Source organism: Bufo gargarizans, chromosome 4 (assembly GCF_014858855.1).
Source record: "Bufo gargarizans isolate SCDJY-AF-19 chromosome 4, ASM1485885v1, whole genome shotgun sequence".
Classification (NCBI taxonomy): domain Eukaryota; kingdom Metazoa; phylum Chordata; class Amphibia; order Anura; family Bufonidae; genus Bufo; species Bufo gargarizans.
In genome coordinates this window covers 382,259,615-382,403,793 of record NC_058083.1, presented here as the reverse complement: position 1 = coordinate 382,403,793, position 144,179 = coordinate 382,259,615, and positions in this window count along the sequence as shown.

Here is a 144,179-nt window from a genome sequence, read left to right as displayed (position 1 = left end):
TTCAAGACGTCTTGTAGTTGGGTGGAATACTTTAGGAACAGGTTTACAACCAGTTTAAAGACATGAGCTAAGCAGGCCGCATGGTTCAGCCCTCCCTGACTCAGCACTGACACAATTCTTCCTGTTATCGGTGACCATGGTTCCTATCTTTAGTTAGTGAGGAAACAGCCAGAATATGATTTCTTAGTAGATGATGCCGAGCAGTTCCTCCACGGTGTGACCCTGTTCGCCCAGGCTGCCCAGGTGCAGAACAGTGTGACACCTCCCTGTTCTTTATAGTTGCTGGAAGACAACTTTGAACTGGGCCTACAGTAGATACTGAGAACAAGGTGGAGGATGAGGAGGCAGAGGAGGACATTGGCACCCGCAATCACAGCATGAGAACGCAGAGGCAGCATTACCATCCTCTGGCCAAGTTGCTGGTGGGCCATAAAGGACATATATTGTCCTTGACCATAGTTACAGATCCACACATTGGCGCTGCCGTGAACTGTACCAGACACCAACAGGCTCAAGGACTGGCCCGCCTTCTGCTGTACGTACGTATGCAGAGCTGATACAGCTTTTTTAGAGAAGTAGTGATGACTTGGGACTCTGCACCTTGGCTCGGCATAAGCCATCAGTTCTCTGAAATGTGCAGATTCAACCACATGGAAAGGGAGGGATTGTAGTACGAGCAACTTGACTAGGAGCAGGTTCAGCTTCTGCACTGTTGGATGAGTGCACACATACTGTTGTCTCTGGCGAAATGCGCAACGAGGAGTAGTTGGAGGAGGAGGATTATCAGGACCAGTAGACGATGGGAAGGAAACACAGCTCCCTCCTGCTGAGGTGGTGGTGCCCTAATGGCTTGAGAAGGGTTTGGGGCCACTGGGAGATGCGTTAGGCTTTACCACTACATTAGCACCACGGTTTTCTCAGGCAACTTTATGGTGATGCTCCATGTGTTAACGCAGGGCCGTGGTGCCAACATAGGCACCCTGGCTGTTCTTTACCTTCTGCCCATAGATCCTGAATACAGCCACGCTGACGTCCTCAAGCAACTTGATGAAAAATTCCCACACCAGTGAGTATGGCATTTTAACCCCACAACTTTGGGCTGACTTCCTGCCACTGGCTCTATAAAGCCTTGCACCGCTTGTTGTTTATTGGTTAAACTGAATGGAGTGGCTCACTAATGCTGGTGGGTGGCACGGTGCTGCAAACTAAAAATTAAGGACGCCCTACCTTAATGTAATGAGAATTGTGAAAAATAGTGAAGCGAGCACTCGCTCTATGGCAATACTCAGATTTATTAATTTAAAATGCCTATTAATTGCACTTAAAATTACAATAAAACACAATAGTTAAAACTCTAAATAAAATAAAACTATAATAAGGTCGACCTTAATATGACACTGAAAATTCACATTTGTTGCATAGGGGGCTCAGTTAAGCATGTTGTTTATGTACAGGTAGGCTCCTGAGTGGCAGACGGAATCTTGCTTATCAGCACTCTGCCACCCTGCTGCTGTCTCATGGGGGATGAGGATGATAAAGTCCCATCTTCACCCAGCTCCCATGTGCGATCAGCTACTTCATCATCCACTGCCATCTGCTCGTCACTTATGTCACCCGGAACTGTCTCATGGGTGCGTCCCTGACTGCTCTCAACACCTGCTCCCACGCGACTATAATCTTCACTACTTGCACGCCTACACGAGGAAGCAGCGGATCTCTCCTCCAAATCTGGACTGGGCAGTAGCTGCTGACTGTCCTCAGTAATATATTCCTCACTGAAAAACAGAGCAGGGCCGGTGGGATACATCACTTGCCTGGCAGAAGGAGCAGCAACACAAAAGGCAGGTTCATGTGAGGTCAGAGAGCTTGTTCCTGGGCCATCCCAATTAAGTGTGGTGTAAAGGAACCCACTGACTCCTGGCTGTGGGTGTCTGATGTCAGTTGAGATGATGTTGAAGACAGAGTCAACCATTCCAGGACAGCGGGATTGGTTGTCAAAACACAAACGCTAGATGACACTGGCAGCTCTTGCCTGTTGCTGTGGCTGTTGCCCCGAACCTTCTTCTGCTGTTACTTCTGGTGGCTCCAGCAAAATTTTTGTCACTGGCAGTTCCTATGGAGGGCTCTGGCACCTCTTTGTTGGACATACTGTACGGTAACAGTAACTGAATATGTAAAGTACGTTATTTAATGTCAATATGCACACCCCACTAACATTTATATTACACAGGATGCTCACCCCAAAATGAGACTCAAGGACTAATTGAATTGCTTATCTATGAAATCAGGTGGACACCACGCTAACCGTTAATTTACAAAGGTTATTCATCCCAGTATAATAATTGAAGCATAATGGAATTGCTTAACTATGATATCAGGTATGATAACGGTTATATTACACTGTTTAGTCACCCCAATATAAGAATCAAGGCCTAATGGAATTGTTTATCTATGGAATCAGATGGACACCAATCTAACGGTTATATTGCACAGTTTATTCACCACAATATGAGGATCAAGGCTTAACGGAGTTGCTTATCTGTGAAATCAGGTGGGCACCACACTAATGGTTATGTTGCACTGTTTATTCACCCCAAAATTAATCATTTTCTAATTGATTTGCTTATCTATGAAATCAGGTGGACACCAATCTAACGGATATATTACACTGTTTATTCATCCCAAAATAAGAATCAAGGCCTAATGGAATTGCTTATCTATGAAATCAGGTGGACACCACCATAACAGTTATGTTGCACTGTTTATTCACCCCAAAATTAATAATTTCCTAATTGATTTGCTTATCTATGAAATCAGGTGGACACCAATCTAACGGATATATTACACTGTTTATTCATCCCATTTTGAGAATCAAATCAATCATAGAACTCCTTATCTATTGCACAAGGTGGGCACCACAATAATGGTTTGATTACACAGCTTATTCACCCAAATTTGAGAATAAAGGCATAATAGAATTGATAATCATTTAAATAAGGTGGGCACCCAAATAACAGTTATATTACACAGCTTTTTCACCCCAATTTGAGAATAAAGGCATGATAGAATTGCTTAACTATTAAACAAGGTTGGTATGAGAATAACAGATTACACCGTTTATTCGCCCCAATTTGAGAATAAAGTTGTAACAGAATTGCTTATCTATTAAACAAGGTGGACACCAAAATAGCTAGATTACACAGCTTATTCACCCAAATTTGAGAATAAAGGAGTAATAGAATTGCATATCTATTAAGCAAAGTGGGCACCCAAATAACAGTTAGATTACACTGTTTATTCTCCTCAGTTTGAGTATAAAGGTGTTAGAGAATTGCTTATCTATTAACCAAGATGGGCTCCAGCCAATTAGATAGCTTTATGTCCTACACAGGGTATTGATGCTAACTGCAATTCTCCTAAGAATCCCTTCAGCTTACAGAGCCTGCACTCTGCTGCAGTCTCCCTATGCTCTCCCTACAGTGTCTGAAAACTCTCCCTACAATCTCCCTACACTGTCCCTTCAATGTCCGTATCCCAGATTATACTATTAAAAGGTCTGTAAAACACTTTCCCTAGCACTTGTCACATCTGTTGCTATCAGTTCACTGGAAAATGGCGGAGAGCGGGCAGGATGAGGCTTTTCATAGGGCTGTAACATCACAGGGGCTGGCTATCTGCTGATTGGCTAGCTTGATCCCTTATTCTGACTTTTCGTTTTCACTATGTAACATGTGCAGCGGCCATTTTAGAAAAAATCTGATTCATTAACACGAAGCACAAGGAAATTTGGATTTGTGACGAATAGGGATGAGCGAACCCGAACTGACACAGACCCGAACCCGAGCATTTTCGTAAAAGTCCGGGTTCAGGTTCAGTGTTCAGCGTTTTCTTGGAGCTTTTTTAAAGGCTGCAAAGCAGTCAATCAACAAGCGTTATACTACTTGCCCCAAGAGGCCATCACAGCCATGCCTACTATTGGCATGGCTGTGATTGGCCAGTGCAGCATGTGACCCAGCCTCTAATTAAGCTGGAGTCATGTAGTGTCGCACGTCACTCTGCTCTGATCAGTGTAGGGATAGGATGCAGCTGCTGCTGTTAGGGCCAGATTAGGCAGTGATTTAGTCTTCAAAAACAATTACTGAAGTGATCGATGTACAGCTGTGTATCATACAACCTCTGCTATTTAATTGCTTACTGTTTTTAGGCTGCCCAGAGCGTTTTTCTGTCACTTTTTTCTGGGGTGATCGGTGGCCATTTTGTGTCTTGTGGTGCGCCAGCACATGCTGCCACCAAGTACATTTAACCATTAATAGTGGTTTTTTTTTTGCTATATCCTACATCAGGGGCTTGGCTGTGCTTGCTATTTTATTGAGGGGTGAAATACAATTGCCAAAATAGCAGTACCCTAAATCTGGTGTTTCAGCTGTGGCTAGCCAATTGTAATACTGTCTGCTGTCTGGCAAATGATATTTTTTTTTCTATTGAAATACAATTCCCAAATTAGCAATTCCCTAAATCAGTGGTTTGTGCTGTAGCAGGCCAAGTTTAAATCTATCCCTAAAAAGGTATATTACATTGAAGGTGCTGATAAGGTCATCCTCAATAACTTCACACGCTACTGTGCATTTCCAAGTTTAATTCTGTCCGTAAAAGGGATACCTGTCATCCAGGGCCTATATACTAGGTCTACAATTTATATTCAGCTAAATCTGTTGTTACTGTTGTGCCTGTATTAGTATAATACGGTACCTAAATAGATAGCCAGATAAAAAAAGGCCTGAATTTGAATTCAATACATTGGGCCAAATAATTTTTTTCTTATTGTGGTGAACGGTAACAATGAGGAAAACATCTAGTAAGGGACGCGGACATTGTCGTGGTGGTGTTAGTGGACCCTCTGGTGCTGGGAGAGGACGTGGCTGTTCTGCCACAGCCACACGTCCTAGTGTACCAACTACCTCAGGTCCCAGTAGACGCCAGAATTTACAGCGATATTTGGTGGGGCCCAATGCCGTTCTAAGGATGGTAAGGCCTGAGCAGGTACAGGCATTAGTCAATTGGGCGGCCGACAGTGGATCCAGCACGTTCACATTATCTCCCACCCAGTCTTCTGCAGAAAGCGCACAGATGGCGCCTGAAAACCAAGCACATCAGTCTGTCACATCACCCCCATGCATATCAGGGAAACTGTCTGAGCCTCAACTTATGCAGCAGTCTCTTATGCTGTTTGAAGACTCTGCTGGCAGGGTTTCCCAAGGGCATCCACCTAGCCCTTCCCCAGCGGTGGAAGACATAGAATGCCCTGACGCACAACCACTTATGTTTCCTGATGATGAGGACATGGGAATACTACCTCAGCACGTCTCTGATGATGAAACACAGGTGCCAACTGCTGCGTCTTTCTGCAGTGTGCAGACTGAACAGGAGGTCAGGGAGGAAGACTGGGTGGAAGACGATGCAGGGGCCGATAAAGTCCTAGACCCCACATGGAATGAAGGTCATGCCACTGACTTTCAGAGTTCGGAGGAAGAGGCAGTGGTGAGACCGAGCCAACAGCGTAGCAAAAGAGGGAACAGTGGGCAAAAACATAACACCCGGCGCCAAGAGAGTCCACCTGCTACTGGCCACCGCTATCTGGGACCGAGCACCCCAAAGGCAGCTTCAAGGAGTTCCCTAGCGTGGCAGTTCTTCAAACAATGTGCTGACGACAAGACCCCAGTGGTTTGCACGCTGTGCCATTAGAGCCTGAAGCGAGGCAATAACGTTCTGAACCTTAGCACAACCTGCATGACCAGGCACCTGCATGCAAAGCATGAACTGCAGTGGAGTAAACACCTTAAAAAAAAGGAACTCACTCAGGCTCCCCCTGCTACCTCTTCTGCTGCCGCCTCGGCCTCTTCCTCCGCCTCTGGAGGAACGTTGGTAACTGCCGCCCAGCAAACAGAGGATGTACCACCAACACCACCACCTCCATCACCAAGCATCTCCACCATGTCACACGGGAGCGTTCAGCTCTCCATCTCACAAACATTTGAGATAAAGCGTAAATTCCCACCTAGCCACGCTCGATCCCTGGCCCTGAATGCCAGCATTTCTAAACTACTGGCCTATGAAATGCTGTCATTCAGGCTGGTGGACACAGACAGCTTCAAACAGCTCATGTCGCTTGCTGTCCCACAGTATGTTGTTCCCAGCCGGCACTACTTCTCCAAGAGAGCCGTGCCTTCCCTGCACAACCAAGTATCCGATAAAATCAAGTTTGCACTGCGCAATGCCATCCGTGGCAAGGTCCACCTAACCACAGATACGTGGACCAGTAAGCACAGCCAGGGACGCTATATCTCCCTAACTGCACACTGGGTAAATGTAGTGGCGGCTGGGCACCAGGCGGAGAGCTGTTTGGCGCACGTGCTTCCGCCGCCAAGGATCGCAGGGCAACATTCTTTGCCTCCTCCTCCTACTCGGCTTCCTCCTCCTCTTCTTCCACCTGCTCATCCAGTCAGCCACACACCTTCACCACCAACTTCAACACAGCCAGGGATAAACATCAGCAGTCCATTCTGAAACTCATATGTTTGGGGGACAGGCCCCACACCACGCAGGAGTTGTGGCGGGGTATTGAACAACAGACCGACGAGTGGTTGCTGCCGGTGAGCCACAAGCCCGGCCTGGTGGTGTGCGATAATGGGCGAAATCTCGTTGCAGCTCTGGGACTAGCCGGTTTGACGCACATCCCTTGCCTGGCGCATGTGCTGAATTTGGTGGTGCAGAAGTTCATTCACAACTACCCTGACATGTCAGAGCTGCTGCATAAAGTGCAGGCCGTCTGTGCACGCTTCCGGTGTTCACATCCTGCCACTGCTCGCCTGTCTGCGCTACAGCGTAACTTCGGCCTTCCCGCTCACCGCCTCATATGCGACGTGCCCAACAGGTGGAACTCCACCTTGCACATGCTGGACAGACTGTGCGAGCAGCAGCAGGCCATAGTGGAGTTTCAGCTGCAGCACGCATGGGTCAGTCGCACTGTGGAACAGCACCACTTCACCACCAATGACTGGGCCTCCATGCGAGACCTGTGTGCCCTGTTGCGCTGTTTCGAGTACTTCACCAACATGGCCATTGGCGATGACGCTGTTATCAGCGTTACAATACCACTTCTATGTCTCCTTGAGAAAACACCTAGGGCGATGATGGAAGAGGAGGTGGCCCAGGAAGAGGAGGTGGCCCAGGAAGAGGAGGAAGAGGGGTCATTTTTAGCACTTTCAGGCCAGTCTCTTAGAAGTGACTCAGAGGGAGGTTTTTTGCAACAGCAGAGGCCAGGTACAAATGTGGCCAGACAGGGCCCACTACTGGAGGACGAGGAGGACGAAGATGAGGATGAAGTGGAGGAGGATGAGGATGAAGCATGTTCACAGCGGGGTGTCACCAAACGCAGCTCGGGCCCATCACTGGTGCGTGGCTGGGGGGAAACGGAGGACGATGACAATACGCCTCCCACAGAGGACAGCTTGTCCTTACCTCTGGGCAGCCTGGCACACATGAGCGACTACATGCTGCAGTGCCTGCGCAATGACAGCAGAGTTGTCCACATTTTAACGTGCTCTCTGCTGGATCCCCGGTTCAAAGACAATGTGCTCACCTTACTTCCTGCACTGGAGCGTAATAGGAAGATGCGCGAGTACAAGCGCACGTTGGTAGACGCGCTAATGAGAGCATTCCCAAATGTCACAGGGGAACAAGTGGAAGCCCAAGGCCAAGGCAGAGGAGGAGCAAGAGGTCGCCAATGCACCTGTGTCACGGCCAGCTCCTCTGAGGGCAGGGTTAGCATGGCAGAGGTGTGGAAAAGTTTTGTCACCACGCCACAGCTAACTGCACCACCACCTGATATGGAACGTGCTAGCAGGAGGCAGCATTTCACTAACATGGTGGAACAGTACATGTGCACACCCCTCCACGTACTGACTGATGGTTCGGCCCCATTCAACTTCTGGGTCTCCATATTGTCCACATGGCCAGAGCTAGCCTTTTATGCCTTGGAGGTGGTGGCCTGCCCGGCGGCCAGCGTTTTGTCTGAACGTGTATTCAGCACGGCAGGGGGCGTCATTACAGACAAACGCAGCCGCCTGTCTACAGCCAATGTGGACAAGCTGACGTTCATAAAAATGAACCAGGCATGGATCCCACAGGACCTGTCCATCCCTTGTGCAGATTAGACATTTATAACTACCTCCCCTTAACAATATATTCTTGTACTTCAGGGAACTTCATTCAATCCTCTTTTTTTCATTTTACCATTATATTGCGGGGCAACCCAAAATTAAATGAACCTCTCCTCTGTCTGGGTGCCGGGGCCTAAATATCTGACAATGGCCTGTTCCAGTGGTGGGTGACATGAAGCCTGATTCTCTGCTATGACATGAAGCCTGATTCTCTGCTATGGGACCTCTCTCCTCTGTCTGGGTGCCGGGGCCTAAATATCTGATAATGGCCTGTTCCAGTGGTGGGTGACGTGAAGCCTGATTCTCTGCTATGACATGAAGCCTAATTCTCTGCTATGACATGAAGCCTAATTCTCTGCTATGGGACCTCTCTCCTCTGTCTGGGTGCCGAGTAGAGTTGTTGCGATACCAATTTTTTGATTCGGTTTCGATACCATGAAAAAGTATTGCGATACTCGATACCATTCGATACCACGCAAAAAAAATAAACAAAAAAAGCCACGTGCATTCCTCATTTTTAAAAATGGCGAATCGCGCAGTTTTTATTTTATTTTTTCTGTTCCGGCATTCACCACCTAGATTTTTTAAATATATTTTAATAGTTTGGACTTTTCTGACGTGGCGATGTAATATGTTTATTATTTATATATTTTATATGTGAAATTGGGAAAAGGGGGTGATTTATACTTCATATTTTAGTGTTTTTTGTTTGTTTTTTTTTACACTTTTTATTTAATAACTATTTCCCCCTTAGGGGCTAGAACCTGGGATCTTTCATCCCTTTTCCTATTCAGCCTGATAGATCTCTATCAGGGTGAATAGGACTCCACACTGTCCCTGCTGCTCTGTGCTTTGTGCACACAGCATCAGGGATGCTACCATGGCAACCAGGGCTTCGTCCTGGCTGCCATGGTAACCGATCGGAGCCCCAGGCTTACACAGCTGGGGCTCCGATCAGAAGCTGCCACTGCACCACCAATGAGGGGGGGGGGGGGAGAGGTCCCTGTGGCCACTGCCACCAATGATTTTAATACTGGGGGGTTGAGAGGGGCCGGCGCACTGTGCCACCAATGATTTTAATGGGATGGGTGGGTTGAGGGGGGGGGGGGGCAATGATAACTACCTCTTTATACAGGAGGTGGGTACTGGCAGATCAGCGGCAGTTAACTGCTGCTGATCGCAGCTCCCTGTCAGGGGCAGGGTGCCGGCAATGCGATTCTGCTGCCGGCACCCGCCTCCTGTATGTGTTAAAGACTGACTACTGTATATGAGTCCAGACTTTCACTATCAGGCCACACAGAGCGGCGCCCAGCAATGTCTCAGCACTCACCATTAGTCCTGGGCGCCGCTCCGTTCGCCCGCAGTGCCCCATTACTGTCTCCTGTCCTGCTCCACATGCTGCTGATTACTATCGGAGCGATGGGAGGAGACATCAGATTCACTAGTGGGCGTTCCTTCTCCCTGGCTGTAGCGCTGTCCAATCGCAGCGCAGGGAGAAGGAACGCCCACTAGTGAAGCTGATGTCTCCTCCCATCGCTCCGATAGTAATCAGCAGCATGTGGAGCAGGAGAGGAGACAGTAATGGGGCACTGCAGGCGAACGGAGCGGCGCCCAGGACTAATGGTGAGTGCTGGGGCATCGCTGGGCGCCGCTCTGTGTGGAAATAATCCTATCATTGGTGGCGCAGTGCGCCCGCCCCTCCTCCGCCCCTCTCTTCTCATTGCCGCCCCTCCTCCGCCCCTCGCTTCTCATTGCCGCCCCTCCTCCGCCTCTCGCTTCTCATTGCCGCCCCTCCTCCGCCCCTCGCTTCTCATTGCCGCCCCTCCTCCGCCTCTCGCTTCTCATTGCCGCCCCTCCTCCGCCCCTCGCTTCTCATTGGTGGCAGCGGCAGCAGCACAGGGGGAGGGAGGACAGCTTCCTTCTCCCCGTGCTGCTGAGAGAGAACATGAGCGCGCCGATAGCAGCGCGCTCATGTTCAGAGATACTAGACTGCGCAGAAGCGCAGCCCAGTATCGAAAAAACGGAAATCCCGGTATCGTATCGATACCGGGACAAAAGTATCGATTGGGTATCGAAATTTCGATACCCGCAACAACCCTAGTGCCGAGGCCTAAATATCTGACAGTGGCCTGTTCCAGTGGTGGGTGACATGAAGCCTGTTTCTCTGCAATAGGACCTCTCTCCTCTGTCTGGGTGCCGGGGCCTAAATATCTGACAATGGCCTGTTTCAGTGGTGGGTGACGTGAAGTCTGATTCTCTACTATGACATGAAGCCTGATTCTCTGTAATGGGACCTCTCTCCTCTGTCTGGGTGCCGGGGCCTAAATATCTGACAGTGGCCTGTTCCAGTGGTGGGTGACATGAAGCCTGATTCTCTGCAATGAGACCTCTCTCCTCTGTCTGGGTGCCGGGGCCTATATATCTGACAGTTGCCTGTTCCAGTGGTGGGTGACATGAAGCCTGATTCTCTGCTATGTGACCTCTCTCCAATTGATATTGGTTAATTTTTATTTATTTTATTTTTATTTTTATTCATTTCCCTATCCACATTTGTTCGCAGGGTATTTACCTACATGTTGCTGCCCTTTTTCAGCCCTCTAGCCCTTTCCTGGGCTGTTTTACAGCCCTTTTAGTGCCGAAAAGTTCGGGTCCCCATTGACTTCAACATTTCCGGGAAGTTCGGCCGAACTTCTCGAACCCAAACATCCAGGTGTTCACTCAACTCTAGTGACTAATCAAATTTTTCCTGAAATTTGGATCGAATTTCACTTTGTTAACTTCGATTTGCTCAACACTAGTAATGTTGTTCAGCTTCAGTCAAACTGATGTTGAAAACCTGTATATGAAATTATGTTCATTGATGGAACTTCTTACCTTACAGGCTATAAGCTATAGTTTCTGATTTTATAGTCTGTGTGGGATAAGTTATCCTTTCACACTAATACTTGAGAGAAATTAAGTACATCTTTAAAATATGTGAGCAGGGATATATGAACTGTTATAATGACTTCAATTCTGTAAGTTCTGTATTTGTCTCTTGTACTTCTCGCTATTCCACCAGTCATGAGAGCTCCACATCAGCATACAAACATTCCTAAAATGTCAAGTAACAGGGAAGAATATCTCTGATAATAAGAAAGTGGAAACTGTAAGGCACTTCTACTTCTGCTATGAATGATGCATGAATGATCCACAGAATGTCTGGAAGTTGTTTACTACATTGGGAATTACAATTGTTTATACATGATCGAGGCAAACATGAAGACTGGAAGTGTAAGTTCTCTAGAAGGCAATTTGCAGTACCCCAGACCTCAGGGTATCTGCAATATTTTATAAGGTTTTGTTGTTATGTATTTTAATATTTTGTCCATGTATTCAAGAAAAAGAAGAATGGTTGCAATGGTTGGCAGGAACAGGGCTAACCAGTCTATTCCTCCACTCGCCATAGGTCTGGGCTGATCCTGCTTTCTGCCAGGAGGTGGAGAAAGCTTCTACTCCTAGGAACCAGATCTAATTCTCCTGTGAGACCAACACTTCAGAGGGACCTAACAGAATCAAGAATACTGCCTCCAGAAAGCATCAGTGTGAAAAGACAGCATAGTGATCAGCAAAATGACAGCATTACAGGTACTGCTGTAAGGTGAGGGACTACGGCTAAGACACCATCAACTAGCTAACAACTAGGCCAGACAGACATTAAGCCTAGATCACAGTGGACACCTATATCCACAAGTGCATGCAGGTACCATTAAATTGCCATCCAATCAGCCACCACATCTCCTCATCTGGTGCCAGAAGCTGCGCTTTGTACTTCATACTGCTGGATGTGCCACAAGTTATATTTTGCACTATGTAAAGGGAGATTGTTATACATTTACTTCTGTTCTGATTCTTCAAACTACCTTTGCACTGCACTGATCCCCAGAGAGCAACGGCTGTGACAGAGCACCTCATCAGGACCACTACCACTCCCATCCTCTGCACCGACTCCTCAGGGGCTTGCTGCAATACTAGGCTTCTCTGACGTCTAACAACCCAAAACTATACACTATCTGTATCAAAATGACTGTTAGGGAAAGGGGGGGCAACTTTTAAATGTGTTTTGGTGCCTCTATGAGCTACACTAATGCAAAATAAAAAAAAAGAATACCCGCAAAACAATGGAGATGAGCTGAGACTGACAAAGTGTAGACTGCTAGTGGTGCCTGATAAATGATCACACTACACCCTTTATTTTGGGTTCGGCAACAGGATATACTGTATGTTGAGGCAGGGCCACATTAATGTTGTACTGGGTGGTATCTCTCCTTGCTGAGATGCACACTGCCGTGATTAGGGATGAGTGAATCGACTTCGGAATAAACATCGATTAGCATAAAACTTAATTTGAATACTGTACGGAGCGAGCGCTACATACAGTATTAGAATGTATTGGCTCCTATCCTCTGAAGTTATTACTTCGCGAAGTCTCGCGAGACTTCGGGTAATAACTTCATAAATTGATTTCTACTGTAAAAAAACATTTCCCGAACTCGGGTTCAGTTCCAAGGTACCATCAAGTTATAACTTCTGCTCATAGGAGCCAAGTCATTCTAATACTGTATGGAGCGCTTGCTCCATACAGTATGCAAACAAAGTTTTTAGCGAATCTACTTCGGATGTTTCATCTGAAGTCGATTCACTCATCCCTAGCCGTGATATTTCATTCCAAGATCTTTCAATTTAGACTCATAGTTCAGCCAAGATGGTTTTTGACTCATTTAGGGAACATAGTGTTCCAAGATAAAGCTCACCCCCACACTATCCAAGCTGCACAATGTAATCTTCAGGGTAAACAGAAGCTCACCTTGCAAGCTTGAATACCAGATCTCTCCTCCAACAAAAACATCTGGAAATGGGTGGAGTGACGGATCTCCCATGCACAGCAATCAACAAACAGCTTCAACCAAATTGAGAGAGCAGGAATGATGTCCACGTCCTAAATGTTCCTAACAAATGAGCTGCATTGGGACTTGAGTTTAAAACACCTGTATAATATATTTTGTCCTCACTCTTGTTAAGATTACATTGTGAATGTGTCCTAGGGCAAAATCTGTGTCATTCATAAGGTTGACGTTTTCTTTTTTGACAGATGGGCTCTTGGGCCTGGATGCAACTGCAAACTCTGCATCCCCCTATATCTATGCCCCTGCTCTGGTTTCTTCCTATTTTCAAAAGCATACTGATAAGACAGCTGGCTTAGTATGTTTTCGACTATAGTATATTGTATGTGTCTGAAATAGGAAATTTTGATTTTGAGCCCCACAGGAAATTGTGATGAATGCAAGTGAGTAGCATCTGTGCACTGCACTGCAAAATATGTTCGCAAGTAGAGGTGAGCGAATCGAAGCTGATGAAGTGGAATTCGTTCCGAATTTCAGGAAAAATTTGATTTGCACCGAATGCGAATTTCCTCACACTTCGTCATAACTAAACACATTTTTCCTAAAATGGCTGTTACACGTGTGAGGACATAGAGAAAGGAACTGTGTGAAGGCAGGATCATCCATAATGCCATGCATGCAGCCAATCATCAGCCAGCCAACCCTGTGATGTCACAGCCCTATAAATAGCGGCAGCCATCTTAGATTCTGCCATTTACCAGTGTACTTAGTGCAGGGAGAGACGTCAGCAGGCGCATTCTTATTAGGGTGTAAGTGCTGTTTGATACAAGGCATTAACAGGGGTTCAGGGACGTAGCTATAAGGGAAGCAGGGGAAGCGGCTGCTTTGGGGCCCTGACCCAGAAGGGGGTAATCCAGGAGGAGGAGGACTAAGATTTTTTCAGGGCCCCCTCAACAGTATTACACAATGAAATTATATACAGTGGCAGTATAGACGGATGGAACAGCTGCCGGCCCTGGTCTGAGAGCGCGATCTTTACTAGCCACAGAAATGAAAGGAAAGGGTTGCAAAAAAATTACTGGGGGAGGGGGGTCCCATTTAAAAATTTCCTGTGGGGCCCAGTCATTTCTAGCTACGCCACTGCAGGGGTTATTACAGGAAATATTTTAACGTTTTATTTTCCCTAGTGTGGTGCAGTTACAGACGTGGACAAAATTGTTGGTACCCTTTGGTCAATGAAAGAAAAAGTCACAATGGTCACAGAAATAACTTTAATCTGACAAAAGTAATAATAAATTAAAATTCTATAAATGTTAACCAATGAAAGTCAGACATTGTTTTTCAACCATGCTTCAACAGAATTATGTAAAAAAATAAACTCATGAAACAGGCATGGACAAAAATGATGGTACCCCTAACTTAATATTTTGTTGCGCAACCTTTTGAGGCAATCACTGCAATCAAACGCTTCCTGTAACTGTCAATGAGACATCTGCACCTCTCAGCAGGTATTTTGGCCCACTCCTCATGAGCAAACTGCTCCAGTTGTGTCCGGTTTGAAGGGTGCCTTTTCCAGACTGCATGTTTCAGCTCCTTCCAAAGATGCTCAATAGGATTGAGGTCAGGGCTCATAGAAGGCCACTTTAGAATAGTCCAATTTTTTCCTCTTAGCCATTCTTGGGTGTTTTTAGCGGTGTGTTTTGGGTCATTGTCCTGTTGCAAGACCCATGACCTGCGACTGAGACCAAGCTTTCTGACACTGGCTAGTACATTTCTCTCTAGAATTCCTTGATAGTCTTGAGATTTCATTGTACCCTGCACAGATTCAAGACACCCTGTGCCAGACGCAGCAAAGCAGCCCCAGAACATAACAGAGCCTCCTCCATGTTTCACAGTAGGGACAGTGTTCTTTTCTTGATATGCTTCATTTTTTCGTCTGTGAACATACAGCTGATGTGCCTTGGCAAAAACTTCGATTTTTGTCTCATCTGTCCACAGGACATTCTCCCAGAAGCTTTGTGGCTTGTCAACATGTAGTTTGGCATATTCCAGTCTTGCTTTTTTATGATTCGTTTTCAACAATGGTGTCCTCCTTGGTCGTCTCCCATGTAGTCCACTTTGGCTCAAACAACGACGGATGGTGCGATCTGACACTGATGTTCCTTGAGCATGAAGTTCACCTTGAATCTCTTTAGAAGTCTTTCTAGGCTCTTTTGTTACCATTCGGATTATCCGTCTCTTAGATTTGTCATCAATTTTCCTCCTGCGGCCACGTCCAGGGAGGTTGGCTACAGTCCCATGGATCTTAAACTTATGAATAATATGTGCAACTGTACTCACAGGAACATCTAGTTGCTTGGAGATGGTCTTATAGCCTTTACCTTTAACATGCTTGTCTATAATTTTCTTTCTGATCTCTTGAGACAGCTCTTTCCTTTGCTTCCTCTGGTCCATGTCGAGTGTGGTACACACCATATCACCAAACAACACAGTGATTACCTGGAGCCATATATATAGGCCCAATGGCTGATTACAAGGTTGTAGACACCTGTGATGCTAATTAGTGGACACACCTTGAATTAACATGTCCCTTTGGTCACATTATGTTCTGTGTTTTCTAGGGGTACCATCATTTTTGTCCATGCCTGTTTCATGAGTTTATTTTTTTACATAATTCTGTTGAAGCATGGTTGAAAAACAATGTCTGACTTTCATTGGTTAACATTTATAGAATTTTAATTTATTATTACTTTTGTCAGATTAAAGTTATTTCTGTGACCATTGTGACTTTTTCTTTCATTGACCAAAGGGTACCAACAATTTTGTCCACGTCTGTATATGTTCTAAAGCATTTTTGGGCTTGTATTTGTGGGGAAAAAAGGGCTTATTAGCCGTTGTGTGGTGAAGTGCTAAAATTACAGCCCTTTTTGTTGTGTATTAATGGCAAAAGTAAAATATATTTGCCGCTCAGCGGTGCAGTTATCTGTTTAAACCCTTTGGCTACCGGAGTTTTTTTTCATTTTTGCGTTTTCATTTTTCTTCCCTATTTTCAAGAGCCATAACTTTTTTATATTTCCGGTCACATATCTGTATGAGGGCTTATTTTTTGTGGGACAAGTTGTACCTTCTAATGCCACCATTAACCCCATCCCGACCGCAATCTGTATATATACATGATAGCTGCACATACCCCGTGCAGCTACCACGTATATATACGTTCTGGCAGCTCTTTAATCCAAGCGCTGCAGAGTGCTTGGATTAAAGCTTCTGCCCCTGCCCTGTATGCTGTCATGGACAGCATACAGTGCAGTAATTCCGGCAAGGGACCAATCAGAGTGGTCCCTTGCCGGCAATCGATCCGATTGGTTAGTCTGTGCTGACTAACCAATTGGATCGCGGCAGTGAAAAAATGCCGGTTTCAGGCTCTGATCTGCGCTCTGCAGATCAGAGCCTGAAATCAGTGTCCTCGCAGCCCCCCCATCTGTGCAGCGCACCCCCCCCACACCCCGATCTGTGCGTGCAGACACTTACCCTGCCCCGATCTGTGCATGCCCTTCTGTGCCCCCTCCGTCTGTTCCCAGTGCTGCGGCGCTGTCACGGCTGTAAGTGAGCAACAAGAGCCTACACAGTGAATAGCAACTGACCGGACCCAAACTAGGGAGGATAAAGGGTGACCCCTGTCAGACCCTAAAAGCTCTCCCTAAGCTGCTAAGCACATGTCCGGATCCGGGTGGTGGATCGAGACATGCCCGCGTACCTAAGGCTGATGACCACTGAAACCCCTACAATAGTGGAAGGGGCACGGCCACCGGTGCCCTGCTCAGTATATGGACGGAACCGGGGTCGCCTCGGATCCAGTCAGCAAAGAAACAGAAACACACAATGTCTGAACACTTAACTGAAGGAGCTGCAGCTGCAGTGAAAACAGATCCAAAGTCAGCAGACAATATCCGAAGTACTTGCTTCAGCAGAACACAGATCCAGTAAAAGGATATCACACAGGTGAAGATACTCATCACAGGGGGCGGAGAAACAGGGCAGAGGGAACTCCTCCAAGCTCTAGTAGTAACATCATCACAGGGGTGGAGAAACAGAGCTGTGAGAACGTCTCAAAGCTCTGGTAGTGACAGTACCCCCCCCCCCCCTCTAAGGGTGGACTCCGGACACCCAGGACCCACCTTCTCAGGATGAGCCCTATGAAATGCCCTGATGAGGCGAGTGGCTTTAATGTCCGACACTGGAACCCACATCCTCTCCTCAGGACCATAACCCTTCCAATGAACGAGGTACTGAAGAGAACCGCGGACAATGCGAGAGTCCACAATTCTGGAAACCTCAAACTCCAGATTGCCATCAACCAAAATCGGACGAGGAGGCAAAGAGGAGGGTACCGTGGGCTGGACATATGGTTTTAAAAGAGCCCTATGAAATACATTATGTATCTTCCAAACCCGAGGAAGATCAAAACGGAAGGCAACAGGATTGACGACTGACAAGATTTTATAAGGCCCAATAAACTTGGGACCCAATTTCCAGGAGGGAACCTTCAGTTTAATATTTCTTGTAGACAACCACACCAGATCACCCACATTCAGGTCCGGACCAGGCACACGTCTCTTATCAGCCACACGCTTATATCTCTCACTCATCTTTCTAAGATTACTCTGAATCTTTTGCCAAATGGTAGACAAAGACAAGGAAAATCTCTCCTCCTCAGGCAAACCAGAGGGAGCCCCTCCCGAGAATGTCCCAAACTGCGGCTGGAACCCATATGCACCAAAGAATGGTGACTTATCAGAAGATTCCTGACGACGGTTGTTCAGAGCAAACTCGGCAAGAGGGAGAAAAGAACACCAATCCTCCTGGTTCTCTGCCACAAAACAGCGCAAATATGTCTCCAGATTCTGGTTGACGCGTTTAGTCTGACCATTCGACTGCGGGTGAAAAGCAGAAGAGAAGGACAGCCGAACCCCCAGACGAGAACAGAAAGCCTTCCAGAATCTGGACACAAACTGCGTGCCTCTATCGGAAACAATATCAGAGGGAATGCCATGCAATTTAACAATATGGTCGACAAACGCTTGCGCCAACGTTTTAGCACTGGGTAAACCAGGGAAGGGTACGAAATGAGCCATCTTGCTAAAACGGTCCACCACCACCAGGATCACCGACTTCCCTGAGGAACGAGGAAGATCCGTGATAAAGTCCATGGAGAGGTGTGTCCAAGGACGGGAAGGTATGGGTAACGGGAGAAGGGGACCTGAAGGCCGTGAACGAGGGACCTTAGCGCGAGCGCACGTCTCACAAGCAGCCACAAAACCCTCCACCGACTTACAAAGAGCCGGCCACCAAAATCTCTGAGCAATGAGATCTACCGTGGCTCTACTCCCGGAGTGACCAGCAAGAACAGTATCATGATGCTCCTTGAAGAGTTTGTGACGTAACTCAGGAGGCACAAACAACTTCCCAGGAGGACAACGAGCAGGTACCTCAGTCTGGGCAGCCTGGACCTCGGCCTCCAAATCAGAATACAGAGCAGAAACAACCACTCCCTCCGCCAAAATGGGACCCGGGTCCTCGGAGTTTCCTCCTCCCGGAAAACAGCGAGAGAGAGCATCAGCCTTCAAATTTTTGATCCCAGGGCGGAATGTAACAACAAAATTGAATCTGGAGAAGAACAGAGACCATCTGGCCTGTCTCGGATTCATACGCCTGGCTGACTCCAAGTACGCCAGATTCTTATGGTCGGTAAAAACGGTGATAGGGTGCTTGGCCCCCTCCAACCAATGGCGCCATTCCTCGAAAGCCAACTTGATGGCCAACAACTCCCTATCTCCCACATCATAGTTTCTCTCTGCCGGGGAGAGTTTTTTAGAGATAAAGGCACAGGGTCGCCACTTGGCAGGAGAAGGGCCCTGGGACAAAACCGCACCCACACCCACCTCGGAAGCATCCACCTCAACAATAAAAGGTAAGGAAACATTGGGATGCACCTAGACGGGAGCAGACGCAAAACTCTCTTTAATCTTAGAAAAAGCTGCAAGCGCCTCCTCCGACCAAGAGGAAAAATCCGCCCCCTTTTTTGTCATGTCAGTGAGGGGTTTGACAACAGAGGAATAATTCAAAATGAACTTTCTGTAATAGTTTGCAAAACCCAGAAAGCGCATCAATGCCTTCTGATTCTCAGGAAGCTCCCACTCCAGCACAGCACGGACCTTCTCCGGATCCATGCGAAAACCAGAAGCAGAGAGGAGAAAACCCAGAAATTGAATCTCCGATACCATAAAAATATATTTCATCAGCTTGGCGTACAATTTATTCTCCTGCAGAATCCGCAGAACCTGAAAAAGATGATCCCGATGGGTCTGAACATCAGGGGAAAAAATCAAAATATCATCAAGATACACCAATACAAATTTCCCCATCAAATGGTAGAAAATACTGTTAACAAAATGCTGAAAGACGGCCGGAGCATTCATCAGGCCGAAAGGCATAACGAGATTCTCAAAATGCCCGTTAGGCGTATTAAAGGCCGTTTTCCATTCATCCCCCTCTCTGACCCTGACCAGGTTGTACGTGCCCCTCAAATCCAATTTGGAAAAAACCTTGGCCCCAACAATTTGGTTGAAGAGGTCCGGGATCAGAGGAAGGGGATAGGGATCGCGAATCGTGATACGGTTCAGCTCCCTAAAATCTAGGGAAGGTCTCAGAGAGCCATCTTTCTTTTTAACAAAAAAAAAATCAGCGGCAACAGGTGATTTTGAGGGACGAATATGCCCCTTTTCGAGACTCTCAGAGATATAGGTTCGCATTGCGATTCTTTCCGGTTGTGAGAGATTGTAGAGGCGTGCTTTTGGCAACTTGGCGCCGGGAATGAGGTTAATGGGACAGTCAAACTCCCGGTGAGGAGGTAGCTCCTGAACACCGCTCTTGGAAAACACGTCCGAGAAATCTGAGAGAAATGATGGCACTGTTTTAGTAGACACCTCTGCAAAAATTGCTGTGAGACAATTCTCTCTACAAAACTCACTCCAGTCATTTATTTGCCTTGCTTGCCAATCAATAGTGGGGTTATGTCTAGTGAGCCAGGGTAACCCCAAAACTAGAGGAGAAGGCAATCCGTTAAGGATAAAACAAGATATATCCTCCACATGAGTGTCACCTACCGCTAACCGGATATTGTGAACAATGCCCTTCAGGGATCTCTGTGAGAGTGGAGCAGAGTCAATAGCAAAAACAGGTATATCCTTTTCTAATGTGCAAACCTGAAAACCATGCATGGCTACAAATTGAGTATCAATAAGATTGACGGCCGCTCCACTATCGACAAAAATTTCACAAGAAATTACTTTGATCCCTAGCGCTACCCTGGCAGAAAGGAGAAAACGGGAACTGCAGGTCAGAGGAAAAGCATCAATTCCTACATCAACTTTGCCCAAAGTAGATGGGGGGCGGAGGACGTGTGCATCTGAGCTCCTCAACATAGACCCGGTCTTTTAGCCTATATCTAAGCTACCCGACGAGATTATGGGAAAAATCGGCAGAGATAGAAGAGGGGAGGTGGACAGCACCCCGAAATTGAAGAGTTCGCAAAGCGACATGAATAAATACCTCAGCAAGAGGGTTTCTTCTCAGCCGGAGCGGGGGAAGGCGGCGCGAAACACGCCATCAGTGGAGACGCGGGAAGATGATTCTGATGGAGACTCCTCAGAAACTGGCTCTGAGCTCCAAGGTGAGAGAGACGCACTCCCGATCACTAGAGCCTTCCTAGAGCAGTCACTAGCACAATCATTAGATAAAGCTCTAACGCCAGTCCTGAAAGAGCTGTCAGACATTAAAACAGAGGTCCTGCATATGGGCCACAGGGTAGAAGCCCTGGAGGACTCGCACTCCCTCATGTCGCAGCACAGTGCTGGATTACAAAGCCAACTTGCCTCGGTCTGCAAGCAGGTGAATAATGCATTCCTGTATTTAGAAGACCAGGAGAACAGAGGCCGGCGAAAGAATATTCGCCTGAGAGGCATACCAGAGTCAGTCTCCGCTGAAGAGCTAACGCCTACAGTGCGACATTTGTTTGAAATGCTCATTGGCAAAGAGAGGGCGGACGCCATTGTTATAGAACGGGCGCATAGGGCCCTGAGACCTAAGCCGCCAGCCACAGATCCGCCGAGGGATGTAGTCTGTGCTTTATTGAACTATCTAGACACTGCGGCTTTGCTCAAGGCTGCAAGAGAAGCGGGGGATCTTTTATTAGAAGAAAATAAAATCCTGCTGTTCCAGGACTTAGCGGCTAGTACGCTAGCTAAAAGAAGAGCCTTTCGCCCGCTCACAAACGCACTGAGGGAGAGAAAACTCCCGATGAAATGGCTATTTCCTTTCAGTTTAACAACCACTATTGAAGGCCGTCAACTCACAGTACGTGCACCAGAAGATTTGCCTAAGATGTGGGACGCGCTGCGGATGGAGCCTCTGGAGATCCCATCATGGCTGCCGACATCGTTCCCGCCAGACCTCCCTCAGCTTCCCCAGAATCTGCACTGGCAAGCAGCTGGTAAAAGCCGATCGCCGAAGAAGAGGATCACATGAGGAGTGAGACTTTGATTCCATAAGAGTAGTTTACTATGCTAATGTTCTCACTTTTAGCATTTCCATATCAGGTGGATATGCTTCTTTATTGAGGTAGTAGAGTTACCTACCCCCGTTGGGGATTTGTGCTAACCTATATATTTTTTCCCTTGTACTTATGTGCAGTTTCAAAATTTTTTGAAAAAAGGGTTTTGCTTTATAACCTGTTTGACCGGGTGGGGAGATGAGTCCGGATGGCTTCTTCACACATGCTTCCCCCCACTGGCCTTGAATGTACAACCAGAATGTGCGTTATTGCGTCTAGGGACGCCATTGGGCCCTGTAGCCCATTTGTTTTGTTCATAGTTATTTTCCTTTGTTTTTATATGTATCCTGTCTTACCTGACCCCTATGATATCGCAAGTCACTTAGGAGATAGTATGCTTGACTATGGCTGAAGTTAAGGTATACTCCCTCAATGTTAATGGCGCTAACATCCCTCAAAAGAGGAGCCAGTTGTATCATACTTTAAAGAAGGAACAGGCTGATATAGCCTTTATACAAGAAACTCATTTCAGACATATGCATGTCCCTAATGTGGTTAGCAGGCACTTTCCCCTGTGGTTTCATGCGTCCCACTCATCTGCCTCCAGGGGAGTATCGATTGGCATTGGGAAAAATATCCCATTTAAAGTGTCAGCGAAAATTGCGGATCCAGAGGGCAGGTACCTCTTGGTTAAAGGTAAAATTCTTAATTTAACCATTACTATGGCGAATCTGTACGATCCCAATACTAATCAAATTAGGTGGATTTTGAAGACGCTTGAGACTTTGAAGCCCTTTGCTGAGGGATTGCTGATCATAGGAGGGGATTTGAATATGATTTTTGACACTTTGAAAGACACCACGTCTAGGTCCAGGACCTCGTCGGTTAAAAAGCTCAGCAAACTTCACCTTGCACTGTCGGATCTAGGTGTATCAGATGTTTGGAGGCTGTTGCATCCAGTGGATAAAGATTATACATTTCATTCCAGAGTACATGATTCGTACCAGAGATTGGATTATATATTCTTATCTAACCATGCGCTTCCAATTGTTACAGATGCCAAAATAGGTAACGTGGTAATTTCTGATCATGCCCCTGTTAGCGTGAGGGTGAAGTTTGCTGACCTCCCTCGTAGATCCTGGACCTGGCGATTGAACACCACACTAATAGATGATGTACAGAATGCACAGTTAATTTCGCAAAAGCTAAAAGATTATTTTTCGAATAATGACTCAGGTCAGGTTTCAAGATCCATCCTGTGGGAGGCCCACAAAGAGGTAATAAGGGGCGAGCTCATTAGTCTAGGTACTAGAATAAAGAGACAGAGACTAAAATAGTTGAACTCTTTGTTGCTGCAAATATCAACACTTGAAAGCCTTCATAAAAAATCGCAGTCAGATGAAGTGTATGCTTCCCTTACCCCCCTACGTAAGAAAGTGAAAGATCTTCTTAATATTAGATCAGCCAAAAATTTACAAGCCCTTCGTTTTAAACATTACCTACATGGTAATAAAAGCACTAAATTGATGTCTGCTCTTCTAAAACACCAGAGAGATAAGTCCTTCATCCAAGCGATTAAATCGTTGAATGGAAGCAGATTTACAACTACACCCGCCATTGCTGAGGAGTTCCGTAAGTTCTATGAATCCCTGTATAACCTAGGGGACGGGGGCGCAGGTCTTGACGTGGCCTCACAGATTAAAATTTTTTCCTTAAATCCATTAAAATCCCTGCCATCTCAGAGGCAGATGGTTTAGATTTGCTTAGACCCTTTACAGCAGAGGAGGTGAAGCGAGTTTTGGACACCATACCACTGGGGAAAAGCCCTGGCCCCGATGGGTTTCCCATTGCGTACTACAAAAAGTTCAGACATATACTCGTCCCTTACTTTGTTGGCCTATGTAATTCTCTGCTCCAAGGAGAGACTCTTCCCCCTCAGGCTCAGGCAGCACATATTACAGTAATCCATAAGGAAGGGAAGGACCAGGAAGCCTGTGGAAGTTACAGACCAATCTCCCTGCTCAACACTGATTTAAAGTGGTGGGCTAAATTGCTTAGTGCGAGGATATCTAAGTTGTTGCCTGGGCTTGTGGGGGAAGAGCAAGTGGGTTTTGTACCGGGAAGGGAGGGGAGGCATAATGTTAGTAGAGTGGTTCACAGTGTCTGCTACGCTAAGCGGAATGGGACCCCGCTGGTACTGCTGGGAACCGACACAGAGAAGGCGTTCGACAGAGTCAGTTGGCTATACATGCGCAACGCATTGGAAGCATTCAATTTTCCTGACCAGTTCATCAATGCCATATTTTCACTTTACTCGTCCCCATCAGCGCGAATTATGGTAAATGGAACTCTGTCGGACGCCTTCTCGATATGCAATGGCACGCGACAGGGATGCCCATTATCCCCTACACTTTGTATTCTTACCCTGGAGACTTTACTCCTTAAATTTAGACAAAGCCCAGTTATCCGGGGATTGCAGTTAGGCACATTTACTCATAGAATGGCAGCGTTTGCTGATGACTTGCTTCTCATACTAACCGACCCACTAAATGCTATGCCTGAAGTCCTAAGTATCTTCCAACAGTTTGGGACGCTGTCCAATTTTAAGATTAACCTAGATAAATCAGAAGCACTAGGGGTATCTCTCTCAAACACACAACAAGATAGGCTTAAAGGTATGACACCCTTTAAGTGGCCCTCGACCTCTATTAAATATCTAGGTGTCAATATATCAAGGGACCCGGGACTGCTGTTCAGGATAAACTTCCCTCCTCTGCTGAAAAAGATTGAAGCCTTCCTAACCAAAAACTCTTTGCCATTCTTGTCCTGGCTAGGTAGGAAGAATGTAGTTACGGCCTATGTACTACCCCAACTATTATATACCCTTAGATCTCTGCCTCTGCACTTACCAGCCAATTTTATAGCCAAGCTTAGATTGGCGATTGGGAGATATATCTGGGCAAACAAAAAGGCTAGACTCCCCTTCGAACTACTTACTAGAAGGAAGAAACAAGGAGGTATATCACTACTAGGAATAGAACAGTATATTCAGGCCATTCACTTGGAGAGGTGGGTTGCCTTGACGAGACCTGGGCCCTTGTCCATGCATATAGATATGGAACTCACTCTTTTAGATCATTCAGCGGACTATATGCTGTGGTTCCCCTTTAAAAAAACAGATAAAAATGCAATATTTAGTGTTATCACACAAGGTACTGTCATAGCTTGTAATAAGACAAAAGCACTTAATATGGGAAAGGGGAAGCTGTCACCTCTAACGCCACTCAGAATGTTGCCTCAGATCTTGAGCTCATCTCATGTTGAGACCAGCCCCATTTGGAAGTCGCTACCGGGAGTAGTAGTAGGGGATTTAGTGAAAACTACTGTCCAGCAAGGATACTATACCTCCCTTAGTGAAAGTAACAGTATAAAGTGGGATTTCCTTCAAGGGCAAGACTTCGAGAACACATGTGCCAAATTCAAAAAGTCTAAGTTTGTTCCTCTGGAGGAACCTACCTTGCTAGAAGCATACATATTGCTCCCCAAATTTCCCCCGAAATGCATTTCACTTATTTATAAACAATTGATGAGGGATAGAAGGAATAGCTCTCCTTCTTATGTGGAAGCTTGGGAGAAAGAGTTGGATTGTGTGCTGGAGGATTCGGATAGGAGATATGTTCTAACGCACTCACATGGTTTCTCTAAGTGCATCTTAACCCAAGAAAACTCCCTGAAAATACTCACTAGATGGTACAGAACACCCGAGTGGTTATATCAAGTGGGTTTGGGACAAGATAATCTCTGTTGGAGGTGTGGGGAAGGTAGGGGAACGCTGTCACATATTTGGTGGTTTTGACCAAGGCTGAAGAAATTCTGGGATGGTGTCGAAAAAGCGATTAACCAGATTTGTTGTGTGAACCTGAAGCTCTCACCGAAGTTGGTCCTACTATGGCTGCCCACGAAGGACTTCAGACCGGGCAAAATGTGTCTACCCACATACATGATAGCAGCAGCCAAATTGTTAATACCTGTAAAATGGAGAGATAAAGAGCCACCGTCCTTAGAGATGTGGCATGAAAAAATGGCAGACATATGCAGAATGGAGGAATTAGTGGGGTGGACATACCATACTAGAGAGAGATATTTACGAGTATGGGAACCATGGTTAAAATATGTGATGAGGAGGGAAGAAGACAATTTCGATGATTCTAGAAAAATTTGAGTGAACCAGCCATTTCGGAGACACACCTTAGGGTGTTGAATAGAGGTGATTTTGGGGAGGCCGGGGAAGACAAGACCCTCATTTGTTTTTGTATGTTGTTGTTATTTTTCTTTTCTCCCCTTATGTCTGTTTTTCTCCAAGCACTTAAATATACATCTAGTGAATGGCAAATATGTTTTGCGTGATTGCAATGGACCACCTGCCTGTATTGTTGGGTTAATACCCTGGAAGCCCAAAATGACTTAGAATATGATAATGTGGTTATTTGTAATCTGTCATCTGATTTGTGATGTTTATACATGATCTGCATTTACTATGTGCAAGTTATATATTTCTTGAGAAATAATAAAAAACAGATTTGACCAACTTTGCCCAAAGTAGCAGATGAAGCAGAGTTTGATGATTTACCTTTTGAGGTTTTTCTCTTATTATAACTCTTAGTACAGTTCAAGAATTTCCTAGACGGACAAACATTTGCCAAATGACCTATGCCCCCACAACAAAAACACGCCATTCTCCGAGGACTAAATCCTCTTTTATCAGGAACAAGTTGACCTAGCTGCATGGGCTCCTCCACAGAGGGAACCGAGAGAGGATGAGGCCCCTGCACACTAAATGAGTCCGCACCACTGCCCCTAGACTGAAAATGACTGGACAGAGAGGTCTCGTTTCTTTCTCTTAGACGCCTGTCAAGGCGTACGGCCAATGACATGGCAGACTCTAAGGACGTTGGTCTCTCATGGAAAGCAAATGCATCTTTCAATCTCTCTGAGAGACCATGAGAGAACGGACTCCGGAGTGCAGCATCATTCCAACCTGAATCAGCTGCCCATCTCCGAAATTCAGAATAATAAATCTCCGCAGACAGTTTGTTCTGGCATAAACAACGTAAGTTAGATTCGGCCAGAGCAACACGATCCGGGTCATAATATATCTGCCCCAGGGCCACAAAAAATCTTTCCACGGATCGAAGGGAGGGATCCCCCGATGGCAACGAAAAAGCCCAAGTCTGAGCATTACCCCTGAGCAGGCAGATGACAATCCTCACCCTCTGTTCCTCATTACCAGAGGAATGGGGACACAAGCAAAAATGGAGTTTGCATGCCTCTCTGAAACAAACAAAATTCTCACTGCCCCGGAGAACGTCTCTGGAAGTGAGACCTTTGGCTCGCAACAGACTCCATAGGCCGGAGCAGAGCCAAATGCTTGAAGCTGAGTCATAGATTGACGGAGATCCGCTACCTCCAAAGAAAGACCCTGCATGCGGTAAACCAGGTCAGAAAGCGGATCCATGTCAGCAAAGAAACAGAAACACACAATGTCTGAACACTTAACTGAAGGAGCTGCAGCTGCAGTGAAAACAGATCCAAAGTCAGCAGACAATATCCGAAGTACTTGCTTCAGCAGAACACAGATCTAGTGAAAGGATATCACACAGGTGAAGATACTCAAGCGAGAGATACAGCTCAAATGAAAAGTATAATCCGCACCTCTACAAAGGAGGAGGAGAGATTTAAAGGCAGCGAAATCAAACACAGGAGGGACAGCTGGGAGGAAGGAAACAGAAAGTAAAGACCTCATCACAGGGGCGGAGAAACAGGGCAGAGGGAACTCCTCCAAGCTCTAGTAGTGACATCATCACAGGGGTGGAGAAACAGAGCTGTGAGAACGTCTCAAAGCTCTGGTAGTGACAGGCGCTGCCCCCTCCTTGAATCCGCCCCCCTCCCTCCCCCCCCCCCCTTCCAGCGCTGCCCCCCCGCTCGGTCTGCCCCCCTGCTGTTTGATGGCGGCGGCTCCATTCCTGAGCCGCCGCCATCATCAGAGTGTAAGTTCTGGAAACCCCATAGATGCCGCGGCAGCGGCATCCTTGGGGTTAATAGAGGGAGGGGGCTCCCTCTCTCCACCATCGGGGCTGCTGCCCTGCGATGGCAGCCTTGATGGTTGCCCTGGCAACCGGACGCTTTGCAAAAGCGTCCGCTGTTGCCACCTACAGGGCATCTGAATGTATTACACTTTGCAATGCAATAGCATTGCAAAGTATAGTACAGCCATCAGCCCCACTAGATCTTCATGATCCAAGAGGGACTTGATAAAAAAAAATGTGAAAAAAATAAAAAGTAAAAATCAATAAATAAAAATGTAAAATTAAAAAAAATTGCCTTTTCCTATAAAAAATAAAAATTAAAAAAGTACACATATTAGGTATCACCGCGTCCGTAACGACCGTCTCTATAAAGATATCACATGATAGACCCCGTCCGATAAACACCATAAAAAAATAAAATAAAAACTGTGTTAAAAAAGCCATTTTTGTCACCTTACATCACAAAAAGTGCAACAGCAAGTGATCAAAAAGGCGTATGACCCCCAAAATAATACCAATCAAACCGTCACCTCGTGCCGCAAAAAATGATACCCTATTTAAGACAATCGCCCAAAAAATATAAAAGCTATGGCTCTCAGACTATAGAGACACTAAAACATCATTTTTTTGGTTTCAGAAATGCTATTATTGTGTAAAACTTAAATAAATAAGAAAAAGTATACATATTAGGTATTGCCACGTCCGTAACGATCTTCTCTATAAAACTATCATATGACCTAACTCCTCAGATGAACGCTGTAAAAATAAATAAATGAAAACTGTTCCAAAACAGCCAATTTTTGGGCCACCTTGCCCCATAAAGTGTAATAATGAATGATCAAAAAATCCTATGTACCCGAAAATGGTACCAATATAAACCTCAACACTTTCTGCAAAAAACGAGCCCCTGCACAAGATGATCGGCAGAAAAATAAAAAACATATGGCGTTTAGAATACCAATCCAGCACAATCTGCCTTCCAAAAACCCTATGGCATTCCTTTCCTTCTGCGCCCTGCCGTGTGCCCGTACAGCAGTTTACGACCACATGTGGGGTGTTTATGTAAACCGCGGAATCAGGGTAATAAATATTGAGTTTTGTTTGGCTGTTAACCCTCAATGTGTTAAAGAAAAACATTTTTGAAAATGGAAAATCTGCCAAAAATTTGAAATTTAGAAATGTCATCTCCATTTTCCTTTAATTCTTGTGGAACGCCTAAAGGGTTAACAAAGTTTTTAAAATCAGTTTTGAGTAACTTGAGGGGTGTAGTTTCTATAATGGGGTCATTTATGGGGGGTTTCCACTATGTAAGCCCCACAAAGTGACTTCAGACCTGAACTGGTCCTTAAAAAGTGGGTTTTGGAAATTTTCTTAAAAATTGTAAGAATTGCTTCTAAACTTCTAAGCCTTCTAACGTCCTAAAAAAATAAAATGACATTTCCAAAATGATGCCAACATAAAGTAGACATATGGGGAATGTTAAGTAATAAATATTTTATTAGGTATGACTTTCTGTTTTAGAAGCAGAGAAATTGAAATTTGGAAAATTGTGAATTTTTCAAAATTTTTGGTAAATTTGGGATTTTTTCATAAATAAAGGTGAAATATATTGACTCAAATATATGACTATCATGAAGTACAATGTGTCACGAGAAAACAATCTCAGAATGGCATGGATAAGTAAAAGTGTTCTAAAGCTATTACCACATAAAGTGATGCATGTCAGATTTGTAAATTTTGACCTGGACACTGGGGCATCAATGACCTTTGGTCATGAAAGGGTTAATTATGGCAAAAAAATGCAGTGGAAAGCGGGGAAAAAATCCAAATAGGGTGGATTTGGAAAAAAAAAACACGATCTCTCCACCATTTTACAGGTTTTATTCCAAATGCGTTTTGTTTATGGCAAAGCTGACACATGCCCTTCATTCTCTCAGTAAGTACAATTACAATGATACCCCATATGTATAGATTGTTTATGTCTAAATAGTGTAAAATTTAATTAAAACTTTGAGAATTTTTTTTTTTTACATCACTATATTCTGACCCCCATAACTTTTGTATACTTATGTCTACTGAGCTGTTTACTTTTCATTTATACCATTTTGGAGTATGCGTGAATTTTTAATCGCATTTTATTGCATTTTTTGGGGTAAGATAAGAAATGAAAAAATGGCAAATTGGCCATTTTGACCCTTTTTTCCATTACGCTATTCACCGTATTGGAATTTATTTTTATATTTTAATAGTATGGGCATTTTCGGTTATGGTGATACCCATAAATTTTATATTTATTGTTATTTAGGTATTTATTTTTTAATTATACGGAAAGGGGGATTTAAACATTTATATATGTTTTATTTTTTATATATATATTTTTAATTTCGATTTTTTTATCATTATGTGCCTCATGTATGAGCTTATTACATTTCATTTTTAATTTTTGTCTATCAGAAATTTTTTATTAGCTTATTTTGCTTACTTTCGCTAATTTCTTATCCTGGCCTGCCATCTGCTGGCCAAAATAAGAATTGCAGCTTGAATACTGTTAGCCTCATCAGTAAGGCTTACAGTATTCAGCGCAACTACCTATGCCCAGATTGAACACACGGGGCATCGGTAGAATTTTGTGCATTTAGGTGCCCTGATCTCATTTGATCACGGCATCTAAAGCATTTAATTACCGCGATCGGCATTGTTGCCAGCAGAGATCTGCAGGCTATGACTGGACAGAGAGGTCTCGTTTCTTTCTCTTAGACGCCTGTCAAGGCGTACGGCCAATGACATGGCAGACTCTAAGGACGTTGGTCTCTCATGGAAAGCAAATGCATCTTTCAATCTCTCTGAGAGACCATGAGAGAACGGACTCCGGAGTGCAGCATCATTCCAACCTGAATCAGCTGCCCATCTCCGAAATTCAGAATAATAAAGCTCCGCAGACAGTTTGTTCTGGCATAAACAACGTAAGTTAGATTCGGCCAGAGCAACACGATCCGGGTCATAATATATCTGCCCCAGGGCCACAAAAAATCTTTCCACGGATCGAAGGGAGGGATCCCCCGATGGCAACGAAAAAGCCCAAGTCTGAGCATTACCCCTGAGCAGGCAGATGACAATCCTCACCCTCTGTTCCTCATTACCAGAGGAATGGGGACACAAGCAAAAATGGAGTTTGCATGCCTCTCTGAAACAAACAAAATTCTCACTGCCCCGGAGAACGTCTCTGGAAGTGAGACCTTTGGCTCGCAACAGACTCCATAGGCCGGAGCAGAGCCAAATGCTTGAAGCTGAGTCATAGATTGACGGAGATCCGCTACCTCCAAAGAAAGACCCTGCATGCGGTAAACCAGGTCAGAAAGCGGATCCATGTCAGCAAAGAAACAGAAACACACAATGTCTGAACACTTAACTGAAGGAGCTGCAGCTGCAGTGAAAACAGATCCAAAGTCAGCAGACAATATCCGAAGTACTTGCTTCAGCAGAACACAGATCTAGTGAAAGGATATCACACAGGTGAAGATACTCAAGCGAGAGATACAGCTCAAATGAAAAGTATAATCCGCACCTCTACAAAGGAGGAGGAGAGATTTAAAGGCAGCGAAATCAAACACAGGAGGGACAGCTGGGAGGAAGGAAACAGAAAGTAAAGACCTCATCACAGGGGCGGAGAAACAGGGCAGAGGGAACTCCTCCAAGCTCTAGTAGTGACATCATCACAGGGGTGGAGAAACAGAGCTGTGAGAACGTCTCAAAGCTCTGGTAGTGACAGGCGCTGCCCCCTCCTTGAATCCGCCCCCCTCCCTCCCCCCCCCCCCCCTTCCAGCGCTGCCCCCCCGCTCGGTCTGCCCCCCTGCTGTTTGATGGCGGCGGCTCCATTCCTGAGCCGCCGCCATCATCAGAGTGTAAGTTCTGGAAACCCCATAGATGCCGCGGCAGCGGCATCCTTGGGGTTAATAGAGGGAGGGGGCTCCCTCTCTCCACCATCGGGGCTGCTGCCCTGCGATGGCAGCCTTGATGGTTGCCCTGGCAACCGGACGCTTTGCAAAAGCGTCCGCTGTTGCCACCTACAGGGCATCTGAATGTATTACACTTTGCAATGCAATAGCATTGCAAAGTATAGTACAGCCATCAGCCCCACTAGATCTTCATGATCCAAGAGGGACTTGATAAAAAAAAATGTGAAAAAAATAAAAAGTAAAAATCAATAAATAAAAATGTAAAATTAAAAAAATTGCCTTTTCCTATAAAAAATTAAAAATTAAAAAAGTACACATATTAGGTATCACCGCGTCCGTAACGACCGTCTCTATAAAGATATCACATGATAGACCCCGTCCGATAAACACCATAAAAAAATAAAATAAAAACTGTGTTAAAAAAGCCATTTTTGTCACCTTACATCACAAAAAGTGCAACAGCAAGTGATCAAAAAGGCGTATGACCCCCAAAATAATACCAATCAAACCGTCACCTCGTGCCGCAAAAAATGATACCCTATTTAAGACAATCGCCCAAAAAATATAAAAGCTATGGCTCTCAGACTATAGAGACACTAAAACATCATTTTTTTGGTTTCAGAAATGCTATTATTGTGTAAAACTTAAATAAATAAGAAAAAGTATACATATTAGGTATTGCCACGTCCGTAACGATCTTCTCTATAAAACTATCATATGACCTAACTCCTCAGATGAACGCTGTAAAAATAAATAAATGAAAACTGTTCCAAAACAGCCAATTTTTGGGCCACCTTGCCCCATAAAGTGTAATAATGAATGATCAAAAAATCCTATGTACCCGAAAATGGTACCAATATAAACCTCAACACTTTCTGCAAAAAACGAGCCCCTGCACAAGATGATCGGCAGAAAAATAAAAAACATATGGCGTTTAGAATACCAATCCAGCACAATCTGCCTTCCAAAAACCCTATGGCATTCCTTTCCTTCTGCGCCCTGCCGTGTGCCCGTACAGCAGTTTACGACCACATGTGGGGTGTTTATGTAAACCGCGGAATCAGGGTAATAAATATTGAGTTTTGTTTGGCTGTTAACCCTCAATGTGTTAAAGAAAAACATTTTTGAAAATGGAAAATCTGCCAAAAATTTGAAATTTAGAAATGTCATCTCCATTTTCCTTTAATTCTTGTGGAACGCCTAAAGGGTTAACAAAGTTTTTAAAATCAGTTTTGAGTAACTTGAGGGGTGTAGTTTCTATAATGGGGTCATTTATGGGGGGTTTCCACTATGTAAGCCCCACAAAGTGACTTCAGACCTGAACTGGTCCTTAAAAAGTGGGTTTTGGAAATTTTCTTAAAAATTGTAAGAATTGCTTCTAAACTTCTAAGCCTTCTAACGTCCTAAAAAAATAAAATGACATTTCCAAAATGATGCCAACATAAAGTAGACATATGGGGAATGTTAAGTAATAAATATTTTATTAGGTATGACTTTCTGTTTTAGAAGCAGAGAAATTGAAATTTGGAAAATTGTGAATTTTTCAAAATTTTTGGTAAATTTGGGATTTTTTCATAAATAAAGGTGAAATATATTGACTCAAATATATGACTATCATGAAGTACAATGTGTCACGAGAAAACAATCTCAGAATGGCATGGATAAGTAAAAGTGTTCTAAAGCTATTACCACATAAAGTGATGCATGTCAGATTTGTAAATTTTGACCTGGACACTGGGGCATCAATGACCTTTGGTCATGAAAGGGTTAATTATGGCAAAAAAATGCAGTGGAAAGCGGGGAAAAAATCCAAATAGGGTGGATTTGGAAAAAAAAACACGATCTCTCCACCATTTTACAGGTTTTATTCCAAATGCGTTTTGTTTATGGCAAAGCTGACACATGCCCTTCATTCTCTCAGTAAGTACAATTACAATGATACCCCATATGTATAGATTGTTTATGTCTAAATAGTGTAAAATTTAATTAAAACTTTGAGAATTTTTTTTTTTTACATCACTATATTCTGACCCCCATAACTTTTGTATACTTATGTCTACTGAGCTGTTTACTTTTCATTTATACCATTTTGGAGTATGCGTGAATTTTTAATCGCATTTTATTGCATTTTTTGGGGTAAGATAAGAAATGAAAAAATGGCAAATTGGCCATTTTGACCCTTTTTTCCATTACGCTATTCACCGTATTGGAATTTATTTTTATATTTTAATAGTATGGGCATTTTCGGTTATGGTGATACCCATAAATTTTATATTTATTGTTATTTAGGTATTTATTTTTTAATTATACGGAAAGGGGGATTTAAACATTTATATATGTTTTATTTTTTATATATATATTTTTAATTTCGATTTTTTTATCATTATGTGCCTCATGTATGAGCTTATTACATTTCATTTTTAATTTTTGTCTATCAGAAATTTTTTATTAGCTTATTTTGCTTACTTTCGCTAATTTCTTATCCTGGCCTGCCATCTGCTGGCCAAAATAAGAATTGCAGCTTGAATACTGTTAGCCTCATCAGTAAGGCTTACAGTATTCAGCGCAACTACCTATGCCCAGATTGGACACACGGGGCATCGGTAGAATTTTGTGCATTTAGGTGCCCTGATCTCATTTGATCACGGCATCTAAAGCATTTAATTACCGCGATCGGCATTGTTGCCAGCAGAGATCTGCAGGCTATGACTGGACAGAGAGGTCTCGTTTCTTTCTCTTAGACGCCTGTCAAGGCGTACGGCCAATGACATGGCAGACTCTAAGGACGTTGGTCTCTCATGGAAAGCAAATGCATCTTTCAATCTCTCTGAGAGACCATGAGAGAACGGACTCCGGAGTGCAGCATCATTCCAACCTGAATCAGCTGCCCATCTCCGAAATTCAGAATAATAAAGCTCCGCAGACAGTTTGTTCTGGCATAAACAACGTAAGTTAGATTCGGCCAGAGCAACACGATCCGGGTCATAATATATCTGCCCCAGGGCCACAAAAAATCTTTCCACGGATCGAAGGGAGGGATCCCCCGATGGCAACGAAAAAGCCCAAGTCTGAGCATTACCCCTGAGCAGGCAGATGACAATCCTCACCCTCTGTTCCTCATTACCAGAGGAATGGGGACACAAGCAAAAATGGAGTTTGCATGCCTCTCTGAAACAAACAAAATTCTCACTGCCCCGGAGAACGTCTCTGGAAGTGAGACCTTTGGCTCGCAACAGACTCCATAGGCCGGAGCAGAGCCAAATGCTTGAAGCTGAGTCATAGATTGACGGAGATCCGCTACCTCCAAAGAAAGACCCTGCATGCGGTAAACCAGGTCAGAAAGCGGATCCATGTCAGCAAAGAAACAGAAACACACAATGTCTGAACACTTAACTGAAGGAGCTGCAGCTGCAGTGAAAACAGATCCAAAGTCAGCAGACAATATCCGAAGTACTTGCTTCAGCAGAACACAGATCTAGTGAAAGGATATCACACAGGTGAAGATACTCAAGCGAGAGATACAGCTCAAATGAAAAGTATAATCCGCACCTCTACAAAGGAGGAGGAGAGATTTAAAGGCAGCGAAATCAAACACAGGAGGGACAGCTGGGAGGAAGGAAACAGAAAGTAAAGACCTCATCACAGGGGCGGAGAAACAGGGCAGAGGGAACTCCTCCAAGCTCTAGTAGTGACATCATCACAGGGGTGGAGAAACAGAGCTGTGAGAACGTCTCAAAGCTCTGGTAGTGACAGGCGCTGCCCCCTCCTTGAATCCGCCCCCCTCCCTCCTCCCCCCCCCTTCCAGCGCTGCCCCCCCGCTCGGTCTGCCCCCCTGCTGTTTGATGGCGGCGGCTCCATTCCTGAGCCGCCGCCATCATCAGAGTGTAAGTTCTGGAAACCCCATAGATGCCGCGGCAGCGGCATCCTTGGGGTTAATAGAGGGAGGGGGCTCCCTCTCTCCACCATCGGGGCTGCTGCCCTGCGATGGCAACCTTGATGGTTGCCCTGGCAACCGGACGCTTTGCAAAAGCGTCCGCTGTTGCCACCTACAGGGCATCTGAATGTATTACACTTTGCAATGCAATAGCATTGCAAAGTATAGTACAGCCATCAGCCCCACTAGATCTTCATGATCCAAGAGGGACTTGATAAAAAAAAATGTGAAAAAAATAAAAAGTAAAAATCAATAAATAAAAATGTAAAATTAAAAAAAATTGCCTTTTCCTATAAAAAATAAAAAATTAAAAAAGTACACATATTAGGTATCACCGCGTCCGTAACGACCGTCTCTATAAAGATATCACATGATAGACCCCGTCCGATAAACACCATAAAAAAATAAAATAAAAACTGTGTTAAAAAAGCCATTTTTGTCACCTTACATCACAAAAAGTGCAACAGCAAGTGATCAAAAAGGCGTATGACCCCCAAAATAATACCAATCAAACCGTCACCTCGTGCCGCAAAAAATGATACCCTATTTAAGACAATCGCCCAAAAAATATAAAAGCTATGGCTCTCAGACTATAGAGACACTAAAACATCATTTTTTTGGTTTCAGAAATGCTATTATTGTGTAAAACTTAAATAAATAAGAAAAAGTATACATATTAGGTATTGCCACGTCCGTAACGATCTTCTCTATAAAACTATCATATGACCTAACTCCTCAGATGAACGCTGTAAAAATAAATAAATGAAAACTGTTCCAAAACAGCCAATTTTTGGGCCACCTTGCCCCATAAAGTGTAATAATGAATGATCAAAAAATCCTATGTACCCGAAAATGGTACCAATATAAACCTCAACACTTTCTGCAAAAAACGAGCCCCTGCACAAGATGATCGGCAGAAAAATAAAAAACATATGGCGTTTAGAATACCAATCCAGCACAATCTGCCTTCCAAAAACCCTATGGCATTCCTTTCCTTCTGCGCCCTGCCGTGTGCCCGTACAGCAGTTTACGACCACATGTGGGGTGTTTATGTAAACCGCGGAATCAGGGTAATAAATATTGAGTTTTGTTTGGCTGTTAACCCTCAATGTGTTAAAGAAAAACATTTTTGAAAATGGAAAATCTGCCAAAAATTTGAAATTTAGAAATGTCATCTCCATTTTCCTTTAATTCTTGTGGAACGCCTAAAGGGTTAACAAAGTTTTTAAAATCAGTTTTGAGTAACTTGAGGGGTGTAGTTTCTATAATGGGGTCATTTATGGGGGGTTTCCACTATGTAAGCCCCACAAAGTGACTTCAGACCTGAACTGGTCCTTAAAAAGTGGGTTTTGGAAATTTTCTTAAAAATTGTAAGAATTGCTTCTAAACTTCTAAGCCTTCTAACGTCCTAAAAAAATAAAATGACATTTCCAAAATGATGCCAACATAAAGTAGACATATGGGGAATGTTAAGTAATAAATATTTTATTAGGTATGACTTTCTGTTTTAGAAGCAGAGAAATTGAAATTTGGAAAATTGTGAATTTTTCAAAATTTTTGGTAAATTTGGGATTTTTTCATAAATAAAGGTGAAATATATTGACTCAAATATATGACTATCATGAAGTACAATGTGTCACGAGAAAACAATCTCAGAATGGCATGGATAAGTAAAAGTGTTCTAAAGCTATTACCACATAAAGTGATGCATGTCAGATTTGTAAATTTTGACCTGGACACTGGGGCATCAATGACCTTTGGTCATGAAAGGGTTAATTATGGCAAAAAAATGCAGTGGAAAGCGGGGAAAAAATCCAAATAGGGTGGATTTGGAAAAAAAAACACGATCTCTCCACCATTTTACAGGTTTTATTCCAAATGCGTTTTGTTTATGGCAAAGCTGACACATGCCCTTCATTCTCTCAGTAAGTACAATTACAATGATACCCCATATGTATAGATTGTTTATGTCTAAATAGTGTAAAATTTAATTAAAACTTTGAGAATTTTTTTTTTTTTACATCACTATATTCTGACCCCCATAACTTTTGTATACTTATGTCTACTGAGCTGTTTACTTTTCATTTATACCATTTTGGAGTATGCGTGAATTTTTAATCGCATTTTATTGCATTTTTTGGGGTAAGATAAGAAATGAAAAAATGGCAAATTGGCCATTTTGACCCTTTTTTCCATTACGCTATTCACCGTATTGGAATTTATTTTTATATTTTAATAGTATGGGCATTTTCGGTTATGGTGATACCCATAAATTTTATATTTATTGTTATTTAGGTATTTATTTTTTAATTATACGGAAAGGGGGATTTAAACATTTATATATGTTTTATTTTTTATATATATATTTTTAATTTCGATTTTTTTATCATTATGTGCCTCATGTATGAGCTTATTACATTTCATTTTTAATTTTTGTCTATCAGAAATTTTTTATTAGCTTATTTTGCTTACTTTCGCTAATTTCTTATCCTGGCCTGCCATCTGCTGGCCAAAATAAGAATTGCAGCTTGAATACTGTTAGCCTCATCAGTAAGGCTTACAGTATTCAGCGCAACTACCTATGCCCAGATTGGACACACGGGGCATCGGTAGAATTTTGTGCATTTAGGTGCCCTGATCTCATTTGATCACGGCATCTAAAGCATTTAATTACCGCGATCGGCATTGTTGCCAGCAGAGATCTGCAGGCTATGACTCCCGCAAAAGGGTTAAAGCCTTTTTTTGTGTGTATTAGTGGAAAAATGAGAAATATATTTGCTGCTCAGCGGTGCATTTATCTGTTTGCATTTAACTGTTTAAAGCCCTTTTTTGCATGCATTAGTTGAAAAAGGAAATATATATTTGCCTCTCAGCGGTGCAGTTATACAGTATATTCTAAAGCCCAGTTTGCAGTGTATTACTGGCAAAATAAAAATATATTCGCCGTCCAGCATTGCACTTATCTGTTGAAAAGCCTGTTAAAGTTTAAAAAAACTAGGGCCTAATTGCCCTTGTGCGGTGCAGTGCTATACTCTAACGCCCAGTTTGCCGTGTATTATTGGCAAAATAAAAATATATTCGCCATCCAGTGTTGCACTTATTTGTCTTCTGTGTAAAAGTAGAAACAAATTAGGGCCTAATTGCCCTTGTGCTGTGCAGTGCTAAACTCTAAAGCCCAGTTTGCCGTGTATTAGTGGCAAACAAAATATATTCACCGTTCATCGTTGCACTTATCTTATCTGTTGAAAAGCCTTCTGAGTAACAGTAGAAAAAAATTAGGGCCTAATTGCCATTCTGCGGTGCAGTGATATATTCTAAAGCCCAGTTTTCCCTGTATTACTGGCGAAATAAAAATATATTTGCCGTCCAGCGTTGCACTAATCTGTTAAAAAGCCTTTTATGCTGTGCAAAAGTAGAAAAAAAATTGGGCCTAATTGCCGTTCAGCGGTGCAGTTTTATGTGGTGAAGCCCTTTTCGTGGGATGGACTGAATTATGTAGTGGTGACATTTTTTATGTAAAACAGTTTTTTGGGGGGAAAATTGAGTGTTAGTAGACTTTCTTCTAGACTTTCTTCTCTATGAACCAAATTCCATTATCCTTTCATTGGTGCCATTTTTTATTTCAACCATGTTTTCTTTGAGAAAATTGATGGGTTGTAAACCTCCTTTTGCGGTATGGACCGAATTACATAGTGGTGAAATTTAGCATGTGAAACAGGCTTTTTTGGGGAAAATTGATGGGTGATAGTAGACTTTATTTTGTATGAACCGAATTCAATTATCCTTTCATTGGTACATTTTTTTATTTCAACCATGTTTTCTTTGGGAAAATTGATGGGTGATTGTACACCTCCTTTTGTGGTATGGACCGAATTACGTAGTGGTGTAATTTTTTATGTGAAGCAGGCTTTTTTTGGGAAAATTGATGGGTGATAGTAGACTTTCTTCTGTATGAACCGAATTCCATTATCCTTTCAATGGTGTTTTTTTTTAATTACAACCATGGTTTCTTTGGGAAAATTGATTGGTGATTGTACACCTCCTTTTGCATATGGACCAAATTATGTAGACGTGAATTTTTTTATGTGAAACACTCTTTTTTGGGAAAATTGATTGGTGATAGTAGACTTTCTTCTGTATGAACCACATTCAATTATCCTTTTATTGATTAAATTTTTTATTTCAACCATGTTTTCTTCGGGAAAATTTAAGGGTGATTGTACACCTCCTTTTGTTGTATGGACCGAATTACGTCGTCGTGGGTCCTGCAGTAAACATAATGAAGACGCTGATGACAACACACCTTTGCCTTTACCATCTATTCACAATTAAATCAAGCAGCTTCACTAAGTTGAAAACATTTATGTGTTTTTGTCTGCTCCTTCTGCATTCAATCTCCACAGCACACAAGACATGACAGAAGATCCTCTTCTTGGAGTCCAAGTCCAGTTTCTCAAGATCAGGAGTTCCATCAGAATTGTGCCTAACAATCTTGCTTCCTGTGCAAAGCCATAACGAAAAGACTCCATAGGCATACACATCAGAGGAAGCTGACCCAATTTTCATTCAGGAGCAGTAAACAGCGAGAAGCAATAGAGGTGGCTGAACTCCGCTGCTCTGTAAGTCTTGTGAAGTCAATGTCTCCACAAATGCCCCTCTCGCGATTTACAGCAAATACATTATTTTCATGTAGAGATCCAAGAATTATGTTGGAGGCATGTAGTGCATGCAAGCCATGTGCAACCCTGCTCAATTAAGGGCCTACTTGCCGTTCAGTGGCGCAGTTATATGTAATAAAGCCCTATTTGCAGTGACATTTTTTATATGACACTGGCTTTTTTTCAGAAAATGTATGGGTGAATGTACACTTCCTTTTGCGGTATGGACCGACTTACTTAGTGGTGAGAAATTCTTTATGTGACACTAGCTTTTTTTCGGAAAATGTATGGGTGAATGTACACCTCCTTTTGCGGTATGGACCGACTTACTTAGCGGTGAAATTCTTTATGTGACACTGGCTTTTTTTCGTAAAATGTATGGGTGAATGTACACCTCCTTTTGTGGTATGGACCAACATACTTAGTGGTGAGAAATTCTTTATGTGACACTGGCTTTTTTTCAGAAAATGTATGGGTGAATGTACACTTCCTTTTGAGGTACGGGCCGAATTACGTAGTGGTGAAATGTGTTATGTGAAACAGGCTCTTTTTGGGAAAATTGATGGGTGACTGTACACCTCTTTTTTGCTGAATTACACAGTGTTGAAATTTTAAATTTCAAAGTAAATTCCGCTGCTCTGTATCTCTTGTGAAGTCAATGTCTCCAAATATGCCCCTCTCGCGATTTACACCAAATACATTATTTTCATGTAGATATCCAAGAATTATGTTGGAGGCATGTAGTGTATGCAAGCCATGTGTGACCTCTCTCATCACTCTCACGCTGTTCTACACCTGGTTTGCCTGGGCGAACTGAGTCACACAGAGGAGGAACTGTTCCGTGTCCTTTATCGAGAAATCAAATCTTGGCTTTCTCTGCAACAACTCAAAATCGGAACTATTGTGACCAACAACAGGAAGAACATGGTGTCGACGCTGCGTCAAGGAGGGCTGAGCCATGTGCCCTGCATGGCACACATGTTCGATCTGGTTGTAAAGAGGTCTGAAGTCTTCCACCCATCTGCAAGACATCCTAAAAATGGCCAGGAAACTTTGCATGCACTTCAGCCACTCTTACACCGCAAAGCACACCCCCCTTGAGCTGCAGCAGCAGAACAGCATCCCCCAACATAGACTGTTTCAAATCATTGGAATTCCACCATCCATATGTTGGACCAACTGTACAAACAGAGAAAGGCCATCAATGATTTCTTGTTGATCCAAGTGGACAGGAGTACTCCCCTGTGTAACTTCGATGTCAGCCAGTGGCAGCTCATGCGTGACACCTGCCGTTTGCTCAGGCCCTTTGAGGAGGCCACATTATTTGTCAGTCGCCACGACTACGGGATGAACAATGTCATTCCACTGCTTTATGTCTGGACCAGATGCTGGTAAATCTGGCTGGTCAGGGGACTGGAGACGTGGTGCCTAGAAAGATGGAGGCAGAGTTTGATACGTTTGTCTGTCAATATCTCTGTCCACAGTCAGTGAACGGGAACATCATTTATCTCAAGGATATGTAAACACCAAGAAATGGGGTGTTAACCGCCAGAAGTAGGTCATCGGCATGAAGAAGCAGTCATTTTCACTGTTCGAGGTATCCTCGAAGCTTGACCTCTGCACCTTGACGGTCTGCATTGCGAAGCTTGTCTAAAAGAAAAATCCCGCAGTGCACCCCTTGGAGGAAACTCTTGATCTGGAACAGGCTGCTTTGCTCTTTCAAAAACAATGGACTCTGTACAGCGTGACACCGATGTATAATTTCTCATACACCAGACTGAAAGAGTATTCCATGCGCCTCTTTGCTCACATAAGAAACAGAAGGGTCTTGCCATTGAAGTGGGCTCAGAGCTGAACCTAAAAGCCAAATTTTCCTGTTTACCTGGACTCAAAGGATGGACAGATATCCACTGGCTGTGCTCATACAGATTTCATCAAAGCCTCCACTCACCAAGGCAAGCACAGAGGACTGGATTGTGTGGACAAGTTGGTTCTGTGGGACTTACACAGAGAACGATGTATTGGAGGTGTTACCAAAGACATTTACTTTCTTCACGCTCTTCCTGTATAACGGCTCAGAGGCGCTCGCGGCTATCGTAGGGATGTGGTTCCAAAGAAACTTTGTCTGTTATTTGGGTAAGCTGGTGATCAATTTTCAGGACCTTACTTGGCTAGCAGCAATGTGGACCGGGTATGATCTTATGCCATTCATGCAGAGAACTTCAAGACTTTATGGAATGATATTCATAAATCAAAGGACAAGGTCACATTGGAGGAAGTAGACAATTTTTTCCAATATCATTTCTTCAGACACTTTAGAATCCACTTATCAGCAACCCAGCTCGTCACGGAATGAGCTGGAGTCGGCTTGTTTGCTGGACTGTCCTCCAGTTATCAGCCATAACCCAATACATTTCTTGATCCGTATGCATTACCATTGTGGTTACCCCAGCACTGGTCATCAATCCATTCTTGTTGATGCAGCACTTTGTTTTTCCAGTTTGTCTTTTAAATCTTGTGGTTTTGCCCCCTCTGTGTTGTATTTTATGTGTGTTAATATCCTGTTTGTTAAATAAACGTTGTTTTTTCTCCCCTGTTCAAAAAAAATAAGAATTGGCTTGTGATTTGGTAATCAAAAGCAGGAGTGGGTACAAAACACAGAAGACTTGCAAATCTCTGTTTTGGATCCACTCTTGTGATTTTTTAGCATTAGCAATACTGATGGATTACTGACCAAATGCTGACCGAGTGAAGGAGTATGCTCCACAGACAGGATCCGTTTTTGGGGTTTATTGTTCTGGCCGATCAGAGGAGGGGCAAATTAATCAGTAACATCAACACAAACTTACTGCTGACACCCTCTCCACTCTGTCGGGGGCTCTATTGTATAAGTGTTTAATAGAACAGGTTCTGTAGACATCTTAGTGGAATCAGCTGACGACAGTGTAAAAGGAGTGTGCTTCTTCTTGGCGCTAACATAGACCTGTAAGGCTGAGTTCACACTTGAGTTATTTGGTCAGTTTTGGCCCCGTGACTGCCCAAATAAGTGAAGAGTGCAGTGATTGTAAGAGTGACACCTGTCATCTGCATGTCATACTGACTCACAGTATTATTTCATTACCACAGCAGACTCCCTATGCGTGTAACTGCAAGGAATAGTGTTCTACACTACTATAAAGGCTCTCTGCAGCCAGGAAATTTATGTTTTTTAATGTATTTTGCCTAAAATTTATTCAGATTGAACCAAATTTATTTATTTTTTATTGGCGAACCGGCAAATCGATTTTTTTATTTTTATTCGATCATCTCTATTGGCAAGCCATAAAACACAAGAGATACGTGTAAGACTAGGTTCACATCTGTGCTTGTATTTCTGTTTTTCTGGTCCATTATAGGAACAAAAAAACAAAAGTGATGGTTCCAGACAGTTTCAGCAGCTGGGTCCCATTTACTATAGAGGGTTCCAGACAGTTTCTGACATGATGTCTTGTCATCTTACCTGAATAAATAGCCAACATGCTACTCTATTTTTTTCCTGCCTTTTCAAAGGAATCTCAAAAAAACTATAATGGTCATCATGGGTTCTTCAGATGATCTGTAGTATCAACATTTAAAGGGAATCTGTCACCAAATATATATGAGCATTAATCCCACTGACAAGGTAAATGTGTGCTTGTTAGCTGAATGTAATGCTATGGTTTCCATCTCCATAGGTGGTCACAATGTTGAGAAAATAGTTGTTTTTAATATGCAAATTAGCCCCTTGGTGCAACAAGGAGGTTGCAGTTGCACCCAAAGGCTCCACTCCCTGTCTCCTATGCACTCCTCCACCACTTACCCAAAATCTTAACATGTGGCCCTGGAGTCTTGCAGGAGTGCTTTTGGCGCACAAGCTGTACACAGCGCTCCATTACTGCTATCTTCTTAACTTCAGAACTATGTATGTATCTTGCAGGATCTTGAAAATAATTTGATTCTGACACTTTTTGTCATCTGGCAGCTGATTTAATCTATACCATTGAAAATTTTCCAGTCTAAACAAATAGCCAACAGATGTACATGGCAGTATGTAGCTGCAAGGTGCCAGGCCTTTTGTGCGTGAAACTGTGAACACTTCCTAAATGGCACTTTCTGTCTGCTGCATGCTGTGCTTTGTACGATTGCCTGTGTTCTTTACTCACAGACCTGTCAGTTCCAGTTGCTTATAGATGGCCATTTGGTTGAACACATTTCTCTGACAAGTTGTTTAGAGCAACCATTAAATAATCACAATTCTAAATATGCTAAACCGCCATAGCTGAATAAAAAAATTTAGTTAATGGCTGCAACTAAGAGATTTGTGTATATCCTCTGACTTCTTAATATCTATATCAAATAAAGAACTGATTCACCTCTATTTGATGTTTTTATGCTTTATTGCATGCATCAGCAACCTCCAGCAATCCAGCTGTTCAGAAACTACAACTCCCAGAATGTTTCATTCACTTCTGGGGGAGTTAGAAGAACATCTGAGCATGCTTGCATGTAGTTTCACAGCAGCTGGAGTGCCGAAGGTTGCTGATCCCTGCTTTATCGTATACTAATATTGAATCAAAGTGGATAAAATTATGTCCCTTTAAGATAAATTTTCTATGGAAAATTCACAAAAGTATAACCTCAATTATATAGTTTAATGATTACAGTGCTGTATTTTTGCTGTCATTGCATGTGCAGAACTTATCAACAGGTTAATAGAAGATCTAGTTTTTAGGTGAACACAGAAAAGCAAGAAAAGTTATTCAAGCCCCTTTTATGTAATGGCAAGCTTGTTGAGAGTGAGGAGTTCATCATAATATTCTTTTCTAGTAAGCAGTAATCCTTTGGTTAATATCAATAGTTAATGATCCTTTACATGAAGCATTGGTGATTTCTTGTTAATATGATGGTTGGACCTTTTTCCTACATGGGTTCCTTTCCATCTACACAGGCTACAAATGTCCACCTGTGATCTGGTTATGGATTCCAAGGTTAGCTCTAACTTCTGTAGACCTCAGGAGCCCTGTTTTATTAGGAGTCCATTATTTTGTTAGAATTTCTGCCCACCGAAGCATCCCTCTAGTCAGGGGCGTACATAGAAATCATTGGGCCCCATAGCAAGAATCTTAATGGGGCCCCACTAATTCCGTCCACTGGCCCATCCCACCACCTGCCCTGGCTTCTCCCCTGCCATGCCCCCAGCAGTTGCAGCCGTGTAGACATTAGGAGCTACTTTCACACTTGCGTTTCTATTTTCCGGTATTGAGATCCGTCATAGGATCTCGATACCGGGAAAAAAAACGCTTTTGATTGTCCCCATTCATTGTCTTAGGGCACTTTCCACTATAAGCAGCACACAGGCACAGCTCATGGGGGGGGGGGGGGCTATGGTGATGCTGGCATAATAGTATACCAGTGCCACCATAGCCCCCCTTACCTTATGAACTGTCAGAACCTCCTAATGCATACCTCAGCTGCTGCAGAACATAAAAAGCTTCGTTCACATCTGTGTTGGGGCCTCATTCGTGGATCAAGTCATAAATGCTAGACACAATTTTATAGCCTGGAAGATGGAAACCTGACAGATCTCATCATAGTCAGCGGGATCCGTCGGGTGTTGTCGTCCATGAAGCGCCAGATCCGGAACTGCAGTGATTTTCGTTGATTTGCTCCTATGACGGCAGAACAGCGAACGTCACCAGCACAGATGTGAACAAAGCCTAATACTCACCTCAGCTGCTGCAGAACATTATAATAGTGACAAGGGAACTACAAGTCTCATCATCACCAGATTATTATTGGAAATTAGGGAGGAACACAGGGAGAGGTGAAAGTGGAGAGAACTACAATTTCCAGCATGTCCAGGCTGTTATGATCAGATACAAGTAGATATTACACAGAGTATAAGGCCGGGTTCATATCACCATTTAGTTTTCAGTTCTTCTGATCCGTCAGATGAACAGAAAAATAAAGAAAAAAAATGATCCTGTATTTCAAGCATCAGTTCTGCACATTTGGCATCCGTTTATGCCATATCTGTCGGAGATCCGTTATTTTAGACAGAAAAAAGTCCTGCATGCAAAACGGAAAACTAAACTGTGATGAGAATCCAGCCTAAGAAAAGAGAACTGCAACTCTCAGCATGTCCAGATTATAGGACATCATCTAGTTGTACCAGGTAAGAGCTTTAAAAAGAAATAACTGTAACCCCCAGTATGGCCAGACTTATTATGGGGCATCAGTATACATTTAAAAGAGGGGGTATAGGAGGAGAGAACTACAACTCCCAGCATTACCAGCCTGTACTAGGGCATACATTTAAATTACATTGAGAAACATATAATACGACAAAACTACAACTCCCAGCTTTTCTAGGATGTTATGGGTTATCCCAGAACATCACTAACCTCTCCTCCAGGCACCACACAGAAGCTCCGCCCCCTCACAGTGATATGCCACAGGTCTTTCACCAGTCCTCTGCACTGGTCACATGATGATGACATCACCAAAGGTCCTTTAGACTTCTGCTGCTCTGCTATTTATTGGCTTCCTGCACTGGTCACATGGTTGATGACATCACCATAGGTCCTTTAGATTTCTGCTGCTCTGCTATTCATTGGCTTCCTGCACTGGTCACATGGTTGATGACATCACCAAAGGTCCTTCTCCACCTCTTACTTTCTCAGGTAGCCATACAAGTGTAATTAGTGGGCGGGGCCTATCCTCCACTGCGGGCCCCCTTCCCCCAGGGGCCCCATAGCAGCTGCGTGGTCTGCCTCTATTGGAGGTACGCCACTGCCTCTAGTGTGCCAGTCCAACCATGATATTCTGATTCTAAATATAAGAGCAGGCCAGGGAACACCTTGGAAAACAGTTACATTGTTGAGTTTTTGTAGATTTTAGGTTTATATAACTTTTTCTGATTTTTCCAAGTCTTCTTTGTGTTCATGCTCTGTCAATGATGGGGAACATGAGTAAAGAGGCACACATTATCAATTGAGATAAAAGAATAGATCTGACATGAAGACTGCAGAAGATTTTTCTCCAGGTTTTTCCCTGTATTTTGCAGCATTTATTTTAGACACAAAATTTCTGATCTTATAGATGATTTTGGACAAACTGTAATGATCCAAAACAGAGATGACACGTGAACTGAATATTTGCTAGTCTTCTGTGTTTTGTACCCACTCCTGCTTTTGGATACCAAATCATAAGACAAATCTGATGGGACCATACAGGCATTACAGCTGCTACACAGAGAGGATTTGTTGTGCGTCTTATTTTACCTTCCTTATGACAGATCAGAAGAAGGGTCAAATAAATGATGATTAGAGTTGAGTGGACACCTGGATGCTCGGGTTCAATGGGTTCGGCCGAACTTCGCAAAAAAATTCGAGTTCGGGACCCGAACTTGACCACCTGAACTTTTGAGCACTAAAATGGCTGTAAAAAAGTCATGGAAAGGGCTAGAGGGCTGCAAATGGCAGCTAAATGTGGTTAAGAGCATGGCAAGTGCTCTGCAAACAAATGTGGATAGGGAAATTAATTCAAATAACATAAAATACGTAAAAATAAAAAAATAAAAATCTTGATCTTGGAGGACGAAGTCCATATGGAGTAGGAGGTTGAGGAGGCGGTGGATGTGGCGGTGTAGGTGGAAGCGGCGGTGGAGGATGAGGAGGTAGCTTACACTGCTTTTTTTTATTTTTATTAGGGTACACCCCAAAACATTGGAAAATTAACCTGTTATAACCCCCTCCAGCAGTGCAAAACAAACATTCAGACAATGTACTGGCTGCAGGGCAGGCCAGCACCTTCAAGGCGTAAAGGGAAAGCTCAGGCCATGTGCCCAATTTGTAGACCCAGAAGTTAAAGGGGGCAGACCCATCAGTCAGTACGTGTAGGCGTGTGCACACATACTGCTCCACCATGTTGCACGTCCCCGTGATGTCCACGATCCAATTGGATATCTGCTCTATCAACTTTCGATGTTCTTTCCTGCACCTACCATGTTGATCACGGTTAGTGGCGAATCAGGGTTCCACGCTGGAGAGGGAGCGTGAGAAAGGCATAACACATACAAGGGAGGTCAATGTATGAAATTAAATGTGATCGACCGGAAATGTGGGAGAAGTTGTCAAAGCAGAAGGATCGAATGAAAGGAGGGGGCGCACGGCAAGTGCCCACTCCCGACTCAGGGAGGTAGTGACGATAAATAACAATACAGGACTCTTAAGATGCCCTGTTATTGGAATGATTAATAAAAAATTATAGGAAATGTCACTGGGGTATTTTGTATTTGGAAACGTTATACAGGAGAGACCCTGCTGCTGCCGCTTTGTTAACTCTAGATAACTTCTGCCTGATCGCACGTCCCCGTGACATCCACGATTCAATTGTATATCTTCTCTATAAACTTTCGATGTTCTGCTCTGCGTCTACCATGTTGATCATGGTTAGCGGCGAATCAGGATTCCACACCGGAGAGGGAGCATGAGAAAGAAAGACCACATCCAAGGGAGGTCAATGGCTTCAATGTGATCGAGCGGAAATGTGGGACAAGTTATTAATGCAGACGGATCAAATGAAGGAGCCCATTAAAGACAATTTTTTGAAATTTAAGTCCCTGTCACCTATGCAGTGCAGGGGTTTTTCATCACCAGAAATGGGTTAATGTCACCCACCAATGGAACAGATGATTTTAAAAAATTTCGGTCCCTGTCACCTATGCAGAGCAGGAGTTTATTCACGGCAAAAATTGTAAAATGTCACCCAAGAATGTAACTGAAAAATTTGTGAAATTTATTAAGCTGTCAACTAAGTAGAGCAGGGGTATATCACAGCCCAAAAATTGGTGAATGTCACCCGAAAATGTAACAGACAAATTAGTGAAATTTGTTTACCTGTCTACTAGGTAGAGCAGGGGTATATCACAGCCAAAAATTTGTGAATTTCACCCGAATATGTAACAGACCAATTATTGAAATTTGTTTATCTGTCTACTAGGTAGAGCGGAGGTATATCACAGCCAAAAATTGGTGAATTTCACCCGAAAATATAACAGACAAATTAGTGAAATGACATAAAATAAAATAAAATACGTACTAAAAAAATAATAATAATCTTGATGTATGAAGTCAAGGTCCATCTGGAGTAGGAGGTTGAGGAGACGGTGGACGTATGTGGTGTAGGTGGAAGCGGTGGTGGAGGAGGACGAGGTAGCCAACACTGGTTTTTGGTTTTCATTTTTTTTCATTAGAGTACACACCAAAAGAGTGGGAAATATCAAAAATACAACAATGAGCAATTGTGCTGTAGTATAACAATGGCTGGGTAAGCGGTATACATGTCTATTCTGCACAAGCTATGGACAAGTCCTATGGGATCAATGCCTGGTTCATTTTTGGCTGTGGACAGGTGGCTGCGCTTGTCTGTGATAATGTTTTTCCACATTTCGGCCATGCTAACCCTGCCTTCTTAGGTCTGTGATAATGTTTTTCCACATTTCGGCCATGCTAACCCTGCCTTCTTAGGTGATAGTGGTGCCCCAGCTGCCTTGGCGACCTCTCCCTTCTCCTCTGCCTTCACCTTGTGCTTCCACTGTTGCCCCACTGTCAGGTGGGAATGCCACCAGCAGCGCATCTACCAGCATGCGCTTGTACACGTGCATCTTAAGATCACGCTCCAGTGACGGAATTAAGGATGGCACATTGTCCTTGTAACGAGGATCCAGCAGAGTGGCCACCCAGTAATCAGCACAAGTTAGAATGTGGGCAACTCGGCGGTCGTTGCGGAGACACTGCAGCATGTAATCGCTCATGTGTGCCAGGCTGCCCAGAGGCAACGAAAAGCTGTCCTCTGTGGGAGGTGTATCGTCTGTGTCCTCTGTATCCCCCCCAGCCACGCACCAGTGATGGCCATGAGCTGGTTTGGGTGTCATCCTGCTGTGAACACATTTCCTCCTCCTCCTCTTCATCCTCCACCTCATCATCCTCCAGAACTGTGCCCTGGCTGGACAATTTTGTACCTGGCATTTGTGGGTGCAGGAACCCACCCTCGTAACCACTTGTGAATGACTGGCCGGAAACCCTATGAAATGATCCCTCTTCCTCCTCCTCCTCCTGTGCCAAATCCTCTTCCATCATCGCCAGAAGCGTTTTTTCAAGGAGGCATAGAAGTGGGATAGTAACGTTGAGCAGAGAACGGCGTTATCGGCACTGGCCATGTTGGTGGAGTACTCTAAACAGCGCAACAAGGCACATAGGTCTCGCCTGGAGGCCCACTCATTGTTGGTGAAGTGGTGCTGTTCTGCAGAGCGACTCACCTGTGCGTGCTGCAGCTGAAACTCCACTATCGCCTGCTGCTGCTTGCACAGTCTGGACAGCATGTGCAAGGTGGAGTTCCACCTTGTGGGCATGTCGCATATAAGGCGATGAGCGGCAAGGCCGAAGTTACGCTGCAGCACTGACAGGCGAGCAGCAGCAGGGTGAGAACGCCGAAAGCGCGCACAGATGGCCTGCACTTTCTGCAGCAGCTCTGACATATCGGGGTAATTGTTATGGAACCTCTGCACCACAAAATTTAGCACATGCACCAGGCAAGGGATGTGCGTCAAACTGGCTAGTCCCAGAGCTGCAACGAGATTTCTACCTTTATCGCACACCACCAGGCCGGGCTTGAGGCTCACTGGCACCAACCACTCATCGGTCTGTTGTTCAAGGCCCGTCCACAGCTCCTGCGCAGTGTGGGGTTTGTCCCCCAAACAGATAAGTTTTAAAACTGCCTGCTGTCATTTACCCCTGGCTGTGCTGAAGTTGGTGGTGAAGGTGTTACGCTGACCGGATGAGGAGCCAGTAGAGGATGAGGAAGCGGAATAGGAGGAGGAAGCAACAGGAGGCAAAGAGAAGTGCCCTGCAATCCTCGGTGGTGGAAGGACATGCGCCAAACTGCTATCCACCTCAGGCCAAGCTGCCACTGTATTTACACAGTGTGCTGTTATGGAGATATAACATCCCTGACCGTGTTGACTGGTCCACGTATCCGTAGTTAGGTGGACCTTGCCACCGATGGCATTGCGCAGTGCACACCTGATTTTGTCCCTCACTTGGTTGTGCAGGGAAGGGATGGCTCGCCTGGAAAAGTAGTCGCAGCTGGGCACAACGTACTGTGGGACAGCCACCACCATAAGGCTTTTAAAACTCTCCGTCTCCACCAGACGGAATGACAGCATTTCAAAGGCCAGAAATTTTAAAATGCTGGCATTCAGGGCCAGGGATCGTGGGTGGGTAGGTGGGTACTTCATCTTCCGCTCCAGTGGTTGGGAGATGGAGAGCTGAACGCTTCCGTGGGACATTGTGGAGATGCTTGGTGACCCAGGTGGTGGTGTTGCTGGCAGATCTTCTGTTTGCGGGGTGGCAGGTGGCACTGTCACTCCAGAGGTGAATGAAGAGGCCGAGACTGCAGAAGAAGAGGAAGCAGGAGGAGCCAGAGACCTTTCTTTGTTTTTGAGGTGTCTACTCCACTGCAGCTCGTGCTTTGCACTTAGATACCTGGTCATGCAGGTTGTGCTCTGGTTGAGAACATGTATGACTCACTTCAGGCTCTGATTGCACAGCGTGCAAACCCCTTGTGTCTTCTCGTCAGCACATTGTCTGAAGAACTGCCACGCCAGGGAACTCCTTGGAGCTGGCTTTGGTGTACTCAGGTCCCTTGCTGCGTTGGGCAGTAGCAGGCGTACTGTCTAGGGGATGGCCGCTCCACTTTTGCACCCTGCTTCTTCTTCTGCTGTGTTGGTGGCTCTGTGCGACCACCGCCTCTTCCTCCGAACTACACAGGTCACTCGCATGGCCTTGATTCCATGTGGGGTCGAGGACCTCATCGTCCTCCACATTATCTTCCACCCAGTCTTTACCCCTGCGCTCCTTGTTGGTCTGCACACTTTAGAAAGCCACAACAGTTGGCACCTGTGTTTCATCATCATCCGAGACGTGCTGTGGTGGTCCTCCCATGTACTCATCTTGAAACATAAGTGGTTGCGCATCGGTGCACTCAATCTCTTCCACTTCTGGGGCAGGGCTAGGTGGATGGCCCTGGGAAACCCTGCTAGCATAGTCATCAAAAAGCAGAAGAGACTGCTGCATGACTTTGGGCTCAGTCTGCTTGACTGATTTGCAAGAGGGTGCGGTGAAAGACTGATGGACAGGTGCCAAATGTGATCTTTCAGCAGAAGACTGGGTGGGAGACAATGTGAAGGAAGTGGAGGCACTGTCAGCAACCCAATCTATTATTGCCTGTACTTGTTCTGGCCTCACCATTCGTAGAGCCGCATTGGGCCTGACCAAATAATGCTGAAGGTTCTGTCGCCTACTCGTACCCGAGAAGGGTGTTTCACTTGTGCGTGTAGCTGGCACAGATCGACCAGGTCATCTCCCTGCAACAGGAGCTCCACCAGCAGAACCACGACCGGGGCCCTGTCAGAATAACAGAATATAACAGCAGTATATAAGATGCAGCAAAGGCTGCAAATTTAGTATTTTGCCCAAAATGGGTGTTTTTTTAAAAATAACAGAATAGAACATTAGTATTTAACGTGTGTATTTCACACTGATAGATGCAGTCAAGGCCGCAAATTTAGTATTTGGGCCAAAATGGGTGTTTTTTTAATAACAGAATAGAATACCAGTATATAACGCGTGTATTTCACACTGACAGATGCAGAAAAGGCTGCAAATTTAGTATTTTGCCCAAAATGGGTGTTTTTTTAAACCCAGACAATTATTTCAATATTTCTAGCTTGTATGTTACACTAACAAATGCAGCATAGGCCCCAGATGTAGTATTTTGCCCAAAAAGGGTGTTTTTTAAAACCCAGAAAATTATTGCTGTATTTCAAGCTTGTATTTAACAATGACAGATGCAGCAAATGCCGCAAAATTAGGATTTTGCCCTAAATGGGTGTTTTTTTAATAACAGAATATGGCAGCAGTATGTAATGCTTGTATTTCACACTGACAGATGCAGCAAGGGCTCTAAAATTAAGTATTTTGCCCAAAAAGGGTGTTTTTTTAAATCAAGAAAATTATTGCTGTATTTCAAGCTTAAATTGCACACAGACAAATGCTGCAAAGGCCACAAATGTAGGGTCTTGCCAAAAATGGGTGATTTTTTTAAACCCAGAATATAATTGCAGTTATTTCAAGCTTCTATTTGACTGTCACAAATGCACATATGCTGTGCTGGTGCACAGAACTTGCATAAAGTGGCTGCCGCCACCCACCTAGCTAACAGACGGCTATAAGTTATTTTTCTGGGTCACTGGACTAAGGGCAGGGTAAAAAGATTGTGCACTGCACCCACAAAAAATCTTTGTAGATTGCTGAGTTAAACACTTCAGATTAAAAGATTCTGTCCTATTCTCTCCCTCACAGCAGCAGCATGCTATCCCTACACTAATTAGAGCAGAGTGACGTGCAGTGCTACGTGAATCCAGCTTATATAGAGACTGGCTCACATGCTGCACTGGCCAATCACAGACATGCCATTAGTAGGCATGGCTGTTATGGCTTCTAAGGGCACAAGAGTAAAACGTTTGTTGATTGGCTGCTCTGCAGCCTTTCAAAAAGCGCCATTAAATGGCTGAACACTGAACCCGAACCCAAACTTTTACTGAAAAGTTCAGGTTCAGGTCCAGTGTCCAAAAATCCTAAAGTTCGGTACGAACCAAAACTTTACAGTTCGGGTTTGCTCAACCCTAATGATGATGTCAGCCAAGCTAAAAAGGCTACATACAGGGAGTGCAGAATTATTAGGCAAGTTGTATTTTTGAGGATTAATTTTATTATTGAACAACCATGTTCTCAATGAACCCAAAAAACTCATTAATATCAAAGCTGAATATTTTTGGAAGTAGTTTTTCGTTTGTTTTTAGTTTTAGCTATTTTAGGGGGATATCTGTGTGTGCAGGTGACTATTACTGTGCATAATTATTAGGCAACTTAACAAAAAACAAATATATACCCATTTCAATTATTTATTTTTACCAGTGAAACCAATATAACATCTCAACATTCACAAATATACATTTCTGACATTCAAAAACAAAACAAAAACAAATCAGTGACCAATATAGCCACCTTTCTTTGCAAGGACACTCAAAAGCCTGCCATCCATGGATTCTGTCAGTGTTTTGATCTGTTCACCATCAACATTGCGTGCAGCAGCAACTACAGCCTCCCAGACACTGTTCAGAGAGGTGTACTGTTTTCCCTTCTTGTAAATCTCACATTTGATGATGGACCACAGGTTCTCAATGGGGTTCAGATCAGGTGAACAAGGAGGCCATGTCATTAGTTTTTCTTCTTTTATACCCTTTCTTGCCAGCCACGCTGTGGAGTACTTGGACGGGTGTGATGGAGCATTGTTCTGCATGAAAATCATGTTTTTCTTGAAGGATGCAGACTTCTTCCTGTACCACTGCTTGAAGAAGGTGTCTTCCAGAAACTGGCAGTAGGACTAGGAGTTGAGCTTGACTCCATCCTCAACCCGAAAAGGCCCCACAAGCTCATCTTTGATGATACCAGCCCAAACCAGTACTCCACCTCCACCTTGCTGGCGTCTGAGTCGGACTGGAGCTCTCTGCCCTTTACTAATCCTGCCATGGGCCCATCCATCTGGCCCATCAAGACTCACTCTCATTTCATCAGTCCATAAAACCTTAGAAAAATCAGTCTTGAGATATTTCTTGGCCCAGTCTTGATGTTTCAGCTTGTGTGTCTTGTTCAGTGGTGGTCGTCTTTCAGCCTTTCTTACCTTGGCCATGTCTCTGAGTATTGCACACCTTGTGCTTTTGGGCACTCCAGTGATGTTGCAGCTCTGAAATATGGCCAAACTGGTGGCAAGTGGCATCTTGGCAGCTGCACGCTTGACTTTTCTCAGTTCATGGGCAGTTATTTTGCGCCTTGGTTTTTCCACACGCTTCTTGCGACCCTGTTGACTATTTTGAATGAAACGCTTGATTGTTCGATGATCACGCTTCAGAAGCTTTGCAATTTTAAGAGTGCTGCATCCCTCTGCAAGATATCTCACTATTTTTGACTTTTCTGAGCCTGTCAAGTCCTTCTTTTGACCCATTTTGCCAAAGGAAAGGAAGTTGCCTAATAATTATGCACACCTGATATAGGGTGTTGATGTCATTAGACCACACCCCTTCTCATTACAGAGATGCACATCACCTAATATGCTTAATTGGTAGTAGGCTTTCGAGCCTATTCAGCTTGGAGTAAGACAACATGCATAAAGAGGATGATGTGGTCAAAATACTCATTTGCCTAATAATTCTGCACTCCCTGAAGTTGCCCAGTCATAAGGCGGGAAGGGTGGGAACAGCATAAGAAGTCCACAGAGTGGTCCTATGACATAGTGGTGAGGTGGAAGCAGCATGAGGAGACCACAGAGTGGCCCAGTGACAGAGTGTGGAGGTGATGGCAGCATCAGAAGATCACAGAGTGGCAAGGTAACATAGTGTTGAGGTGGCAGCAGCATGAGGAGACAACAGAGTGGAAATGTGACATAGTGTGGAGGTGGCAGCAGCATCAAAAGTCCAAAGAGTGGCAAGGTGACATAGAATGGAGGTGGCAGCAGCATAAGGAGACCACAGAGTGGCAAGGTGACATAGTGTGGAGGTGTCAGCAGCATCAGGAGGCCACAGAGTGGCAACGTGACATAAAGTGGAGGTGGCAGCAGCATGAGAAGACCACAGGGTGGCAAGGTGACATAGTGTGGAGGTGGAAGCAGCATGAGGAGACCACAGAGTGGCAAGGTGACATAGTGTGGAGGTGGAAGCAGCATCAGGAGGCCACAGAGTGGCAAGGTGACATAGTGTGGAAGTGGCAGCAGCATGAAGAGACCACAGAGTGGCAAGGTGACATAGTGTGGAGGTGGGGGGCAATAACAGTACCTGCTGAAGATGGTGGGTGAAATAAGGAGCACTTGGCATCAGATGTGTGGCATCAGGTGGGTGGCAGCATCAGAATAGTAGCTGAGGCAGGTAGCCAGAAGAAACCGATCTCTTTTGTCAAAGTGTTGGTGTGGCACCATGGATGATGTAGTCTGATGCATCAGGAATTGGTCGGTGGAAATCCTGGCTGATCTATGCCTGATTCATCTTGACTAAGGTCAGTCTCTCCACATTTTGGGTGGACAGGCAAATTCTTCTTGGGGTAACTATGGTCCCCACCGCATTAAACACCCGCTCTGATGCCACACTACTGGCTGGGCAGGACAGCTTTTCCAGGGCAAACTCTGCCAGTTGCAGCCACAAATCCAGTTTGGCTGCCCAGTAGTCAAGCGGATCTTCAATCATGGCTGGCAGAGTGCACTCCAAGTATGCCACCACCTGCTGGTTCAGGTTATGCTCTATGTCTAGCTGCTGGTGAGTAGTTTCTTCACTATGCGGGTAAAGAAAGCTGCTCATCAGCGACTGTAGACTCAGGCTGCTGCTGATGGAGCTGGTACTGCTCCTACCGCCCCACCCCTCCCCAGCAGCCATGGCAGTGGAACGTGAGCGCAGAGGGCCTCCCTGGTCAGCCCTCCGAGAGGATGGACGATGGCGCAGATAGGCAGCGGCCAACTGACTACATAGGATAAAATACAAATATGACAAAGAGGTCAGTCCTGTGTCCCAACACTGACAATTACTTGCGCTGCTGCTGGTCCCGGGATAGTGTGGTAGGTTTCACACTGGCAAAAGTCAAATCAATAGGTTTTGGAACCGCGCTGCTGGACACTATGTGTTCCGGTTACAAGTGGGTGATGCAAGGGTGTCCACCCCTCTCCTCAATGCCAAGGAATACGATCCTCCCAGATCTCCTCCTCTACAGGATTTAAGGTGATACGAAGAATAGTGAAGCACCCTTGAGAATCTTATCTTAAAAGGTTTTATTCTACTTACAACAGATCAGTAGACAAAAGGCATAAAATACAGAGTGATCGTCACATTCCTGCCCGACCCGGGTTTCGCTGCCTCGCTTCCTCAGGGGCAATGACTGAGCATGCTCACCATCGAGCCCTTTAAATAGCCCAGCTGTTTCATTATGCAAGTGGGTGTGATTCTGATCAATATAATATCAAATTACAAGTTTTAAATTATATATCATACAATTACAATCAGCAATTCATTAGGTGCAATCACCTTTACACTATAAATAAAAATAACGTAAAATATAGCCACACACGAGAGCAACTTCTTACTCCCAATTATCAAGTCAAACTAATTTCCGCTAGTGTCCGCATTCAATATATAATCAGCCTTCTTATAGGGATCATTTCTCCAAACAGTTTTCTCTTATCTTAAAAATATTCCAACTTTAACTATTATAGTTCTATCTTCCTATATATTATGTCCCGTCTTAGAGTATTTAACAAGTAATCTGCGTCTGCTCCCAGAATACCCCGTCGATGTCGACACTGGCGTGGAGGGGACTCGCTGACACAAATCAATAAAAAAGAGGTGGAGTGGATTTATCAGCTAGGGACCCTCCAACCCAGTGGTCTCAATATTGAGTTTGACTTAAAACCGTGCTTACTGTAAAATGAAACTGATGGTGATGCCGTCTGACTGTTCTCTACCTGGCCTCCTAAGGACCTTTGAGTGACGTCAGGGCTCTGGCTGTTACATTGGTCAATGACGACTCGTGATGGGAGCGTCAGAGGTGGAGGCTGGGTCGAGAGCACTTGAATGATGCTACCGAAGTAGGTGGTGCCCGAGAGCACCTGAATGACGCTACCGAAGTAGGTGGTGCCCGCCCTAGTGATGCTCCAAAAATGGGAGGAGACCAATTGAGTGACGCTCCAGATACGAACGGACGCTCCGAAAGTGGGCGGTAGACATCGACGGGGTATTCTGGGAGCAGACGGAGATTACTTGTTGAATACTCTAAGACGGGACATAATATATAGGAAGATAGAACTATAATAGTTAAAGTTGGAATATTTTTAAGATAAGAGAAAACTGTTTGGAGAAATGATCCCTATAAGAAGGCTGATTATATATTGAATGCGGACACTAGCGGAAATTAGTTTGACTTGATAATAGGGAGTAAGAAGTTGCTCTCGTGTGTGGCTATATTTTACGTTATTTTTATTTATAGTGTAAAGGTGATTGCACCTAATGAATTGCTGATTGTAATTGTATGATATATAATTTAAAACTTGTAATTTGATATTATATTGATCAGAATCACACCCACTTGCATAATGAAACAGCTGGGCTATTTAAAGGGCTCGATGGTGAGCATGCTCAGTCATTGCCCCTGAGGAAGCGAGGCAGCGAAACCCGGGTCGGGCAGGAATGTGACGATCACTCTGTATTTTATGCCTTTTGTCTACTGATCTGTTGTAAGTAGAATAAAACCTTTTAAGATAAGATTCTCAAGGGTGCTTCACTATTCTTCGTATCACCTTAAATCCTGTAGAGGAGGAGATCTGGGAGGATCGTATTCCTTGGCATTGAGGAGAGGGGTGGACACCCTTGCATCACCCACTTGTAACCGGAACACATAGTGTCCAGCAGCGCGGTTCCAAAACCTATTGATTTGACTACATAGGATGTCTCTATAGTAGTTCAGCTTTTCCTCCATCTCAGCGGGTGTAAAAAAGGCCCCCATTTTGGACCAGTAGCGAGGGTCTAACAAGGTGGAGAGCCAGAAGTCATCCCTCTAAAGAATTGTGACAATTCGGCTGTCATTACCCAAGCAAGTGAGCATGCAGCAGGCCATTTGTGACTTGCTGGCTGCCTCACGGGCAAGCTGCCACCCCCTTCTCCCAATGATGATAAAGCCCCTTCGTCAACCGGGTCCCAAGTGCGATCAGCTACATCATTATCATTGAGTACTGTCTGCACGTCACTGATGTCCTCCTCAACCGCAGCTCCCACACCACTTTCATCACTACTTGTCTGCCTACCGTAGAAAGCAGAGGATGTCTCCTCCAGATCTTGGCTGGGCAATAGCTGCTGACTGCCTTCTAGTAGCTTGTCCTCACTGAAAAGTGGAGCCGAGCCTACAGCATATAATACTTCTCGGCGGAGAGGGGACTGAATATGACAGAGGAAGGTTCAGAAAAGGTGGGGGCACAGGGCCTGCTCCCGGGCATGCCAACTAAGCGTAGTGTCAAAGGAACCCACCGACTCTTGGCTGGGGGTGTCTGATGTCAATTGGGACGAAGTGGATGCCCGAGTCAACCATTAATGAACCGCTGGGCTGCTGGTCAAGACACGACCGGAAGATGACACCGGGAACTCAGGCCTCTTGCTGCGACCCCTGCAGCCACGCCCCCTTATTCTGCTGTGACCTCTGCCTGTGCCAGAAACTTTTAGGCCTCTGCCACTCCCCTGTGCAGAGCCTGGCACTTCTCTGTCTAACATACTGTTAGATCCAATAAATAAATAAATAAAAAGGACATTAAAATACCCCAAAAAAGCCCTTTTTTTACCACTAATACACGCCAAAAAGAGCTGTAATTTTCTCACTTCACCACACAACAAATACTTTTTATGCCAGTAATCCATGCCAAAAAGGGCTTTAGAACATATAACTGCACCGCTGAACGGCAAATATATTTTTATATTTGCACAACTTGTTTATTATACTTTTGTGTGGTGTGCTTATTTAGAAAAATCAACTGAAATGAGAAGTATGCTTTAGATCTATAGTGGTGTTCCCATTAACCTACTGTGCAGGGAATTACAATATATACGTCAAATAACCTTACATTGCGCAGGGAAAAAGAAACCTCTCTTCCTTGTTTGATGGGGTCCCAGAGTTCAGAACACTCGGACCATAATGTTACGGCGTATTCTGGTAGCATGCAATGCCTTTAAAACATAAGAATTCCCCTATAAACTAGGTTTTGCTAGAATGGTGGTCTCTATTATTGGCTTTAGTTGCGTGACTCTTAAAACCTATTTGGCTTTTTGTCTTCCAGAGAATCTCTGATGGATTTGTGTATATTATATCCTCTGTTACATAGGTATTGCCTTAAAGTAATTAAATGACTGCACCACTCAGAATTATTGCTCTTTTTTGCTTTATATGCTCCTTCTCCCAATGTTTTATAGTGTCATGGCCAATTAAAATAAAACCTTGGAGTGGTTAATGAGTTGATTCTTGGTAAAAGCCGGTTACATAAAACCAACAGCACCCTTGCTGAAAATGCAATTATGTAAATTTCCTTCCAGCATTATTTTCTTCCTTATTATGCTGTAAATGATACCATAACAATAAAATAAACTGTGAACGTGATATTCCTTTGAAGTCTTTGCCTTAAACTATTTTCAGAAAAACCATCATCTGTTAGATAATCACTGAGTACCTCGTAGAATTACATTTCAATCCTAAGTGATTGCTCGAGCACAAGCTTTTCTGTTCTTTACTGGATAGTAAAAACTTTAATCGCCGGACATTTTTATTGTCATAATTAAGACCTGTGTATTATTTGCGCTGCAAAATAGTTGTATGCTTTTATCCTGGTGGCATTAGCAAACTCAGTGGCTGTTTGTAATGTAATACAATTTTATGCTTTCTTGGTATATCAAGGAAATTTTGAAGTCTTGTGTTCAACATATTAAAAGAAAATGGTGGTAAGTATTGCCATTTTCACACTGGCCATGGGGCCTTATCAACAGGCTAATGCATCCTCTTTTGTGGAGGTAAATCCTCATGCACAGAACCATGTTTTAAAAAGGATAGCACACTGATCCATAAAAGTTAATGGGGCCATGCACACATCTGTTTCTTTACAAGGCTATCCATTCTTCAAGTATTCGTTTTTTTGAGTACTGAAGGACACTGACATGTTCTATCTTTTGTGTTATCTTGCAGATTGTGGACTCATTCAAGTCAACCGCCTTTTGCGGTCCACAATATGGGCATGGTCTTAGTCAGTGCCAGATAGCAGATCATATTTGTAAATATGATCTGTTATATGGCTGGCCTGCACCTCTGCTGGTCCTTTTCGTCGGTTGGATCCAGCAGAGGAGCAGGCTACACAGTGAGTACACCAACACTACATACTAGCCCCAGATCACCCCCCTGAACCCCAATTAACCCTTTGATCACCCCTTTGATCGCCCCTGTTAATCACTAGTGAAAGGAAAAAAGTGATCAGTGCAAACTGTCACTTTTCTTTTTCACTGGTATTGACCGTTAGGTTTTAGGTATAGTTTAGGCCCCTTGGTTAGGTAGTTTAGGGATCAGTTAGCGCCCAGCCCACCGCACCGCAGTCACTGATTCGCTGATTAGCGTATCGCTAATCAGCATTTGTACTTTTATAGTATCTGGAAGTGATCAAAACTGATCACGGTCAGATCTATAATTGTATTAGTGTCACTTTAGGTTCGCCCTCCACCCAAAACGCAGTGTTTGCCTGATCAGGCCTGCCCCACCGCAGTGACAAAAAAAATTTTTTTTTGATCACTGCACATTCACTTTACACGCGCTGCGGCGATAAAAAAATCAGTTTTGATATTTTTTATCAACCGCAGCCGCCTCCGGTACTTCGCTAGCCTCCCATTTGTAAGACAGGCTTGCTTTTTTTTCTTGGGTAGTCTCAGGGAATACCCCTAAATTTAGTTGCCCACATGTCAAACAGGAGGTATTCTTCTGAAGAGGACTACAGGCTTCTGACCCAGTCGGATGAGGAATGGGAACCCTCATCTGATGAATCTAGCGGGTCAGAATACGAACCTGTAGAAAGCAGTGGCTCTCTGACCCAAAGTTCGGACGAGGAGGCTGAGGTCCCTGATAGCACCAGGCGTACCCGGCCCCGTGTCGCTAGACCGCAGGTTGCGCAGGATCCGCTTCAAGAGCAGCAGAGTGGGGCTGGTGCTGTCGGATTACGTGGTGAGGCATACACCAGCAGCGCAGCCCTTCCTGGACCTAGTACCAGCACTGCCGTAGAACATGGTGAAGTAGCGAGCACCAGAAGGGCAGTTGAAGCTGGTACGGTGGCACGTGCAGTAGTGACCCCGTCGCAGCCACCGCAAAGACGTGCCCGTAGAGCCCCTAGAATCCCTGAGGTGCTGGCAACCCTGATTGGCAGTCCCCAACTTCAGCCGCACCTGTAGTTCCCCCTTTCACCGCCCAGTCTGGAGTTCGGGTTGAGACAGCTCAGATCGGTTCGGCCCTGGGATTTTTTGAGCTGTTCTTGACTGCGGAGCTCTTAGACTTAGTTGTGGCAGAGACAAACCGGTATGCCACACAATTTATAACCGCTAACCCGGGAAGCTTTTATGCCCAGCCTTTCCGGTGGAAACCAGTCCAAGTTTCCGAAATTTTTTTTTTTTTGGGCCTTCTCCTCAACATGGGTCTAACTAAAAAGCATGAATTGTGGTCATATTGGTCCACAAATCCAATTCATCACATGCCCATGTTCTCTGCTGCTATGTCCAGAACACGATTTGAGACCATCCTGCGTTTCCTGCACTTTAGTGATAACAGCACCTCCCGTCCCAGAGGCCACCCTGCTTTTGACCGGCTCCACAAAATTCGGCCCCTCATAGACCATTTCAACCTGAAATTTGCAGATTTGTATACCCCAGAGCAAAACATCTGCGTAGACGAGTCCCTGATACATTTTACCGGGCGCCTTGGCTTCAAATAATACATCCCAAGCAAGCGCGCCCGGTATGGGGTCAAATTGTATAAGCTCTGTGAAAGGGCCACAGGCTATACCCACAAATTTCGTGTCTATGAGGGAAAAGATCAGACCCTGGAGCCGGTCGGTTGCCCTGACTACCTGGGGAGCAGTGGGAAGATAGTCTGGGACTTGGTGTCACCCTTATTCGGCAAGGGGTACCATCTTTATGTGGACAATTTCTACACAAGTGTGGCCCTCTTTAGGAATTTGTTTCTAGAACGGATTGGCGCCTGTGGTACCGCGCGGGCTTCCCCCAACGGCTCGTTACCACCCGTCTTGCAAGGGGGCAGAGGGCCGCACTGTGTAACGAAGAACTGCTCGCGGTGAAATGGAGAGACAAGCGTGAAGTTTACATGCTCTCCTCCATTCACGCAGACACAACAATACAAATTGAGCGTGCAACCCGTGTCATTGAAAAGCCCCTCTCAGTCCACGACTATAACCTTCACATAGGAGGGGTGGACTTCAATGACCAGATGTTGTCTCCGTATTTAGTTTCCCGCAGAACCAGACGCTGGTATAAGAAGGTGTCTGTATATTTAATTCAATTGGCTCTGTATAATAGTTTTGTTCTCTACAGTAAGGCTGGGAGAACTGGATCCTTCCTCAAATTTCAGGAAGAGATCATCGCGAACCTCCTGTCCTGGCAGACGCCTTTCCCCTCCTTTTTTTTTTTGGGCAGAGATTTTTTCATCCACATTGATCGATGCGAATGAAGAAATCTGTGCCGTTCATTTTTTTCTTTCAGCCCAGAGGCTGAACGGAAAAAAAAAATCTCATTACCTGTATGCTCAATATAAGGAGAATAGCAGAAACTCCTAATGCTGGCCATACATGTAATGATTGCGGAGACCCTCAAATGCCAGGGCAGTACAAACACCCCACAACTGACCCCATTTTGGAAAGAAGACACCCCAAGGTATTCGCTGAGGGGCATATTGAGTCCATGAAAGATTTACATTTTTGTGAGAAAAAAAAAAAATATATCAATTTCCGCTAACTTATGCCAAAAAAATACATTTCTATGAACTCGCCATGCCCCTCATTGAATACCTTGGGGTGTCTTCTTTCCAAAGTGGGGTCACATGTGGGGTATTTATACTGCCCTGGCTTTTTAGGGGCCCTAAAGCGTGAGAAGAAGTCTGGGATCCAAATGTCTAAAAATGCCCTCCTAAAAGGAATTTGGGCACTTTTGCAGCCTAGATGCGCAAAAGTGTCACACATCTGGTATTGCCGTACTCAGGAGAAGTTGGGGAATGTGTTTTGGGGTGTCATTTTACATATACCCATGCTGGGTGAGATAAATATCTTGGTCAAATGCCAACTTTGTATAAAAAAATGGGAAAAGTTGTCTTTTGCCAAGATATTTCTCTCACCCAGCATGGGTATATGTAAAATGACACCCCAAAACACATTCCCCAACTTCTCCTGAGTACAGCGATACCAGATGTGTGACACCCTTTTTTGCAGCCAAGGTGGGCAAAGGGGCACATATTCCAAAGTGCACCTTTCGGATTTCGCAGGCCATTTTTTACACATTTTGATTGCAAAGTACTTCTCACACATTTGGGCCCCTAAATTGCCAGGGCAGTATAACTACGCCATAAGTGACCCCATTTTGGAAAGAAGACACCCCAAGGTATTCCGTGAGGGGCATGGCGAGTTCCTAGAATTTTTTTTTTTTGTCGCAAGTTAGTGAAATATGAGACATTGTAAGGAAAAAAATAAAATAATAAAATCATCATTTTCCGCTAACTTGTGACAAAAAATTAAAAATTCTAGGAACTCGCCATGCCCCTCACGGAATACCTTGGGGTGTCTTCTTTCCAAAATGGGGTCACTTGTGGGGTAGTTATACTGCCCTGGCAATTTAGGGGCCCAAATGTGTGAGAAGTACTTTGCAATCAAAATGTGTAAAAAATGGCCTGCAAAATCCGAAAGGTGCTCTTTGGAATATGTGCCCCTTTGCCCACCTTGGCTGCAAAAAGTGTCACACATCTGGTATCGCCGTACTCAGGAGAAGTTGGGGAATGTGTTTTGGGGTGTCATTTTACATATACCCATGCTGGGTGAGATAAATCTCTTGGTCAAATGCCAACTTTGTATAAAAAAATGGGAAAAGTTGTCTTTTGCCAAGATATTTCTCTCACCCAGCATGGTTATATGTAAAATTACACCCCAAAACACATTGCCCAACTTCTCCTGAGTACGGCAATACCAGATGTGTGACACTGGAGCCTAGGTGGGCAAAGGGACCCACATTCCAAAGTGCACCTTTCGGATTTCACCGGTCATTTTTTACAGATTTTGATTGCAAAGTACTTCTCACACATTTGGGCCCCTAAATTGCCAGGGCAGTATAACTACGCCACAAGTGACCCCATTTTGGAAAGAAGACACCCCAAGGTATTCCGTGAGGGGCATGGCGAGTTCCTAGAATTTTTTATTTTTTGTCGCAAGTTAGTGGAATATGAGACTCTGTAAGGAAAAATAAAAAAAATCATCATTTTCCGCTAACTTGTGACAAAAAATAAAAAGTTCTATGAACTCACTATGCCCATCAGCGAATACCTTAGGGTGTCTACTTTCCGAAATTGGGTTATTTGTGGGGTTTTTCTATTGTCTGGGCATTGTAGAACCTCAGGAAACATGACAGGTGCTCAGAAAGTCAGAGCTGTTTCAAAAAGCGGAAATTCACATTTTTGTACCATAGTGTGTAAACGCTATAACTTTTACCCAAACCATTTTTTTTTTGCCCAAACATTTTTTTTTTATCAAAGACATGTAGAACAATAAATTTATATATGGATGTCGTTTTTTTTGGCAAAATTTTACAGCTGAAAGTGAAAAATGTCATTTTTTTGCAAAAAAATCATTACATTTTGATTAATAACAAAAAAAGTAAAAATGTCAGCAGCAATAAAATACCACCAAATCAAAGCTCTATTAGTGAGAAGAAAAGGAGGTAAAATTCATTTGGGTGGTAAGTTGCATGACCGAGCGATAAACGGTGAAAGTAGTGTAGTGCAGAAGTGTAAAAAGTGGCCTGGTCATGAAGGGGGTTTCAGCTAGCGGGGTTGAAGTGGTTAAGAACATCCAGCTAGTTTATAGCTCCTCGCACCCAGCTAGTTACATAGACACATCCAGGGGCGTAGCTAAAGGCTCATGGGCCCTAGTGCAAGACTTCAGCTTGGGCCCCCCTTCCCTTAGTGCTTGTTGGCAAGGGACATGGGAGCACATAGCCTTCCTGCTGCCAGAGGCAAACATTGAAAGGGCACCCCCTCATGCCAAATTCTTGACCTAACCCCTTACCTCCAGCCAAAAGTGTAAATTGACCAGCATGCACTTTCTATAATGCCAGTGTCTTATGTGGCACAAGGGTCTTTGGGCCCCCTCAGGCTCCTGGGCCCAGTAGCGACTGCTACCTCGGCAACCCCTATAGCTACGCCCCTGGACACATCCCCGATCACTGACTCTGTTGCTGCTTTGACACACCCATGGACATATCATCACATAAAATAAGAAAGAGTTGCATTAACATGGAATATTACAAAATTACAGCTACCTTCATAAATAATTATGTAAAATGATGCTGATACAAAGCCCCTTTAAGTTTTTTTTTAATGCAGTTGAAACTGTAAATAATATTACATTTTGCCATAATACAGTATGTTTTCATAGATATTATACTCCGGTACAACTCTTGTAGCCGTGTCAAAGAGTGAGAATCAGTATTCACTACCAAAGGAATGAAGCCTGCTAACTTATGAAACACTTTGTAAAATGCTCAGATTTAAACACTGCAATGACATTTGATCAAACAGCAAGATACCTTTCAAGATCTTAGTAATACAGTGTAGTATCTAAAACATATTGTCATAGAAACAAAACAATAAAGGCAAACTAGTAGCTAGTCAAAAACAGGATGACCTCATGCATATAATCACTCTGACTTTGGTTATAAACATCCAAACACCTGCAAAAAGTCCTCACAGTCTCTTTTGTTATAAATTCTAAAACATTAACATCATTTGTTAGGTTGAAAAAAGGAACCCATTCACTCAATTCAGCCTATTTTACGGGAAAGTAAACCCAGAGGAAGACAAAAAACCCAAGGAGATATAAGCCAATTTTTTTACTCTAAGGGAATAAAATTCCTACGACCCTTCTCTAGACATCTAGTGACTGTAACATTTAATATTATGATACTTAAGAAATACATCCAGGCCCCTCTTGACCTCTTTTAGTGAATTTACTATCACCACCTCCTCAAGCAGAGAGTTCCATAGACAGAGAGTTCCCAATGCTCTTACAGTAAAGAATCTTCTTCTATGTTGGTGTAGAAGCCTTCTTTCCTCTAAATGAAGAGGGTGTCTCTTTGTCACAGTCCTGGGTAGAAATAGATCTTAGGAGAGATCTCTGTATAGACCTCTGATATATGTGTACAGGGTTGGGCAAAAGTCGCGGGGCACCCTTTTAGTTCAGAAACAAAAGGGAAAATGAAATATCAGAATAACCCAGCTAGTGATGGGTTAGGGATCCTATGGTGGTAAGCTATGTCCGGAACAAGGTTGCCATCGTGAAAGCCGCCATATTGAATCAAGGGCACATTTTTCCAATGGGAAGGGAGTCATGTAGCATATCAAAGTAGTTTCTCAAAAATAAATTGCTACAATCAATTGCAATATATCTTGTGGTCAAAAGCTATCAACACAAAAATTTCAAAAGTACAAAGTTCTGTGTTCAGCACCAAGGACAACACATTGAACATGTCAAATAGCTGTGTATCACAGGGAACGTGCCTGGTTTTTGCTTCAACTTTCTGTGTTGATAACTTTTGATAACTGTGTTGATACATAGTTATTAGGTTTTCTTTCAGCCATGTTTATTCTAAAAGTAATCCTGGTAATATTTCTTGGTACTGTAGTCCACCTATTCCATTTTTTACATTAGTTACTTGCATTTGAACCTACTCAAGTTCTCATGTATGGTGCCCAAAATTGTACAAAATTCTCCATGTGTGGTATGACTATAGATTTGTAGAATGATAGAACTATGCTCTGTATTTTGTTCATTTTTGTTTTTAAATAACCTTATACCTCCTGCTCAACCAGCAAAATCCACTTCCCCTACTCTTCTCCACCATGAACTCTACATTGTAATTTTAAAGGCAGTTATGACCTATTCCTGCCAGGCATTATAAAAGGGCATGTTTTTGAATAGGTCTCTTTGTAAGCAATGACTGATTTAGGAAGATGAACTGGCTGCTCATATAAAGTTCCCTGGCACCAGAGGGCACATCATGGTGGCAATGAGTATATAAAGTACTCATGGAAGTCCTGTGGAAGGAGAAGAGCTGCTTATCTTTAATTAGTGAAAAGAGGGCAATGCTATGACCATTAGGGGTAAGGGATTATTGTAACTATTGGGTGAAAGGTACTAATGTGACTAGGGAAGCATGAAATCTAAATACAGGTAGGGCCCTGTTAGTGACCTATAATTATTCTAAAAAACGTATTTTAAAAAGTCAGCGTCTCAATAATGAAATGGTTGTAGCACAGTATGAAACAAAGTGCTATATAAATCCCCTAAAGCACATCAAGCCATGCAGGAGCAGGAGTCATTATCTTGGAAACATACCATGTTAAACTGCCATGGTGATGAAATGCATCCTTCCATTCTTTGCATTTTTATGGAAGAGAATTAAAATTAGTTCTCCTAACATTTTATGTTAAAGGTTGAAAGCTATGTATTAAATATTTACATTTAAATTAATGTCAGCACTCTGGGGCTCAGCTCACATTCAAGTTAATGGTAGAAGACCTGCAGAACACCACCACAGCCACTACATAGTTGACGGAGCCTTCCAGCACATTCCTTTTTTTTTTTTTTTCATTTTGGCAGCTGCTGAAAACAGCTGGGGTTCCCGGTGTCATAAGCGTGGCACTCTCTTGCCAATAGATGTCACTAGCAATAAGGAAAACCATTACATGAAGGAATGGTCAGCAACAATGTGCAGGCATATATATGTGTCCAAGTAACATCCACAGAAATGCCAGGACCACAATTCAGCTGTTTTAGTTCTGCCGTTCAGCACCAAGATTCAGATCTTTTAAGTTCTGGGAGTTGCACAGTGGGACCCTCATGGGTATGACTAATTATCCAGCACATCCCATGTATGTTTCATCAGCTTGAGATCTGGTGAATCTGAAGTCAACATAATTGAAAAATGAATAACTACATAAATTCCCGGATTCCAACTAACTCTTACTAAGGTAAGTTACTAACTCTTCCACAGGTAAGTGGTACACTCACAAATGGCCCTTCACATGATGTAAAAGATAATGTGATTCATCAAACTAAGCCACCTCCATCATTTGATCCATAGTGCAGTTCTGATGATCACTTGTTCATAAGTGGTACTTTCACCAACAGTCAGGTGTCCTGAAACCTTCATCATGTTGAGCGCGAATATTCGTATTGAGAATTTCTATCAAGAATCTCGGCTCTTCAATAATTTGCAAATATTTAGAATATAGCGCTATATATTCATAATCGCAAATAGTCAAGGTTTTTGTTTTTCCCAGCATACATGATCCCTCCCTGCTTCTTGCTTGTGGGCCAATGAGAAGGCTGCAATATCTTTGTCAGAGTTTTGCAACATCCCTAGCAACCAATAGGAAAGTTGCCTACCCCTTACTATATAAGAACCTCCCCAGCAGCCATTTCCTGCAGTTTTTTGCAGTTGTGAGAGAGAAAGAGAGAGTAGTGTTGTGCTTTGCTGTGTCAGACTCATTACATTAGATAACTCATATCTCTCATATATATAAAAATGAGTTCTTGTCTGTCTGTCTGTCTAGAGGTCTGTCTGTCTGGACGTTCTTTTTGTGCGACCAAACTACTGGACCGATCTTCGCCACATTTGGCACCGGTACCCTAGGTGTTCAAGAAGGTTTTAGACTATATCTCTAGGACTTACCGTTCCTGAGACAGTCCCAAAAAATGACCTGATACAAGCCAGCAAGTCTTTCACTTAAATCCAAACTGCCATTTACACAGTCACATGTCCCTTATTAGCCAATAGAAGCTCACAGGTTCTACTCCAGGTTGCCATAACAACTGATCACAGGTTTTAACAGTTCGCAGGTCCTTAAATATTTAGTTATATGACGTATGACGGCACAACTACACTGCTACATGCATGGGGGGCAGGGGCAACTTTTAAACGGACGGGCACTGTGGAGTTCATTGTTAAAGGGGCAGGCAATGTGGAGTTCATTGTTAAAGGGGCAGGCACTGCGGAGGTCACTGTTAAAGGGGCGGCCACTATGAAGGTCACTGCTAAAGGGGTGGTCAATGTTAAAGGGGCGGGCACTGTGGAGGCCACTGTTAAAGGGGCGAGCAATGTGGAGGTCACTGTTAAAAGGGCAGGCACTGTGCAGGTCACTGTTAAAGGGGTGGTCAATGTAAAAGGGGAGAGGGCTGTGGAGGTCACTGTTATAGGGGCGGGCACTTTGGAGGTCACTAATAAAAGGGCGGGCACTGTGGAGGTCACTGTTAAAGAAGCGGACATTGTGGAGGTCACTGTTAAAGGGGCAGTGACTGTTAAAGGGGCGGGCACTGTGGAGGTTTCTGTTAAAGGGGCAGACACTGTGGAGGTCAATGTTAAAGGGGCGGCCACTGTGAGGGTCAATGTTAAAGGAGCGGGCACTGTGGAGATCAGTGTTAAAGGGGCAGGCACTGTGCAGGTCACTGTTAAAGGGGTGGTCAATGTTAAAGCGGTGGGCACTGTGTAGGTCACTGTTGAAGGGGAGGTCAATGTTAAAGGGGCGGGCACTGTAAAAGTCACTGTTGAAGAGGCAGACACTGTGAAGGTCATTGTTAAAGGGGCAGGTACTGTGGAGGTCATTGTTAAAGGGGCGGGCAGTGCGGTGGTCACTGTTAAAGGGGCAGGCACTGTGGAAGTCACTGTTAAAAGGGTGGGTACTGTGGAGGTCACTGTTAAAGGGACGGCCACTATGAAGATCACTGTTAAAGGTGTGGTCAATGTTAAAGAGGCGATCATTGTTAAAGGGGCGGGCACTGCGGAAGTCACTGTTAAAGGGGTGGGCACTGTGAAGGTCACTGTTAAAGTGGCAGCCATTATGAAGGTCACTGTTGAAAGGGGTGATCAATGTAAAAGGGTGGGCACTGTGAAGGGCACTGTTAAAGGGGTGGGCACTGTGGAGGTCACTGTTAAAGGTGCAGCCACTGTGGAGGTCAATGTTAAAGGAGCAGGAACTGTGGAGGTCACTGCAAAGGGGGAGGCACTGTGCAGATCACTGTTAAAAGGGTGGTAAATGTTAAAGAAGTGGGCACTGTGGAGGTCACTGTTAAATGGGAGGTCAATGTTAAAGAGGCGGGCACTGTGGAGGTCACTGTTAAAGGGCCAGACACTGTGGAGGTCACTTTTAAAGGGGCAGATAGTGCGTAGGTCACTGTTAACCACTTCAACCCCGCTAGCTAAAACCCCCTTCATGACGAGGCCACTTTTTACACTTCTGCACTACACTACTTTCACTGTTTATCGCTCGGTCATGCAACTTACCACCCAAATGAATTTTACCTCCTTTTCTTCTCACTAATAGAGCTTTCATTTGGTGGTATTTTATTGCTGCTGACATTTTTACTTTTTTTGTTATTAATCAAAATGTAATGATTTTTTTGCAAAAATATGACATTTTTCACTTTCAGCTGTAAAATTTTGCAAAAAAAACGACATCCATATATAAATTTTTCGCCAAATTTATTGTTATACATGTCGTTGATAAAAAAAAAATGTTTGGGCAATAAAAAAAATGGTTTGGGTAAAAGTTATAGCGTTTACACACTATGGTACAAAAATGTGAATTTCCGCTTTTTGAAACAGCTCTGACTTTCTGAGCACCTGTCATGATTCCTGAGGTTCTACAATGCCCAAACAGTAGAAAAACCCAACAAATGACCCCATTTCGGAAAGTAGACACCCTAAGGTATTCGCTGATGGGCATAGTGAGTTCATAGAACTTTTTATTTTTTGTCACAAGTTAGCGGAAAATGATGATTTTTTTTTTCCTTACAAAGTCTCATATTCCACTAACTTGCGACAAAAAATTAAAAATTCTAGTAACTCGCCATGCCCCTAACGGAATACCTTGGAGTGTCTTCTTTCCAAAATGGGGTCACTTGTGGCGTAGTTATACTGCCCTGGCAATTTAGGGGCCCAAATGTGTGAGAAGTACTTTGCAATCAAAATCTGTAAAAAATGACCGCTGAAATCCGAAAGGTGCACTTTGGAATGTGGGTCCCTTTGCCCACCTAGGCTGCAAAAAAGTGTCACACATCTGGTATTGCCGTACTCAGAAGAAGTTGGGGAATGTGTTTTGGGGTGTCATTTTACATATAACCATGCTGGGTGAGAGAAATATCTTGGCAAAAGACAACTTTTCCCATTTTTTTTATACAAAGTTGGCATTTGACCAAGATATTTTTCTCACCCAGCATGGTATATGTAAAATGACACCCCAAAACACATTCCCCAACTTCTCCTGAGTACGGCGATACCAGATGTGTGACACTTTTTTGCAGCCAAGGTGGGCAAAGGGGCACATATTCCAAAGAGTACCTTTCAGATTTTGCAGGCCATTTTTTACAGATTTTGATTGCAAAGTACTTCTCACACATTTGGGCCCCTAAATTGCCAGGGCAGTATAACTACGCCACAAGTGACCCCATTTTGGAAAGAAGACACACCAAGGTATTCCGTGAGGGGCATGGCGAGTTCCTAGAATTTTTAGTTTTTTGTCACAAGTTAGCGGAAAATGATGATTTTTTTTTATTTATTTTTTTCCTTGCAATGTCTCATATTCCACTAGCTTGCGACAAAAAATAAAAAATTCTAGGAACTCGCCATGCCCCTCACGGAATACCTTGGGGTGTCTTCTTTCCAAAATGGGTTCACTTGTGGCGTAGTTATACTGCCCTGGCGATTTAGGGGCCCATATGTGTGAGAAGTAGTTTGCAATCGAAATCTGTAAAAAATGACCGGTGAAATCCGAAAGGTGCACTTTGGAATGTGGGTCCCTTTGCCCACCTAGGCTGCAAAAAAGTGTCACGCATCTGGTATCGCCGTACTCAGGAGAAGTTGGGCAATGTGTTTTGGGGTGTCATTTTACATATAACCATGCTGGGTGAGAGAAATATCTTGGCAAAAGACAACTCTTCCATTTTTTTTATACAAAGTTGGCATTTGACCAAGATATTTTTCTCACCCAGCATGAGTATATGTAAAATGACACCCCAAAACACATTCCCCAATTTCTCCTGAGTACGGCAATACCAGATTTTGCAGGCCAGATGTGTGACACTTTTGCGCATCTAGGCTGCAAAAGTGCCCAAATTCCTTTTAGGAGGGCATTTTTAGACATTTGGATCCCAGACTTCTTCTCACGCTTTAGGGCACCTAAAAAGCCAGGGCAGTATAAATACCCCACATGTGACCCCACTTTGGAAAGAAGACACCCCAAGGTATTCAATGAGGGGCATGGCGAGTTCATAGAAATGTATTTTTTTGGCATAAGTTAGCGGAAATTGATTTTTTTTAGTTTTTTCTGACAAAGTCTCACTTTCTGCTAACTTAGGACAAAAATGTAAATCTTTCATGGACTCAATATGCCCCTCAGCGAATACCTTGGGGTGTCTTCTTTCCAAAATGGGGTCAGTTGTGGGGTGTTTGTACTGCCCTGGCATTTGAGGGTATCTGCAATCATTACATGTATGGCCAACATTAGGAGTTTCTGCTATTCTCCTTATATTGAGCATACAGGTAATGAGATTTTTTTTTCCGTTCAGCCTCTGGGCTGAAAGAAAAAAATGAACGGCACAGATTTCTTCATTCGCATCGATCAATGTGGATGAAAAAATCTCTGCCAAAAATAAAAAAAGGAGGGGAAAGGCATCTGCCAGGACATAGGAGCTCCGCCCAACATCTATACCCACTTAGCTCGTAAGCCCTGGCAAACCAGATTTCTCCATTCACATCAATCGATGTGGATGAATAAATCATTGCCGGGATTTTTTATTTTTTTTTACATACAAAGTGTTTGCCAAAGCATAGGAACGCCGCCTCCTCCTCAGCTCGTATGCCTTGTCAAACGTATCTGTTACTGCAGTAGAAATCTCGTCTTGCAGCGCCTCATACACCGACTTGCGTGTAATCTGACAGCAGCGCAATGCTTCTGTCAGAATGCACATCAGTGGTGCAGGTAGTCGATCGGTTGGTCTACCTGGAAGGTAAAAAAAAAAAAAGAAAAAACCAGGCCGCAATGCAATAATTTTATTAACTTTGGAACAGAACATATAAACTTTAACTTTTTGAACTAAACATTAACCTTTTTGCTTACTGGTGTTTTTTTTTTTTTACCTTTATAGAACAAACCTCTCCTTCCCCATGGGTCAATGTGCAAAGCGCAAATCGCTCAAAGATGTGGCGAAGTGCGTTATGCACTTTGTCCCAGGTGAAAGGAGACGTTTGCAGCAGCTGTGTGAGTGAATGGGCCCTAATAGCCCTGTGTGCCTGTCCTGGTGAGATGATCCCTATGCTAGGTGTACCTGTGTGTGGTACTTCCGGAAACACTCCCCTAAGCAAAGGGCAGGGTGGTCAGGACAGTCAGGACAGAAATAGCGGGTGTCACGCCTTATTCCACTCCTGCTACAGACACAACATTTTTTTCGGGGTGGCGGTCGGTTTGAGGTACCTGGAACGACACTGGGGAAATGTCGCTCGTGTAGACGGCTAACTACACTGGTGGATGGGGCCACGGAACCTCCTGGGTACAGGAGGTTCGCAATGATCTCTTCCTGAAATTTGATGAAGGATCCAGTTCTCCCAGCCTTACTGTAGAGAACAAAACTATTATACAGAGCCAATTGAATTAAATATACAGACACCTTCTTATACCAGCGTCTGGTTCTGCGGGAAACTGAATACGGAGACAACATCTGGTCATTGAAGTCCACCCCTCCCATGTGAAGGTTATAGTCGTGGACTGAGAAGGGCTTTTCAATGACACGGGTTGCTCGCTCAATTTGTATTGTCGTGTCTGCGTGAATGGAGGAGAGCATGTAAACGTCACGCTTGTCTCTCCATTTCACCGCGAGCAGTTCTTCGTTACACAGTGCGGCCCTCTTCCCCCTTGCAAGACGGGTGCTAACAAGCCGTTGGGGGAAGCCAGCGCGACTAGTTTGCGCGGTACCACAGGCGCCAATCCGTTCTAGAAACAAATGCCTAAAGAGGGCCACACTTGTGTAGAAATTGTCCACATAAAGATGGTACCCCTTGCCGAAAAAGGGTGACACCAAGTCCCAGACTATCTTCCCACTGCTCCCCAGGTAGTCAGGGCAACCGACCGGCTCCAGGGTCTGATCTTTTCCCTCATAGACACGAAAATTTGTGGGTATAGCCTGTGGCCCTTTCACAGAGCTTATACAATTTGACCCCATACCGGGCGCGCTTGCTTGGGATGTATTGTGTGAAGCCAAGGCGCCCGGTAAAATGTATCAGGGACTCGTCTACGCAGATGTTTTGCTCTGGGGTATACAAATCTGCAAATTTCAGGTTGAAATGGTCTATGAGGGGCCGAATTTTGTGGAGCCGGTCAAAAGCAGGGTGGCCTCTGGGACGGGAGGTGCTGTTATCACTAAAGTGCAGGAAATGCGGGATGGTCTCAAATCGTGTCCTGGACATAGCAGCAGAGAACATGGGCATGTGATGAATTGGGTTCGTGGACCAATATGACCGCAATTCATGCTTTTTAGTTAGACCCATGTTGAGGAGAAGGCCCAAAAAAAATTAATTTCGGAAACTTGGACTGGTTTCCACCGGAAAGGCTGGGCATAAAAGCTTCCCGGGTTAGCGGTTAAAAATTGTGTGGCATACCGATTTGTTTCTGCCACAACTAAGTCTAAGAGCTCCGCAGTCAAGAACAGCTCAAAAAATCCCAGGGCCGAACCGATCTGAGCTGTCTCAACCCGAACTCCAGACTGGGCGGTGAAAGGGGGAACTACAGGTGCGGCTGAAGTTGGGGACTGCCAATCAGGGTTTGCCAGCACCTCAGGGATTCTAGGGGCTCTACGGGCACGTCTTTGCGGTGGCTGCGACGGGGTCACTACTGCACGCGCCACCGTACCAGCTTCAACTGCCATTCTGGTGCTTGCTACTTCACCATGTTCTACGGCAGTGCTGGTACTAGGTCCAGGAAGGGCTGCGCTGCTGGTGTATGCCTCACCACGTAATCCGACAGCACCAGCCCCACTCTGCTGCTCTTGAAGCGGATCCTGCGCAACCTGCGGTCTAGCGACACGGGGCCGGGTACGCCTGGTGCTATCAGGGACCTCAGCCTCCTCGTCCGAACTTTGGGTCAGAGAGCCACTGCTTTCTACAGGTTCGTATTCTGACCCGCTAGATTCATCAGATGACGGTTCCCATTCCTCATCCGACTGGGTCAGAAGCCTGTAGGCCTCTTCAGAAGAATACCCCCTGTTTGACATTTGGGCAACTAAATTTAGGGGTATTCCCTGAGACTACCCAAGAAAAAAAAGCAAGCCTGTCTTACAAATGGGAGGCTATCGAAGTACCGGAGGCCGCTGCGGTTGATAAAAAATATCAAAACTGATTTTTTTATCGCCGCAGCGCGTGTAAAGTGAATGTGCAGTGATAATAAAAAATATATTTTTTGTCACTGCGGTGGGGCGGGCGTGGGTGAACGCACGTGTGGGCGACCGATCAGGCCTGATCGGGCAAACACTGCGTTTTGGGAGGAGGGCGAACCTAAAGTGACACTAATACAATTATAGATCTGACCGTGATCAGTTTTGATCACTTCCAGATACTATAAAAGTACAAATGCTGATTAGCGATACGCTAATCAGCGAATCAGTGACTGCGGTGCGGTGGGCTGGGCGCTAACTGTTCCCTAAACTACCTAACCAAGGGGCCTAAACTATACCTAAAACCTAACGGTCAATACCAGTGAAAAAAAAATGTGACAGTTTGCACTGATCACTTTTTTCCTTTCACTAGTGATTGACAGGGGCGATCAAAGGGGTGATCAAAGGGTTAATTGGGGTTCAGGGGGGTGATCTGGGGCTAGTATGTGGTGTTGGTGTACTCACTGTGTAGCCTGCTCCTCTGCTGGATCCAACCGACGAAAAGGACCAGCAGAGGTGCAGGCCAGCCATATAACAGATCATATTTACAAATATGATCTGCTATCTGGCACTCTGATTGTTTTTTTTTTAAATCAGCAACCTGCCAGCCGCGATCATTGGCTGGCAGGTTGCTGACGAAATACTCCTTGACGAAATGCCGGCCCGCGATGCACATGCGCGGGCCGGCTGTGACCGAAATCTCGTGTCTCGCGAGATGACGTGCGGATGCATCCAGGAGGAATAAATCAACCACCTCCCGGACGCATCCGTGCGTACAACGGTCGGGAGGTGGTTAATGGGGCGGGTACTGTGGAGGTCACTGTTAAAGGGGCGGGCACTGTGAAAGTCACTATTAAAGGGGTGGGCACTGTGGGGGTCACTGTTAAAGGAGCGGACATTGTGGAGGCCACTGTTCAAGAGGCGGTCATTGTTAAAGGGGCGGGCACTGTAAAGGTCACTGTTAAAGGGGCATGCACTGTGGAGGTCAATGTTAAAGGTGCAGCCACTGTGGAGGTCAATGTTAAAGGAGCAAGATCTGTGGAGGTCACTGTTAAAGGGGGAGGAACTGTGCAGATCACTGTTAAAGGGGTGGTCAATGTTAAAGAAGTGGGCACTGTGGAGGTCACTTTTAAAGGGGCAGATAGTGCGGAGGTCGCTGTAAAGGGGCGGGCACTGTGGAAGTCACTGTTAAAGGCGTGGGTACTGTGGAGGTCACTGTTAAAGGGGCGGCCACTATGAAGGTCACTGTTAAAGGTGTGGTCAATGTTAAATGGGCGGGCACTGTTAAGATCACTGTTAAAGGGGCGGACACTGTGCAAGGCACAGCGCATGCGCATAAAGCAGACGCGCAATGCGATCCCGGTCAGTGAGGGTGCCGGGCGCATGCGCTGAAGATGGCCGGGGACACTAGTACAGCGCTTCAGAGTAGCCGCCCAGCTCAGTGAATATTGATGAGCTGGGTGGCGCTTCAAACGGCAGTTGTGGCGAGGCTGGCTGGGCGCAAATTGATATGAAGCACCGCCCCTTGGGCAGATTGAACGCCAGGAAAGCAGGTTATAAAACTTATTTTTACTGTATTTATGAGGCGGACAGTGGGGATACTTAGATGATTCTAATACCCTTTATAAGACCTATACTGTCATATATACCCCTAAATATGCTTTTTGGGCCTGTCAGTGTCCCTTTAATATTGCAAATATTGTCCACCAATTACTGCATTATTTTAGCCCCAGTGAACTGTATCTCGATTGAAGTGGGCGGGACGTCACTTCCAGTGCGTTCCTCCATTTTGGCGCAATTTTTCTAATGTTTTATGTATTTATACCCCTTACAATATGTATTATGTCACATGCTCCTGATAAAGGGGTCTCTCCTATACCCCGAAACGCATTGAGCAGATACCTTCACCCCTACCCTGTGGTTCAATAAAGATGATTGGCAAGAAGTACGATTGGACTGCTGTCATTCCGTGAGATCTTATAGGCTACCCAGGCGCAGGAGGTAATCCGGAGGGTGTCTTGAGTTTATCCCATCCGATACCTCTTGGGTGAAGTGAGTTAAATTATTTTTTTCTTTTAATCTACACTATGACATTGTCCAATTGATCTCTAAATGAGTTTTTAAATGTGCATGCAATAAGTCTGTATACCTATATATATATATATATATATATATATATATATATACAAAGAAATACTTTGGAGACTTCAATCTACCGAGTGGTACGTTCCAACCAGTGGATCTACACAGTATATATCTCCATCCAAGGGACTGTGGCGCCATTTAAAGGGGCAAAAAACATTTTTTGTTCTGTTTTCTCTGCCTTGACTTCACCCATTAAGGAACCTCCTTGATGGTTGCTTGCCCCTGGCAGCCTAATATCCCTCTCACACAAAATAAACACAATCAATTATCCCCTTTAATACTTTCACAGGTCCTTCCTTTGGCGCCCTGCTAGGTACTCTCAAACTTCTTCCCTTGAAGAATAGAGATTAACCCCCCTTCCTTTTTTATTTCCTCTACCTTCCGGTGATGAGCCTGTGAGATCCAGCCCCCTGGATCTCACAGGCTGGAAGCTGTTTGAGTAATACACACAGTATTACTCATACAGCCAATGCATTCCAATACAGAAGTATTGGAATGCATTGTAAAGGATTAGACCCCCAAAAGTTCAAGTCCCAAAGTGGGACAAAAAAATTAAGTGAAAAAAAGTTGAAAAAATAGTTTTTCCCCCCAAAAATGTAAAGTTTCAAGTAAAATTAAACAAAAATGTAATTTTCTCCAAATAAAGTTAAAAAAAAATTGGTAAAAAATAGGGGGAGGGGGAGTATACATATTAGGTATCACCACGTCTGTATCGACCGGCTCTATAAATATATCACATGACCTAACCCCTCAGATTAACACTGTAAAAAATAAAAAATAAAAACTCCAAACTGGTTCAGGACCCGACTAGAGGGACGGCCATACTGGACTTAGTATTAACAAATAGGCCTGACAGAACAACAGACGTGCAGGTTGGGGGACACCTGGGAAATAGTGACCATAAAGTAATAACCTTCCAATTATCATTCAAAAGAGCGTTTCTACAGGGAGGAACAAAAATACCAAACTTCAAAAAAGCTAAATTTAGCCAACTAAGAGAGGCCATAGGCCGAACTAACTGGGACAAGGTCCTCAAAAATAAAAATACAGCCACAAAATGGGATATCTTTAAAAACATCCTAAAATCTCATTGTGAGAGGTACATACCGTATGGTAATAAAAAGTTAAGGAACAAACAGAAACCAATGTGGATAAATAGAACTGTAAAGAAAGCAATAAATGACAAAAAGAAAGCCTATAATTCATTGAAACAGGAGGGTAGCACGGAAGCACTGAAAAACTATAAGGAAAGAAATAGAACATGTAAAAAACAAATAAAAGCGGCCAAACTAGAGACCGAGAGATTAATTGCCAAAGAGAGTAAAACTAACCCTAAAATGTTCTTCAATTATATAACTGTTAAAAAGTATAAATCTGAAGGTGTCGGCCCTTTAAAGAGTAATGAGGGGGAAGTCGCAGAGAGCGATGAGGAGAAAGCAAAGCTGTTAAGTATTTTTTTCTCTAATGTATTCACTGAGGAAAATAAACTGTCAGATGACATGCAGAATGCAAAAATAAATTCCCCATTAAAAGTGTCCTGTCTTACCCAGGAAGAAGTACATCAGCGACTTAAAAAGATTAAAATAGACAAATCGCCAGGGCCGGATGGCATACACCCCCGTATCCTAAAGGAATTAAGTAATGTCATAGCCAGACCCTTATTTCTGATATTTGCAGACTCTATACTGACAGGGAATGTCCCACAGGATTGGCGCATGGCAAATGTGGTGCCAATATTCAAAAAGGGGCCAAAAACAGAGCCTGGAAACTATAGGCCGGTAAGTTTAACATCTGTTGTGGGTAAACTGTTTGAAGGTTTTCTGAGAGATGCTATATTAGAGTATCTCAACGGAAATAATCAAATAACGCCATATCAGCATGGCTTCGTGAGGGATCGGTCATGTCAAACTAATTTAATCAGTTTCTATGAGGAGGTAAGTTCTAGACTTGACAGCGACGAATCAATGGATGTCGTATATCTGGACTTCTCCAAAGCATTTGACACTGTACCACATAAAAGGTTAGTATATAAAATGAGAATGCTCGGACTGGGAGAAAACGTCTGTATGTGGGTAAGTAACTGGCTCAGTGATAGAAAACAGAGGGTGGTTATTAACGGTACACACTCAGATTGGGTCACTGTCACTAGTAGGGTACCTCAGGGGTCAGTATTGGGCCCTATTCTCTTCAATGTATACATTAATGATCTTGTAGAAGGCTTGCATAGTAAAGTATACATTTTTGCAGATTATACTAAACTGTGTAAAGTAATTTACACTGATGAGGACAGTATACTACTACAGAGGGATCTGGATAGATTGGAGGCTTGGGCAGATAAGTGGCAGATGAGGTTTAACACTGATAAATGTAAAGTTATGTACATGGGAAGGAAAAATGCAAGTCACCCGTACATACTACAGGGAGTGCAGAATTATTAGGCAAGTTGTATTTTTGAGGATTAATTTTATTATTGAACAACAACCATGTTCTCAATGAACCCAAAAAACTCATTAATATCAAAGCTGAATATTTTTGAAAGTAGTTTTTAGTTTGTTTTTAGTTTTAGCTATTTTAGGGGGATATCTGTGTGTGCAGGTGACTATTACTGTGCATAATTATTAGGCAACTTAACAAAAAACAAATATATACCCATTTCAATTATTTATTTTTACCAGTGAAACCAATATAACATCTCAACATTCACAAATATACATTTCTGACATTCAAAAAAAAAAAAAAAAAAAAAACAGTGACCAATATAGCCACCTTTCTTTGCAAGGACACTCAAAAGCCTGCCATCCATGGATTCTGTCAGTGTTTTGGTCTGTTCACCATCAACATTGCGTGCAGCAGCAACCACAGCCTCCCAGACACTGTTCAGAGAGGTGTACTGTTTTCCCTCCTTGTAAATCTCACATTTGATGATGGACCACAGGTTCTCAATGGGGTTCAGATCAGGTGAACAAGGAGGCCATGTCATTAGATTTTCTTCTTTTATACCCTTTCTTGCCAGCCACGTTGGGGAGTACTTGGACGCGTGTGATGGAGCATTGTCCTGCATGAAAATCATGTTTTTCTTACCTTGCAGACTTCTTCCTGTACCACTGCTTGAAGAAGGTGTCTTCCAGAAACTGGCAGTAGGACTGGGAGTTGAGCTTGACGCCATCCTCAACCCAAAAAGGCCCCACAAGCTCATCTTTGATGATACCAGCCCAAACCAGTACTCCACCTCCACCTTGCTGGCGTCTGAGTCGGACTGGAGCTCTCTGCCCTTTACCAATCCAGCCATCTGGCCCATCAAGACTCACTCTCATTTCATCAGTCCATAAAACCTTAGAAAAATCAGTCTTGAGATATTTCTTGGCCCAGTCTTTACGTTTCAGCTTGTGTGTCTTGTTCAGTGGTGGTCGTCTTTCAGCCTTTGTTACCTTGGCCATGTTTCTGAGTATTGCACACCTTGTGCTTTTGGGCACTCCAGTGATGTTGCAGCTCTGAAATATGGCCAAACTGGTGGCAAGTGGCATCTTGGCAGCTGCACGCTTGACTTTTCTCAGTTCATGGGCAGTTATTTTGCGCCTTGGTTTTTCCACACGCTTCTTGCGACCCTGTTGACTATTTTGAATGAAACGCTTGATTGTTCGATGATCACGCTTCAGAAGCTTTGCAATTTTAAGAGTGCTGCATCCCTCTGCAAGATATCTCACTATTTTTGACTTTTCTGAGCCTGTCAAGTCCTTCTTTTGACCCATTTTGCCAAAGGAAAGGAAGTTGCCTAATAATTATGCACACCTGATATAGGGTGTTGATGTCATTAGACCACACCCCTTCTCATTACAGAGATGCACATCACCTAATATGCTTAATTGGTAGTAGGCTTTCGAGCCTATACAGCTTGGAGTAAGACAACATGCATAAAGAGGATGATGTGGTCAAAATACTCATTTGCCTAATAATTCTGCACGTAGTGTAAATGGTAAAACACTCGGTAACACTGACATGGAAAAGGATCTAGGAATTTTAATAAACAGCAAACTAAGCTGCAAAAAACAGTGTCAGGCAGCTGCTGCCAAGGCCAATAAGATAATGGGTTGCATCAGAAGGGGCATAGATTCCCGTGATAAGAAAATAGTCCTACCACTTTACAAATCACTAGTCAGACCACACATGGAGTACTGTGTATAGTTCTGGGCTCCTGTAAACAAGGCAGATATAGCAGAGCTGGAGAAGGTCCAGAGGAGGGCATCTAAAGTAATAACTGGAATGGGGCAACTACAGTACCCTGAAAGATTATTACAATTAGGGCTTGTCACGAGGGTATCGAGAACCACGCCTGACTCCGTTATACCCGGAGTCAGGAAGTCGCAGCGGTTGGCTGCACGCTGTATTTAAGATAGGGCTGTTTTCCTTATGGTAGCTTTCTGGGTTTGCTTTGCAAACCCTTTTGGCTCACTCAGGGATCCGTAGCTCCTTCTCCTCAGCTGTTCCTTGTCCAGCACTCCCAAACCTCCTTATATTCCTCTCTCACACTTCTCTGGTTGCCAGAGCTTCCTGCCTGGACATCTATTCTGACCCACTGGAGCTGTGTTGCTGCATTCTCGGATGGTTGTTTCAGAACGCTACCCTCCGGATCCCTGTTACACCTTTGTGGACTGCTGTGGTCGCCCACCTGGGTGTTTGTGTTTGTTTGTATTTGTCTGTCCTCTCCCTGGTGTTTCCCTCTTAGTGCAGTGGTGCGGACTAGCGATCCCACCGGCCCGTTCACTATCTAGGGCTCATTTCAGGGAAAGCCAGGGTTTAGGCACGTGATCGCTGCACGGGTGAGGAACCCGTCTAGGGACGTCAGGGCAGTCAGGTGCCAGCCGCAAGGTGATTTAGGGGTCACCACCTTTCCCTCTCCCTTGGGCAGGGCTTTCCCTGTTTTCCTCCCTGTGCGTGACGCCGGTCATTACATTGCTATTCACTTTAGAAAAAAGACGACTGAGGGGAGATCTAATTAATATGTATAAATATATCAGGGGTCAGTACAGAGATCTATCCCATCAGCTATTTATCCCCAGGACTGTGACAAGGGGACATCCTCTGCGTCTGGAGGAAAGAATGTTTGTACACAAACATAGAAAAGGATTCTTTACGGTTAGAGCAGTGAGACTATGGAACTCTCTGCCTGAGGAGGTGGTGATGGTAAGTACAATAAAGGAATTCAAGAGGGGCCTGGATGTATTTCTGGAGCTTAATAATATTACAGGCTGTAGCTACTAGAGAGGGGTCATTGATCCAGGGAGTTATTCTGATTGCCTGATTGGAATCGGGAAGGAATTTTTTATTCCCCTAAAGTGGGGAAAATTGGCTTCTAATTCACAGGTTTTTTTTTGCCTTCCTCTGGATCAACTTGCAGAATAACAGGCCGAAGTGGATGGACAAATGTCTTTTTTCGGCCTTACGTACTATGTTACTATGTGCTAAATAAACAATTTTTTGTCATCCGTCATCACAAAAAGTGTAATAGCAAGCAATCAAAAAGCCATATGCACCCCAAAATAGTGCTAATCAAACCGTCATCTCATCTCGCAAAAAATGAGACCCCACCTAAGATAGTCACCCAAAAACTGAAAAAACTATGGCTCTCAGAATATGGAGACACTAAAACATCATTTTTTGTTTTTGTTTCACTAATGATATTATTGTGTAAAACTTACATAAATAAAAAAAAGTATACATATTAGGTATCCCCACGTCCGTATCGACCGGCTCTATAAAAATAGCACATTACCTAACCCTTCAGATGAACACCGTAAAAAAATTTAAATAAAAACTGTGCTAAATAAACCATTTTTTGTCACCTTACATCCCAAAAAGTGTAATAGCAAGCAATAAAAAAGTCCCACGCACCCCAAAATAGTGCCAATAAAACCGTCATCTTATCCCACAAAAATAATACCCTACCCAACGTAATCGACCAAAAACTGAAAAAATTATAGCTTTCAGACTATGGAAACACTAAAACATGATTTGTTTTGCTTCAAAAAAGAAATCATTGTGTAAAACTTACATAAATAAAATAAAAAAGTATACATATTAGGTATCTCCGCATCAGTGACAACCTGGGCTATAAAAATATCACATGATCTAACCTGTCAGATGAATGTTGTAAATAAAAAATAAAAACTGTGCCAAAACAGCTATTTCTTGTTATCTTGCCTCACAAAAAGTGTAATATAGAGCAACCAAAAATCATATGTACCCTAAACTAGCACCAACAATACTGCCACCCTATCCCGTAGGGGCCACTTTTTGGGAGTTTCCACTCTAGGAGTGCATCAGGGGGGCTTCAAATGGGACACGGCTTAAAAATAAACAGTCCAGCAAAATCTGCCTTCCAAAAACCGTATGGCATTCCTTTCCTTCTGCGCCCTGCCGCGTGCCCGTACAGCAGTTTACGACAACATATGGGGTGTTTCTGTAAACCACAGTATCTGGGCCATAAATATTGAGTTTGGTTTGGCTGTTAACCCTTGCTTTGTAACTGGAAAAAAATTCTTAAAAGGGAAAATCTGCCAAAAAAGTGAAATTTGGAAATTGTATCTCTATTTTCCATGAATTCTTGTGGAACACCTAAAGGGTTAACAAAGTTTGTAAAATCCGTTTTGAATACCTTGAGGGGTGTCGTTTATAGAATGGGGTCATTTTTGGGTGGTTTCTATTATGTAAGCCTCACAAAGTGACTTCAGACCTGAACTGGTCCCTAAAAATTGGGTTTATGAAAATTTCTGAAACATTTCAAGATTTGCTTCTAAACTTCTAAGCCTTGTAACATCCCCAAAAAATAAAATATCATTCCCAAAATGATCAAAACATGAAGTAGACATATGGGAAATGTAAAGTAATAACTATTTTTGGAGGTATTACTATGTGTTATAGAAGCGGAAGGGGTCCCTGAGTTCCCCGGAAGGTGAACCACCAGTCAGTTAGCAGCTTTGCCTGCGGACGCCATGCATCCTGTCCGCATGGGGATCCAGGCAGTTACTGGTTTGCTGGACTCCGTGTTTGTTGTCTTTGTGCTGTGTCCTTGTAGGTGATCGGGTTTCAGTACGGAGGCACTGGTTCCAGTCGTTGTTGCCTCGGCAGGTGAGTGCTTATTGTTGTGGGTAGTGATGGACGAACATCGGCCGGGACTATTCGCAAACGCGCGTTTGTGATCAAATGTTTGCGAACAGCGTGTTCGCGGCATGCCCCATTCACTTTAATGGCAGGTGAACCTAAAAAACCTTCAGGTCATATTTTCAGCCAGCAAACACTCAAACAGTCCTACAACATGGAAAGTGACATACCAGAGAGGGATCATTGGCAAAAATCCCCACAAAAAATATGTATTTTAATAAGGGGCCATTTTTATGCATCTTAAGGGGAAAATCTCAAATATATGCCCTGCTGGAGCCTAGAAAAATTTGATTTACTATCGGTTTGATGTATACAAATGTGCAGCAATCCACATTTTTGTATCCTGCAGAGTCCATTTAAAAAAATGCATACATTAACAGATTTTTTTTTCTACCATGAAACTGTATGGTGAACGGACGCCACTGTACGGCATCAGTCTGAGGAATCTGTTACCGCATACATTTTTTGGTTTGCATTAAATTGATGGCAAAAATAGGATGTGAACCCAGCCCCTAGTGTCAGAATAAGCACCAGTACACAGAGGAGCAGGGTGGCGGAGAGGGGTGGCCGCCATGTACTGACAGAGTGCTACCTGGTCCTGGTGGTCAGGGATGAGGACTGTGTTTCCCAATAATTATTTTCTACTAGGAAATACAGGGCACAGTATAATACGCAGAAAAACTTGAAACAGGAATGGTTTCGGATTCAATAGAGATCCTCTTTAAAACGTCTTCTTTATTATACATTCGTTAACAGCAGACAGCCACATGGTACACAAGACATGTTGACGCGTTTCGGGTACTGGACCCTTAGTCGTAACAACTAAGGGTCCAGTACCCAAAACGCGTCAACATGTCTTGTGTACCATGTGGCTGTCTGCTGTTAACAAATGTTTAATAAAGAAGAAGTTTTAAAGAGGATCTCTATTGAATCCGGAACCATTCCTGTTTCAAGTTTTTCTGCTGATTGCAAAGGGGACCCACCCCAAAGGTTTCAGGAGTTGGGTGAATGTATTTGATCAGAAGGGTGAGCTGGATGAAGTGTTTTACACAGTATAATACACTAGAATCTATATAATATAAATATATTAGCCCTACCTCAGAATAATAATACAATAAGTGGTCATTTATTATATAGAAATACGTCTGTTAGGTGTATTTCTGACACAGATTGTGGCGCAAAGGTCCTTAGCACCGCAATCTGCATATTTTTCCCACTCATACCACGTCTAAAAAAGGATAGTGTGGGCAGGGAAAGGGATACAGTTATGGCCATCAAGTTATTGAATACCACCGCCATACATTGACAGTTAACACCTCTGTACAGTGACCGGCTAACACTGCCATACCGTGACTGGATAAAAGGATTTAAGAGGGCACAGTACAGGGAATGACTAGGGACACTACACAGGGTGTGGTAAGAGGGTAAAATGCAGGTTATAAGGGGACACAGTTTGGGCTGAGGGGTACAGTCACATGACCCTGTGATATTAGAAGGTCCTTAAGGTGAATGAGGTTCTTCCTGATGTAAACTGGAAAACCAAAATAGCTAGTTCTGCCAGGAGTACAGATATTCTAAATTCCCTACTGGGATTATCTCTACAGCAAGTAGTTGAGGAGCCAACCCGGAAGGAGTCCATTTTAGATTTAGTATTCACAAATGGGAATTTGGTATCTGATATTACTGTAGGGGAAAGCTTGGGATCTAGTGATCACCAGTCAGTGTGGTTTACTATAAGTACAGTTACTGTCACACCACACAAAAACAAAAGTTTTAGATTTTAGAAAAACTGACTTTTCTAAAATTAGATTAGTGGTATACGAGTCCCTATCAGATTGGAACAGTTTCAATGGAGTTCAGGAGAAATGGGACTACTTAAAAGTGGCACTATTGAAGGCAATTGATAATTGCATTATTCTTCTCAGTAAAAGCAAAAAAAGGAAGAGACCACTGTGGTACTCAGCAGAAGTGGCCAAAATCATTAAAAACAAAAAGATAGCATTTAGGAATTATAAAAAATAGAAAAAACGAGGATGACAAGCAAATTTATAAGACAAGGCAGAGAGAGGCTAAACAAGTTCTAAGAGGTTCTAAAGCACAGGCAGACTAGAAATTAGCTCAGTCAGTGAAAAAAGACGATGAGACATTCTTCAGATACTTAAATGAAAAAAGGAAACTAAAACAAGGTATTAACTAATTAAAAACAAAAGAAGGAAGGTATACGGAAAAAGATAAAGAACTAGCTGACTGCCTCAATAAATACTTCTGTTCAGTTTTTACAAAGGGAAATGAAGGAAAAGGACCTCAGTTAGGAAGGAAGACTTGATGCATGTGTCTCTACAGAGTCAGCTGTCTAAAATAAATACAAATAAGTCACAGGGGCCTGATGGGATACACCCAAAGCCATTAAAAGAGCTTAGCGGTGAACTGGCAAAACCATTAACAGATTTATTTAACCAATCGCTGGTAACAGGAGTCATCCCAGAAGATTGGAAATTAGCAAATGTTGTGCACATTCACAAGAAAGGTAGTAGGGAGGAATCGGGCAACTATAGGCCAGGAAGCCTGACATCAATAGCAGGGAAATTAATGGAAACCATACTTAAGGAGAGGATTGTGGAACATCTAAATCCCATGGATTGGAAGATGAAAAACAGAATGGGTTTACTTCAGGGAGATCATGTCAAACTAATCTTATTGATTTTCTTGATTAGGTGACTAAAATAATAGATGGCGGAGGTGCAGTTGACATCGCTTATCTAGACTTTAGTAAGGCTTTTGATACTGTCCCACATAGAAGGCTAATCAATAAATTAGAGTCTTTGTGCGTAGACTCCCATATTTTTGAATGGATTAGGCAGTGGCTGAGGGACAGACAACAGAGGGTTGTAGTCAATGGAGTATATTGAGACCATGGTCTTGTTACCAGTGGGGTACCTCATGGATCTGTTCTGGGACCAATATTGTTTAATATCTTTATCAGCAAAATTGCAGAAGGCCTCGATGGTAAGGTGTGTCTATTTGCTGATGACACAAAGATTTGTAACAGGGTTGATGTTCCTGGAGGGATACACCAAATGGAAAAGGATTTAGGAAAACTAGAGGAATGGTCAAAAATCTGGCAACTAAAATTTTATGTTGATAAGCGGAAGATAATGCACCTGGGGTGTAAAAACCCAAGAGCAGAATATAAAATCAGCGATACAGTCCTAACCTCAGTATCTGAGGAAAGGGATTAAGGGCTCTTTCACACCTGCGTTCTTTTCTTCCGGCATAGAGTTCCGTCGTCGGGGCTCTATGCCGGAAGAATCCTGATTAGTTTTATCCCCATGCATTCTGAATGGAGAGAAATCCGTTCAGGATGCATCAGGATGTCTTCAGTTCTGGAACGGAACGTTTTTTGGCCGGAGAAAATACCGCAGCATGCTGCGCTTTTTGCTCCGGCCAAAAAAACTGAAGACTTGCCGCAAGGCCGGATCCGGAATGAATGCCCATTGAAAGGCATTGATCCGGATCCGGCCTTAAGCTAAACGTCGTTTCGGCGCATTGCCGGATACGACGTTTAGCTTTTTCTGAATGGTTACCATGGCTGCCGGGACGCTAAAGTCCCGGCAGCCATGGTAAAGTGTAGTGGGGAGCGGGGGAGCAGCATACTTACCATCCGTGCGGCTCCCGGGGCGCTCCAGAGTGACGTCAGGGCGCCCCAAGCGCATGGATCACGTGATCGCATGGCACGTCATCCATGCGCATGGGGTGCTCTGACGTCACTCTGGAGCGCCCCGGGAGCCGACGGACTGTAAGTATGCCGCTCCCCTGCTCCCCGCTCCTACTATGGCAACCAGGACCTGGGTGCCATAGTAACACTGAAAGCATTTTGAAGACGGATCCGTCTTCAAATGCTTTCAGTACACTTGCGTTTTTCCGGATCCGGCGTGTAATTCGGCAAGTGGAGTACACGCCGGATCCGGACAACGCAAGTGTGAAAGAGGCCTTAGGGGTCATTATTTCAGAAGACTTAAAGGTAGGCAGAGAATGTCATAGGGCAGAAGGAAATGCTAACAGAATGTTTGGATGTATAGGGAGAAGCATTTCCAGTAGAAAGAGGGAGGTGCTCATGGCGCTCTACAGAGCACTAGTGAGACCTCATTTGAAGTATTGCGCGCAGTACTGGAGACCATATCTCCAGAAGGATATTGATACTTTGGAGAGAGTTCAGAGAAGAGCTACTAAACTAGTACATGGATTGCAGGATAAAACTTACCAGGAAAGATTAAAGGACCTTAACATGTATAGCTTGAAAGAAAGACGAGACAGAGGGGCTATGATAGAAACTTTTAAATACATAAAGGGAATCAAGATAGCAAAAGAGGAGAGAATATTTAAAGGAATAAAAACTGCTACAAGAGGACATAGTTTTAAATTAGAGGGGCAAAGGTTTAAAAGTAATATCAGGAAGTATTACTTTACTGAGAGAGTAGTGGGTGCATGGAATAGCCTTCCTGCAGAAATAGTAGCTACAAATACAGTAAAGGAGTTTAAGCATGCATGGAATAGGCATAAGGACATCCTTCATATAAGATAGGGCCAAGGGCTATTCATAGTATTCAGTATATTGGGCAGACTAGATGGGCCAAATGGTTCTTATCTGCCAACACATTCTATGTTTCTATACGCCACCATAATGAGAGGCAGAGGTGTGATTATGTCGCTAGAGATAAAATATTTAACTGTCGGCCAGTACAGGCCCCAAAAATTAGTCAATAGGCATTCACCTGGCAGCAAAAAACTTTGGATTCTGTGACTGGAGGTACATTAGGTGGTCACAGGATAAAAATTTAACTGTCGGCCAGTACAGGCCCCAAAAATTAGGCAATAGGCATTCACTTGACAGCAAAGAACTTTGGATTCTGTGGCTGGAGGTACAAACCGGATTCCAAAAAAGTTGGGACACTAAACAAATTGTGAATAAAAACTGAATGCAATGATGTGGAGATGGCAAATGTCAATATTTTATTTGTAATAGAACGTAGATGACAGATCAAACGTTTAATCCGAGTAAATGTATAATTTTAAAGGAAAAATACGTTGATTCAAATTTTCACAGTGTCAACAAATCCCCCAAAAAGTTGGGACAAGTAGCAATAAGAGGCTGGAAAAAGTAAATTTGAGCATAACGAAGAGCTGGAAGACCAATTAACACTAATTAGGTCAATTGGCAACATGATTGGGTATAAAAAGTGCTTCTCAGAGTGGCAGTGTCTCTCAGAAGCCAAGATGGGTAGAGGATCACCAATTCCCACAATGTTGCGCAGAAAGATAGTGGAGCAATATCAGAAAGGTGTTACCCAGTGAAAAATTGCAAAGACTTCGCATCTATCATCATCAACTGTGAATAACATCATCCGAAGATTCAGAGAATCTGGAACAATCTCTGTGTGTAAGGGTCAAGGCCGTAAAACCATACTGGATGCCCGTGATCTCCGGGCCCTTAAACGACACTGCACCACAAACAGGAATGCTACTGTAAAGGAAATCACAGAATGGGCTCAGGAATACTTCCAGAAACCATTGTCAGTGAACACAATCCACCGTGCCATCCGCCGTTGCCAGCTGAAACTCTACAGTGCAAAGAAGAAGCCATTTCTAAGCAAGATCCACAAGCTCACGCATTTTCACTGGTCCAGGGACCATTTAAAATAGAGTGTGGCAAAATGGAAGACTGTTCTGTGGTCAGACGAGTCACGATTCCAAGTTCTTTTTGGAAATCTGGGACGCCATGTCATCCGGACCAAAGAGGACCAGGACAACCCAAGTTGTTATCAACGCTCAGTTCAGAAGCCTGCATCTCTGATGGTATGGGGTTGCATGAGTGCATGTGGCATGGGCAGCTTGCATGTCTGGAAAGGCACCATCAATGCAGAAAAAAATATTCAGGTTCTAGAACAACATCTGCTCCCATCCAGACGTCATCTCTTTCAGGGAAGACCCTGCATTTTTCAACAAGATAATGCCAGACCGCATTCTGCATCAATCACAACATCATGGCTGCGTAGGAGAAGGATCCGGGTACTGAAATGGCCAGTCTGCAGTCCAGATCTTTCACCTATAGAGAACATTTGGCGCTTCATAAAGAGGAAGGTGCAACAAAGAAGGCCCAAGACGATTGAACAGTTAGAGGCCTGTATTAGACAAGAATGGGAGAGCATTCCTATTTCTAAACTTGAGAAACTGGTCTCCTCGGTCCCCAGACATCTGTTGAGTGTTGTAAGAAGAAGGGGAGATGCCACACAGTGGTGGAAATGGCCTTGTCCCAACCTTTTGGGATTTGTTGACACCATGAAATTCTGATTCAACATATTTTTCCCTTAAAATTGTACATTTTCTCAGTTTAAACTTCTGTTCCGTGATTTATGTTCTATTCTGAATAAAATATTAGAAGTTGGCACCTCCACATCATTGCATTCAGTTTTTATTCACGATTTGTATAGTGTCCCAACTTTTTTGGAATCCGGTTTGTACATTAGGCGGTCACAGGATAAAAATGTAACTGTCGGCAAGTACAGAAATTAGGCATTCAACGGACATAAAAGGCCTTTTATGACGCTGTATTTACCTAAGACAGGGACCATGATTTGTTCTGGGTGGTAGCGCATATTTATGGGCTAACATGAGGAAATTCAATCAAACGTAGTCGACTCGTCACATGTGTTGAATTCCTCCGAGATCCATGCCTCGTTTTGTCGTGAGCTAGGCAACTTGTGCTTATCGGTCACGATCCCCCCTGCTGCGCTGAACGTCCTTCCGGGCAGGACACTGGACAAGGGGCAAGCCAACAGTTCCATAGAAAATTGTGCCAGCTCTGGCCACAGGTCAAGCCTGCACACCAGTTCCCTGAGGCTGGATCCGGAGGATGGCTGTCGATGGGTTGGCTGCAAGAACGATTTCACATTGGCCGTTATCTGAAGTGACCAACACATCTTCAAACTGCCCTCCTTTTGCATGCGCTGTTGGATTGGTACCCGCAACTGTTTCTCTGTGAGTGGAAATTCCTCTGCCAGCGCCCGCAAAAGTAGAATGCTGCATTTCTTGAAGCAAGCCCTGGCAGTGCTGCATTCTGATGGTGGAAACATTTCTGCCATTTTGTGTTTGTTCCGGGGGTCTAAGTACATTGCCACCCAGTACTGGTCCTTGCCCTTTATGCTTTTTATACGGCGGTCCGTCTTCAAACACTGGAGCATGAAGGCCCCCATTTGCACTAAACTGGAAGCGGTGGAGTGGCCTGGCTCCTGCTCATCATCCAGGATAATGTCGTCCTCGTTCTCCTCCCCCCAGCCACGGACAACACCAGATCCCAGATACGTTTAAAGCATACTCTTCATGCTCCTCCTCCGCCCTGCCACCATTCTCCTCTGATTCCTCTTCAGACTCCTGTTGTTGACTTGTCTCAGGTGGAGTAGCCTCCCCTGGGAATTCATCCAGCATTGTGACTTCCTCATCTTTCTGCTCATCGACGACTTGATCAATGACACTATGCAATGCACGCTCCAGAAAGAAGGTGTAAGGTACGATGTCACTGATGGCACCCTGGCTGCGACTGACCAGTTTGGTGATCTCATCAAATAGCCGCAGAAGTCTGCATGCGTCGCACGTGAGCAGCCACTGGCGTGGTAAAAAAAAAAAACTATCTCCCCAGAACCTGTCCTGCCGCAGAGTTCGTACAGGTAGTCGTTAACTGTGCGTTTCTGCTGGAGCAGCCTATCAAGCATATACAAGGTGGAGTTCCATCGCGTCGGGCAGTCACAAATCAGACATCTGACGGGCAGGTGGTGTCGCCAAGGCCGTGTAAGATCTTCTAAAATGGCAAGAGATTTTCCTGGCCTGCTGCAAGATGTCCTGGACCCTGGGGTATTTGGCAATTAATCGCTGCGCGACTAAGTTCAGGACGTGTGCCAGCCATGCACGGCACAAGTGTTTTTTTGCCCTGTTTCAGCATGCTCAGCAGATTGGCACTGTTGTCGCACACCACTTTACCAACTGTCAAATTGAGCGGAGTTAGCCACTGATCGGCCTGTGACCGCATAGCTGAAAGGAGTGCAGGATCGGTGTGGCTCTTGGCTTCTAGGCACAACAAACGCAGCACAGCATGGCAACGTCTCACCTGGCATGTCGAATAGGTTCTGGGGAGCTTGGGGGGGTGCAGCAGAAGAGACGGTAGCATCGGAAAATGAGGAGTCAGCCGAGGAGGAGAGGGATGATGGAGGAGAAGAAGAGGCAGGCCTGCATGCAATCCTTGATGGTAACACCAAATCTACACGGGTGCATCGGGATGCATGCTTGGCATGGTCAGAAGGTTCATCCAGTGGGCAGTAAAAGTTATGTGCCTTCCCTGCCCATGTTTGCTAGACCACGTGTCTGTGGTCAGATGTATCTTGGCACCGACAATGTGTGCCAGAGATACATTCACTTACCGGTGAACGTGGCCATATAGCTCTGGGATGCCCTTCTGGGACCTTCCATTGCGGTGTTCCTATGGCCACAAATTTTCAAAAGGCCTCTGAGTCCACCAGTTTATATTGCAGTAGTTGGCGGGCTAGCAGTTCTGACAAGCCAGCGGTCAGCTGTTGGGCAAGAGGGTTTTCCGACGTCATCATCTTTTTTCACTCTAACATTAGGGGCAAAGAGGCCTGCCTTTTGCCACGAGTGCGACGATGGCACGGTGGAATGTGGAGTGGAGGACAATAGTGATAAGCCCAACCAGGGTGCATTAGGAAGCAGATTTCTTTCAAGCGGCAGGGGTCATATTCTAATATTGAATTCGAATATTCATTAGAAATAGTGTTAATTGCAAATTTTCGTAATGCGAATTTTTGGAATGAGAATTTTCGTAATGCGAATTTCCGCAATGCAAATTTTGTTAATGAGAATCAATGAAAACTCAGATCCGATTGTATATTCTAACCCCCAGGCGTTCTCATGTTGACGGGGACGCTTGTCGGGGAGGAGTATGCCAAAGTGGAACAACTGTATAGATTTTTTTTAAAAAGACGAGTATTCTAGAAAATGAATATATTCGTTTTTAGAATATTCGCAATATTCAAAAACAGGAATATTGTCACGACCATGGTTATCGTCATGACTTAACCGCAGGCTGTTGCCTGCGGTTTGGTTTGGTTGTTCAACCACAGATGAGGGCCGCTAGTTTGTTGCCTCACTTGTGGTTGCCGCTGGCAACATGTTGTTAGTCGCAGTATTGCAGCCTGAGCTGTTGCGAGGCAGCTTGCTGTGTAGTGCATGCGGTTGCACCTGGCAACCTCTCTTTGTAGGTGTGCTTTTAGTTTGTATGGTGTGCACTTTCCGTGTTTGTATTGCACGGGGTTTCTGTATGTGTGCACTTCCCCTTTAAGTGGCTTCACTACCCTGTCTGGTCTTGGAAGGGTTAATTTCCTTTCCTGTGTGTGTATGTGTGGGTGTGGCCACTTGGGCTATTTAGCTTCCTCTGAATGTCTGAAGCTGAGGGGTACTTCAGCCATGGTTAGCTGGAGTCATCCTCCTGGTTATATACCATCTGCCAATGAGGGCCACCCTTGTGGTCATAAGTTATACATGATGTTATGAAGATGTTTCCTTGGTCTCTTTGTTTATTGCAGCTTATGGTCCTGGGTTCCTGTGTGATGTGTGGTGTGTGCTGTGTCTGTTTGTGTTCTTGTGGACAGCAGCACTTGTACATAGGTTCCAGGCTTTGTGTCTGTGGCAGGTAGGTGTTGTACTGTTTCATTTACCTGCCATTGCCATAAGCTGTTTATGTCCCCCTTTCTTTGTAGCTTGCCAGTGAGACTCCTGTTCGTCCGTATCTAGGAGGAACAGGTCGTCTTACTCTGCTCCTAGTCCAGGGCCACCCTGAGGGCTAGTAGCAATCTTAGGTTCCAGAGTATGAGCCCTCCTACCATCAGGGTCGGCTCATACGGCTAGGAGACAGGGTCAAAATTAGGGATGTGATAGGAGGTGACCTGCTCCCTGATTCCTGTCCTGGCCTTGCAGCGAGCATCATCTTCTGGCATCGCACTGCTGAGGGTTTTCCCCATCCTCAGGCATGACAAATATATAGCAATATAGCGAATATTTGAAAAAAACGAATATAGAGCAATTTAGCTAATATAGTGCTATAATCTTCTTTGTCTAATAGTTGCAATTTTTTTCTCATCGGACGTTCAGATTGGAAAAAAATTACAACTATAAAAAAAAAGATTATAGCACTATATTAGCTAAATAGTTCTATATTCGTTTTTTTTTTTTTTTTTGAAAATTCGCTATATATTCTTGTTTTTAGAATATTACGAATATTCAAAAATCTAAATATTCGTTTTTTAGAATATTCGTCTTTTTTTTTTAAATCTGTACAGTTGTTCCACTTTGGCATACTCCTCCCCGTGGGAATGCCTGGGGGCTAGAATACGCCATCAGATCTGAGTTTTCATGATCTCATTGATTCTCATTACGAAAATTCGTATTACGAAAATTCGCAATCAACACTACTCCTAAAGTCAAAGATATTGCAGCCTTCTCATTGGCCCACAAGCTAGAAACAGGGAGGCATCATGTGTACTGATTTTAAAAAAATCGTGAATATTCGAAATTACAAATATATATCACTATATTCTGAATATTTGCGAATTCTTGCCAATATTCGCAATAAAAATTCGCAATTCAAATATTCGAGATCAACACTAGAGGACAACTGGGAGGAGAGAGGAGAAGAAGAAGAGTCAGGATGGGGAGCGCTGGGAGTGTGGCTTTGTGGGTTCTGACAGTGTTGCTCCGACTGGGCTCGGTGATGGGAGGCCATGTTAAAAAAAGCCCACACTGCGGAGCCATGTGCCGGCATCCTGGGAGCGCCAGATGTGACCATGCATAGTGGATGGCTCGTTCCAGATACATTTGCAGTCTGCTTTTTGTCTCCTGTGCACTGTAAGTTCTGCCTGCTTCTCCTCCTTTTCCTCCCTATCTGCTGCTCAGTCTCTCGCTCTGAACTCCCCTCCTCTTCCTCTCTTGTGGGCACCCACGTGATGTCCATCGATACGTCATCATAGGATTTGTCAACTTCAGCACCACTGACATTAGAGATTTTGGAGTAGGCAGCAACAGCGGGGAGCACCCTCCTTGGGCTAATCTGGGTACTGTCGTCAGACTGCTGGGTGGTGACCGTTGATACCTCCTCTCCCTGATCTGATGCCAATAATGGCTGCTCATTGGTAAGGTCTTGTAATGGATGGAAAAATAATTCCTCTGACTCGAGCAGAGGGGATATGGTGGTGACGGTGTCTTTGGGGGTGCACACAGCAAAGAGTGAAGAGGGTGCAGATAGAGAGGATGAGGAGGGTGCAGAGGCGGAAGCCTGTGTGAGCCACTCAACTAAGTCTGGTGCGTCATTTTACGTAATCGCATGCACCTTCTGCAACTTCCCACTTGGCCTGGTGCACCTGCCTGACCCCTACCACCCCTGCGGAATGGCCTGTCTCTTCCTCTGCCTGTCATTTTCGAAATGACCCTGTGACAAAAGTCCCTATAGAAGAGCAGTATTTATGGAAGAAGGTATATCACACCCCTGCCTCAATCATTTTTTTGGGGGGGCAAATCACACCAGTAGAAATTATTTCTTCAAATAGTGTTTTTCACTCTGTGTAGATGCGGTAACGCATCAAAACCGCAGACAAATGCTGCACTACCTAAATGCACTATATAGAAAGTATATTATTGGTATATAGCACCCCTGCTTCAATCAGTTTTTTGAAGGGGCAACTGGTTAATCACACTAGTAGAAATTATTTATTCAAATAGTGTTTTTCACTCTGTGTAGATGCGGTAACGCAGCAAAACCGCAGACAAATGCTGCACTACCTAAATGCACTATATGGAAAGTATATTATTAGTATATAGCACCCCTGCTTCAATCAGTTTTTTGCGGGGGAAACTGGTTAATCACACCAGTAGAAATTATTAATTCAAATAGTGCTTTTCACTCTGTGTAGCTGTGGTATTGAAGCAAAACCGCAGACAAATGCTGCACTACCTAAATGCACTACATAGAAAGTATATTATTGGTATATAGCACCCCTGCTTCAATCAGTTTTTTTTTGGGGGGGGGGGGGCAACTGGTAAATCTCACCAGTAGAAATTATTTGTTCCAATATCGTGTGGCACTCTGTGTGGCTGCAGTATTGCAGCAGAAACGCACACAACTGCCGCACAATACAATTGCACTATAATATACTTTCTATGTTAGAAAGTATATTATAAGTATATTACACCCCTTAGTAAGTCACACCTATCAATAGCACACCTATACCAGTCCTTAAAAGGACATTTGTGGCCCTATTAGCTAGCATTTTGTGTCCCTAACAGTCTGTCCCTGCTTCACGCAGCAACCTCTCCCTACACTGGCAAAAAAATGAAAGCAAAATGGCGCCCAGATCAGGTTTATTTATAAGATAGGCGGTATGTCTATGTGCTGAAACGTCTCAATTGGCTGTACTGTACCACCTGATGAATGTGTCATGGGTCAAAGTTTTTCACAATGTAAAATATGGCGGGCGTGAATATTGCCTTATGTTCACCCGTTTAGCGAACAGAGAGCGAGCAAAGTTTGCCGCGAAACAGCAACCGGGTGAACCGCAAGGCCATATCTACTTACAATTAAGGACTACGCTCTGAATGTGGCAGATGAGGAAATGGGGGAGGACATTACACAGGGTGATAGCTAGACCACCCACAGTTCGTCTTCTCAGTACGAATTGGACCATGAAGAGGAGGAGGAGCTGGAGACAGTCGCCTCTGCTACAGAGGGTAGCACCCATGGAACTTTAATTCCATCTGTTCAGCGTGGATGGGCAGAAGAGGAGGAGGAGGATGAGGAGATGGAGAGTCATTCTGATATCGACATCGACGTCTTGTCTGTTGGTACTCTGGCACACATGGCTGTCTTTCCCGCGACCCTCGCTTAAGACACATTTTAGATAACACGGATTACTGAGTGTTCACCCTTCTCGACCCCCGCTACAAAGAGAACTTCTCATCTCTCATTCCTGTGGTGGAGAGGACTAGTAAAATGGTGCAATACCAGAAAGTACTTGTTGAGAGATTGCTCCAAAATTTTCCATCTGACAACATGGCCGGCAGAGTCCGTACTTCCTTAGGCAACCGAGGAAGGGAGACAAGGGGAACACACAGCAGTTCCAGCAAAGGCAGGACAACACTCTCCAAGGCATAGGACACTTTCATGAGACCCCGCCAGCAACCTCACCCTGAAGCGCAGCCAGCAGATCGTGTCAACGTCCTAAATGATCCCTCAGTGCCTTACAACTACTGGGTGTCCAAGCTGGACACGTGGCACAAACTTGCGCTCTACACCTTGGAGGTGCTGGCCTGCCCTGCTGCCAGCGTTTTGTCTGAGCGTGTATTTAGTGCTGCTGGTGGCATTATAACAGATAAACATATCCGCTTGTCCACTGGTAATGCTGACGGATAGACTTAGATAAAACTGAACAAGGCCTGGATTGCCCCTGACTTCTCAACTCCACCAGAGGAGAGCTGAGCTGATGATGAACATAAAGGCAATTTCAACCTATCATTTATAATGTATAGAGTTGAGCGAACACCTGGATGTTCGGGTTCGAGAAGTTCGGCCGAACATCCCGGAAATGTTCGGGTTCGGGATCCGAACCCGATCCGAACTTCGTCCCGAACCCGAACCCCATTGAAGTCAATGGGGACCCGAACTTTTCGGCACTAAAAAGGCTGTAAAACAGCCCAGGAAAGAGCTAGAGGGCTGCAAAAGGCAGCAACATGTAGGTAAATCCCCTGCAAACAAATGTGGATAGGGAAATGAATTAAAATAAAAATTAAATAAATAAAAATTAACCAAAATCAATTGGAGAGAGGTTCCATAGCAGAGAATCTGGCTTCCCGTCACCCACCACTGGAACAGTCCATTCTCAGATATTTAGGCCCCGGCACCCAGGCAGAGGAGAGAGGTCCCGTAACAGAGAATCTGTCTTCATGTCAGCAGAGAATTAGTCTGCATGTCATAGCAGAGAATGAGGCTTCACGTCAGCCACCACTGCAACAGTCCATTGGCATATATTTAGGCCCAGCACACACACAGGCAGAGGAGAGAGGTCCCGTAACAGACAATCTGGCTTCATGTCAGCAGAGAATCAGTCTGCATGTCATAGCAGAGAATCAGGCTTCACGTCAGCCACCACTGCAACAGTCCATTGGCATATATTTAGGCCCAGCACACACACAGGCAGAGGAGAGAGGTCCCGTAACAGAGAATCTGGCTTCATGTCAGCAGAGAATCAGTCTGCATGTCATAGCAGAGAATGAGGCTTCACGTCACCCACCACTGCAACAGTCCATTGGCATATATTTAGGCCTAGCACACAGGCAGAGCAGAGAGGTCCCGTAACAGACAATCTGGCTTCATGTCAGCAGAGAATCAGTCTGCATGTCATAGCAGAGAATGAGGCTTCACGTCAGCCACCACTGCAACAGTCCATTGGCATATATTTAGGCCTAGCACACAGGCAGAGCAGAGAGGTCCCGTAACAGACAATCTGGCTTCATGTCAGCAGAGAATCAGTCTGCATGTCATAGCAGAGAATCAGGCTTCACGTCAGCCACCACTGCAACAGTCCATTGTCATAAATTTAGGCCCAGCACCCAGGCAGAGGAGAGAGGTCCCGTAACAGACAATCTGGCTTCATGTCAGCAGAGAATTAGTCTGCATGTCATAGCAGAGAATCAGGCTTCATGTCAGCCACCACTGCAACAGTCCATTGGCATATATTTAGGCCCAGCACCCAGGCAGAGGAGGGAGGTCCCGTAACAGAGAATCTGTCTTCATGTCAGCAGAGAATCAGTCTGCATGTCATAGCAGAGAATGAGGCTTCACGTCACCCACCACTGCAACAGTCCATTGGCATATATTTAGGCCTAGCACACAGGCAGAGCAGAGAGGTCCCGTAACAGACAATCTGGCTTCATGTCAGCAGAGAATCAGTCTGCATGTCATAGCAGAGAATGAGGCTTCACGTCAGCCACCACTGCAACAGTCCATTGGCATATATTTAGGCCTAGCACACAGGCAGAGCAGAGAGGTCCCGTAACAGACAATCTGGCTTCATGTCAGCAGAGAATCAGTCTGCATGTCATAGCAGAGAATCAGGCTTCACGTCAGCCACCACTGCAACAGTCCATTGTCATAAATTTAGGCCCAGCACCCAGGCAGAGGAGAGAGGTCCCGTAACAGACAATCTGGCTTCATGTCAGCAGAGAATTAGTCTGCATGTCATAGCAGAGAATCAGGCTTCATGTCAGCCACCACTGCAACAGTCCATTGGCATATATTTAGACCCAGCACCCAGGCAGAGGAGGGAGGTCCCGTAACAGAGAATCTGTCTTCATGTCAGCAGAGAATCAGTCTGCATGTCATAGCAGAGAATGAGGCTTCACGTCACCCACCACTGCAACAGTCCATTGGCATATATTTAGGCCTAGCACACAGGCAGAGCAGAGAGGTCCCGTAACAGACAATCTGGCTTCATGTCAGCAGAGAATCAGTCTGCATGTCATAGCAGAGAATCAGGCTTCACGTCAGCCACCACTGCAACAGTCCATTGGCATATATTTAGGCCTAGCACACAGGCAGAGCAGAGAGGTCCCGTAACAGACAATCTGGCTTCATGACAGCAGAGAATCAGTCTGCATGTCATAGCAGAGAATGAGGCTTCACGTCACCCACCACTGCAACAGTCCATTGGCATATATTTAGGCCTAGCACACAGGCAGAGCAGAGAGGTCCCGTAACAGAGAATCTGTCTTCATGTCAGCAGAGAATCAGTCTGCATGTCATAGCAGAGAATGAGGCTTCACGTCAGCCACCACTGCAACAGTCCATTGGCATATATTTAGGCCTAGCACACAGGCAGAGGAGAGGTTCATTCAACTTTGGGTAGCCTCGCAATATAATGGTAAAATGAAAATAAAAATAGGATTGAATGAGGAAGTGCCCTGGAGTCCAATAATATATGGTTATGGGGAGGTAGTTAATGTCTAATCTGTACAAGGGACGGACAGGTCCTGTGGGATCCATGCCTGGTTCATTTTTATGAACGTCAGCTTGTCCACATTGGCTGTAGACAGGCGGCTGCGTTTGTCTGTAATGACGCCCCCTGCCGTGCTGAATACACGTTCAGACAAAACGCTGGCTGCCGGGCAGGCCAGCACCTCCAAGGCATAAAAGGCTAGCTCTGGCCACGTGGACAATTTAGAGACCCAGAAGTTGAATGGGGCCGAACCATCAGTCAGTACGTGGAGGGGTGTGCACACGTACTGTTCCACCATGTTAGTGAAATGTTGCCTCCTGCTAACACGTTGCGTATCAGGTGGTGGTGCAGTTAGCTGTGGCGTGTTGACAAAAGTTTTCCACATCTCTGCCATGCTAACCCTGCCCTCAGAGGAGCTGGCCGTGACACAGCTGCCTTGGCGACCTCTTGCTCCTCCTCTGCCTTGGCCTTGGGCTTCCACTTGTTCCCCTGTGACATTTGGGAATGCTCTCAGTAGCGCGTCTACCAACGTGCGCTTGTACTCGCGCATCTTCCTATCACGCTCCAGTGCAGGAAGTAAGGTGGGCACATTGTCTTTGTAGCGTGGATCCAGCAGGGTGGCAACCCAGTAGTCCGCACAGGTTAAAATGTGGGCAACTCTGCTGTCGTTGCGCAGGCACTGCAGCATGTAGTCGCTCATGTGTGCCAGGCTGCCCAGGGGTAAGGACAAGCTGTCCTCTGTGGGAGGCGTATCGTCATCGTCCTGCCTTTCCCCCCAGCCACGCACCAGTGATGGACCCGAGCTGCGTTGGGTGCCACCCCGCTGTGACCATGCTTCATCCTCATCCTCCTCCACCTCCTCCTCATCCTCGTCCTCCTCGTCCTCCAGTAGTGGGCCCTGGCTGGCCACATTTGTACCTGGCCTCTGCTGTTGCCAAAAACCTCCCTCTGAGTCACTTCGAAGAGACTGGCCTGAAAGTGCTAAAAATGACCCCTCTTCCTCCTCCTCCTCCTCCTCCTCCTGGGCCACCTCCTCTTCCATCATCGCCCTAAGTGTTTTCTCAAGGAGACATAGAAGTGGTATTGTAACGCTGATAACGGTGTCATCGCCACTGGCCATGTTGGTGGAGTACTCGAAACAGCGCAACAGGGCACACAGGTCTCGCATGGAGGCCCAGTCATTGGTGGTGAAGTGGTGCTGTTCTGTAGTGCGACTGACCCGTGCGTGCTGCAGCTGAAACTCCACTATGGCCTGCTGCTGCTCGCACAGTCTGTCCAGCATGTGCAAGGTGGAGTTCCACCTGGTGGGCACGTCGCATATGAGGCGGTGAGCGGGAAGGCCGAAGTTACGCTGTAGCGCAGACAGGCGAGCAGCAGCAGGATGTGAACGCCGTAAGCGCGAACAGACGGCCCGCACTTTATGCAGCAGCTCTGACATGTCGGGGTAGTTGTGAATGAACTTCTGCACCACCAAATTCAGCACATGCGCCAAGCAAGGGATGTGCGTCAAATTGGCTAGTCCCAGAGCTGCAACGAGATTTCGCCCATTATCACACACCACCAGGCCGGGCTTGAGGCTCACCGGCAGCAACCACTCGTCGGTCTGTTGTTCTATACCCCGCCACAACTCCTGTGCGGTGTGGGGCCTGTCCCCCAAACATATGAGTTTCAGAATGGCCTGCTGACGTTTACCCCGGGCTGTGCTGAAGTTGGTGGTGAAGGTGTGTGGCTGACTGGATGAGCAGGTGGAAGAAGAGGAGGAGGAAGCCGAGAAGGAGGAGGTGGCAACAGGAGGCAAAGAATGTTGCCCTGCGATCCTTGGCGGCGGAAGGACGTGCGCCAAACAGCTCTCCGCCTGGGGCCCAGCTGCCACTACATTTACCCAGTGTGCAGTTAGGGAGATATAGCGTCCCTGGCCGTGCTTACTGGTCCACGTATCTGTGGTTAGGTGGACCTTGCCACAGATGGCGTTGCGCAGTGCACACTTGATTTTATCGGATACTTGGTTGTGCAGGGAAGGCACGGCTCTCTTGGAGAAGTAGTGCCGGCTGGGAACAACATACTGTGGGACAGCAAGCGACATGAGCTGTTTGAAGCTGTCTGTGTCCACCAGCCTAAATGACAGCATTTCATAGGCCAGTAGTTTAGAAATGCTGGCATTCAGGGCCAGGGATCGAGGGTGGCTAGGTGGGAATTTACGCTTTCTATCAAATGTTTGTGAGATGGAGAGCTGAACGCTGGCGTGTGACATGGTTGAGACGCTTGGTGACGGAGGTGGTGGTGGTGGTGTTGGTGGTACATCCCCTGTTTGCTGGGCGGCAGGTGCCAACGTTCCTCCAGAGGCGGAGGAAGAGGCCGAGGCGGCAGCAGCAGAATAGGCCGAGGCGGCAGCAGCAGAAGAGGTAGCAGGGGGAGCCTGAGTGACTTCCTTGGTTTTAAGGTGTTTACTCCACTGCAGTTCATGCTTTGCATGCAGGTGCCTGGTCATGCAGGTTGTGCTCAGGTTCAGAACGTTAATGCCTCGCTTCAGGCTCTGATGGCACAGCGTGCAAACCACTCGGGTCTTGTCGTCAGCACATTGTTTGAAGAAGTGCCATGCCAGGGAACTCCTTGAAGCTGCCTTTGGGGTGCTCGGTCCCAGATGGCGGCGGTCAGTAGCAGGCGGAGTCTCTTGGCGGCGGGTGTTCTGCTTTTGCCCACTGCTCCCTCTTTTGCTACGCTGTTGGCTCGGTCTCACCACTGCCTCTTCCTCCGAACTGTGAAAGTCAGTGGCACGACCTTCATTCCATGTGGGGTCTAGGACCTCATCGTCCCCTGCATCGTCTTCCACCCAGTCTTGATCCCTGACCTCCTGTTCAGTCTGCACACTGCAGAAAGACGCAGCAGTTGGCACCTGTGTTTCGTCATCATCAGAGACATGCTGAGGTGGTATTCCCATGTCCTCATCATCAGGAAACATAAGTGGTTGTGCGTCAGTGCATTCTATGTCTTTCACCGCTGGGGAAGGGCTAGGTGGATGCCCTTGGGAAACCCTGCCAGCGGAGTCTTCAAACAGCATAAGAGACTGCTGCATAACTTGAGGCTGAGACAGTTTCCCTGGTATGCATGGGGGTGATGTGACAGACTGATGGGGTTGGTTTTCAGGCGCCATCTGTGCGCTTTCTGCAGAAGACTGGGTGGAAGATAATGTGAACGTGCTGGATCCACTGTCGGCCACCCAATTGACTAATGCCTGTACCTGCTCAGGCCTTACCATCCTTAGAACGGCATTGGGCCCCACCATATATCGCTGTAAATTCTGGCGGCTACTGGGACCTGAGGTAGTTGGTACACTAGGACGTGTGGATGTGGCAGAACGGCCACGTCCTCTCCCAGCACCAGAGGGTCCACTAACACCACCACGACCATGTCCACGTCCGCGTCCCTTACTAGATGTTTTTCTCATTGTTATGGTTCACCACAACAACAAATATATTATTTGGCCCAATGTATTGTATTCAAATTCAGCGGGATATAAATTTGAGGCCTAGTATTTAGGCGCTGGGTGACCGGTATGGATTTAGTGACAGAATTAGACTTGGAAATGCACAGAAGCGTGTGTGTGAAGTTATTCTGAATGACCCTATGTGCACCTTCAATATGATCTACCCTTTTAGGGATAGATTTCAAATAGCTCTGATATAGCAGAAACGACTAAATTATGAAATTGCTAAATTGGGAATTGTATTTCAACCCAGAACAAAAAATGTGCTTTGACGGACACTAAATAACTTTCCCAGCCACAACAGGACAGCGGTAACGAGAGATTTAGCGGGATATAAATTTGAGGCCTAGTATTTAGGCGCTGGGTGACAGGTATGGGTTTAGTGACAGAATTAGATTTGGAAATGCACAGTAGCGGGTGTGTGAAGTTATTCTGAATGACCCTATGTGCACCTTGAATATTATATACCCTTTTAGGGATAGATTTCAAATAGCTCTGATATAGCAGAAACCACTAAATTATGAAATTGCTAAATTGGGAATTGTATTTCAACCCAGAACAAGAAATGTGCTTGAACGGACACTAAATAACTCGCCCAGCTACAGCACTAGGGACAGATTTAGCGGGATATAAATTTGAGGCCTAGTATTTAGGCGCTGGGTGACAGGTATGGGTTTAGTGCCAGAATTAGACTTGGAAATACACAGTAGCGGGTGTGTGTGAAGTTATTCTGAATGACCCAATGTGCACCTTGAATATTATATACCCTTTTAGGGATAGATTTCAAATAGCTCTGATATAGCAGAAACCACTAAATTATGAAATTGCTAAATTGGGAATTGTATTTCAACCCAGAACAAGAAATGTGCTTGAACGGACACTAAATAACTCGCCCAGCTACAGCACTAAGGACAGATTTAGCGGGATATAAATTTGAGGCCTAGTATTTAGGCGCTGGGTGACAGGTATGGGTTTAGTGCCAGAATTAGACTTGGAAATACACAGTAGCGGGTGTGTGTGAAGTTATTCTGAATGACCCAATGTGCACCTTGAATATTATATACCCTTTTAGGGATAGATTTCAAATAGCTCTGATATAGCAGAAACCACTAAATTATGAAATTGCTAAATTGGGAATTGTATTTCAACCCAGAACAAGAAATGTGCTTGAACGGACACTAAATAACTCGCCCAGCTACAGCACTAAGGACAGATTTAGCGGGATATAAATTTGAGGCCTAGTATTTAGGCGCTGGGTGACAGGTATGGGTTTAGTGCCAGAATTAGACTTGGAAATACACAGTAGCGGGTGTGTGTGAAGTTATTCTGAATGACCCAATGTGCACCTTGAATATTATATACCCTTTTAGGGATAGATTTCAAATAGCTCTGATATAGCAGAAACCACTAAATTATGAAATTGCTAAATTGGGAATTGTATTTCAACCCAGAACAAGAAATGTGCTTGAACGGACACTAAATAACTCGCCCAGCTACAGCACTAAGGACAGATTTAGCGGGATATAAATTTGAGGCCTAGTATTTAGGCGCTGGGTGACAGGTATGGGTTTAGTGCCAGAATTAGACTTGGAAATACACAGTAGCGGGTGTGTGTGAAGTTATTCTGAATGACCCAATGTGCACCTTGAATATTATATACCCTTTTAGGGATAGATTTCAAATAGCTCTGATATAGCAGAAACCACTAAATTATGAAATTGCTAAATTGGGAATTGTATTTCAACCCAGAACAAGAAATGTGCTTGAACGGACACTAAATAACTCGCCCAGCTACAGCACTAGGGACAGATTTAGCGGGATATAAATTTGAGGCCTAGTATTTAGGCGCTGGGTGACAGGTATGGGTTTAGTGCCAGAATTAGACTTGGAAATACACAGTAGCGGGTGTGTGTGAAGTTATTCTGAATGACCCAATGTGCACCTTGAATATTATATACCCTTTTAGGGATAGATTTCAAATAGCTCTGATATAGCAGAAACCACTAAATTATGAAATTGCTAAATTGGGAATTGTATTTCAACCCAGAACAAGAAATGTGCTTGAACGGACACTAAATAACTCGCCCAGCTACAGCACTAAGGACAGATTTAGCGGGATATAAATTTGAGGCCTAGTATTTAGGCGCTGGGTGACAGGTATGGGTTTAGTGCCAGAATTAGACTTGGAAATACACAGTAGCGGGTGTGTGTGAAGTTATTCTGAATGACCCAATGTGCACCTTGAATATTATATACCCTTTTAGGGATAGATTTCAAATAGCTCTGATATAGCAGAAACCACTAAATTATGAAATTGCTAAATTGGGAATTGTATTTCAACCCAGAACAAGAAATGTGCTTGAACGGACACTAAATAACTCGCCCAGCTACAGCACTAGGGACAGATTTAGCGGGATATAAATTTGAGGCCTAGTATTTAGGCGCTGGGTGACAGGTATGGGTTTAGTGCCAGAATTAGACTTGGAAATACACAGTAGCGGGTGTGTGTGAAGTTATTCTGAATGACCCAATGTGCACCTTGAATATTATATACCCTTTTAGGGATAGATTTCAAATAGCTCTGATATAGCAGAAACCACTAAATTATGAAATTGCTAAATTGGGAATTGTATTTCAACCCAGAACAAGAAATGTGCTTGAACGGACACTAAATAACTCGCCCAGCTACAGCACTAGGGACAGATTTAGCGGGATATAAATTTGAGGCCTAGTATTTAGGCGCTGGGTGACAGGTATGGGTTTAGTGCCAGAATTAGACTTGGAAATACACAGTAGCGGGTGTGTGTGAAGTTATTCTGAATGACCCAATGTGCACCTTGAATATTATATACCCTTTTAGGGATAGATTTCAAATAGCTCTGATATAGCAGAAACCACTAAATTATGAAATTGCTAAATTGGGAATTGTATTTCAACCCAGAACAAGAAATGTGCTTGAACGGACACTAAATAACTCGCCCAGCTACAGCACTAGGGACAGATTTAGCGGGATATAAATTTGAGGCCTAGTATTTAGGCGCTGGGTGACAGGTATGGGTTTAGTGCCAGAATTAGACTTGGAAATACACAGTAGCGGGTGTGTGTGAAGTTATTCTGAATGACCCAATGTGCACCTTGAATATTATATACCCTTTTAGGGATAGATTTCAAATAGCTCTGATATAGCAGAAACCACTAAATTATGAAATTGCTAAATTGGGAATTGTATTTCAACCCAGAACAAGAAATGTGCTTGAACGGACACTAAATAACTCGCCCAGCTACAGCACTAAGGACAGATTTAGCGGGATATAAATTTGAGGCCTAGTATTTAGGCGCTGGGTGACAGGTATGGGTTTAGTGCCAGAATTAGACTTGGAAATACACAGTAGCGGGTGTGTGTGAAGTTATTCTGAATGACCCAATGTGCACCTTGAATATTATATACCCTTTTAGGGATAGATTTCAAATAGCTCTGATATAGCAGAAACCACTAAATTATGAAATTGCTAAATTGGGAATTGTATTTCAACCCAGAACAAGAAATGTGCTTGAACGGACACTAAATAACTCGCCCAGCTACAGCACTAAGGACAGATTTAGCGGGATATAAATTTGAGGCCTAGTATTTAGGCGCTGGGTGACAGGTATGGGTTTAGTGCCAGAATTAGACTTGGAAATACACAGTAGCGGGTGTGTGTGAAGTTATTCTGAATGACCCAATGTGCACCTTGAATATTATATACCCTTTTAGGGATAGATTTCAAATAGCTCTGATATAGCAGAAACCACTAAATTATGAAATTGCTAAATTGGGAATTGTATTTCAACCCAGAACAAGAAATGTGCTTGAACGGACACTAAATAACTCGCCCAGCTACAGCACTAGGGACAGATTTAGCGGGATATAAATTTGAGGCCTAGTATTTAGGCGCTGGGTGACAGGTATGGGTTTAGTGCCAGAATTAGACTTGGAAATACACAGTAGCGGGTGTGTGTGAAGTTATTCTGAATGACCCAATGTGCACCTTGAATATTATATACCCTTTTAGGGATAGATTTCAAATAGCTCTGATATAGCAGAAACCACTAAATTATGAAATTGCTAAATTGGGAATTGTATTTCAACCCAGAACAAGAAATGTGCTTGAACGGACACTAAATAACTCGCCCAGCTACAGCACTAGGGACAGATTTAGCGGGATATAAATTTGAGGCCTAGTATTTAGGCGCTGGGTGACAGGTATGGGTTTAGTGCCAGAATTAGACTTGGAAATACACAGTAGCGGGTGTGTGTGAAGTTATTCTGAATGACCCAATGTGCACCTTGAATATTATATACCCTTTTAGGGATAGATTTCAAATAGCTCTGATATAGCAGAAACCACTAAATTATGAAATTGCTAAATTGGGAATTGTATTTCAACCCAGAACAAGAAATGTGCTTGAACGGACACTAAATAACTCGCCCAGCTACAGCACTAGGGACAGATTTAGCGGGATATAAATTTGAGGCCTAGTATTTAGGCGCTGGGTGACAGGTATGGGTTTAGTGCCAGAATTAGACTTGGAAATACACAGTAGCGGGTGTGTGTGAAGTTATTCTGAATGACCCAATGTGCACCTTGAATATTATATACCCTTTTAGGGATAGATTTCAAATAGCTCTGATATAGCAGAAACCACTAAATTATGAAATTGCTAAATTGGGAATTGTATTTCAACCCAGAACAAGAAATGTGCTTGAACGGACACTAAATAACTCGCCCAGCTACAGCACTAAGGACAGATTTAGCGGGATATAAATTTGAGGCCTAGTATTTAGGCGCTGGGTGACCGGTATGGATTTAGTGACAGAATTAGACTGGGATATGGCCAAAAAATAAACAGACTATTGCTGGTTAAATGCACTTGGTGTGACAGCTTCACCCTGATGTAGGCTTTAGCCAAAAAACAACCACACCATTGAGGGTTAAATGCACTTGGTGACAGGCGCAGCTTGCCCCTGATTTAGTATATGGCCAAAAAATGAACAGACTATTGCTGGTTAAATGCACTTGGTGTGACAGCTTCACCCTGATGTAGGCTTTAGCCAAAAAACAACCACACCATTGAGGGTTAAATGCACTTGGTGACAGGCGCAGCTTGCCCCTGATTTTGTATATGGCCAAAAAATGAACAGACTATTGCTGGTTAAATGCACTTGGTGTGACAGCTTCACCCTGATGTAGGCTTTAGCCAAAAAACAACCACACCATTGAGGGTTAAATGCACTTGGTCGCAGCTTGTGCTGGCGCACCACAAGACACAAAATGGCCGCCGATCACCCCAGAAAAATGTGACTGACAAACGGTCTGGGCAGCCTAAAAACAGTGAGCAATTGAGGATCAGCAGCTCAATGATCCACAGCTGCAGATCGATCAGTTAATCAAGTCCTTTGGAGGAGTTAATCTGCCTAATCTCGCCCTACTGTCGCAGCCGCAACCTCTCCCTACGCTAATCAGAGCAGAGTGACGGGCGGCGCTATGTGACTCCAGCTTAAATAGAGGCTGGGTCACATGGTGCTCTGGCCAATCACAGCCATGCCAATAGTAGGCATGGCTGTGATGGCCTCTTGGGGCAAGTAGTATGACGCTTGTTGATTGGCTGCTTTGCAGCCTTTCAAAAAGCGCCAAGAAAGCGTCACAAAAGCGCGAAGAAAGCGACGAACACCGAACCCGAACCCGGACTTTTACGAAAATGTCCGGGTTCGGGTCCGTGTCACGGACACCCCAAAATTCGGTACGAACCCGAACTATACAGTTCGAGTTCGCTCATCCCTACTTATCATCCTTAGAACGGCATTGGGCCCCACCATATATCGCTGTAAATTCTGGCGGCTACTGGGACCTGAGGTAGTTGGTACACTAGGACGTGTGGATGTGGCAGAACGGCCACGTCCTCTCCCAGCACCAGAGGGTCCACTAACACCACCACGACCATGTCCACGTCCGCGTCCCTTACTAGATGTTTTTCTCATTGTTATGGTTCACCACAACAACAAATATATTATTTGGCCCAATGTATTGTATTCAAATTCAGCGGGATATAAATTTGAGGCCTAGTATTTAGGCGCTGGGTGACCGGTATGGATTTAGTGACAGAATTAGACTTGGAAATGCACAGAAGCGTGTGTGTGAAGTTATTCTGAATGACCCTATGTGCACCTTCAATATGATCTACCCTTTTAGGGATAGATTTCAAATAGCTCTGATATAGCAGAAACGACTAAATTATGAAATTGCTAAATTGGGAATTGTATTTCAACCCAGAACAAAAAATGTGCTTTGACGGACACTAAATAACTTTCCCAGCCACAACAGGACAGCGGTAACGAGAGATTTAGCGGGATATAAATTTGAGGCCTAGTATTTAGGCGCTGGGTGACAGGTATGGGTTTAGTGACAGAATTAGATTTGGAAATGCACAGTAGCGGGTGTGTGAAGTTATTCTGAATGACCCTATGTGCACCTTGAATATTATATACCCTTTTAGGGATAGATTTCAAATAGCTCTGATATAGCAGAAACCACTAAATTATGAAATTGCTAAATTGGGAATTGTATTTCAACCCAGAACAAGAAATGTGCTTGAACGGACACTAAATAACTCGCCCAGCTACAGCACTAGGGACAGATTTAGCGGGATATAAATTTGAGGCCTAGTATTTAGGCGCTGGGTGACAGGTATGGGTTTAGTGACAGAATTAGATTTGGAAATGCACAGTAGCGGGTGTGTGAAGTTATTCTGAATGACCCTATGTGCACCTTGAATATTATATACCCTTTTAGGGATAGATTTCAAATAGCTCTGATATAGCAGAAACCACTAAATTATGAAATTGCTAAATTGGGAATTGTATTTCAACCCAGAACAAGAAATGTGCTTGAACGGACACTAAATAACTCGCCCAGCTACAGCACTAGGGACAGATTTAGCGGGATATAAATTTGAGGCCTAGTATTTAGGCGCTGGGTGACAGGTATGGGTTTAGTGCCAGAATTAGACTTGGAAATACACAGTAGCGGGTGTGTGTGAAGTTATTCTGAATGACCCAATGTGCACCTTGAATATTATATACCCTTTTAGGGATAGATTTCAAATAGCTCTGATATAGCAGAAACCACTAAATTATGAAATTGCTAAATTGGGAATTGTATTTCAACCCAGAACAAGAAATGTGCTTGAACGGACACTAAATAACTCGCCCAGCTACAGCACTAAGGACAGATTTAGCGGGATATAAATTTGAGGCCTAGTATTTAGGCGCTGGGTGACAGGTATGGGTTTAGTGCCAGAATTAGACTTGGAAATACACAGTAGCGGGTGTGTGTGAAGTTATTCTGAATGACCCAATGTGCACCTTGAATATTATATACCCTTTTAGGGATAGATTTCAAATAGCTCTGATATAGCAGAAACCACTAAATTATGAAATTGCTAAATTGGGAATTGTATTTCAACCCAGAACAAGAAATGTGCTTGAACGGACACTAAATAACTCGCCCAGCTACAGCACTAGGGACAGATTTAGCGGGATATAAATTTGAGGCCTAGTATTTAGGCGCTGGGTGACAGGTATGGGTTTAGTGCCAGAATTAGACTTGGAAATACACAGTAGCGGGTGTGTGTGAAGTTATTCTGAATGACCCAATGTGCACCTTGAATATTATATACCCTTTTAGGGATAGATTTCAAATAGCTCTGATATAGCAGAAACCACTAAATTATGAAATTGCTAAATTGGGAATTGTATTTCAACCCAGAACAAGAAATGTGCTTGAACGGACACTAAATAACTCGCCCAGCTACAGCACTAAGGACAGATTTAGCGGGATATAAATTTGAGGCCTAGTATTTAGGCGCTGGGTGACAGGTATGGGTTTAGTGCCAGAATTAGACTTGGAAATACACAGTAGCGGGTGTGTGTGAAGTTATTCTGAATGACCCAATGTGCACCTTGAATATTATATACCCTTTTAGGGATAGATTTCAAATAGCTCTGATATAGCAGAAACCACTAAATTATGAAATTGCTAAATTGGGAATTGTATTTCAACCCAGAACAAGAAATGTGCTTGAACGGACACTAAATAACTCGCCCAGCTACAGCACTAAGGACAGATTTAGCGGGATATAAATTTGAGGCCTAGTATTTAGGCGCTGGGTGACAGGTATGGGTTTAGTGCCAGAATTAGACTTGGAAATACACAGTAGCGGGTGTGTGTGAAGTTATTCTGAATGACCCAATGTGCACCTTGAATATTATATACCCTTTTAGGGATAGATTTCAAATAGCTCTGATATAGCAGAAACCACTAAATTATGAAATTGCTAAATTGGGAATTGTATTTCAACCCAGAACAAGAAATGTGCTTGAACGGACACTAAATAACTCGCCCAGCTACAGCACTAGGGACAGATTTAGCGGGATATAAATTTGAGGCCTAGTATTTAGGCGCTGGGTGACAGGTATGGGTTTAGTGCCAGAATTAGACTTGGAAATACACAGTAGCGGGTGTGTGTGAAGTTATTCTGAATGACCCAATGTGCACCTTGAATATTATATACCCTTTTAGGGATAGATTTCAAATAGCTCTGATATAGCAGAAACCACTAAATTATGAAATTGCTAAATTGGGAATTGTATTTCAACCCAGAACAAGAAATGTGCTTGAACGGACACTAAATAACTCGCCCAGCTACAGCACTAAGGACAGATTTAGCGGGATATAAATTTGAGGCCTAGTATTTAGGCGCTGGGTGACAGGTATGGGTTTAGTGCCAGAATTAGACTTGGAAATACACAGTAGCGGGTGTGTGTGAAGTTATTCTGAATGACCCAATGTGCACCTTGAATATTATATACCCTTTTAGGGATAGATTTCAAATAGCTCTGATATAGCAGAAACCACTAAATTATGAAATTGCTAAATTGGGAATTGTATTTCAACCCAGAACAAGAAATGTGCTTGAACGGACACTAAATAACTCGCCCAGCTACAGCACTAAGGACAGATTTAGCGGGATATAAATTTGAGGCCTAGTATTTAGGCGCTGGGTGACAGGTATGGGTTTAGTGCCAGAATTAGACTTGGAAATACACAGTAGCGGGTGTGTGTGAAGTTATTCTGAATGACCCAATGTGCACCTTGAATATTATATACCCTTTTAGGGATAGATTTCAAATAGCTCTGATATAGCAGAAACCACTAAATTATGAAATTGCTAAATTGGGAATTGTATTTCAACCCAGAACAAGAAATGTGCTTGAACGGACACTAAATAACTCGCCCAGCTACAGCACTAGGGACAGATTTAGCTGGATATAAATTTGAGGCCTAGTATTTAGGCGCTGGGTGACAGGTATGGGTTTAGTGCCAGAATTAGACTTGGAAATACACAGTAGCGGGTGTGTGTGAAGTTATTCTGAATGACCCAATGTGCACCTTGAATATTATATACCCTTTTAGGGATAGATTTCAAATAGCTCTGATATAGCAGAAACCACTAAATTATGAAATTGCTAAATTGGGAATTGTATTTCAACCCAGAACAAGAAATGTGCTTGAACGGACACTAAATAACTCGCCCAGCTACAGCACTAAGGACAGATTTAGCGGGATATAAATTTGAGGCCTAGTATTTAGGCGCTGGGTGACCGGTATGGATTTAGTGACAGAATTAGACTGGGATATGGCCAAAAAATAAACAGACTATTGCTGGTTAAATGCACTTGGTGTGACAGCTTCACCCTGATGTAGGCTTTAGCCAAAAAACAACCACACCATTGAGGGTTAAATGCACTTGGTGACAGGCGCAGCTTGCCCCTGATTTAGTATATGGCCAAAAAATGAACAGACTATTGCTGGTTAAATGCACTTGGTGTGACAGCTTCACCCTGATGTAGGCTTTAGCCAAAAAACAACCACACCATTGAGGGTTAAATGCACTTGGTGACAGGCGCAGCTTGCCCCTGATTTTGTATATGGCCAAAAAATGAACAGACTATTGCTGGTTAAATGCACTTGGTGTGACAGCTTCACCCTGATGTAGGCTTTAGCCAAAAAACAACCACACCATTGAGGGTTAAATGCACTTGGTCGCAGCTTGTGCTGGCGCACCACAAGACACAAAATGGCCGCCGATCACCCCAGAAAAATGTGACTGACAAACGGTCTGGGCAGCCTAAAAACAGTGAGCAATTGAGGATCAGCAGCTCAATGATCCACAGCTGCAGATCGATCAGTTAATCAAGTCCTTTGGAGGAGTTAATCTGCCTAATCTCGCCCTACTGTCGCAGCCGCAACCTCTCCCTACGCTAATCAGAGCAGAGTGACGGGCGGCGCTATGTGACTCCAGCTTAAATAGAGGCTGGGTCACATGGTGCTCTGGCCAATCACAGCCATGCCAATAGTAGGCATGGCTGTGATGGCCTCTTGGGGCAAGTAGTATGACGCTTGTTGATTGGCTGCTTTGCAGCCTTTCAAAAAGCGCCAAGAAAGCGTCACAAAAGCGCGAAGAAAGCGACGAACACCGAACCCGAACCCGGACTTTTACGAAAATGTCCGGGTTCGGGTCCGTGTCACGGACACCCCAAAATTCGGTACGAACCCGAACTATACAGTTCGAGTTCGCTCATCCCTAATAATGTACTCAATCTACTGTAGTGTATTTCCATGCACCTTTTCCACCACACAAAAAATAGTATATGGTTGAATCTTGTTTTTTTCTCCTCCTCTTCCTCCTCCTCATCCAGATTGGATGTATTCCCTCCACTCAAATTGTTTTAATAGGGTCAGCTCAATTGCAGGCCCTCAACTCAAATTTTTTTATAGGGTCAGCTGTACAGCATGCACTCACATATGTTTTAGAGCATCATTTGAACAGCATGCACTCTCATATAATGTTTTAGAGCATCAGCTCAACTGAAGGCACTCGCAAATAATGTTTTAGAGCATCAGCTGAACAACATGCACTTGAAAATAATGTTTTAGAGCATCAGCTGTACAGCATGCACTCGCATGTAATGTTTTAGAGCGTCATTTGAGCAGCATGCACTCAATAGAGTTGAGCGGATACCTGGAAGTTTGGGTTCAACCGGGTTCAGCCAAACTTCGCCAAAAAGTTCGAGTTCGGGAACCCAAACTTGACCCGAACTTGACCCTGAACCCAATTGAAGTCAATGGGGACCCAAACATTTGAGCACTAAAATGGCTCTAAAAAAGTCATGGAAAGGGCTAGAGGGCTGCAAAAGGCAGCAACATGTGGTTAAGAGCATGGCAAGTGCCCTGCAAACAATTGTAGATAGGGAAATGACTTTAAATAACATAAAATATGTAAAAATAAAAAATTATAATATTGATCTATGAGGAGGAGGTCCATATGGAATAGGAGGTTGAGGAGGCGGGGATGTGGCGGTGTAGGTGGAAGCGGCGGTGGAGGAGGTAGCCAACACTGGTTTTTATTTTATTTTATTTTTTGTTTAAATTTGGGTAGACCCCAAAACATTGGGAAATATAAAAAATAAAACAAAGAGAAAGTGCGCTGGGGTACAACAATGGCTGGGTGAGGCCGGTATACATGTCTATTCTGCACAAGGTACGGACAAGTCCTGTGGGATCCCTGCCTGGTTCATTTTAATGAATGTGAGCTTGTCCACGTTGGCTGTGGACATGCCGCTGCGCTTGTCTGTAATAACCCCCTCATGCTGTGCTAAACAAACGTTCAGACAATACACTGGCAGGCCAACAACTCCAAGGCATAAAAGGCAAGCTCAGGCCATGTGCCCAATTTGGAGACCCAGAAGTTGAAGGGGCAGACCCATCAGTCAGTACGTGTAGGCGTGTGCATATATACTGCTCCACCATGTCGCACTTCCTCGTGACGTCCACGATTCAATTGAATATTTTCCCTATCAACTTTCAATGTTCTTTTATGCGCCTACCATGGTGATCACGGGTAAAATGGAATCAGGGTTCCATGCCGGAGAGTGAGCCTGAGAAAGGGATGCCACATGCAAGGGAGGTCAATGGCTGAAATCCGATTGGGTGGAGATGGTGGGACAAGTTATTAAAGCTCAAGCATCGAACGAAGGCAGGAGGCGCGCGGCAATTACCCACTCCCGACTCAGGGAGGTACACATATAGATTGTAATTTAGCTAATATACTGCTATAGTAATTTTTTTAATAGTGTACATATTTTACAAAACTTAAGTTCAGAAGAGGCCAAAAAATTTGAGAAAAAAAAGGATTATAGCACTATATTAGCTTAATTACAATCTATATATGTATTTTACGAAATTTCGTAATATTGCTCTAACTTCGTTTTTTAGAATATTCATAGTATTCTAAAAGACAAAGTTAGAGCAATATTACGAAATTTCGTAAAATACACATAGATTGTAATTTAGCTAATATACTGCTATAGTAATTTTTTAATAGTGTACATATTTTACAAAACTTAAGTTCAGAAGAGGCAAAAAAAATTTAGAAAAAAAAAAGGATTATAGCACTATATTAGCTAAATTACAATCTATATGTGTATTTTACAAAATTTCGTAATATTGCTCTTACTTCGTCTTTTAGAATATTCGTAATATTCTAAAAGACGAAGTTAGGACAATATTATGAAATTTCGTAAAATACACATATTAGCCTAGCCATAGTCAATTAGTCATAGGAACGTTGCCTTATACTATCAAAAGAAAAATCGCAATGCGCGGTTTATTAAATTGGAATAATTACGAATATTTGATTTCGACTAATATAACACGAATATTCAATCGAATATTCGTGAAATATCGCGAAATCGAATATGGCACCTCCCGCTCATCACTAGAGGTAGTGACGATAAATAATAATACAGGACTCTTAAGATGCCCTGTTATTGGAATGAGTAATAAAAAATTACAGGGAATGTCACTGTGGTATTTTGGATGAGTAAACGTTATACAGGAGAGGCCCTGCTGCCGCTTTATTGACTCTAGATAACGTCTGCCTGATCGCACGTCCCTGTTACGTCCACAATCCAATTGGATATCTTCCTTATCAACTTTCAATGTTCTTTTATGCGCCTACCATGGTGATCACGGGTAACAGGGAATCAGGGTTCCATGCTGGAGAGGGAGCCTGAGAAAGGGATACCACATCCAAGGGAGGTCAATGGCTGAAATCTGATTGGGTGGAGAGGGTGGGACAAGTTATTAAATTAAATTCAGCACATGCGCCAGGCAAGGGATGTCGAACCGGCTAGGCCCAGAGCTGCTACGAGATTTCACCTATTATCGCACACCACCAGGCCGGGCTTGAGGCTCACTGGCACCAACCACTCATCGGTCTGTTGTTCCATGCCGGTCCACAGCTCCTGCGCGGTGTGGGGTTTGTCCCCCAAACAGATAAGTTTCAAAATTGACTGCTGTCGTTTCCCCCTTGCTGTGCTGAAGTTGGTGGTGAAGGAGTTACGCTGAACGGATGAGAAGGCAGTAGAGTAGGAGGAGGCCCCTTTTTTGCATGCGCAGTAAGTGAATTTTACATTGTGATTTTCAAATAGAAAAAATTATTAATGGAGATAACGAATTCGCGAATATATGACGAATATTCGCCAAAATATTTGTGAAATATCGCAAATTCGAATATAGCCCCTGACGCTCATCACTAGTCACGAACAGGATTTACTTTTGTGCCTTTATGCTACAGGCCTACAGATTTGACAGAAAACCCCATGAAAAATGACTTTGCTACATTTATTCCGGATTAACAGGCGCCGGCCGGATAGTGCACGCCGGCAACCGAGGGGTTAATCAGCCATCTTTGCTAGTGATGGCATAAGTTCTTCTTGTACCTCAAGACAAGAGTGGTAAAACAGTGAACTGCCGAGTCCAAGAGTAGGAAATTACAGCCCTGTCCACCGGGAACTGCCCTGTCTAAGTGCCGAGAGTAAAGACTGCACCCTCAAGGATCCGCCCTCCTTCCCAGTTTGTTCCAGCCAGCGAGAAAACGGCAACATGGTGCGTTCACTAAGGCCTAACTTGGGAGAAATGGTGTGGGGCGATAAGCCAGAAGTAAAAGCCATCCTGGAGGAAGTGAGAGTCACCCAAGTGCAGTGGAACCCGGTGAGAAAGCACGATGTGTCCGTCATGCCGGCGGGTGCGGTAGAGGCAGCTGGAGCATCCCCTCCACCGCCCAGAAATATCCATCCTTCTGCTCGCTTCAACCCAATGGTCTCACCGGAGGTTGTGGCCCACGCCCAGATGAAGTGGGATTATAAAAAGGCTGTAGAAGAATGGGCAATTCAAGTCTTGAACCACCGGTGGCCAGGGAATCCACAGCTGGAGAGGCACCTGGACACAGTCTTATGGTTTTCGGTGGAGAGCGGCAGCAACTTCCTGGCAGACGAAAACGGTAAGGAGCTCTTTGTGGGTCGTCGTTCTGTAGAGTACACCCCTATGGGATGCTTTGCCCCTGGAGTGACCCTCCTGAATAAGCCCCTTGTCCCCACACCGGTACCTGAGCGCTTTCAGGAGGATCCAGCAGCCACATCCCATGTTCACTGCCTCCAAGAGACCGCGGAGGGAGTTCTCCACTTCCAAGAGAAGCCACAGCCCCAGCTAGAGCCACTGATCCCGGCACTAACGCAACCTCCAACCTTCCTGATGGGATACCAGGTCACTACAGCTTTCTCCTACAACCCCACTGTTGTGAATTATCAGCTGTTGTGGAAAATGGCCTCCACCTCTGCACAGGGTCCCAGATTTCCAATTCCACCAGCTGAGCCCCTGCAGCCGAAGACTCTGAGTTCCCCTGTCCTGGCAGGAGGTTCCGGCAACCTAAAGAAACAAGTGGCTTCAGCCATTGCTAATTTGACCACACGGTCATTAACTGACATCTCAACTAGAGGGCATTGGAATACCGCAATGACAGCCTGACTCGCAGACTGGGCAGGAGCGTCCTCTCATGAGTTTCAACAGCTTAAGCAGCGAGGAGGATTTTAGGTTTCTCCTTTAAGTAGCTGCCCTTCAGTCAAGATACAGAAAAAAAGAACTATGGACTATAGGAGCCACAACATGGACTGGACTTGAAGAGTGAGAACTTGTTGGCCCATCTGTTTTGTTCCGTTGCCCTGTTCGGTCCTCACCCAGATGGACATGGTTTATTAGGACTCCCCCCATCTGCAAAAATACCTCCAAGTTGCACCTGACAGGGCCAAATTCCTTTTTCCCCTTTGTCAGGTTGAGTGGGAGCTTATTTTCAACTTAAGGACCAGGCAATTTTTTGCAAATCTAACCAGTGTCAATTTATGTGGTGATAACTTTAAAACGCTTTGACTTATCCAGGCCATTCTGAGATAGTTTTTTTCGTCACATATTGTACTTCATGACACTGGTAAAATGGAGTCAACAAAATTCATTTTTATTTATAAAAAAAAACAAATTTGCCCAAAATTTTGAAAAATTAGCAAATTTCCAAGTTTCAATTTCTCTACTTCTAAAATACATAGTAATACCTACAAAAATAGTTATTACTTTACATTTCCCATATGTCTACTTCATGTTTGGATCATTTTGGGAATGACATTTTATTTTTGGGGATGTTACAAGGCTTAGAAGTTTAGAAGCAAATCTTGAAATTTTTAGAAATTTTCAAAAACCTACTTTTCAAGAACCAGTTCAGGTCTGAAGTCACTTTGTGAGGCTTACATATTAGAAACCACCCAAAAAAACATTCTAGAAACTACACCCCTCAAGGTATTCAAAACTGATTTAAAAAACTTGGTTAACCCTTTAGGTGTTCCACAAGAATTAATGGAATATAGAGATACAATTTCAAAATTTCACTTTTTTGGCAGATTTTCCATTTTAATATTTTTTGTGGTTGCAAACCGCTGTTCGGGCACACGGCAGGGCGCAGAAGGAAAGGATGCCATATGGTTTTTGAAAGGCAGATTGTGCTGGACTGGTTTTTTGATACCATGTCCCATTTGAAGCCCCCCTGATGCACCCCTAGAGTAGAAACTCCAAAAAAAGTGACCCCATTTTAGAAACTACGGGATAGGGTGGCAGTTTTGTTGGTACTATTTTAAGGTACATATGATTTTTGGTTCTTCTATATTACACTTTTTGTGAGGCAAGGTAACAAGAAATAGCTGTTTTGGCACAGTTTTAATTTTTTGTTATTTACAACATTCATCTGACAGGTTAGCTCATGTGGTATTTTTATAAAGCAGGTTGTCACAGAAGCGGCGATACCTAATATGTATACTTTTTATTTATGTAAGTTTTACACAATGATTTCATTTTTGAAACAATAAAAATCATGTTTTAGTGTTTCCATAGTCTGAGAGCAATTATATTGGGTAGGGTATTATTTTTGCGGGATGAGATGACGGTTTGATTGGCACTATTTTGGGGTGCGTGTGACTTTTTGATCGCTTGCTATTACACTTTTTTTTTACTGTATTCACCTTTTTTGAGCAGGTTATTGCGGACGCGGCAATACCTAATATGCATACTTTTTATTTATTTAAGTTTTACACAATATCAGCTTTTTTAAAACAAAAGTGTCTCCATAGTCTGAGCCATAGTTTTTTTATTTTTTGGGCGATTGTCTCAGATAGGGGCTCATTTTATGCGGGATGAGGTGATGGTTAGATTGGTACTACTTTGGTGGGCATACGCCTTTTTGATCGCTTGCTGTTGTACTTTTTGCAATGTAAGGTGACAAAAAAAGGTTTATTTAGCACAGTTTTTATTTTTTACGGTGTTCATCTGAGGGGTTAGGGGTTTATAGAGTCGGTCAATACGGATGCGTAGATACCTAATATGTCTAGTTTTTTTCCCCCAATTTTTTTTAACTTTATTTAGAGAAAATTATGTTTTTGTTTATTTTTACTTGAAACTTTTCATTTTTAGAGGAGAAAACTTTATTTTTTCCACTTTATTTTTTGTCCCATTTTGGAACTTCAACTTTTGGGGGTCTAATCCTTTACAATGCATTCCAATACTTCTGCATTGGAATGCATTGGCTGTATGAGTAATACAGTGTGCATTACTCATACAGTTTCCTGCCTGTGAGATCCAGGGGACTGGATCTCACAGGCTCGCCACAGGAAGGCAGCGTCGATGCCTCAGGAAGGCATTACGCTGCCTTCCATGCCATCGGGTCCCCCCTACAGCCCCACGGGGAGCTGATGCCTGCCTCCACCGCACCATAAAAAGCTGCAAACCGCACATTGACCCAAGGTGTCTGTTCAATGATTTGAGCAGGCACCTTGTTCTGATCACCGCCTGCCGGGCGGAGGTGATCGGAAATACACATGACGTACCAGTACGTCATGTGTCCTTAAGTACTGGGACAACATGCAGTACCAGTACGTCATGTATCTGGAACAGATTGAAGTGCTCTCAACAATAATTGCTGACCTTATGTGGATTACAAAAATTGACTCTACTACCTAATGTGGATTACAAATGACTTTGGCACTATTTGTTCCAGTTTGGTGCACTCGACCAGCCAAGCACTTAAAGGAAAGACTCAAACTTATACCTGAGCTCATTATAGTTCCCAATGTGAAGTTGATTGCACTATGTCTTTGTATTATGTATTTGCACTAGTTTTGCATTATTGTGTCACCATTTCTGCAACGTTCAAGCACTTTAGCCCATTGTCAGGACTCTATTATGGGTGCCACAATATGACCTATTATGCACTTTTTGAATGGACTTTGGCAAAATAATGTACCGTAGTTAGTCATATAGCTAGCACCTTACTTCAATGCTCATATAGACTGCCTCTGAGGACGTTAATACAAATGACCTTATGTCACCTTGCGTTAGCTTAGGTCTAACAACGTCAAGGGTAACCCCGCTACTGATGAATGTGTATGTCTAGATGTCTTATGGTATTGTGCGCTGCCTTTAAGGGGTTGTGTCATCGTGGACAATGGGGTCATATCGCTAGGACCTGCACCACTGGGACCTGCACCTATATCGAGAACGGAGCCCCGCAAGTGAAGGAGGGTGCACTGCGCATGCGCAGCCACCCTAAATTCCTTTTATATGGGGCCGGCGAAAATAGCCAAGCACTGGCTCAGCTATTTCCGTCGGCCCCAAAGAAATGAATGGGAGCGAGGGCCGCTCATGCGTGGTACACTCCCATTCACTTCTATAGGGAGCCAACTTGGTGGTGGCTGAACCGGCGTCCTCCAGCCACCACCTTGCGGAGCTCTGTTCATGATATAGGTGCGGGTCCCAGTGGTGGAACTCGCACCTATAAGATAATGGGGGCATATCCTAGCGATATGCCCCCATTGTCCATGATGAGACAACCACTTTAAGGGAAAATGTTTAGCTACCTGCTTAGTCATCAAGGTGATCTTGCTTTAAGCTTTATTTAGACCTTGGTGCTTGGAAGGGAATACAGGATGAAGCCACCCTTCTATTTGCGGGCATCTCATAGTAACGTGGAGGAATTACAGTACATGACAAATGTTCATGCAGGTGGCAGTAAACACGGTTGGTAGAATGGAGCGTTCCATTCCACTCTAACCCCACTCTGTAAAGAAGAGGGCTAGTCCTACTTCCTAAAGGAAGGGTGGGGACCAGTTGGAGTTAGTCTAGTTTACCCCCAGCAAGGGGAAGGGTGTACAGGGGCACGTCTCTGCTGGACATGCCCACACCAGCCAGAGCACCCTAAGCTCTGCTGGCCATGGAGGCAGAAGCTTAAAAGCCTCAGAAGCCAAGAGCATAGTTCCTTGGACTTATCTAAGTCTGACTAAGAAGAGAGAAGTGCAGCATAAAAAAGAAGCCAAGTTATTCAGTTAGCTTGTCAATACAGCAGAGTGAGAGAAATATATAGCAGAGTTGAGTTTGCCTGCCAATTTAATGCTAAAGCCTGCTGGAACCAAAAGAAAGCCTGTAAGCTGTTGGAAGAAATGTTTATTCAAAGTAAAGCTGCTGTTGAACTTCATCTCAAGGTCTGGACTCAAGTTATTTCTTCAAATCCCTCAATTATTCCCCCTATTTATTGCTTCGGAGCCAAACCTGGGGTCCAGCCATATCCAGGTAGGAGCACCGTGACACACATAAATAGTCATTTAGGCCGCACTACACCACTCTGCATTTCCTAAGCCTGGGTCGTGATTTATAGAGGGTCCTGGGGGGGCGCCCTTTGCACATCATCACCTTTTTTTTATTGAAGTGGCCTGATGAATCGCTATTTCGATGGTCCGAGCCATTTTGAGAAACTGATGCAGAGAGTAGTCTTGCAGTAGCGCTATCTATATTATAGTAGAAGATGTGCAAGACACAATTACTATAGAATGTTATCATCAACATCAACAAAAGCACACTATTGTGCTAGTTCTCTTGACCGTGTAACATATGTGTCCATGGATTCTTCTGCTTGGCAATTCTGAACTTGTATCTCTCACATTTATTGTTTTGTTTAGGGTTGAAGTACTCTGTGAGGGCTTTGGAGCAACTTCTTTGTCAAGGTGCATTTACATGACCTGAGAATCGGGCAGATTATCGGGAACAACTATTCCTGTGAACGGACATTCCCGGCAATCTGAAACCATGATTCAGTATGAGGACAAGGGATCATAATAGCGATCCCTCATCCTCATACAGTGAAGGAGATCACTGCATGTAAATGCAGCGCTCTCATTCACAGAACGAGCAGCTGACTGTCGGAAAGGAATGCTTCCTTGCCGACAATCGGCCGCTCAGGCGGCCTATGTAAATCCAGCTTTAGTGTCTGTAGCAGGTAACGTGCTTAATATGTCGTAAACTTAAGAGCCAGCATAGTGCAATAGTTAAGCCATTTTCTGTTTATAATCTTTAATGTATATGGCTTTATTTTTAAATTTTTAGTAGTCATTTTTAGCAATGCACAGGAACCACAAACAGAAAGAAAATACCTGCCCTTCTGGGCGCTAACTAAACATAGGTTTCCTCACCTAGGTACTCATCAAAACAATCGAAGATCAGGTTTTACACAGCCAGTTTGTCATGCAGCTACCAAGCTCTGACCATGAATGAGACCTTTAGCGCTTTCTTTATTCCCCCAGTTAAAAAAAAAACAGAAGCTATACCTAGGTTGCCACAGACTAGGGGGAAATGTTGTATTGGAGTGGGGAGGAAATGGCGAATCCCACTGTCAAACCTACCTGCCATTCCATAAAAAGTCCATCTTATCAAACACATTTGAGAAAACGACCACAGCAAAGTACACTTTGCTGAAGTAACCCAGCTTTCCTTGATTCTTTTTATCTCAACCATCTAAGCATTCTGAGTGACATACACACCCCGTCCCGTACTTTAGCACACAGTGGATATTCGGTACTATCAGACACTGGACACTTACAGCTTAATCCCCAGCTATTTCCAGTACTGCTGCCCTGGTCCACACATCAGTCTTTAATAGAGATAGAGGAAAAAGACACTGCCAAACACCTTTGGTGGTGGCTTATCTCTCGGGAGAAGAAAAGGATTGGGGATTGAAATTTAAAATGGTTGATCCTTCAGGAGTTTCCCATACACATTAGGTGGTCAGCCGGCCCAACTATTCAAAAATAGTTTATTGAAAAAAACTTTAACAATGTACTTGTGCAAATGTGTATTTTTCAAAGCCTCAAAAAAAATAAAATTGTGATCTAGGGGAGAAAAATGCCAGACAATGAGGAAAAAATTGCAGACTCAAAGGATGCTAAGGTTTGAAAAATTAATTGCAGCTTAAGAGTGAGCCATTAAAAGCATTAACCTTTCAATTGTCTGGGATGAGGGGCATGATCAACAAGTATGTTTTGTCCTGGATTGGGCCTTTCGCTAAATCGCCTTTCCTTAATGCGATAAAATACTGGCAGTTTGCAGCCACCATTAGGAGGAGTTTACACATATGAATACAGATTTTATTGATTCTTATGAGGCTGTGTAAATATGGAAGCAATTACGTATCTATTAAACTCCCCCTAGTGATTGGTACCCAGGTGTGTAGCTATAATTTTTAGTGGCCCCATAGTGAAATAAGATGGGAGGCCCTAAAGAAAATTAGAACATCAAAAAGCAATTAAAGGTATGTATTATAGTACCATATATCGGAAAACCAAGATTGTGGCAAAAATAGACCCTATTGTTATTCCCCACAAAAAGTACAATGTTCTTTCACCTGATAACCTCTGGGCCCCAGAGCAAGTGCTATAGCTGCTACTGCTATAGTTACATCCACATTGACATCCCAGTTTGGGTAAAACCCCTTTCTAATATATACACTACCTTTAGCATTTAAGACCTCAAAACCTCTAGTTGGTCTTCAGTCTTTTAATTCTTTCTGATAAATATTGTAAAGTAAAATAATATACCGTATGTAAATGTACAGGAAAAATAATTGTCAATAAAGTTATGATGTCAGTGTAAAAATATATGACATTGGATGAAATTGATGGAGTTAGGTTGGCTGGTGCTTCTAATAAGACTTTATCTCAGTGATAATTTCCAAATCATCCAATGTGTCGCACATAGTCTCTATTACTGTATATTATACAAAAATAATGAGACTGGCTTCATTTTTACAGGCAAAAAAAAAAATACTCATACAAAACACAAATAACTCATAAGCCAGCAAATTGCTCACCAGTTCTACCAGGCAGAATAGGCTCTTGCCAAGGATGTATAAATAGGTTCCGCTGTGTAAAGAATATCAGTTTGGATTCTGAATATTAAAGTATAAATCTCCCTTCTGCATAAATTTGAAGCATAAATCCATGTAGCCTTCACAGTGCTAAGAAATTCATAACTACCAAAGAATGAAAAACATGAAAAAATAGTCACATTAAGAAGGAGAAATTGTAGATGAAACAGATTATTCAAATTAAAGTATGCAAATTATTTAAAAAAGTTAATTTAGAATTTTTGATGTTAATTTACATTTGCAAGCCATTACTTAAATTAAAGAAGCAGTTATTTTTTTCTCTAAATAAGAAGCATAGGCTATTATCAACCCTTTGTCGCACCATACGTTTGTTGCTTCATGGTTTGAGCTATCTTTGCCTACTATGATATACAGTTATGTCGTGTGGCATACAGCTGACACTCTTCTACATTCTGTCTTCTGTGTATTCTATGTGCTGCAGCGTAAGCCTGTCTCCCCTACCTGCTGCTTGTGATGGGGTTTTTTCCTTGTCAGCCCTTATGGCAGGGCACGTGTGTTGAGAAGGTGGTGAGGATGATGGAAAAGTAGGAAGTAGGGATGAGCGAACTCGAACTGTATAGTTCGGGTTCGTACCGAATTTTGGGGTGTCCGTGACACGGACCCGAACCCGGACATTTTCGTAAAAGTCCGGGTTCGGGTTCGGTGTTCGTCGCTTTCTTGGCGCTTTTGTGACGCTTTCTTGGCGCTTTTTGAAAGGCTGCAAAGCAGCCAATCAACAAGCGTCATACTACTTGCCCCAAGAGGCCGTCACAGCCATGCCTACTATTGGCATGGCTGTGATTGGCCAGAGCACCATGTGACCCAGCCTCTATTTAAACTGGAGTCACATAGCGCCGCCCGTCACTCTGCTCTGATTAGCGTAGAGAGAGGTTGCGGCTGCGACAGTAGGGCGAGATTAGGCAGATTAACTCCTCCAAAGGACTTGATTAATCGATCGATCTGCAGCTGTGCATCATTGAGCTGCTGAAATTCAATTGCTCACTGTTTTTAGGCTGCCCAGACCGTTTGTCAGTCACTTTTTTCTGGGGTGATCGGCGGCCATTTTGTGTCTTGTGCGGTGCTGCGACCAAGTGCATCCAAGCTGCGACCAAGTGCATTTAACCCTCAATGGTGTGGTTGTTTTTTGGCTAAAGCCTACATCAGGGTGAAGCTGTCACACCAAGTGCATTTTACCAGCAATAGTCTGTTTATTTTTTGGCCATATACTACATCAGGGGCAAGCTGCGCCTGTCACCAAGTGCATTTAACCCTCAATGGTGTGGTTGTTTTTTGGCTACAGCCTACATCAGGGTGAAGCTGTCACACCAAGTGCATTTAACCAGCAATAGTCTGTTAATTTTTTGGCCATATACTAAATCAGGGGCAAGCTGCGCCCGTCACCAAGTGCATTTAACCCTCAGTAGTGTGGTTGGTCAAGCTGTCACACCAAGTGCATTTAACCAGCAATAGTCTGTTAATTTTTTGGCCATATACTACATCAGGGGCAAGCTGCGCCCGTCACCAAGTGCATTTAACCCTCAGTAGTGTGGTTGGTCAAGCTGTCACACCAAGTGCATTTAACCAGCAATAGTCTGTTCATTTTTTGGCAATATACTACATCAGGGGCAAGCTGCGCCCGTCACCAAGTGCATTTAACCCTCAATGGTGTGGTTGTTTTCTGGCTAAAGCCTACATCAGGGTGAAGCTGTCACACCAAGTGCATTTAACCAGCAATAGTCTGTTCATTTTTTGGCCATATACTACATCAGGGGCAAGCTGCGCCCGTCACCAAGTGCATTTAACCCTCAGTAGTGTGGTTGGTCAAGCTGTCACACCAAGTGCATTTAACCAGCAATAGTCTGTTCATTTTTTGGCCATATACTACATCAGGGGCAAGCTGCGCCTGTCACCAAGTGCATTTAACCCTCAATGGTGTGGTTGTTTTTTGGCTAAAGCCTACATCAGGGTGAAGCTGTCACACCAAGTGCATTTAACCAGCAATAGTCTGTTCATTTTTTGGCCATATACTACATCAGGGGCAAGCTGCGCCCGTCACCAAGTGCATTTAACCCTCAGTAGTGTGGTTGGTCAAGCTGTCACACCAAGTGCATTTAACCAGCAATAGTGTGGTTATTTTTTGGCCATATCCCAGTCTAATTCTGTCACTAAATCCATACCGGTCACCCAGCGCCTAAATACTAGGCCTCAAATTTATATCCTGCTAAATCTGTCGTTACCGCTGTACTGTTGTGGCTGGGCAAGTTATTTAGTGTCCGTCAAAGCACATTTTTTGTTCTGGGTTGAAATACAATTCCCAATTTAGCAATTTCATAATTTAGTGGTTTCTGCTATATCACAGCTATTTGAAATCTATCCCTAAAAGGGTATATAATATTCAAGGTGCACATAGGGTCATTCAGAATAACTTCACACACACACGCTACTGTGCATTTCCAAGTCTAATTCTGTTAGAAAATCCATTCCGGTCACCCAGCGCCTAAATACTAGGCCTCAAATTTATATCCCGCTAAATCTGTCGTTACCACTGTACTGTTGTGGCTGGGCAAGTTATTTAGTGTCCTTTAAAGCACATTTTTTGTTCAGGGGTGAAATACAATTCACAATTTAGCAATTTCATAATTTAGTGGTTTCTGCTATATCAGAGCTATTTGAAATCTATCCCTAAAAGGGTATATAATATTCAAGGTGCACATAGGGTCATTCAGAATAACTTCACACACACGCTACTGTGCATTTCCAAGTCTAATTCTGTCACTAAATCCATACCGGTCACCCAGCGCCTAAATACTAGGCCTCAAATTTATATCCCGCTAAATCTGTCGTTACCGCTGTACTGTTGTGGATGGGCAAGTTATTTAGTGTCCGTCAAAGCACATTTTTTGTTCTGGGTTGAAATACAATTCCCAATTTAGCAATTTCATAATTTTGTGGTTTCTGCTATATCAGAGCTATTTGAAATCTATCCCTAAAAGGGTATATAATATTCAAGGTGCACATAGGGTCATTCAGAATAACTTCACACACACGCTACTGTGCATTTCCAAATCTAATTCTGTCACTAAATCCATACCGGTCACCCAGTGCCTAAATACTAGGCCTCAAATTTATATCCCGCTAAATCTGTCGTTACCGCTGTCCTGTTGTGGATGGGCAAGTTATTTAGTGTCCGTCAAAGCACATTTTTTGTTCTGGGTGGAAATACAATTCCCAATTTAGCAATTTCATAATTTTGTGGTTTCTGCTATATCAGAGCTATTTGAAATCTATCCCTAAAAGGGTATATAATATTCAAGGTGCACATAGGGTCATTCAGAATAACTTCACACACACGCTACTGTGCATTTCCAAGTCTAATTCTGTTAGTAAATCCATACCGGTCACCCAGCGCCTAAATACTAGGCCTCAAATTTATATCCCGCTAAATCTGTCGTTACCGCTGTACTGTTGTGGATGGGCAAGTTATTTAGTGTCCGTTAAAGCACATTTTTTGTTCAGGGTTGAAATACAATTCCCAATTTAGCAATTTCATAATTTAGTGGTTTCTGCTATATCAGAGCTATTTGAAATCTATCCCTAAAAGGGTATATAATATTCAAGGTGCACATAGGGTCATTCAGAATAACTTCACACACACGCTACTGTGCATTTCCAAGTCTAATTCTGTCACTAAATACATACCGGTCACCCAGCGCCTAAATACTAGGCCTCAAATTTATATTCAGCTGAATTTGAATACAATACATTGGGCCAAATAATATTTTTGTTGTTGTGGTGAACCATAACAATGAGGAAAACATCTAGTAAGGGACGCGGACGTGGACATGGTCGTGGTGGTGTTAGTGGACCCTCTGGTGCTGGGAGAGGACGTGGCCGTTCTGCCACATCCACACGTCCTAGTGTACCAACTACCTCAGGTCCCAGTAGCCGCCAGAATTTACAGCGATATATGGTGGGGCCCAATGCCGTTCTAAGGATGGTAAGGCCTGAGCAGGTACAGGCATTAGTCAATTGGGTGGCCGACAGTGGATCCAGCACGTTCACATTATCTCCCACCCAGTCTTCTGCAGAAAGCGCACAGATGGCGCCTGAAAACCAACCCCATCAGTCTGTCACATCACCCCCATGCATATCAGGGAAACTGTCTGAGCCTCAAGTTATGCAGCAGTCTCTTATGCTGTTTGAAGACTCCGCTGGCAGGGTTTCCCAAGGGCATCCACCTAGCCCTTCCCCAGCGGTGGAAGACATAGACTGCACTGACGCACAACCACTTATGTTTCCTGATGATGAGGACATGGGAATACCACCTCAGCATGTCTCTGATGATGACGAAACACAGGTGCCAACTGCTGCGTCTTTCTGCAGTGTGCAGACTGAACAGGAGGTCAGGGATCAAGACTGGGTGGAAGACGATGCAGGGGACGATGAGGTCCTAGACCCCACATGGAATGAAGGTCGTGCCACTGACTTTCACAGTTCGGAGGAAGAGGCAGTGGTGAGACCGAGCCAACAGCGTAGCAAAAGAGGGAGCAGTGGGCAAAAGCAGAACACCCGCCGCCAAGTGACTCCGCCTGCTACTGACCGCCGCCATCTGGGACCGAGCACCCCAAAGGCAGCTTCAAGGAGTTCCCTGGCATGGCACTTCTTCAAACAATGTGCTGACGACAAGACCCGAGTGGTTTGCACGCTGTGCCATCAGAGCCTGAAGCGAGGCAATAACGTTCTGAACCTGAGCACAACCTGCATGACCAGGCACCTGCATGCAAAGCATGAACTGAAGTGGAGTAAACACCTTAAAACCAAGGAAGTCACTCAGGCTCCCCCTGCTACCTCTTCTGCTGCTGCCGCCTCGGCCTCTTCTGCTGCTGCCGCCTCGGCCTCTTCCTCCGCCTCTGGAGGAACGTTGGCACTTGCCGCCCAGCAAACAGGGGATGTACCACCAACACCACCACCACCTCCGTCACCAAGCGTCTCAACCATGTCACACGCCAGCGTTCAGCTCTCCATCTCACAAACATTTGAGAGAAAGCGTAAATTCCCACCTAGCCACCCTCGATCCCTGGCCCTGAATGCCAGCATTTCTAAACTACTGGCCTATAAAATGCTGTCATTTAGGCTGGTGGACACAGACAGCTTCAAACAGCTCATGTCGCTTGCTGTCCCACAGTATGTTGTTCCCAGCCGCCAGTACTTCTCCAAGAGAGCCGTGCCTTCCCTGCACAACCAAATATCCGATAAAATCAAGTGTGCACTGCGCAACGCCATCTGTAGCAAGGTCCACCTAACCACAGATACGTGGACCAGTAAGCACGGCCAGGGACGCTATATCTCCCTAACTGCACACTGGGTAAATGTAGTGGCAGCTGGGCCCCAGGCGGAGAGCTGTTTGGCGCACGTCCTTCCGCCGCCAAGGATCGCAGGGCAACATTCTTTGCCACCTGTTGCCACCATCTCCTTCTTAGCTTCCTCCTCCTCTTCTTCCACCTGCTCATCCAGTCAGCCACACACCTTCACCACCAACTTCAGCACAGCCCGGGGTTAACGTCAGCAGGCCATTCTGAAACTCATATGTTTGGGGGACGGGCCCCACACCGCACAGGAGTTGTGGCGGGGTATAGAACAACAGACCGACGAGTGGTTGCTGCCGGTGAGCCTCAAGCCCGGCCTGGTGGTGTGTGATAATGGGCGAAATCTCGTTGCAGCTCTGGGACTAGCCAATTTGACGCACATCCCTTGCTTGGCGCATGTGCTGAATTTGGTGGTGCAGAAGTTCATTCACAACTACCCCGACATGTCAGAGCTGCTGCATAAAGTGCGGGCCGTCTGTTCGCGCTTACGGCGTTCACATCCTGCTGCTGCTCGCCTGTCTACGCTACAGCGTAACTTCGGCCTTCCCGCTCACCGCCTCATATGCGACGTGCCCACCAGGTGGAACTCCACCTTGCACATGCTGGACAGACTGTGCGAGCAGCAGCAGGCCATAGTGGAGTTTCAGCTGCAGCACGCACGGGTCAGTCGCACTACAGAACAGCACCACTTCACCACCAATGACTGGGCCTCCATGCGAGACCTGTGTGCCCTGTTGCGCTGTTTCGAGTACTCCACCAACATGGCCAGTGGCGATGACGCCGTTATCAGCGTTACAATACCACTTCTATGTCTCCTTGAGAAAACACTTAGGGCGATGATGCAAGAGGAGGTGGCCCAGGAGGAGGAGGAGGAGGAAGAGGGGTCATTTTTAGCACTTTCAGGCCAGTCTCTTCGAAGTGATTCAGAGGGAGGTTTTTGGCAACAGCAGAGGCCAGGTACAAATGTGGCCAGCCAGGGCCCACTACTGGAGGACGAGGATGAGGAGGAGGTGGAGGAGGATGAGGATGAAGCATGGTCACAGCGGGGTGGCACCCAACGCAGCTCGGGTCCATCACTGGTGCGTGGCTGGGGGGAAAGGCAGGACGATGACGATACGCCTCCCACAGAGGACAGCTTGTCCTTACCCCTGGGCAGCCTGGCACACATGAGCGACTACATGCTGCAGTGCCTGCGCAACGACAGCAGAGTTGCCCACATTTTAACCTGTGCGGACTACTGGGTTGCCACCCTGCTGGATCCACGCTACAAAGACAATGTGCCCACCTTACTTCCTGCACTGGAGCGTGATAGGAAGATGCGCGAGTACAAGCGCACGTTGGTAGACGCGCTACTGAGAGCATTCCCAAATGTCACAGGGGAACAAGTGGAAGCCCAAGGCCAAGGCAGAGGAGGAGCAAGAGGTCGCCAAGGCAGCTGTGTCACGGCCAGCTCCTCTGAGGGCAGGGTTAGCATGGCAGAGATGTGGAAAACTTTTGTCAACACGCCACAGCTAACTGCACCACCACCTGATACGCAACGTGTTAGCAGGAGGCAACATTTCACTAACATGGTGGAACAGTACGTGTGCACACCCCTCCACGTACTGACTGATGGTTCGGCCCCATTCAACTTCTGGGTCTCTAAATTGTCCACTTGGCCAGAGCTAGCCTTTTATGCCTTGGAGGTGCTGGCCTGCCCGGCGGCCAGCGTTTTGTCTGAACGTGTATTCAGCACGGCAGGGGGCGTCATTACAGACAAACGCAGCCGCCTGTCTACAGCCAATGTGGACAAGCTGACGTTCATAAAAATGAACCAGGCATGGATCCCACAGGACCTGTCCATCCCTTGTCCAGATTAGACATTAACTACCTCCCCTTAACCATATATTATTGGACTCCAGGGCACTTCCTCATTCAATCCTATTTTTATTTTCATTTTACCATTATATTGCAAGGCTACCCAAAGTTGAATGAACCTCTCCTCTGTCTGGGTGCCAGGGCCTAAATATATGCCAATGGACTGTTCCAATGTTGGGTGACGTGAAGCCTGATTCTCTGCTATGACATGCAGACTAATTCTCTGCTGACATGAAGCCAGATCCTCTGTTACGGGACCTCTCTCCTCTGCCTGGGTGCTGGGCCTAAATATCTGACAATGGACTGTTGCAGTGGTGGCTGACGTGAAGCCTGATTTTCTGCTATGACATGCAGACTGATTCTCTGCTGACATGAAGCCAGATCCTCTGTTACGGGACCTCTCTCCTCTGCCTGGGTGCTGGGCCTAAATATATGCCAATGGACTGTTGCAGTGGTGGCTGACGTGAAGCCTCATTCTCTGCTATGACATGCAGACTAATTCTCTGCTGACATGAAGCCAGATTGTCTGTTACAGGACCTCTCTCCTCTGCCTGTGTGCTGGGCCTAAATTTATGAAAATGGACTCTTACAGTGGTGGGTGACGTGAAGACTGATTCTCTGCTATGATATGAAGACTGATTCTCTGCTGACATGAAGCCAGATTGTCTGTTACGGGACCTCTCTCCTCTGCCTGGGTGCTGGTCCTAAATTTATGAAAATGGACTCTTACAGTGGTGGGTGACGTGAAGCCTGATTCTCTGCTATGACATGAAGACTGATTCTCTGCTATGACATGAAGACTGATTCTCTGCTGACATGAAGCCAGATTGTCTGTTACGGGACCTCTCTCCTCTGCCTGGGTGCTGGGCCTAAATTTATGACAATGGACTGTTGCAGTGGTGGCTGATGTGAAGCCTGATTCTCTGCTATGACATGCAGACTGATTCTCTGCTGACATGAAGCCAGATCCTCTGTTACGGGACCTCTCTCCTCTGCCTGGGTGCTGGGCCTAAATTTATGAAAATGGACTGTTGCAGTGGTGGGTGACGTGAAGCCTGATTCTCTGCTATGATATGAAGACTGATTCTCTGCTGACATGAAGCCAGATCCTCTGTTACGGGACCCCTCTCCTCTGCCTGGGTGCTGGGCCTAAATATCTGACAATGGACTGTTGCATTGGTGGCTGACGTGAAGCCTGATTCTCTGCTATGACATGCAGACTAATTCTCTGCGGACATAAAGCCAGATTGTCTGTTACGGGACCTCTCTCCTCTGCCTGGGTGCTGGGCCTAAATTTATGAAAATAGACTCTTACAGTGGTGGGTGACGTGAAGCCTGATTCTCTGCTATGACATGAAGACTGATTCTCTTCTGACATGAAGCCAGATTGTCTGTTACGGGACCTCTCTCCTCTGCCTGGGTGCTGGGCCTAAATTTATGAAAATGGACTGTTGCAGTGGTGGGTGACATGAAGCCTGATTCTCTGCTATGATATGAAGACTGATTCTCTGCTGACATGAAGCCAGATCCTCTGTTACGGGACCTCTCTCCTCTGCCTGGGTGCTGGGCCTAAATATCTGACAATAGACTGTTGCATTGGTGGCTGACGTGAAGCCTGATTCTCTGCTATGACATGCAGACTAATTCTCTGCGGACATGAAGCCAGATTGTCTGTTACGGGACCTCTCTCCTCTGCCTGGGTGCTGGGCCTAAATTTATGAAAATAGACTCTTACAGTGGTGGGTGACGTGAAGCCTGATTCTCTGCTATGACATGAAGACTGATTCTCTTCTGACATGAAGCCAGATTGTCTGTTACGGGACCTCTCTCCTCTGCCTGGGTGCTGGGCCTAAATTTATGAAAATGGACTGTTGCAGTGGTGGGTGACATGAAGCCTGATTCTCTGCTATGATATGAAGACTGATTCTCTGCTGACATGAAGCCAGATCCTCTGTTACGGGACCTCTCTCCTCTGCCTGGGTGCTGGGCCTAAATATCTGACAATAGACTGTTGCATTGGTGGCTGACGTGAAGCCTGATTCTCTGCTATGACATGCAGACTAATTCTCTGCTGACATGAAGCCAGATTCTCTGTTACGGGACCTCTCTCCTCTGCCTGGGTGCTGGGCCTAAATTTATGAAAATGGACTGTTGCAGTGGTGGGTGACATGAAGCCTGATTCTCTGCTATGATATGAAGACTGATTCTCTGCTGACATGAAGCCAGATCCTCTGTTACGGGACCTCTCTCCTCTGCCTGGGTGCTGGGCCTAAATATCTGACAATGGACTGTTGCATTGGTGGCTGACGTGAAGCCTGATTCTCTGCTATGACATGCAGACTAATTCTCTGCTGACATGAAGCCAGATTGTCTGTTACGGGACCTCTCTCCTCTGCCTGGGTGCTGGGCCTAATTTTATGAAAATGGACTCTTACAGTGGTGGGTGACGTGAAGCCTGATTCTCTGCTATGACATGAAGACTGATTCTCTGCTGACATGAAGCCAGATTGTCTGTTACGGGACCTCTCTCCTCTGCCTGGGTGCTGGGCCTAAATTTATGAAAATGGACTGTTGCAGTGGTGGGTGACGTGAAGCCTGATTCTCTGCTATGATATGAAGACTGATTCTCTGCTGACATGAAGCCAGATCCTCTGTTACGGGACCTCTCTCCTCTGCCTGGGTGCTGGGCCTAAATATCTGACAATGGACTGCTGCATTGGTGGCTGACGTGAAGCCTGATTCTCTGCTATGACATGCAGACTAATTCTCTGCTGACATGAAGCCAGATTGTCTGTTACGGGACCTCTCTCCTCTGCCTGGGTGCTGGGCCTAAATTTATGAAAATGGACTCTTACAGTGGTGGGTGACGTGAAGCCTGATTCTCTGCTATGACATGAAGACTGATTCTCTGCTGACATGAAGCCAGATTGTCTGTTACGGGACCTCTCTCCTCTGCCTGGGTGCTGGGCCTAAATTTATGAAAATGGACTGTTGCAGTGGTGGGTGACGTGATGCCTGATTCTCTGCTATGATATGAAGACTGATTCTCTGCTGACATGAAGCCAGATCCTCTGTTACGGGACCTCTCTCCTCTGCCTGGGTGCTGGGCCTAAATATCTGACAATGGACTGTTGCATTGGTGGCTGACGTGAAGCCTGATTCTCTGCTATGACATGCAGACTAATTCTCTGCTGACATGAAGCCAGATTGTCTGTTACGGGACCTCTCTCCTCTGCCTGGGTGCTGGGCCTAAATTTATGAAAATGGACTGTTGCAGTGGTGGGTGACGTGAAGCCTGATTCTCTGCTATGACATGCAGACTGATTCTCTGCTGACATGAAGCCAGATCCTCTGTTACTGGACCTCTCTCCTCTGCCTGGGTGCTGGGCCTAAATATCTGACAATGGACTGTTGCATTGGTGGCTGACGTGAAGCCTGATTCTCTGCTATGACATGCAGACTAATTCTCTGCTGACATGAAGCCAGATTGTCTGTTACTGGGACCTCTCTCCTCTGCCTGGGTGCTGGGCCTAAATTTATGAAAATGGACTGTTGCAGTGGTGGGTGACGTGAAGCCTGATTCTCTGCTATGACATGCAGACTGATTCTCTGCTGACATGAAGCCAGATCCTCTGTTACGGGACCTCTCTCCTCTGCCTGGGTGCTGGGCCTAAATATCTGACAATGGACTGTTGCATTGGTGGCTGACGTGAAGCCTGATTCTCTGCTATGACATGCAGACTAATTCTCTGCTGACATGAAGCCAGATTGTCTGTTACGGGACCTCTCTCCTCTGCCTGGGTGCTGGGCCTAAATTTATGACAATGGACTGTTGCAGTGGTGGCTGACGTGAAGCCTGATTCTCTGCTATGATATGAAGACTGATTCTCTGCTGACATGAAGCCAGATTCTCTGTTACGGGACCTCTCTCCTCTGCCTGGGTGCCGGGGCCTAAATATCTGAGAATGGACTGTTCCAGTGGTGGGTGACGGGAAGCCAGATTCTCTGCTATGGGACCTCTCTCCAATTGATTTTGGTTAATTTTTATTTATTTAATTTTTATTTTTATTCATTTCCCTATCCACATTTGTTTGCAGGGGATTTACCTACATGTTGCTGCCTTTTGCAGCCCTCTAGCCCTTTCCTGGGCTGTTTTACAGCCGTTTTAGTGCCGAAAAGTTCGGGTCCCCATTGACTTCAATGTGGTTCGGGTTCGGGACGAAGTTCGGATCGGGTTCGGATCCCGAACCCGAACATTTTCGGGAAGTTCGGCCGAACTTCTCGAACCCGAACATCCAGGTGTTCGCTCAACTCTAGTAGGAAGCTAAGATGTCTGTTTGTCAAACTCTGCAGAGACAAGATATGGCTGAAAGAAATCATCATGGTGGTCTGGTCTGAAAGGAAAAGATGAGGAAAGAGAGCATCTACATCAGAGGAGATGTCACTGGATATAACAGGTATGTGGCACTGAATAATCCTTTATGTTTTGTAACGCAGTATGTAATGTGTTCCAAATATGTCTTTAACAGTACGGCTGGAAGTAAGGGGTTAGGTTGGGAATTTGGCATGGGGGTTCCACTTTAATTTTTGCCTCAGGCAGTAGAAAGGCTAAGTGCACCCCTGCCCCTTGTCACAAAGCACTGAGGGAAGGGGGGCCCAAGATGAACTCTTGCACCAGGGCTCTTGAGCCTTTAGCTTCACCCCTGCCTTAGGGACCTAGGTGGACCTTGTGAGTCCGCACATAAGGATGCAATGATGAACTCAGACTCTGTAGTTCAAATGAAGCAGGCATTTACTCACCAAGGGGGCAACTATCAGGACAGTTATAGCAGTCATTAAAGAGGCAACATGTGTGGTGGTAATAGGACTTAGTTTTGAGGAAATAGGCATGAGAATTACTTTCTCTCATAGAGGGCACAGGATTAGTGATTAAATACAACAGTTTTTGCTAGAATTGGCTAGAATTTTCATCAGAGGCACTTAACTAGGTAATTACACTTCATGGCACAGGCAACATACTTGTTGGTTACAGTAACAAGAAAACAAACTCTGATTTGATGCAAGCATATTAGCGGGCAACTACTTGCTTTACTCACAGGTCTTTTGCTGTGTGTTGGAGAGAACAAAGCTTTGCTCACAGGTCTCTGGCTGTTTGCCATGGCTCACCCAGCTTCTCTGGCTTGGATCTGGTCCAAAACCAATCTCAGGCACCGGGGCCGTGCCAACCAATACAAGGACTCTTAGCAATTGCAGAGTTAAGCTTATATTAGAAGCGCAGATCATCCAGGCGATTGTCGGGAACGAAGCGTTCCTTCCCGGCAATTGCCTGCTCGTCAGTAGTGATGGGCGAACATCTGCCGGGACGGTTCGCAAACGCGATCAGATGTTCGCAAACCACAAATTTGCGTGGGTCCCATTCATTTTAATGGCAGACAAACCTGAAAAACCTTCAGCTCATATTTGCAGCCAAGAAATAATTACTAGAAGTGCACAAATAGTTCCACAACATGGACAGTAACATACCAGATGTTTATTTCGAATTTGCGATCTCCATAAAAAAATTTCAATGCAAAATATCGGCAATATAATTTTCGCGTACGCGCATGCGCAAATGCACTATACAGTGCCCAAATGCAACGCAATTTGTGAACAGCACATCGCCGGCACTATAATAGAAAATGCCTAATCTTGTCTGCAATTGCGGAACGGATGCGGACCTATTTTGCGGATGTGTGTATGGAAAAGATAAGATTAATTATTAAAGTTAAGCAAAAAGCATAGATGTGGTAGGCAATAACAAGTGCTCAGCGGCACTAAATCAGGTGCTCGGCGGCACCAAATCAGAAACCATATGTCCTACCACAATCCGGGGGGTTCCAGTGCACATCGATGAATCCAGGAAGGAAAGCAAAAAAACATCTATCCCTGGGCTAGATGATGATGTGGTATTGAAGGACAGAGTGGTCAAAGAACTGTCCCTGATATTACCCTACAGGGGGCTGCTATTCTGGCCCTGATAGCCTAATTACAGACCACCCGCCCTGATAAGAGCGGCCCGTCCGGAACCTTACCCTATATAAAAATGGCCCTAGTAAGCCCCTAGCCCCTAGGGCCCTGACTCCCACTATATACAGGTGAAACTCGAAAAATTAGAATATCGTGCAAAAGTCCATTTATTTCAGTAATGCAAATTAAAAGGAATTGCATTAATGCAGCTTAAAATTAGAATTTTGTGAAAAGGTTCAATATTATAGGCTTAAAGTGTCACACTCAGCTAATTAATCCATACCCCCTGAGCAAAGGGTACCTCAAAATTATGACTTTTGAGTTTTCATAAGCTGTAAGTTATAATCATCCAAATTATAACACATAAAGGCTTTAAATATCTCGCTTTGCATGTAATGAGTCTATCTCATATATTAGTTTCACCTTTTAATTTGCATTACTGAAATAAATGAACTTTGCACAATATTCAAATTTTTCGAGTTTCACCTGTAGATCTATGTGTTTTTAACTCATTATAAAAGCATATTATAAGTATATCCCACCCCTCTGTGTATCACACATATCCATAGCACACCTATACTAGTGCTTAAAATGACTTTTGTGGCCCTATTAGCTAGAGTTTGGTGTCCCTAACAGGGTGTCCCTGCCCCACACAGCAACCTCTCCCTATACTGGCAAAACACTGAATGTAAAATGGCAGCCAGATCAGGTTTATTTATAAGGTAGAGGGTATGTCCATGTGCTGAAATGTCTCAATTGTCTGTCCTGTACCACCTGATGGATGTGTCATGGGTCAAAGTTCTTCACAATGTAAAAGAATATGGCGGGCGCGAAAACACGCAAAGTTCGCTGCGAAAAGACCGCCGGGAGAACCGAAAGGCCATCTCTACTCGTCAGTGGAGGAGACCTCTGCTATTACAAGCAGCAATCTATTACACTGTATGGGGACACAACCAATCAAAACAAAAGACACACATGTACAATTATAACACAAATATTTTATTGAATAAATATAACAACAGACCATAGACAATGATAAAATGAGTAGCAGCAGTGCAGACAAGTGCTGCGATAAGCAGCTCAGCCGCCTGACTCTGGATAAATAAATCCAAAAATCCAAAAGAAGAATAGGGAAACAGTGTATGCTGCAATGAGCAGCCAATATAAACCCTAACCCCAATACACGTACAAGCCTCCAACCCCCACAGATAAACATACAACAACTGCAAAATAGGAGCCAGAAAAAAGGGTGAAATAACAGCACCTATAGCTAGCCCATAAGCAGTATGGAGGGACAACAATAGTAGTAATAAACGTTTAATAAGAAAAAAAATATACTATAACATATTACCTAGAGTTGATAGGAGGCACAGATGGAACAAACCCAGGTCTGGCAGGGAGCGCACCCCGACGCACGTTTCGCTCCTCCGCTTTCTCAGGGGGCGTATGGGGAGTAGCAATCGCTAATGCCATCGCTCGTCCTTATAATGAATCATTGTTATTATGGGGCTTGTGTGATGCCAGTCTCCTATGCTCCCACAACTGTCCTCACAAAGCATTTATTATCAACATACATTGATTTATATATATTTTCATGCAAATAAAGTGCATATTTATCACTGAAAAATATAGACATTATCAACAACATACAATTCATGGATACATGGCGGATGTGATTTGGCTAAGTGGTTTGTTTTCTGACACATGCTGTCCATAATCAAAGAAAGGGTTTGCCTCAAGAGAGGGGTCCTAGCCTTGGAAAGTACTTCAGCTCTGTGGCATCTATTGAACACTCCCTGGCCCTTGGAAATCCAGGGCAGGAGTGGAGATGTTGTGCTTAGGCCACACTCATATCTACAACAGGTCTCCAACGCAAACAGCCTCTGGCATGTTAGAACAATGTACAGTATATAAGGAAAGTTGGCTAGTCAGGATGCAAAGTAGAGTTGGGTGTGCACAGTGGCTGGATGATTTGCCAGTCCCTCATTGTTTTGCCCTGAAAAGCAGAAAAACTGGGTCCCAGGGCCAGGGAGGTGCTCTAGATGCCCAGGGCTAGGTATTGGTGAGATGGGTCATCTCCCAGTCCCACAGTCTTGGAGAGTGTGTGGATACTTCAGTAGGGCCAACTGCTGAGACCTCTGGTGTCTTCAAAGGTCTGGGGTAAGGAAGCAGTTTGAAGCCTCATAGGGGTGTGTAGGGACTGACACCAGCCCATTTGTAGGCAGGAAAAAGAACAGAAGGATTTCTCAAATAATCAGTTTTAGAATGCTTCAGAATATTTGTGCTATTTTCATTTACTGGATCTTGATGTTATCATGGAATACTTAGGTAATGTCAAAAATAGACTCAACCAATTAAATAAGGCCACTGTCACGGCGGACAGGATATCAGATACACAGAAAAATAAACAAACAAGTATCTAGGCAAGAAGCTGGGGATAAGGGTCACCTCCTGACAAATCCCTACCAGCTCTCCCTATACTGCTATGCCCACGTTCAAACCCTTAAGGTGGGAATAACATGTCCTCGTGCCTGGGCGGAAAATACTCTAAAATCCCTAAGATGGTGAAGGGGAATAGAGTCAGCCTGCTCCCTCAGAACCTGGAGGGGACAAGAAAACAACAACCAACTTATCTTTTCAGAGCAGGAAAAGCCAATCCTTCCTTCCTTGGTTTCACAGAGCTAGACAGAAGATATAACCCGCACGGAACACTGGGAGTGGGTGTAATTTAAACCAACGACCCCACCCAGTGCACCTGAGGGGAGGCAGATCTAGCTCGATCCAAAACAAAAGACTAGGCACGTGCTGCTAATCTGGCAGACATCCGCACGTAGCCCGAGCAGGGCATGACAGTACCCCCCTCTACGGGTGACCTCCGGACACCCCGGACCAAACTTATCCAGGTGGGATCTGTGAAAAGCCCTCACCAGTCGGCTGGCACTGACATCCAGCGCAGGAACCCACATCCTTTCCTCAGGGCCGTATCCCCTCCAGTGTACCAGGTACTGAAGGGAACCCCAAAGAACTCTAGAGTCAAGAACCCTGGAGATCTCGAACTCTAAATTTCCATCAACCAGAACAGGAGGAGGAGGAAATGGTGATGGTTCCACTGGTTTCACATATTTTTTCAGTAAAGACCTGTGGAACACATCATGGCTCCTCCAAGTCTGCGGAAGATCCAGCCGAAATGCTACTGGATTGACGACCGCAGATATTTTGTACGGTCCAATAAATCTTGGACCCAGTTTCCAAGATGGCACTCTCAGTTTAATATTTTTAGTGGACAACCACAACAGATCACCCACACACAGGTCCGGACCAGTCACAAGTCTCTTGTCAGCCATTCGCTTATACCTCTTATCCATCTTCTCCAAATTCACTTGGATCCTCTGCCAGATAGAAGACAAGGCAGAAGAAAATCTCTCCTCCTCTGGCATCCCAGAGGAACTAGTACCATAAAAGGTACCAAACTGAGGATGAAAACCGTATGCGCCAAAAAATGGTGACTTACCCGTGGACTCCTGCCTACGGTTATTCAAAGCAAACTCTGCTAGA